This window comes from Cnephaeus nilssonii, assembly GCF_951640355.1.
Source record: "Cnephaeus nilssonii genome assembly, chromosome: 7".
Classification (NCBI taxonomy): Eukaryota; Metazoa; Chordata; class Mammalia; order Chiroptera; family Vespertilionidae; genus Cnephaeus; species Cnephaeus nilssonii.
The window spans coordinates 36,617,200-36,761,378 of NC_137078.1; the positions used below are offsets into that span (position 1 = coordinate 36,617,200).

Sequence of the window (144,179 nt, forward strand, 5' to 3'; positions counted from 1 at the left end):
CAGGAATCAGGCCATGCCGCCTCTAGTATTAACAGCAGCTTTCCCCAAAACAGGAAGAGCAATAGAAGTTTATTTAGTGCTTCACTATGTGCCAGTCTCCTTGAGCTCATTATCTCCTGGGGTGGGTACTGTTACTCTCCCTTGTGCATCTCTGAGAGAACCTAAAATTATCAGGGTTAAGGCACTTTCCAAGATCACACAGCTAGTACATGATAGAACAAGTCCTGGAACCGGGTCTAGTTGATCCTAGAGATTATGTTCTTATTAAACGCTGTGCTCGAGTGGCCTTTGAGATCCTCTTTGAAAGCAGTGTAAGACGTAGAGGGGGCTACTTGAAGATGGAAAAAATAAAACAACAAAAAAAGAAAAGTGGCATGGAAGATGAAAATATTTTGTTACACATATTTATTGAGAATTTAGCCAGAAATGCATTTCTTGCCCTTTAAAAGCATTAGTGTCCTACAATGTACTCCATTGAAAGTCCTATTTTGGGGGCATGCAGATGGAGGACAGATGTTTCTTTATGCTCTGAAAGGTCCACTCTATGTAGCTGACCATAATGAGATTGTATCTTGTTCTGAATGTTTCAGAAAAATGGCAACCGACAGATCATTCCAATTCAAAGCCAAATCAGAGCAGTTACTGCATAGATTTGATGAAAACAACAACAGGATGTTACTCAGTGGTTTGGGTGGGAACTTTTCATGTCACACTTCATTCTGAGCCACGCAGACATTTTCAGAGAGGCAAGCGTTCTACCCTGAAATTCAGCCTGAAGTCAGAGAATTGCATGATTGAGACTGACATGATGGGGGCAGGGGGGTTACAGGTGTGGGGAGAGCAATGCTGACCTTTATTTTGGTGCGATACAGAATTAAGGCAGGAGGCCCCAGAGCCATGGAGAGTAGGTGGCTCTGTTTTTGCCCAAGAGCTCTGTTTTTGCAGATAGTTTTCCCTTTGTTGTTCCTTGTGTGCCATTACCTCGAAGACCTCCTGCCACCAATTTGCTGTGGCTTGAGCATACTCTTCAGATAAAAGACACTTTCTGTGGGTGCAGCAGTTGAACTTCAGTGACGCAGCATATTTTAAATGCCCATTTGGGAAGAAGGCTTAGAACTCTAAGAGAGTATTTCGCAACCTTCCTTGTGTTTTGGAGTCATGATTACAACCTGCGAAAAAGTTCTTAGGGTCAATGCACAAGTGCATGTATGTTTTGAGTGAGCTGATTTCCGGGTCAGGGAGTCCTTTTGTATTCTACAGAGAACCATAGCACCGCAGAGCCTGACATTGGCCTTGCCGTTACCTGGCTCACTGTTCATTTTATTGAGGCGGAAACTGAGGAGGGCCCAGTGAGAGTTAGTGACATTCTGGAGGAACTCAGCCCAGCGGGGTGAGCATTCCTGAAGACCTAAAGGACCCTAGTTCTAAGCGGTGTTTGCAAATTCAGCTGAGTTTTACACAGTATCTAAGAACACACTCTCTGAGATCTGATCTGGATTCTAAACCAGCTTTCTTTGCTTATTAGCTGTGTTTTGGTAAGACATTGAACTTTGTAATGCTTCAGTTTTCTCATCTATAGAATGGGCACAAGATTTTCATCCTTTAACCTCATCACACCCATTAAACCCTCAGATAAGGTACCCGAAATCCTACTTCCCTCATGCTGTTTCCTTGCACACAAGCCCCTAATGACTTCTCATTGTTTTAACAGTTTGCCCACAAAGGTACCCACTAGTAGTTCCTGGCACATGCACTGCACCTTAGGCATTCTGGCTGACCCACTGTCCCAGGGCACCGTTTGTCAATGCCTGGCTTCCTGCTTTTCATTGGTTCTGCCCCTACAATGTGCTGGCCACTATGCTAGTTGAAGGGGATTAAAGAGATGAAGGTATGGTTTCTGTCATCAATTTAGTGAGGAGGAAATTTATAAATAACCTGATTACATTATTGTAAGGGCTGGGATGAAAGCACCTAACTCCTACTTGGGAGAAGGTAGGTGGTCAGAGAAGGTGTTAGAGACAACTATTTCATAGTCTTAAAGAATAAAGAGAGGATAGATAGATAGATAGATAGATAGATAGATAGATAGATAGATGATAGATAGATAGATCTTCCATATTTACGTGGAAGGAAGGGACTTCTGACTGAGATCAGCATGGGCAGAGGCGTGGCAGTTTGGAAGGGCGGGCAGAAGCTGCCGGCCAGTTCCGTATGGTGGGCCTGCAGGAATGCACGTGGAAGTCCAGCCTGCCCAGAGGATTGGATTCTGGCCAATAGAAAACCAATGGGGTCAGGGCCTATTGCTGCTTTGTTAAATCCCATGGGGACAAAAGAGCAAGAACATTTAACATTCCCAGTGACTCACATGTAAATGACTGTGTTTGCCGAGGTTTCTTTCTCAAGGTACGGAGGCACCTAGAGGCAGGGACATCTTTTACACCAGGCAACAGAGTGAAAAGTCAACATGGTGACATTTCTGCTGCTGACATCATTCCAGTTATGTGGCATTGCATTTAATCTTCTTGAGCTTCTTCTCTGTTCTGTTACAAGAACAACACCTTTTCCTTTAAGTCCTGCTCCCTGGCTCCGGGAGAAGAGACAAGGGTGTGACCGTGGCGTATGTTCTCCAAGAGACTCTTCCTGCCCTGCTCTCAGCAGTGCCCTGAGTGGTGATGGATAAATGCTTGTTATCAGTGGGGAACAAGCTGCCATCCCTGGTACCCTGACTTGGCTACCTGATTGCTTCCAGGGAGATGTGGGGCTGCCCAGGGCATGGCCTGTTTCTTCAGTCATCTCTTGGCTGTCCCTCCTTTTCGTATTGGGAGAGGGAAAAGAGGAAGGAAATGAAGGGCCATGTGCTCCTGCTGGGCCTGATTCTCTTTTTCTGGTCCAGTGCTCCTTTCTCATTCAGAAGGTAAGATCCCCTTCACATGTCAGCCAGTTGGATGGTCACATATTTAGGGAGAATCTCAAAGCCAGGTGCCGAGACATCAGGTAGACGTGGAGGATGCTGTCTGCACCGGGTTTACAGTCTAGTCAGGAACACAGACATTAAACAAGCAGTAATTACCAAAGTGATGGGGAACTCAGAGTAGAGTGCTGGTTGCCACGAGAACACACAACAGAGGAACCTATATATGGGACCTGGTCAGGGAGGTGCTATCCTGAGGAAGCGACCTTTCACCTGAGAACTCCGATGACCAGGAGTTAGCTAAGCAAAGGGAGCAAGGAAGAGTCTTCCAGGCAGAGAAATACATGTGCAAAGACTGGGGTGGGAAAGGGCATGTTTTAAAAGATTTCCTACCAACGTTGGAGGGAAACTCATTAGAGCTAACATGCGGTGAGCACCCACCAGGGTCAGACGAGATGCCAAGCATCTTCCATATTCTCATGGAATCCTCCTAAGATCCTGAGAGGTTTGTTTCCACGAGGGCAGGGTCCTGTTTGTCTTGTCCCCGTTGACTCCGCTGTGTCGCTATTGAAGACACAGTGGAATCAATGGGGGACAAGCACCTGTGTAGGAGCCGGCACTCGATTTTCGTAGAATAGTTCACGTTTCACTGAAGAGGACACTGAGGCGCAGAAGGTAAGGTTACTCCCGTGTTACTCCTGGAGACAGGACTCCAACCCAGAGTGAAGATGAGTGTCCCGCCCCTCCCCTCCCCCCCCCCCCCCCCCCCCCCCGCCACCAAGCTGACAGTCCAGCTCTGTCTAGGACAATGTCTTGCTTTCTCTTGTAGACACAGCAGAGCCCAGGTCTAGGCCTAGAGCAGTCCCGGGCTGGGCACCAGAACACAGAGTTGGTGCCCAGCACACAGCTCCAAGAGAGCCCCCCGTGGGTCAGCTGAGCCTTATGGGTGCACAGTCAGCCCTTAGAGCTGGCTCCCAGTTGGGGCTGTACCCTCAGTGCAGGGAGGAGCTGACATCTCTCAGTGTATCCGAGCCCGGAGGTGTGTCTCTCCAACTGGGAGCCTGTTAGCTGACGGGACAGTTAGGCCCAGAGGCCCATGGACCAGAAACCTGAGAACTGAAAACTTGGAGGCATCGGTTGGCCCAGGTCAGACTCTGGGCTGCACGTCAGTGGTGATGGATCAGCCTCAGATTTCAAGCTTCGGTGTTAAAGCTCAAGAGGGCCGAGCAGTTCACCGGTCACCTCTTTACCTGTGCAACCTCAGGGCATTTCTCCGTACTGGGAACTGTCATCTGAGCACGATGAAGGCTCTCCTGGGAATGCTCCTCTCTGCCCTGCCCTAGTTACTCCTCTTCCCTGTACACCCCGCCTCCTGAGGCCGAGGTGCTGCAGAACAGACCTTAAGATCATTCCGTCCTCCTCCTCGTGTTTGTATGCCTTAGGTGCTTTAGTGAATAAAAAAGTCTTGTTCACATGTCATAAAAGTGAGTCATTTCAAAAACTGAAAAATAAATGTATGACATGCTCAAGCTCTTAAGAACATTACTCAATATTAACCCTGATCAACACTTCCCACTCTCTGAGCATTTCATGTAGATCAGAATAATGGTGTTGGAAGGCACCTTAGGGCACATCTAGGCTCTCATGAGGCTCAGGCAGGCGGGCCCTGAGCACACTGACATGCACAGATCACATTGGAAATGGCAGCATCAGGAGGGCCAGTGCAGAGTCCCAGAAGTCACATGAATTCAGCCTGAACTGGGACTGGTAGTCATTTTGCAAGTCTAAACATCTGCCAGCATTTCCCTATAATAAATCTGGATTCTCCGGGAGCTAAGCTGGACAATAACACCCAAGCTGACTCCGAGCCTCCTCTGCACTTTAAAACCAAAACCAAAATGTTAATGACAGAAGTTAATGACAAATGTTCATCTCAGAAGTCACAAGGACCCCACATTCTCTCCCCCTGTGAGCTGGGGTCTCCAGCATCCTCAACACCGCCAGTTCCCTGAGCCACAGAGCCCACTGAGAAGCATGTTAACTTCCTGCAGGCCCCTCTAGAACTGGGCTCAGCCGGGCCTCTGCTGAGGATCTGAGGCAGCACCAAAGCCATTTGGCTCATTTCCAGCCTTGCATAAAATCATGCTCGGCGGGCACTCTTCTAGGCTGGAGGAATTAGACTCACCACCAGAAAGAAAAAGGGAAGGCCAGTTTATTTTTCCTCTTCTAGAAGAATATAAAAAGCAGCTAATGCGATTGTGCAAAGTCAATGATAAGTCATCTTCCCTTCGTTTGCAGAGTTTAGTGGGGGCGGGAGTGGAGGACATGTGAGAGCTGCAGTCCCACGGTGTGAGTGGGCCTTGGAGACCACTGATCAGGGTCACTCGCAGCGGGCCTGACATGCCCTTGGCTTGAAGGGCATCCAAGGGGAAATGCCAAGTGAACCAGTGCTTCAGGAAGGGGGCCCTCAGACCTTGGGGAAGGCTTTCTCCAATCTCAGCAGTGTGTTCAGCCCAAAGGCAAAGCCAGGGAGGAACACCCCGTCAGCTTGGGGTGAGGAGGGCAGCTTCTCGTCCGGAGCATGGCGTGAATTCCATAAGGGCAGCTTAACCCGCCCCTCCTCACTCTGCAAACGTCTAAATCAGCAGAACGAATTTAGAATGAATTCAGCCTGAACTGGGATTGGTAGTCATTTTGCAAGTTAAAGACGACGGCCAGCATTTCCCTATAATAAATCCACTCTCGGGGAGCTGAGCTGCACAGTAACACCCATGCTGACTGCAAGCCTCCTCCGTACTTTAAAACCAAAACCAAGATGCTAATGACTCTCTTTACCAGGATGCGGTCTTTATTCAACATCTCCCATAGAGTCTGAAATTCTGAACAGCCCTCCATTCTTCTAATGAGAGTGCATGTGCTCACAGTTTAGGCTAGGGTATTAGAATTAAAACTGTATTTTCAATAAATAACCATGAAGTTTAAAAGTACATTGGTCCTTTGAATGAAATGATGATTTATTTATACTAAAGGGTGTTTAAAACTGTTTGTAAGTGTGTCTGAATACATATCAATCCTTTTTAGCTTATATGGCGTCTCCCATTACAAAGGACAGAATACTGAATTCGATGTTGAAATCCTAGGCTGTGATCACAACCCGTCACTTCCTTGCCGTATGATCTTGGCAGCGTGCACGATACAAAAACAGAGTTGGTGCTACAGTCTCCAGTTCCAAGCCTGACTCTGCCATTTACTGGCGATGTCATCGCATATATAACCCAATATGCTACTTAACCTGCCCAGCCCTATTTCTTTTTCTATGAAATGAGATAATGCCTACATTAATATGTTTTAAGCATTGGTGATGTTTATAAAGTATATGACAGAAACCTTAATAGTTTTCAATAATGGTAATTATTGAAGATGGCTCTTTCAGACCCTACTTTCCTTTTATTTAAAAAGTTTTTTAAAAAACTGATTTCAGAGAGAGGCTGGGAGAGAGAGAGAGCAAAACATCAATGCGAGAGAGAAACATCAATCGGCTGCCTCCTACATGTGCCCCAGCCAGGGATTAAACCTGCAACCTGGGTATGTGCCCCTGACTGAGAACTGAACCTACCACCTCTTGGTGTATGGGACGAGGCTCCAACTGATAACTGTGGTAACTTAACTGGTTATGAATAACTGGAAAGAAGCAAAGGGAACGCCAAATGGTGTAGGCATGCCATTTTGCAGGTTTGCCAGTAAGCCTCAGTTTAACACTCCCCAGAAAGTCTGGGTGACAGAGGGAAGGCACTTGTCTGTTGGTCACACCTGGGAACAGGTCATTGGCAGAGTAGGCATGGTCACTGCGAGTGTGGGAAGATATGAGATATATAATCCCCTAAACAAAGGAATTCGCTCTCTTGCCTCTTGCTTTCTTGTTCGTGCTTAACTCCTGGTCTGTGGGGCGGTACGTGCCTGCATTTTCCCACACACATGGACTAATGGACTGCAGCTAGTTTAATGCTAACCCAGACCCAGCTACAATATGGAACAGAACCCAGACACTGGCTTTGTTTCTAGCTCTGCTGAATCCCCAACTGCACATCTTCCAGGACCGGATTAAGGGAAATGGGACTTTGCAAACCGAGGGATGTAATTCCACGCAAATAAAACTTTCTACCCCATCTCATCCTCCTAGGGGGATCTCCGAAAATGCTTATTCCATCGGTATTCCAAGAACCCCTCTCCCATGCATTTCTCTGATAACACAACCAACTCAGCCACACTGGCCAGTCCTAGTTTTCTTATAAGTGAAGTGGGGTCAGGAGCCTGCAGCGCTCTGGGCCCAGCAATGCACTGTGCACAGGCAGGGGTCATTATCAGGCTGCAGGACTGAATTAAAAGGAACCAGCTTGCTAGAGAATGCGCAGGATGCGGAGCTAGGAAGAGGTCGTGGCTCCCCCACCAGGCTTCGGCTGCATGTAGATGATCTGTGCTCCTGAGACCAGCCCAGAAGAGTGAAAAGAGCTCTCCCTGGGGCTGTGCAGACTGCCATCTCCCTCAGACATGGGTTTGCGATTGTCAACCAGTGACTTAGGCTTTCCCCTTCAGAAGAGTCCATGGTTCCTTCCGCTTGGAAAGTTCTGCAATTCTAGAATGACATTAGGGGATGTGGGGAAGGGTGTGTGTGGAATGGATGGAGAGTGACTCCCTGGCTCAGGAGATGACGAACTGGATAGATACGGGGCAGGAGGAAGCACTGGGCTTAGAGCTGATGGGAAGAGACCGAAAATAGTCACCTGTGAGTCTTCAGCGCCAGGTGGGTGAGAGAGAAGGAAGTGCTGATGTTGTGTTGTTTCCCTAAACCTCTGCAGAAACAAACTTTGCAGACATGTAGGTTGACTACGATGCCACTTCTGAACAGTCACGAGGCCTTGGGAAAGCTAACCTTTTAAAATTTCACACATCAAACGAAGTTGTCGGGTGGGCTGAGATACAAACAAAGAACCCAGTAGAGTACCTGGCATGCAGCAGTGCTAAGTAACATTATTGTTGTACTCCAGTTCCACTGTGCTGTTTTCCCTACGGTGACAGACTACACGCTGAAGGAGCATGGACAAGCAATGATTAGATGTTTTATCTTTTTTCAGTTTGAAGCCGTTAATGAGGTTCTGCCGAGATATGACAAGCCCAGCAAATTTTCCTCAGGCCTCTTAATGGAGACGCTCCGTTTTCCTTCAGCCTTTCCCTTCCACTGAGCAATTTGGCTCAGTCTATTGTTAAAAAGATGATGGAACTGCTCTTTTCTCCCCATAATGATCTGAGTAGTCCCTCTGTGAAGTTCCCATAGAGGCAACAGGCAAGGATGGGAATACAAACCCAGTACAGGGAAAGACTAGTCAGAAACCCCCTTCACTCAGTTGGCATTTGTTTAAACATTTGCCGGGGTGGGTACTAATTTACAAGCAACACCCTATGTCATTGGAATAATTGGAAATAGGGAACCAGTTAACTCAGGTTTCCACATGCAATTTCTCCCATCCAAGTACTAACCAGGCCTGACCCTGCTTAGCTTCCGAGATCAGACGAGATCGGGCGCGTTCAGGGTGGTATGGCCGTAGACTCCACATGCAATTTCTTACGTTTCCAGCCTAAGGAATGCAAATTGGTCCTGCTCCCAGTCAGCGCATTGAATAAGTCTCTTATTGGAAATTGTGACAAGAAACCACCTTGTAGGAAGGAAGAATCTTGGTAACTGAAAGACATTTTTGTGAGGAAAGCTAAAATCTCACCCTCAGTATGATGGGTACTTAATACTCTCAAAGATGGGATTTAGTAATGGGCGAGGACATGTAAGCTTGAAGTATGTGGTTAGGACAGCAATAAACGAGAGAGAGAGAGAGAGAGAGAGAGAGAGAGAGAGAGAGAGAGAGAGAGAGAGAGAGAAATATCTAGGAAGGGAGTGGGAAGGGAAGGGACCAGGAGAATAGGGTGCATTGAGGGGAAAGAGGGAAGACCCAGCAGCTGACAGGCCTGCTCTTGATGCCTGGAGAAGAGATGGTCTATTGGGATGTTTGAAGAAATGCTCTGAGCTGTAGTAACTTTCATTTGCCCTACAGCTTCCACTTAACTCTCTGCTCAGTCATCTCTAAACTCTCACTCTTGTGAGTTTTGTGACTGGAGAAGGGAATAACTAGACAGCTCATATAAAGGTTCATGGTTTTCAGTTCCCCCATCTCTACCAAATACACATTGAATAAATCATTCAAAGAATGTTTTTTTTAAAGGGGTGCTAAATTCTTGCCTGCCCACCTCCGGTCTGGTCCTGCTGCCAGGCACTGCAGGGGCCTTTCTAAGGCATCTCATTTGAGATGGAGTCACTAGGATTAAGTGAGGGCCACTGAATTCTCAAGATCTTCCCTTGGAAGTTGCTTTTGATAAAGGCAAGGCAAAGAGAAACTGAATAAAAGGGAGGGGAAGGAAGCTTCTATTTGGTTTGTTCTTATCTCAGCAGCAGAGGGAGGCAGAGAGTAAAAAATAATGTGTTGAGCTCTATACCAACAAATACCTGTGTAAAAAGGCGAACAAACTTTAAGGTGTTTAAGTGTTGACGAAAAGGGGCCACATGCTAACCTGACTAACGCAGGGAAAGCCTGCGTGGTGGCCTTGCAAACTCAAAGACCTAAAGTAACCACAAAGGATGGTCTGAAATGAAAACTTTTAAAATTAAAAAGCAGTTTATGATGGTAGTCATGTCCTAGGCCAATATCTTCCCTGACAAAGGTCAATCTTTACTTAACTGAGCCTATTGTCTTTGTGTATCTATGATAACATATCGTTGGAATGTCAAAGTAATTTTCCTTTTTTTCTGGACCCCCTCAAAGCACAGGCACTGCTCTGCGGAGACCACAAATCCTCATTGAGTTAATTGTTGACTGTTAACTATCCTGTACCCACCTAAGTAAAAGAAGTATGTGTATATCACTTTATTTTTTATCCAATCCCAGAGGTTTCCCTGCTTTGCTTTCTCCCACCTCCCTAATGGAGTTCATGTAACCCACTTACATCTCCTTTTGACTGTAATGTATAAAACAAGGTGAAAAACCGCCATTCTCTGGAATATTATCTTAATTCATTGAGATTCTGCTTCCCAGCAATTGTCGACAGTTTGGCTCAAATAGACTCACAAATTATTTTTTTTTACAAGTTTGAATATTTCTTATGTTAACATAAATCATTTGCAAAGCTCTCAGTAACACACAGGTAGTCCTATAGAATCGTTGGTATTTAGGAGGCAGGACTTATAACTCTAGAGGATGATGAGATAACACAAGGTGAGAAGAGATTTGAATTTTAAAAAGGACTTCGTACTTTTTTCTGATCCTTCTTTGGCCTATAGTTATATATTCCTCTGTAAACATGGGGCTTGAGTCCAAGGTTTAACTTTGCACCTTTGGATGAACAGCTGGCCTCCAGACCTCGGAGGTGAGAGGCACAGAGATGACAAGCTAGGATTTCAGAGGATCCAGAGGAGAAAGAGGCAGAAGCCCAACAGAAGCTGAAGCTCCAGACTCAAACCGTGCCCTTGACCACACCACAAAGCCTCCCCTCCCGACCCGCACCCTCCCCGCACAGGCAGGTCCTTCACCACGTTTTTGATAAGCCATTTTGCAATGTGGAAGTGAATGCTGAAGAACAACACAAAGCCACACTTAATATGGTGCTCATGGGGGCATGTCACCACCCTGCAGGCTGTTAGCACATGCCTTGAGTCTGGTGCAGGCTTTATTTTCTCAATATATAGGGTGCCCCCCCCCGCAATGTATACACACATTTTGAATAATTATAAAGGCAGTGTTTACCTGTCATTTTCAAAATTGAGCTATCAGCTGTTAAAATGTGTATACATTTTTTGGGGACACCCTGTATTTCCCATTCCCAAGGCACTTGGGAGGTAGAGGAAAGCCTTCTTGAAGAACCGCATTTCCAGGAAAAAATATGTCCATCTGGTTTCAGCAGTTAAATTTCCTTCATAATCTGGTTCAGTATGTATCAAGTTCTGTCCTTCAGCAGAGAAAAGATGTATCAGCTTTCTGATGTGTTCCTGACACTGTGTGTGTGTGTGTGTGTGTGTGTGTGTGTGTGTGTGTGTGTAAGCTGAAATAGAGGGAGAGAGAGGTGGGGGGAGAGAGAGATCAAAATAATGATTTAAAAATAAAACAAACATAAAGGTCAAATGATTATGTGTCTATTTTTCCCAATAATTCTGTTTTTTTCTCCCTTTACAAAACCTTCTGAAAATGTCCTCTTGCAGCTCATTTCTTTCTTTTTTTTTTTTCTGGAGTCAAGAAGAGAGGCAGAGAGATGGGCTGGTTGGTGATCTCAGGTCCTCAAGGATGCACACTGTTGGAAAGATGAACCTATTAGAGTAACAAGTTCCACCTTCCCCTGCCCCTCTGTGCATTCAAAGATCAATCCAGCTCTTTTTAGGGGCTTGCTATTTTGTGACAATTGTAGCTCATTTTGAAAACTCATACAACTGTTATGAGATTCATGTGTAAACCTAAAATCTATCATTTGGTGAGTTATGTAACGGTACAGCAAGTGTGGAAGGAGGGAGGGAATCACTTTTGGAACCTGGTCACTGACGGATAGACACAGGTAAGAAACAGTACAGTCAACTTCTTTCAACTTTTAATCTGTTTTTATTTGCCATTTGTTATAAAAATTGAATCTTCCTTTTACACAAAACATACTTTAAAAACAGTAATGTGTACCAAAACTAATGGATCTCAGGCAAAGGGATTTACCACTAAAATGCAGATTTTCATGGTAAACCTGAGGGCTGAAAACATTCAACTCAAGCCAAAGTCTTACATTTTCTAATAATTTATTGCCAGATGCAAAAGCTGGTTATGTATGTTTCAAAATATGGGACAAAGATAAAATAAGCAATGCTAGCCTTCTCCGGGACGCTAACAAGAAAATGGCTCTACTTCAGATTGGCCCACTACTTTACTGAAAGTGAAACATTTGACGAATTTTAAAAATATTTAAACATATTTAGGATTATACATAACACATATATGCACAGAGACATCCATTCTAATTCTATGCCCCTTTGTATTTTTTAAATTGCACCATCTCTGTTGATAATATATGACATGCAGGAGGCACTCATAATGTTTTTCTCAGCAGTAGTATATTATATAAGTCAAATGCAAAACTTGAGTATAATTAAGTTCAACTGGAAACCATCTCAATTCAGTGCTTTGGCTTACATTTTCTATGTTAATGCTTTCATGGTGATGAAATTGTTCATGTAAAAAAAAAAAGTTTAAGATGTTAATGCTTTCATGGTGATGAAATTGTTCATGTAAAAAAAAAAAGTTTAAGAGAATGTGTAGTACATTACCAAAGGAACTTAATAGATAGTTCCCAGTGGATAGAGAGGTGATGGACCAGAAACAGGAAGAAAGCAATTAAATAGGACTGCAGTTTTTTCACTGCTTCAGCTTTCATATCCGGCTGAAGATGAGAATTATATTTAGGGAATTTTGCAAGTTTCATGTATGTATCGTCATAATTCAAACAAGGGTACAGAATAACTCCTCCCCTCTCCCATCAGCCTTCCTCGTTTCCAGAAAAAATAAACACAGATTCTGATGCAATACACAGTTTCTGAAAACGGACTTACAGTTATATTCTCATGCTTTTGGGAGAGATGGGGAACCATTGGATTAGCTCTAAATACTGCAGGGTTGGGAAAAGTAGAACTACTCAACTAGGCATGATTATAGGCTCCGGCTTCTCCTCAGGTATCACTGCGAGTTCCCTAGCACAAATATATTGTTACTGTACAAGTGCTGATCAAATTTAAGGAGGTGAGTGAGTGGAGGGAGATAACAAAATACCTTATGTATATAGGACAATGATAAGAGAACAAAGATGGAAAGAACATTTTATTGAAAATACAAGGAAATAAAGCTATAAATCCACAGAAATGTTTATTATAATAGTTTCTGAACCCATCAATATTATGCAGTTTTAATTAAACATATAGAATTTGAATCATGAAGCACTTGAAGAACAAAAATATTTTCACCATCGAACAAAGGTCTGCAAATAGCTCACTGCAGCTCACCACAGCACACACATTCTGTGTATGCCACAGTGCTGAGATTCTGAGGATCTCTACCCTGTTCCACACAAACATTCGTTAAGTAACAGTGAAATATGGTGACATTCAGGGGGAAATTAAGACTGAGGATGAAGAATGAAAACACACTATCTATGTGTCACATAGAGGTACCCTGATGTAGGTTAAGAAAGGAACACACTATCTTACCAGAAATGCTTAAAACTGCTTAGGTTCTCAGGCTAAGGTTGAGCAGTCAGTTTTTTTTTAAAAAAAACATAATTAAGAGGAAAAAACACTCCATAATTATGAGAAATAAAAAATATCCTCTTGCAACTTTGGGAAAAAATACTAAACATATCCAAGACTAATGTTACATTTTGCATATATAGGTAGGTGTGTGTGTCTATGTGTGTGCATGCAAATAAAATGAACCAATGCCATTAACTTTGTTCTGAATAACATCCATGTTTATTTTTTGGAAAATGTACTGCACATTCTTGGAAATCAAATGCCAACTAAAGTCTCAAAATTACAAGTGAACCAACTTCATTTTCTCCACTTAAATTCCCCCTAAATGGATATGAACACACATAAAATGATCTGTTCCAGCCACGCAGGAAAGGTGGCATTAAATCCCTTTTGTGTGTCAGCTGGTGGTCTCAGAGTTCATTGCATTGGTGCGACGTCATTTCAAAAGCTACCTAAACACTGGTGTGTAAGGATGAAATAAAAAAGACATCTGAGAACTTTTTAATGGCATCGAGAACAGAGTTTGCACCAGTTACTATACCCTTATGTTTGGAAAGAAGCTTACAATACTCACTAATAATCCTGATAGTAACTCACTTCCAGAAATTGAGAGAGGTGATAAGGAAGATTTTGCCAATGACTTTTGCATGTGAATACAACCAGTGACTAGTTTGTCAGGAAAATGTTAACAATTTAAAATTTGTTTTGAAAACTCTTCTTTAGAAAAGATGATGAAAATTTTCATATAAATTATGGCTAATTATTTGTCCCCAAACATTTAAGTTCTGAGAACATTTAAACACCTCTCCATGTACCTCGTTCACATCCAAACTTAAGATAATCCTATCTAACACGGGATCCACACACATGACAATTCTATTGTAAAATATGAAAATGACCATCAACTCACATTAAAAATAGGAATATGACAAAAAGAACTCTAGATATAGTCAGAATCTCTTTTCTGAAGTCCTAGAAGAAAGTTTCATCAGTTATGCCTGGGTCCCTGAGAACTTGAATGTTCTGACTAAAGGCAAGTTTTGGTAAGAATTACATTTTTACACCATTCCTTCTCATTCAGAATAAACCATAAGGTTTAGGCAGCCTTTGGTGTTTTATAATTTTTATAGCTAATATTATTCGAATTCACTTGATGCAAACAATTCTTTCTCTGAGATTCAGTCCAGGTGTGTGTGGCAGGAGAGGGAAGCTACATTTTGTTATAAAGACTCACTTTCATCTTTTTGGAATGGGCAAAGCAAGAAAAACAGCAAACATCACAACTCCATGTTTACGGTACTCTTTACCCATAGTGTTCTCCAGTTTTGTCTAGGTGCGGTTAATCAATTACTTCATAGTCACACCCAAAATTAGATGGCATCATAATGCCTAGAGAAAAACACATTAAAAATGTAACATTTACCCAAAATGAGTCCGTTGATTTTCATTTTACAATACGCACAGTAAAAGGCCAAACACAAAAGCTCTTTATAAAAAAAGAGCAAATTGTATTCCAGAAAAGTTAACCAGAGGCATGAGATGAATTCCAGTTAAATGGGTTTATTTCTTTGTGAGCTTTGAGAACTCATCTTAAACAATGAATAGAGGCTGAGTATTTTACATTATAATCATATCTACAGATCATGCAGATGGAGAAGAAAGTAAAGTGTTTTGGTTTAACTCTTAATTTCTACAAGATATTTTGAAGTCAGTTTTAAAGATTGAAATCTCTACCTCTCCCCTCCATCACAGTTTCTGAAGTTATTAAGAATTGTACCCGTACAATAATAGCACAGCAACAAGGGAAGAGAGAGGTAGATGATGTGGCCATCCTTTTATAAGGAAACCCTTACATATTTTAGGGCATGAAACACAAGGCTTTTGTTATCCAGAAGTAATTAGTTGCAGAGTAAAAAAACATTTTGGAGAATGCACACAAACATGAGAATCATAAGCAGGCAAAAAAACCCAAGCATGTTAATAGTAAATTCTTAGAGAAATGCATGTGTTCTCTGTACCTTACAAAAATTATTCCCATAGATTTTGAATCCAAGATTATGCAATAAAAATATTTAAGTTTTACATTTAATATAAACATGAGCAAATAAAAAAAAAAGCTTTGATGATGCACAAGAAGAAATCTTGGAGAATACATGGATTTTCAGGATGTCCCAATCCTAAGTACCCTGCTCCTGTCCTATGCAGAGGCCCAAAGCAGGCACTTTCTCAGTTCATCATTGTTAAGAGAAAACCAGATGAAGGAAGACTCAATCAAGCTGGGACAGGAAGTAAAAAACCAAGAAGGAATTCTGCCAAGCACCAGACACCCTGCCTAAAAATAATTAAGAACATAAATCAAAGACAGTCTTAAGTGTACATCAAGGACATTTATATTGATGAGTTTATGGTCTAGCTGATAAATATCCAAACAGGACGTCAGTTAAAACAAGTGTGCAAATAAGTAATGGGGCTGGGGAGGGAGAGGGAAGAATATCTAATCTTCAAGGTAATAACTGCAAGGTGGACATTCAATAATTTCATGTCCTCCATTCCACCCTTACAAGTCAATAAGTAAAAGATCAATTATTCACAAAACTCATTTCAGTGTTAACACTTTTTACCTGTTTACTTAGACACTGAGACGCTTTAATAAAACATTTGATTATAGTTAGTCATAATTATTACCCATTTAAAAAATCTTTATAAGTTAGGAAATTTTAGTTCTCATTTAAAGCCCTGGGGCACACTTTTAGAAGTTTTCTCTTTAGGTCAACATTTATCTAAGCACGTCTGCAAGCGTTCTGTGACAGGGGGAGGAAGAGTATTGAGCAAGTTCTCCTCGACAATCAGGCAGCTCCGTTTTAGGGACTGACACCCTTCCAGTTCAGGAGGAAGTGTTTCCAGGTAATTACCAATGAGCTCCAGATGAGTAAGGTTCGACAGCTCACCCACGAGAGGGGACAAACTCATCAGGCTATTTTTCCCCAAAAGTAAACACTGCAGCTTTTTGCATTGAAACAGCCCATCTGGTAGCATCTCAATCTGGAAACGGAAAGAAAGAAGCCAGTAAGACCAGTTTTTGATGGCCTGCTATAATACAATTACTTATGTATACCTCTACCCTTTTCCAAAACATTTCTGGTTGTTTACATGTAACACTGATGATAAATTTGAAGTAGATGGAAAATATAAAGGAAAAACAAGGACATCCCAACATGAGTCAGAATTGAGGCTACCATAAACTTTTAAACCCTTGTTATATGTGGGTGGGCAACACATTTGGCTCTAAACATTCTAATAAGCAATTCTCAAAGAAAACCTAATCAGTTACATACTCATTGTCCCATAAGGGGGAGAGGGGGAAACAAGCTAGTAACTCAGGAAAATCATAATTATTCTTGAGTCCTAGATCAGAAATCAATTGCTCTCAAGAGTCCTTGTGAAGAGTTTACTGTCTTATGTAATAAGCAACACCCTCAAAAACATCCTGAGAACAGACATGAGGCTACTTCCTTAGGGTTTCACAGTATAGACTGAAAACATTATTCTGTTAAAAAAAAAAGGTCGACAGAAGCAGAGACAAGAAGATATGTATGATAATATACTTCATTGCCCTCTACATACACATGAGTATTTCTTTACCCTTCTTCCTGTTTTCTGGCTGGCTCGATTAAATGATGTAACACAGAGAAATAATTTAAAATATGATAAATAGCCTGCAATTAAGTGAACTCCTGGAGCCACTCAACTGAACCGCTCCCCTATCTGGTGGGTAGGTTGCATGTGAATTTCTACAAGAGCCACTGTGTGTATATGAGATAGGGTTTGTTGGGGAAAGAGGTCCACAGGAGAGGTGAGCATGCACAGTGCCTTCAACTCTCACCCTGCCACTGAGGGTGAGTTTGGGTCCAGCAGAGCTGGGCTGCACACACCTCACTACTCTACAACACTCCCCATATTGATACAGGTCGGGCCAGGGCATATTTGCTACCATGAAACATGGGCTCTTGGTTTGGGAAGTGGCTGTGTTAGAAACAAGGAGGATGGGCGCAGTCTGGAGGAGGATAGCCGCAAAAGGATAAACATGTTCTATACAAACTAAAGAATTGCCATACTATATCCATAAATGCTCATTGTGTTGGCACCTCCCCTCCACCCCCCACACATACGCTCAGTAGTGAAGAGTCTTGATAATAAACCCAACGACCACCGTCGCTAAAACCAACATTCACTATAGCTCATCACTGTACATCCAAATACTAGGTATAAGCAATGAAAAAACATCTACCCTTTTATTTCCATCTCTTCTCAAGAATGCAAATGCAGCACCATGCATATGTAGATTTCAACACAGAGTATGACAGAGAGACGAGACAGAAGAAATGTCACCCCTTCAGAGACACTGGCAGCGGGAAGTAGAGTCAGTGAGACATGGGTAGAGGAAACATTAAGTCCTGTGCAATATGCTCAGGAGAGTGCCTGCTGGTGCCTAAGCAGTACTTAGGCAAACCAGTTGTACATGGGTGCTGAGAGCCTCCTTTTGTGCTTAGGTGTTGGGGATAAAGTGCTGAGCATGACAGATGGGTCTTTTTTTTTTTTTTAATACATTTTATTGATTTTTTACAGAGAGGAAGAGAGAGGGATAGAGAGTTAGAAACATCGATCAGCTGCCTCTTGCACACCCCCTACTGGGGATGTGCCTGCAACCAAGGTACATGCCCTTGACCGGAATCGAACCTGGGACCCTTGAGTCCACAGGCCGACGCTCTATCCATTGAGCCAAACCGGTCTCGGCGACAGATGGGTCTTTAAGAATCTTAGTCTAACGCAGGGCTTCTTAACCTTGCACTGTTGACATTTGGATAGGATAATTCTTTGTGTGGTGGGTGCCCTAAGCATTGTAGGATGTTTAGCAGCATCCCTGGCTTCCACCTACTAGATGCTGGTGCCACTCCCCTCCCCAGGTGTCACAACCAACAATGTCTCCAGGCAAATGTCTCTTGGGGGACAAAGTCGTCCCCATTTGAGAAACAGCGGTCTAATGGGAGAGAAAGATATTAAACAATTACACAAATACTTAGTCTGTACTGGGTGGTATGAAGAGAGCCCTAATCAGGGTACCCACATCTCACTTCTTCGGTCCGCTTTCAGATGCCAGTAAGAACCTTGCTCATTGGAACTGACTGCCTAGTGGGTGGATACCCTGAAGCCATGGCCCCCACTCTCCTTCTGTTGGGCTGTCAGCACTATCAGGTTTTCACCAATCTTCTTCCAAATCTCAGACTTTGTGATTTTAGAGACTTCCAGGAGAGGGATTTCACAAGGCAAAGGAAGTGAGCCTCTGAGGCCCGGCTGTTAACATGTCTGTGTTGCTGCCGTGACAGTGAGTCAGGGCTGTGGTCAGCGGAACCACTTCCCCAGAGCCAATGTCCATCTCGGGCTTTTTCTCAACATCAGCACCCCCTGTGAAAGCACAAGCCCTAACTCATCTACTGGGATTCAATTTTGCTAAAGGAGGCTGGGCAGCTATGTTAGAGACTCAAGACCTCCTTTCAACTCAGCAATCTCATCCTGAAAAATGTACTTACACCTTTAAAAAATAGTTTGCACGAAGCTTACAAGAACACCAAACATTTTTTGACTGGGCCGATGAATTTTATTTATAAAAATTTTGTATAGCATTTATTTATACTGAATTCATTTAGCATATTCTTTCTTAGACTATATAATACGTGAACCAGAAAGAAAAGAATTACCTTGGTGGACCACTGATTTCTTTTAAAAAAGAGAGGTAATAAAGTTCATAAACAGAAAGGTTTTATAGACTAAACTATAATATATACATATAATAAACTATAAAATGAACAACAAAATAATGGCTACAATATCACTCTATATCCTAGAATTCTCTAGTAACCAAATATTTTCAACAAAATGTACTAATATCCCCAGGACATCCGAAGGAGGGTGATTCTCTTCTTATATCTATGGCTGACATTGATAATGAAATTCTCCACTGTTTCCCAGAGGCTGGGACCTTACTTCAGAATTCTAATCATTTCAAGAAACAAAGCTGAAGATTTCCGTTTCTAAGTAGTGATGGTAAAAAGAATAAGCCCTGCCACATAAGTGACCTTCCGCATTATATCACATTAATGTGTGAAATGAGGAGGAATTTCCACATTGTTCACCTTTTGGCTAGACGTCTTTAAGTTAATACAAGAAATGCTTTAAATGCAGAAATGTAGAAGTTAGAAGACCTAGGTTTACAAGATTTGAGTGAAGCTATCAATCCCCCCTCGCTCCCTTCCTTGTGCTTCTCCATCACGTTACTTATGGATGAGCGTCCAATGACACTTTAGCACTGGGACAGGTGGATGCTGCCTCTTCCTCTCCTGTCTTCCACACACACCACTCTTCGTTCTAACATCAGTTGGACTGATGCATCTAAGATGCACTAGAAAGAGCTCTAGAATAGGGGTTGAAAGACTTGGGTTCCATCACTAGGTAGCTTCAGACCTCAGTTCAAATTACTATGAGCCTCAGTTTCAGTATCAGTAAAAGGAGGGCAGTGGACTTTAGCAGAGGCTGGATAGTAAATATTTTAGGTTTTGTGGGCCAAGAGACAAAACTGAAAATTATGTAGGTGCTTATATAACAAGAGAGAAAAAAATTCATTCAGATTTAAGTGATGAAAGTCAAAATATAGTAATAACAATTGAACATAATTTTTTTGTAATATAGGCCCACAAATGAGAGCAATGGAATTTATTCATGAACACTGAAATTTGAATTTCATATAATTTTTATGTGTGACAAAATATCATTATTCTTTTGAGTTTTACCCCCAACCATTTAAAAAATTAAAAACCATTCTTAGCTCAGGCTGTGGATAGATTTGGCTCCCATATCTTTCAGATATGAGTCTTTGTCTCTTTGTTTAGAATTCCTAATTGTAAATCATAACTGATTAAATCTTTTCATGGGGTTTTGTTTTTTGACTATCCTTTCCCAAATCTTCTTTTTTTTTTAAAGTTTTATTTAATGATACGAGAGAGAGAGAGAGAGAGAGAGAGAGAGAGAGAGAGAGAGAGAAACACTGATTTGTTGTTTCACTTATTTATGAATTCATTGGTTAATTCTTTTATGTTCCCTGACCTGGGATCGAACTCACAATCTTTTATGTTCCCTGACCTGGGATCGGACTCACAACCTTGGTGTATTGTGACGACACTTTAATCAACTGAGCTTTCTGGCCAGGGTCCAATCTTCTATGCACTATAATCAGAGCCACCTTTGAAACTACCAGTTCAAGCTAACTAGAACTTCCAAGCTCAAGTCTCACCACAGCTACTTTCCAATGAATCAAACATGAACTTGACTTGCAGACCTCAAGGCACTCTCCATTCTGTCCGCTTTATTAAATGCTCTCACTTCTTATTACATCTGGGCATGTCTGTTGCAATCCTTTGTGCATGATCTCTATCTTTTTTAGATTTCCCGCCTCCAGCGTTCTCAGGATATGTTCCACGAAACTCAGCGTTACCATGAAAAAGTGTCTTGCTCAAGTAAGTGTGACAAACATGGCACACCATACCTCCCTCTTAGAGAAGCATAATGCATACTCATATTTTAAAAGCTCTGAAGTACCCTGCTGCAAAAGCATGATAAAAAGAAATGTTGAATGCTTTTGTGATAACCCTCATTACTATCCCGTGGAAGAAACTCTGGAGTGCCCTCCCGTTGGATGTCTATCATTTGGGGAACTGCCCAATAGCTTTGCTATCTGGAGAATTCCCTATCTTATCTTGGTGCTGGAGTACGAGCATTCATAATCTACCAGTCAATGCTCAGACTTGGACTTTGAACTGGGGTAGTGTCACCAAGAAGCAGAAATCACTAAGAACCTATTTGTCGGGAGGGCAAGGGCGGCAGTGGCAGCAGAATCGAGTGTCCAGGGGCAGCCCCGGTGCCCAGGGCTGGTCGGTGGCACGGTATCTCTACCATTTTGCTTTTGTGCTGTGATTTTGGCTGTGGTGCTTTTCGCTATCTAACTAACTTGGTGCTTGTTTTCCAAGTTTAATTCTGCACCCTTTTCAGTGGTAATATTAGCTACCCAATGTTTTTTCAAAAAAAAGTCTTTAACACCAGAGTTAGTATTTATTGCCTCATTTATGAATCTGATACATTTCTTAAGTCCTTAGAAGAATCTTTAAAACTTCTTCTCTCAGGAATCTTTACCAACCTCTATTGAACATGCACGAATCAACTCACATTTCTGAGTATATGCATATGTAAATACTTATGCATCGAATTTGATATATTATTTTATTTTTAAAAAATATATATTTTTATTGATTTTAGAGAGGAAGGGAGGGGAGAGAAAGAAAGAAACATCAATGACGAGAAAGAATCATTGATTGGCTGCCTCTTGCATGCCCCCCTCGGGGGATCAACTCCGCAACCCAGGCATGCGCCCTTAATTGGAATCGAACCCAGGACCCTTTGGTCTGCAGGCTAATGCTCTATCCACTGAGCCAAACTGGCTAGGGCTATTTTATAATTTTTATAGATATTTTGGTCTACCTCATAGAATCATGAGGATATCAAGATTAGAAGGAACCTTAAAATTAAATTCCACATGAAACCTGAATCTCTAATTCCCTTTAACAACCTTCCTACCAAGAGACTGATAATCTATATCTAGACAGTTTTATTAATAAGAAAATCACCTCTCCCTTTTTAATTGTTCATTCAATTTTTGGACAGCTTTTTGGAAAAGATGAGAAGTCTTCTGCTTGTTCTATTAATATTAATATTAGTTAACTGCATAATTTAACAACAGCAATGATAAATCTCTAGACCCATAGACTTCAAAGTATGGTCACAAAATCAACAGTATCAGCTTCACCTGGACATTTGATAACAGCCAACTCTTGGATTCAACACCAGACCTACTGAAATGGGAACCCTGGAGTGGGGCCCAGGAATCTATGTTTTAACAAGCCTTTCAGGTAATCCTGAAGTGCACTATTAATCTAAGTGAAGCCTAAAAGAGTTTTAAAACCTCATTATCCTTTAACCTTTTGCACTCGCTTGCTTTTTTCTCGATTCCTTTATTCTACTCGGGATTTAATTTTTTAAATACCCCAGATTTTACAAAGCGCGGCAGTAGAATAAAAAACTGGAGTTTCTTTTCATACAAACTTATTTATTTGGATTTTTTATATTTCAAATTATTGATACATTCAAAGAGTATAAAAAGAGCTGCTACCGATGCTAACCGTGTCGAGTCACACTCGACATCCGAGTGCAAAAGGTTAAGACCTGAAGATTTCTTATCTAAAAGGGCTCTAACCTTTTACATATGTGTAAAGTCTTAAGAGTTCTAAAAATCAGAGCCCTCATTAAAATGTGAATGAATTTTGCCCTCACTCCCTCACTTTCCGGTATTTCTCTAACAATCCATGGTTTTCAAATATAATACCAGGTGATTAATATGTTTATTAGCCAACACCATGCTCACAGCTATATTTAGCATGAAATATGAACGATAAAAGGTCTAGGACTGTGGTCAGCAAACTGTGGCTCGCGAGCCACATGTGGCTCATTGGCCCCTTCATTGTGGCTCTTCCACAAAATACCACGGCCTGGGCGAGTCTATTTTGAAGAAGTGGCGTTAGAAGTTTAAGTTTAAAAAATTTGGCTCTCAAAAGAAATTTCAATTGTTGTACTGTTGATATTTGGCTCTGTTGACTAATGAGTTTGCTGACCACTGGTAGGAGATAACAAATTAGTGAATGGGATAGAAGAAAATAGAATAGCTCCCATTTCCAACTAGAGGAAGACCACTTTCCTCTCTTGGCAGACCTGAGTTCCAGGTTTCCCTGCCCTCTTCCCCCCGCCGCCCTGCACCGCTTCTTTCCTTTTGGACATCACCATCACTCTCTTGCCGCTTTTGGCTAGCATGATTTTTTTTTTCTTTTTCCTCCTCCTTCACATTTTAACCTAGGAAACTAGTCATTTATTTTGTTTTTTCTTGTTTCAGAGATGTTAAGTTTTCCTTAGCTTGGCTTTACTGTTGCAAATTATGGTTCATCTGTAAAGCATGGGTGCTGGAAAAAGCTTCCAAGAAGCCCTAGTGTTGCATTATGGAACCAGGCCTTTCATTTCGCATTGCCTTTCTAGACATGCACGTAGATTTCAAATCTGTCTTACCGCATCACAAAAAAAAAAAAAGAAAAAAGAAATAAAGATTTATGAATAACTCATGATCACAGTATATTTACCAAAAATTTCTGCTCCTATGACAGATATGGAAAGCTGAAAAGTTTTATGAAACTTTCTAAGTAGTTAAGACCTTTCCAAAATGAAACGTAAGTTCTGTCATACCTAATTAGTTTAACATACTTCAACTGTGTTTATGTAAAATATAGGAAAAGAGAATAAAGAAAACATATGTTGAGCAACTACTACATATGAGGAACTGTGCCGAGTGCTTATATAATTTTTCATAAAGTCTCCCTGACACTTGCAAGTTAGCTTAAAAACTGCTGCTCAGTGTTTTGGTAATTTGTCCATGGCCACATGTCTAGTAAGTGGTGGTCAGGCTGTTCTCAGAGGATGCTTAGTATGATTTAATGTCCATTTTCTCTATCTACATTACACACTGCAACAGCAGACACTCAAATGACTAAATAAAGAGAAGAATGAATTTACTTACATTGTTGTTGGTCACAGCAAAGTACTGCAAATTACTCAAATATTGGATTTCTTCTGGAATGAAGGTCAGGTGGTTATAGCTTAGATCCAAATAATGTAGTTTAGTGCATAGAAAAAGCTGCAGCGGTAGATTCTCAATATTATTATGGTCCAAAGACAGCTGCTCTAGATTAGATAATGCCCCAATTTGGGCAGGAATATAAGCAATGTTATTGTGCCACAATTTTAAGCAAGAAAGATTCTGGAGATGCTGAAAGCTGATGATCTCCTCCACAGTTTTAAGGTTGTTTTCTTTTAGGTCTAACTCATGCAGATTGTTCAGGCTGAAAATGGAGTGTGGAATGCGTTCAAGGTCACAGCTGAGCAGCTCCAGGCTTTTCAGATTGACCATTTTTTTCAGGTTGTTCAACACAACCAGTTTGCTTCCCTCGTTATTGAGGGACAGTTTCTGCAGGAAAGGCAGGAGGTCTGTAATGACTTGGGGGATCCGGGGCAGGTTGCTCTTCAAGTAGAGGGTCCGCAGGTTTTTTAGGTCCTGAAAGCCCTCCAATTGCATGGTACTCAGCTGCTCAGGGAGAACACAGCCCGACAGATAAAGTTCCTTGAGATTCTTCAGGTGAAATACCCAGCGTGGAATTTTCCCCATTTCAGTAAATTTCAGGCGGAGAACTTTTAAGTTCTCCTCTAGAAAGGCCAGGGCAGGATGGTCTACCACCAGAGACGAATGGTACACATGAAGCTCCTTGAGGTTGACCAGCTGGGAGACGGTAGGGGGCAGCTTGACCTCAGGAATCAGCTCCAGGCTGAGCACTTCGATTTCAGTCAGCTCAAAAATATTGTCTGGAAGACCGTTTAGCATAAAGAGATGCAGTTCTACCTTGTCCTGGGCATTTTTCACCAGCTTGCTTTTCAGTTTCTCCACCGTCCATTCGTTATTGAGGTTGATCTGCTTCAGTTTGTTCTCACTGACCTCCGACAGGAATATGGAGAAGCGTTTGGAATAAAGAGGATCGTACTGGTCAGCCAGATGGAGGATGAAGGCAAAGTCGTTCTTGACATCCGGTATGTCGCTGTAGTTGCTTTTTTCTCTCAACGCCTCAAAGGAATATTGCTTGAGGGAGCTCCTCAGCATCCACCACAAGCTGTAGGAGGAGGTGAAGCCATAAAGTATAACCAGAATGACATAGAAGGAAGCCAGGACCTTAAATATTTCTGCCAAGGAGTAGACGCACTGGTAACGCTTATATCCTGTGAAAGCCTGCACGTCAATTGAGCAGTCAATTTCCAGAGTGATGTAGGTTAGAAAATATGGAACGTAACTAATGATGAAGACAAACAAGATGACTTTGACTATTATCTGCTTCAGATACACTCTGTAAATGATGTCCTTCTGCTCCACGTGCATGCGGAACCTTTTCACTTTTTCAAAGATGGCTTTGGCCTGCTCGCCCTCCTTCTTGTCCAGGACGCTGGAAGTCGGGCTTTCTATGCCAGCTGACTCCATGCCGGGCTGCGGGTAGGACAGGGACTGCTTATTGGCATCCACGTCAGCCGAACACCCTGAGGATGAGAGCAGGACCTTGGACTTGGAGAGCGTCAGGGGCCTCACTGACTGCTCGGCCACAGTTTCCGACAGGGCGCGGGTGGTCCACGGAGAATCGAAGCACTTGTGCAGGATGGCCACAAAGTGCTCGAGCCTGGAACTCGTGCTGGGGTAGTGAAGCCAGAAGTTGCTGCAGGCTGCGAAGATTAGCGTGTGCAAGAGCACCAGGTACGGGAAGAACTTGGCGAACCAGTGGAGCTGCTTCTCGTAACAGACGGCATCGATGTAGGAGTACTGCTGGCGGTGGAGGTCATTCTGGATGCGGAGCGGCAGCGGAAGCGGCGGCCCAAGGTCGGAGGACGCGTTCACGCTGGCTCTCAGGAGGTGCCAAGGCACGGTGCAGTGATTGTCGAATTCCACCTTACAGGGGAGACAGCACAGAACCCGGCTCTGCGTCAGCTGCAGCGCGCCTGCCAGCACGGCCACCAGCAGCATGACCAGGGTGATGTAATACCAGAAGACGTCCCACCACGGTTTTAGGATGTGATAAGAGGATTGGGCGTCTGCTAAACATTTTAGCTCCGTTAGTGTGATCATGACTTTCCCTTGTAGGAGGAATACAGAAACTGGAAGAGAAAAATAAAAGAAAAAGGGCTGAGGTAAAAGTATCCAAAATAAGCATTTAATGCTAACGCTCAGATACACGTATCCTAAGTAGGATTTAGTTCAGGGGCAAACCCTTGAAGGCAGGACTGATCAGGGAATATAGAAGTCACCTGGTTTCACTAGATAATGTGCGCTTTAAAGTGCCTTAGGTGAGATACTGTTTGGTGATAACCCACTGGGTCAGGATGTGAAGCAACAATCTCATTTCCTCCTGCATTTTGACTCCATGCTGAGCTATTAAAAACCGGATTTTCTTCAATCAACGCTGGGACAACTTGTTCTTATGCTACTTGTTCCCAGCTACACTTTCCACCCTCCCAAAAAAATGGTCTGAGTAAGCTCTGTTCCACGCCCTGTCCCCCATGCCTGGAGCATTCGCTTCAGCCTAAGAGTTGTGTTTCAGTCGCTAAGAAGAACCTCTTTTGAGCAAGCACTGCCTTATAAAATTACCCCTTCCGAAAATTCTAGAGTGATCTGCCAATTCTATGTTCAAAACAAAACGTAATTTAATGCATTCGTTCCTCCCACCCCCGCCCCCGCCCCCGCCCTCCACCCCCAGCTCTTGCGATGTAACTAAAATTCATGTTCAACTTAGAGGACTTAAAAGCTGACAAACAATAGTAATGGCTTAAAAAAGGATTGGGAATAAAAATTCAGTCAGAGCCAATATTCTACTATAGAGACTCTCCTGTTTAACGTTTCCATGCCAAAATACTAATAGAATAAATGACTAAGGGAATAATCTATTCTTAAATTATTTTTGCCATCAGAAAAACAAGGTGGATTTTTCAGTTTCTTTAAAAGTACTCAATGTTCCTTATATAAATGGTTTATGTAAAGTTCAGAAAGAGACGTTACATAAAACATTAAGTCATTTAAAAATATTTTTAAATCACTTATTTTAAAAATTGTTAATTAGTAAAATCCAGACCTCCTATAAGAGGGCACAGAGCAAGATAGATAAAAGGACATTTTGAACCTAACAGTATATTTGGCAAGAAAAAAAACACCCCACAGTGGGCATGGTTATCTTTTGCTGGTGGTTCAGTTCTAACCTATGTCCATGGGCTTCTCTTATACTTTCTTGAATCTGAAGTCTTAGCATCTTTCCTAGGTCTGAGTTTCTCTTCCTAGATATCCTAGTACTGGTAGCACCCCCAAGGAGGCCTTTTCTTTTTTTTGGCTCATTCGTCCCCCTTCTAGAGACCGGCATCCTGCCTTGAACCCCAGAATTCCATTACAGATGCTCTGCTACCTGTTAATCAGTGTGCTCTCTTTTGCTGGTCAGCTCCAACATGCTCCTTATCATCTGATCCTGAGCCCCACACCTTCTTGCTCTCCCACTTGTTAGGGCACCTATGACACCTGATTTTAGCTGCCGGACTGGAGCACCAGTTTCTCCCTGCATCCTCGCTGAACATCGTATTATAGGGATTCGACTTCCTCTGAGGACCTGGGTCTTGATTATACAACTCGTCAGGCCTTCCCTCCTTTAGTTTAGTGGGTCTAATTCTAACTCTCAGCTCCTCTCATTCTGCCTCATCCAACTGCAGTTAACCATAATTGTTTGTCAAGACAAGACAAAAACCAAAACCAAGAGGAGTATATGAGACAAACAGAAAGTCCTGCACATAGACCCCAAAATGCCATTAAATGTGGTAGCAGGCAGGATGGTAGAACATATTGATGGATGATCGTGTGAAAAATACCTAAGGTTTTTAGTTGGCATGAATATATACTTTTAGCTAATAGTGTGATAGCTATTATGATAAATATAGCTACGTGCTATATTAATGCTAACTACAGTTACAATATTATTATAATCTGGGGCCACATTGATAGATGAACCCAGATAAAGGGACAACAGTCATTCTGTACCTGCCTGGTGAGATCACACCTGGAATTCAATACTGAGTCATAGGTTAAAAATTAAGTGGGCAACAAAAAAATCAGGAGCTATTTGTCTGAAAACCATTATCTACAGAGAAACACAGGTAACTGACAATATTCAGCTGAGATAAGGGCAGTGAAGTAGATGGAAACTACTCACCTCCTCCCAGGACTGAACCGGAATTACAATAAATCATAGAACCATCATCCTGAAAAACCAACTGAAGACTAGTGGAAGAGAAGACTTTATAATCAAGGATTTACAGAAGAGACTGGTAAGAAGGGCCGAGATGTGAAAAGGGCTGTCCCCACACCCACAGGTGGCAGATGAAAGTCTGGAGGGATCTCTTAGTTGCAAAGGTCCTTCCTTAGGAGCAAGGGTTCTCAACCTCATATTGGAATCCCCAGCCCAGAGCACCTGAGCCAGGAAGAGGAGCCCAAATAAGATTTGGCTGTGAAAATCAGTGGCAATTCCGACCACCAGGGAGAGACAGGAGTCTGCTAGAAATCCAAGCACCCTCTTAAAGGGTTCCGGTGGAAGGAAGGCGGATCAGAGAGGACTGGAGTCATGCAGGGGGAAACTGGGTTGTGTGCCTTAGGGAAGAGAGCTGAAGGGACAGCTGTACTAGATCCCTCCTGACACCATCCACAGACACCGTCTTTCCTGGGTCCACTGTTCTCCATGCTGTCAGCCTGGGGAGTGCACTGGCCTCACCCACCTGACTTCCTGTGGCTCTACACGGCTGAGCTCATGCCCTGCATAGGAGCTGGCTGTCTGTGGCCAGCCTGGCAGCAGCACAGACTTCTTTGGGGAGCTCTCAAGAATATCTGAGCACATTCGAGGGGTGGAAAAGACAACAGGGAAGGATGGAGTTGTGTGACTCTAGGGCAAGGGCCATGTTTCCCTCACACGCTGACCAGAGCCACCACCGACCCTGTGCAGAGCCCTCCCTCCACACACCCATATCTTGGTCTGGGTTCATCTGATGAATTCTACTGTCCTCACCCTGACGACTCTCTGAGACCCCGCCCACCACACAGATCTGCTGCTCCCAGGCAGGTGGTGGTTGGCTTTGGTGTACACTGAGGCTTTTGTTGAATGGTCTCAGACCTAGAAACTCGATGAATCTTACTTGCCCCTACCTGGTGATTCACTAAGAACCTACCTGACACAACTCGAGTACCACCAGAGGCATTTTCAGTGACTGAGCCTGGTAGGCAACCAGGAGGCAGAGTGTGTCTTGGGCCTTTTGCTCACCTGCCCCCAGGCATGGTGCTGGTAGAAGCCAGGCTTAAAACACAGCTTGGTCCCTACCATGTACCCAGGCCCCACAGAGGCAGCCACAAACTGGATTGCTTTGGAGCTCCAAACTGGTGACCCAGGGCTGGTCACAGGCAGCGCCTGACATTGACCTGTACTAGAGTCCCTCACAAGAGGCCCCAGAACCAACACACCAGGTGACAGGCTTCAGGCCACATCAGAGTATGACCAAATTAGTCCATAAGTGGCACAACCGAAGGGAGAGGTCAGCAGGCACCAGACCCAGCTGGGGTGAATTGTGCCTTGTGGGGTTAGCAACCAGACAGCAACTCGTACACTATGGTCAAGATTGATCCTCATAGTCAGCTAGACTGAGAATCAACACCATCTAGATAGGCCAATAGCACTCAAGACTCAACTGCAACAGGAAGGCTCACATAAGCCAAACGAGAGACATGCCTGAAGCACCTAGCTCAGGTGACAAGGGAGAGATTGTGTCACCAAGCCCCACAGAATACCTACTAAAAAAGGCCACCATACCAAGACTGGGAGGCATAGCAGATCTACGTAATACACAGAAACAAATACAGAGAGACAGCCAAAATGGGGAGCCAAAGAAACATGCCCCAAATGAAAGAACACGAGAAAGCTCCAGAAAAATAACTAAATGAAATGGAGGCAAGCGATCTACCACATATAGAATTCAAAGCAATGGCTGTAAGGATGCTCAAGAAACCTAGGGGAAAATGAATGAACTCAGTGAGAACCACAATAAAGAGATAGTAAACACACAAAAGGACCTAGAAACCATAAAAAAAAGAACCAGTCAGAGAAAGAGAGGTACCATATGATTTCACTCCTATGTGGAAACTAATGAACAAAATGAACTAACAAGCAAAACAGAGACAGATTCATAGATAGAGAGCAGGGGAGTGGGTGAGTTGAAGGGCTGGGTGGTGGTGGTGGTGAGAGGGTTTGAAAGATTGAGAAAAAAACAAAAAGAGAAAAAACTCATGGCTATGGATAAGAGTATGGTGATACCAGGGGGATAAACGGTATTGGAAGGAGACTTGACTTGGGGTGGTAAACACACGATACAATGTACAGATGATGTGTTGTGGAATTGTGCAACTAACGCCTATATAATTTTGTTAATAAATTCAATATAAAGGGAAAACAAACAGGAGTGACATGTTATTTACACATATAAAAGCCTAATATGCTACGTGTCTGACTGTTCGACCGGTTGCTATGACGCACACTGACCACCAGGAGCAGACACTCCGACCGGTAGGTTAGCCTGCTGCTGGGATCCGGTGATCCGGACTGGGTGAGACAGGCCAGACATGCCCTGGAGCCAACCTCCCACGGTCTCTCCCCGGCCTCTAAAATATTTCTTCTAATTAATCTCCTTTCAATGTGCACAAATCTGTGCACTGGGCCTCTAGTAATAAATAAAACAAAAAAACTAGGAAATACCTAAAATTTCCACATATTTCTCCAAAACATTTCAAATCCACAAAGCTTTTTTTTTTCCCAAACAAATCCTAACAGTAATGCTTTTTGTTGTTGTTGTTAATTCTCACCCAAGGATATTCTTCCATTGATATTTAGAGAGTGGAATGGAGGGGGAGAGATAGACACATTGGTTGCCTCCCGCACATGCCCCAACCAGGGCCAAGGATCAAGCTTGCAACCGAGGTACATACCCTTGACTGGGACCCTTCAGGCTGCAGGCCAACACTCTATCCACTGAGCCAAACCAACTAGGGCTCAGATGCACAAAGCTTCTGGACTGGTATTTGATTTTGCATTTCATTGATACATTGTTGTAAAAATGCTTTGGCTTTTTCCTCAGTGAAATGAAACAAAAGTCATAATTAAAGCATTCATGGCTTCAATAAAATGGTTGTATATACAGCTGCAGTGATATTTAAATATGAAAGCATTTTAGTTGAATATGAAACACACATAGGATCAACAAGAAGCTGATTTTAATAGGTGTGATGGATAATTTAAAGAGGGCATGATTCCCAGGTTCATACTCCAAATCACAGCAGTAAATGATTTCAGCAGTTGTCTAAGTTATGGTGTGTTCCAAAACTAACAGTAAGATAATTTCATCTTGAAAATGTAAAGGCTATTTTCTAAATTTGGGATGCAGCTATAAAAGTGTTTTTGCTATCACTATTAAGTTGGCCTCGAAGACTGCAAATTAGACCACTGTCCTGAAAAGCTGCCTTTTTAGGCAGCTTAATCAGTTTGGTTATTCTTTTCAAGTAAGAGCTTTGTTTACATTGAAAACTTGCAGTAGATTGATAAAAATAATAAAAGCACACATATAGACATCGAAACTTACACTCTTAAAAAAAAGAAAAAGAAAATCAGTAACTAAAACTGGCAGATTTTCCTTTATAGCTTGCCTTTGATTTATACATTTCTATTTCTTGTCCCAGGGAGGATAGTGAAGGCAAGATTATGGTGCTTTAGGTGCAAACTGTCTTCTGGATTATGCTAGGTGCTCAAGACCGTTTATTCAGCACAAAGTATTAGTTTTTGGCTACAAAAGTTCAAAGATTTACAGAAGGCTGCTCTCTGGATATCTGTGGTTGAACTTTAGTTCTCTTATTCAAAAACTTTCCTATTCTTGATCAGTGTTGAGAAATGGCATGCTCACAAACACAGTGAACTTATCATCTACTTCATAAAAAAAAGTCATTACTAATATTGATGAAATCAGTCTTTCTCTAACACTTTGTTGGGTCAACCTGAAAACCTTTCCTTTTTTCCTGTCCCCCAGGACTGGAAGACCAGGTGGGGGGACGATTCCATCTGACGGGAACACCTCAAATTGGGGTTGTGATTGGCTCCCGGCACTGTTCACCTGGGAAACTGCTCCCTGATCCATGGATCCCACAGTCATGGCTCTTAGCAAGGTGATCAAGAACTCTAGTCCCTCAAAGTCCTCTCAAAGTGGAGAAGCAACAGTTAAATGCTGGTTGTTTGTCTATAGCTTTGCCGAAGTGAAACTGAATTTCAGTGATGTGCTATGATATAATCCTAGAGGAATGATCATTTGTTTGCTAGATCTTTGGATGCTGGAAAGAGGGAGGGAAGCAGGCAAGTCAGCAGAGAAAAAGAAAAGGTAAAGAAGAGAACAAGACCTTACTGAGCACCTAATGTATTCCATTTACTGTGTTAAATCAGCTTGTTTAGTCTTATAGCTTCATTAAGAAATAGAGATCTCACCCTGCTCTGATAGCTCAGTTGGTTAGAGCATTATCTCGAAATGCCAAGGTTGAGGGTCCAATCCCCAGTCAGGGCAGATACAAGGAACAACCAATGAATGCATTAGTGGAACAACAAATCAATGTCTCTCTCTCCCTTCTCTCTCCCTCTAAAATCCAATCAATAAATAAAAATTTAAAAAGAAAATAGAGATCTCCATTTTATTGGTGAGGACATCAAGGCAAATAATGGTTACTTGCCAAAACCACCCAGTTAATGGTTATCTTTCTGTGGCGTGAAGCCCCCCACCAACCCAAACTCCATGCCTTCCATTGCATTATGCAGAAACATCTAAGTGTAGCTGGAATAGAGGAAGAGGAGAGGGAAGGGAGAAAGGGGAAAAAGAAAAAAACAAAAACAAAAAGAATGTGAGAAAGCTCTGAAATGCTGCCAATAGTTTTTTAAGATTAGTCCTATCTGAGGTGAGGGTAATCCTAAGCAGGAGGTAAGGTAGGCATACCTTGACCCATCATCTTCCAGTTTCTGGGTCACATGGCTCCATCTTTGTCATTTCTTAAGGAGCTATTTGGTAAATTCTCAACTTAATGCTCATCCCTCCCAGAGACATTACTATGTAATAAAACATTTTGCTGCCCTGGATGGTGTGCTCAGTTGGTTACCAGGAGGTTGCCAGTTCAATTCCCAGTCCAGGGCACATGCTGGGGTTCTGGGTTCAACCCTCGGTACGGGCATGCAGGAGGCAGCCAATCAATGTTGTGCTTTCACAATGATGTTTCTTTCTCTGTGTCACTCCCCCTCCCTTCTACTCTCTCTAAAAATCAATGGAAAAATATCCTTGGATTAAGATTAACACCAAAAATAATTGCCAAAAGTATAATGACAATGAGAAGAGAACATTTATTTGCTTTGTAGGGTAATCCAGCTTCCAGGTTAGCCTTATAAGCAGGAGGTCTGGGTTTTATGTTGCAGAGACAACTTTCTTGAGTATTTTTTTCGGTTTCTAAAAAATAGCATTTTTAGATTCCTGACACCCTGTCACCTTTCACTCTGTTTTTTAAATGGAGAGGAATTCATTCCGTGGAGGAAGCTCTTCCCTATCTCTATAGCAATCTGATTTGAGGTCCTGTAAATATGTTTGTTTCTATTTCAGTAGGAAAAAAAAAGAAGAAAAAGAACCAGAAATGAAGAATACACTAGAAGAAATCAATAGCAGATTAGATGAAGCAGAGGATAGAATTTGTGATATGAAAGACAAGGTATCAGGAAACACCCAATCAGAGCAGCAAAAAACAAAACAAAACAAAACAAAACACAACATTTTTTAAAGTGAGATCGTTTAAAGATCTGGGAAAACATGAAGAGCAATAACATCTGCATCACAATAACATCTGCATCACAGGGGTACCGGAATGAGAACAGTGTAAGCTAGGGATCAATAATCTATTTGATGAAATAATAACTGAAAACTTCCCTGACCTGGTGAAGAAAAGAGACATACAGGAAGCACAGAGCGTCCCAAACAAAATGAACCCAAAGAGGTCTACACCAAGACACAGCATAATAAAAATGGCAAAGGTAAAAGACAAAGAGAGGATCTTAAAAGCAACAAGAAGACAGTTAGTTACATACAAAAGAGCTTCCATAAGACTGTCAGCTGATTTAACAATAGAAACATTTCAAGCCAGAAGGCACTGGAACAAAATATTCAAAGTAATGAAAAGCAAGGACCTACAACCAAGACTATTCTATCCAGCAAGACTATCATTTAGAATTGAAGGAGAGCTTCTCAGACAAGAAAAAGCTAAAGAAGTTCATTATAATCAAACCAGTATCACAAGAAATATTTAAGGGGCTTAAGAAGAAGATGGAGCCGAAACCAGTTTGGCTCAGGGGATAGAGCGTCGGCCTGTGGACTCAAGGGTCCCAGGTTCGATTCCGGTCAAGGGCATGTACCTTGGTTGCGGGCACATCCCCAGTGGGGGGTGTGCAAGAGGCAGCTGATCGATGTTTCTCTCTCATCGATGTTTCTAACTCTCTATCCCTCTCTCTTCCTCTCTGTAAAAAATCAATAAAATATATTAAAAAGAAGAAGATGGAGGAAAAGAAAGAGAAAGAAACCTAATTGAAAAGAAAGAAATGGCAATAAATAAGTACCTATCAATAATCACTTTAAATGTACATGGATTGAATAGTCCATTCTAAGGACCTAGAGTAGTTGAATGAATAAAAAAAAAAGACTTATATATATCCTATATAATAAATGGCTAATATGCAAATTGACCTAACCGCGGAATGACCGGATGCACTGACCTAACACGCACTGACCACCAGGGCGCAGACGCTCAATGCAGGAGCTGCCCCTGGTGGTCAGTGCACTCCACAGGGGGAGCACCCCTCAGCCAGAAGTTGGGTTCACAGCTGGAGAGTGCAGTGGCGGTGGCAGGAGCCTCTCCTGCCTCCGCAGCAGCACCAAGGCTGTCCAACTGCCGGCTTAGGCCCATGGGGAGTGAGCCTAAGCCGGCAGTCAGACATCCCCTGAGGGCTCCCAGACTGCGAGAGGGTGCAGGCCGGGCTGAGGGACACCGCCCCCCCCCCCAAGTGCACGAATGTCGTGCACCGGGCCTCTAGTGTTGTCCATAAGAGACTCACCTCAGAATGAAAGACACTCCCAGGCTGAAGGTAAAGAGATGGAAAAAAATATCATGCAAATGGAAACAAAAAAAGGAGGGGTAGGACATTCCATAATGATAAATGGATCAATTCAACAAGAGATATAACCCTTACAAACATTTATGCACCCAAAATAGGAGGACCTAAATATATAAAGTAAATATTGATGGACATATAAAGTAAATATTGATGGCTGATGTGCCCAGTGGTTAGAGCGTCGGCCTTTGCACGGAACGGTTGTGGGTTTGGATTGCAGGTTTGATCCCCAGCCCTAAGCACGTGTGGGAGGCAACTAATCAGTCCCTCTCCACCCCTCTCCTCCCCTCCCCTCCCCTCCCCTCCCGTCCCCTTCTCTCTCTCTCTCTCTCTCTCTCTCTCTCTCTCTCTCTCTCTCTCTCTCCCCTTCTCTCTTTTTCTTTCCTCCCTTCCTCCTTTAAACTCTAAAAATCAATGGAAAAAATATCCTCAGTTGAGGAATAACAAAATAAATACATTTTAAAAATTAAAAAAAGATATTCACCAATGTTACACCCGATAAGGGGTTAATATCCAAAATTTGTATAGAACTCATATAACTCAACACTAAAAAAACAAACAATCCAATTAAAAAATGGGCAGCAGACCTGAATAGATAGTTTGTCCAAAGAGGACATACAGATGGCTAATAAACATATGAAAAGATACACAATATTTCTAATCATCAGAGAATTGAAAATTAAAACCACATTGAGATACCATCTCACACCTGTCAGAATGGCTAGCATCAATAAATCAACAAATAACAAGAGTTGGTGAGGATGTGGAGCAAAAGGAACCCTCGTGCACTGTTGGTAGGAATGCACATTGGTGCAGCCACTATGAGAAATAGTATGAGGTTTCCCTAAAACTTAAATATGGAATTGCCTTATGACCCAGTGATTCCACTTCTGGGTATATATTTAAAGAAACCCCAAACACTAATTCGAAAGAATATATGCAACATTATGTTCATTGCAGCATTATTTACCAAAGCCAACACATGTAATCACCCCAAGTGCCCATCTATAGATGAGTGGATACAAAGCAGTAGTACATATAGGCAATGGAATATTACTCAATCATAAATGAAGAATGACATCTTATCATTTCGGAGAGTGTGGATGGACCTAGACAGTCTTACGCTAAGTAAAATGAATGAGTCAGAGAAAGACAAATACCATGTGATTTCATTTACGCTGGAATGTAAAGAACAAAATAAGTAAACAAACAAAACAGAAATGGGCTTATAGATACAGAGAACTGATTGATGGCTGCCAGACAGGAGGGGGACTGGGGAACGGGGTGAAAAAGGTAAAGGGATTAAGAAGTACAAATTGGTAGTTACAAAATAGTCACGGGTATGTAAAATTCAGCATAGGAAATATAGTCAGTAATATTGTAATACTAACTATGTTTCCAGGTGGGTACTGGAAATATCAGGGGGATCACTTTATAAAGTACATGACTAACCACTATGCTGTACACTTGAAACCAAAATAATATTGAATGTAAACTGTCATTGAAAAATAAAACAAAACAACGAAAATGAGTAGGGGAACCTAGTAATTTCTTCACATTTTTGCATGACTATTTGATGAAAGAATAAGTGGATTTCCTCTAGAGGCAGAACTAGGTGGGTGCCATTTCAGAAAGTCATATTTTGATTCCATTTGTGGTGGAACATCCATAGAACTGGGAATTGTGTGAAACAGTTCAGCCCTTCTCCCTACCAGGGTCTAGATCAGGGGTGGAGAACCTATTTCCCGACAAGGGCTATTTGGATATTTATAACATTATTCGTGGGCCATATAATATTATCATCTTAAAAAGTAGCCTGTTATATTTGGTCAAATAGTTCATTAACTCACCCCTAACGCCCTGGCAGGGCCAGACCAAATGATTTCGTGGGATTCACATGGCCCGTGGGCTGGACATCCCCCACGTCTGGACTAGAGGAATAAGATGATCATCTGTTAGAGACATCACCAAGGAATTCCTTGTAACGGATGCATAGTATGAAACAGAAATCTCTAAGGGCTCTTCTAGCTCAAACATCGTGACCTTATTTGTTTTCTCAAGGGTCCTGAGTTAAGTTAATTCAAGTATGCAACTCAAGTTGCAGGAGGAGATAAACTTAAACAGCTCTAACAATGACAACGGTATTTGACAGAGAATGAATATTTATTCAACAAAGAACACAAGCCAACATTGACCAAAATAACAGATTTCAAATATTTATACTTACAACAATAAAAAAATGATTCCAATAATTTGACAATGCTTCAATCAGGAGGCCTACACCTTTTAAAATTTCTTAGAAACACCATCTCTGTGTTTGTCTTCATTCTATGAGAAAGCACAGATATCTTGAAATAGCTGCAATTACTTTAAAAAATTGAGATACTGTATTCACAGAACTTCTCCATCAAAAGATATAATGTTAGAAGTAAATTTTCATAAATCAGTGCACTTTCCACACTGTGGCACATCTTGGCAAAGCTATATATACAGAACCTCACTCACAGATCAGATCATACTCACTACCCGAACTCCCTTAAATGACAGAAAATTTTCTACAGAAATTTAGACATAACAGATTTTAAAATCCCATGTCTACAGTACATTGATGAACACTTAGCTTTCCCCAAGCAATCTACATATGTTAGTTTCCCTCACTCAGTCCTTATACAGTTGGTCTTGCTTGCATTTATCAGATATCCTGTCAGACCTTGTAATTTCTGCACTCTGATTTAAAACCACACATCTGTCCAAATGAGAAGACTCAACACTCTTAAAACTTAGCCTACTGATTTCATTAGAAATAGTCACAAGTAAATAACTTTTTAAGACACAGCTCAGAAATAGGGCTGAAGTTCTCTGAAATTATGGTATTTATTAAATGTAGTTACCCTTTTATATCCATTTTTTTACCTTTGAGGATTAATAAAAGCCATTCTTAGTATCTTCTTCAAATAATAATTTGCAATAGTTTAAATTACATATGCATTAATGAATTTGAAATGTGACAACTTTCTAAAACAAAAAATTTTTAAATTGGGTGTGAAAAATTTTAATGCCTATGTAGCCTCTGAATGTTGCTGGGAAGGTTAGTATACATTTGATATTTGCCCTGAAGATATGATCCTCATTTAATATGGTTTATTAAATACCTGAAATCCACTCACTGACCCCAAACTGTATTGCAGATATTTTTAGCAATAATTTTGCTTCCTTATCATTTTTCAAATATAAAAAAGTTGGGCATATCTGAAAGTTACTTTGAATTTACCAGTGTGTGTGTAAAGCCTGCTTAATAATTACTAACCAGTATCAAATTATTTTGCAGGCCAGAGAGCACAGTTAGTGTGTATGACAAATGAGCTGTATACTCATCCATGTTTAGCACCACTGGGCCATGAGTTTCTCATTCACATTTTCCAAAGGCTTACGCATATGATATACACCTGCATTTGTGCAGAAAGCATGATAAAGACATTCGGTGTGTGAAACATTTTACATATTCTCCCATTGTACTGCATCTGTAATGTGCCAGAAAAGAAATTAGTGCATCATTCCAAAATGCTGTTCAGCCATGATGAGACTTCTGGCATACAATACAGCTTTTAAAAAATATTGCAAATACATTTTCTACTTTAAACACAGTATTTCTATGAAAGCAGAGAAATACAAATCTTCACCTACGGTAATATTTGTAAATAATCATAGTGAGAAACTACTGTAACTAGTCTGTCAGAGAACGATAACTCACTTCAGGTTCACCATATTTATTCTAACTGAAAATTATCTGTAAAGAACTTCTGTCTTTTTAAGAATTATAAACTTTTCCTCGAATGCATATTTCCTTTGATGAGTCCCTTGTCAATAAAAGAGCAAATAAAAATCTATTATTAATAATAATCTACTATCTAGTTTCCAATGACTTTCATTTATATTAATTTGTGTCATGCTTACAAGCCATTGAGACAAATATTATTTTTCATATTTTATAAACATAGAAAATAAGGCAGGCCCAAAGAAGTTACCATGTCCCAGTTGACAAAACCAGGAAGAAATAGATATAACAAGAACCTAGGTCCTCAGACTCAAATCTCAAGTCTTGTCCACCAGACCACACTGTCTCATTCAATCCCTTTACTATGCCAGTCTTGATTCTCTCAAATGCTAAAGGAAAAGCTGAATATTTAACTGCCTTCTTCAACTGCAACGGACTGAATATTTGTGTCCCCAACACGTGGGAAACCTAGCCCCCAATGTGATAGTGGTAGGAGGTGATGCCTCTGGGAGGTAATTAGGTCCTGAGGGGAAGCCCTCCTGAATGGGAGTAGTGTGCCTATAAAAGGAACCCCAGTGAGCTCTCTTGCCCTTCTACCATATGAGGACAGAGCAAGAAGGTGGCTGTCTATGAACTAGGACGTGAGCTCTCATCAGACACAATGCACCTTGAACTTGGACTTTCTAGCCTCCAGAACTGTGAGAAATATATGTTTGTTAAGTCACCCAGTTTATATAGTAGTTTGTCACAGCAGCCCCAACTGATGAAGATATCCGTTTATCCCCACATCTGCACTGTAACTGGGTCCTATTACAATCTTTTGAAAAACAAGGATGCAAATATAGTTTTCTGCAATGTCTCCAGTCACAGATTATATAATCTACTTTCTCAGCTCACATTTTCCCCTACTAAACATTTTCCATTGACCTAAGAGTAAATATATAAATATATAACATCTGAATGTAATGATGCATGAAAAGTCTCAAGCCTTCCGATATATTAACTGATGTTAATTTTTCTCATTGAAGTGTTTAACTGGAGAGCTAGAGCATAGCTGTCCTTTGTCATTACAGAATGCAATACCGTTTCTGTGTCTAGGAAATTTTTTCCAGACCGTATTATTGCAAACAATGAGGATTCAATCCAAATCAGATCTCTATTTCTAATACACAAATGCACTAAATCAGTTCAAAGAAACAATGTTAAGAGTAAAAGATTTTATGGTCCTAATCCCATTTCTTTAGCTTTTAAACCTCATTTAAAAAATCATAAAAGCTTTTCAAAGCACGTGAATTTCATTTGACAATCTCACCCCAAAGTCTCCCAAACTGGAACAACAACACTCAAGTTAGGCATCTTTACTTTCCACTAGTCCTTACTTTACTTTGAAAGCATTTCCAAAATAACCAGTGACAAAATAAACAAATGATGATCAGATGGTATTTAGAGTCATTGTATGCTTAGAACTGGCAGGTACTTCAAAGATCCCTGTTCTCTGACCCCAGGCAGGGATATAGCTAAACAATTCAAAATGGGGTTTTTGTCTTCTTACTCTCACTGAAAATTGATTTAAAAGTCATTTTATATCCCTTCAAAATGTTTAGTACTACTTCAAGATGTTTCTTGGGTCGATCATACAGCTAACTGAAATTTAAATTCACCTCTTTGAGTTCTCTCTCTGGGAAACAAAGTATCAGTATCCCTGATAAATTTGCTCCTTTATTTTAAATAACCCCTTGAGAGGGGTTTTGGGGGATAAGGTGAAAAAAGGTGATGCGATTTAAGAAGGACTAATTGATATTTACTGTTAGGTCTATCAACTGATGAAATTGATACCCCCTTCCCTAGGAAACTGACCTTTAGATCATTTTGCAATCGACTTTCCCTTTCACTTAGACCACATTCCATTTACTAAGACCAGCAACTTTCCCCTTTGGACTTGCCCAAGATCTGGACCTGCCCGGAGAATTCCCTACCAAAAAAGCTCGCCTAGGATCCTTTAAAATCTCTGACTCACCGTCCCTGGGTGCTGGCACCATTTGGGGGCTTAGCCCATCTGTTTTCCAGATGACCTAATAAATTCATAATTCTTTATGCATTTTGGCCTCATACACACATCCTTTGTCGACCCTAATAGTTACAAATAAGTCCTGGGGACTTAAGGTAAAGCATAGGAAATATAGTCAACAATACTGTAAAAGCTATCTATGGTACCAGGTGGGCACTTGAATTATTGAAGGAGACACTTTATAACCAAATGAATGTCTATCTGCTCTGTTGTACACTTGAAAGTAATACAAATACTGTTGAATCCAAACTGTAATTGAAAACTAAATAATAAAGAATACCTTGAACTACTCTTTAGAGATCCGAGAAGTACCCAAAATGATCACTAGCAAGACACTTAGTATACCAGTTTATATCCCTTACCAATTGTTTCAGATCTTGTCAATATAGCAACTTTCAAATAACAAACACCCTTCCCAAATTTAGTTGTGGTTCTGAGACCTGGAATGGAACTAAGATTTATCTAGTCAAGTGTTTCTCTTCTATTAATATCCACAAAGGCACTGGAGAGCTTATTAAAACAGAAGCGAGCGGTCCTCCCCTCAGAGTTTCTGATTCATTAGGTCTGAAGCAGGACCCACGAATGAGCATGTCTAACAAATTCCTAGCTAATGTGGCTGCTGCTGGTGCAGAGACCATTTATAAGAATCACAAATCGATGACAGCAGTTCTCAATTTTGGCTTCACATTAGAATCGCCTGGGGCACAATAAAATGAAACCTAAATCCAGGCCCCACTCCCACGGAGCAATTCAAGTGGTCCAGGTAAGGCCAAAATTATTATTATTACCATTTCTAAATCTCTGTAGGAGGAGAAAGCCCACAAGAAAGATTAGCAATAACATATCTGGGGAAAGTGCCTACCTTTTAAGTCTTCTGAACGTTTCCCGTTTCCCTAGATGTCTAGGGTGCCCCCTCCTCACCTCCCCAGACTGTAAAGGCACAACTACTATCGCCCCCATGAGCCTCAGAGGCTCAGCTATGTGAGGCAGGGGAACAGCGAGTCACTGAGTCAAGATTTGCAGGACGGATTGGAGGAGGAGGGATTAGAAACAAAGGGGCAGCTGAAAGGCTATTTCAACCATGTGGGCCAGAGATAATAAGGGAAATGTTTAATGTATTTGAAAAGAAAGCAAAGAATGAAATAGTCACTGTAAATGAAAATTCACGCCACTGGCCAACACCCGATAGAGAAGCAGGAGTCAAATAGGTTCAGATTTTGATCCTATGCTACTGTAGTACCTTCCGCAGTTTCTAGCACACAGTGCACCATAAATACTGGAACACTGAAGAACTGACCCTACAAAAATGCAGAAGGCAGAAAACAGTATGTTCAGATGTTTAGGAAGGGTGTCTCTACAGCCTTTGCCAGAGAGAGGCTGCAACTCATCACATACAGATGGCAAGGATGTTGGCTGGCTATTTTGCGTATTCCAAACCATAAGGCTTTAAAAAAAACACAGTTTTATTTCCCGTGATTCTGTGGGCGGTTCTCTTCTTCAGGGTGTTGGCTGGCACAAAGGTAGCTGGAAGATGCAAATGTCCTCATTCATCAGGCGGGGAGCTGGTGCCGACTGCTGGCTGGCAGATCCCTCATGTGAGACACTTCACGTGGCCGTTTGCATGACCTTACACAGCGAGGCAGCTGGGGTCTAAGATGGTGCACTCCAAGCACAGAGGTGAACGCTGCAGATCTGTTATGGCAGAGCCCTGGAAGCTAGCGTCACATCCAACACATTCTAGTGGCCAAAGGAGTCACACGGCCAGCCCAGGTTCGAGGAGAGAGGAAGCCAACACCTTTCAATGGGAAGAGTGCCAAGGAATTGCAGCCATGTTGAACCACCACAGCCCATTCTCTGTCCCCAAATTTACATTCCCACGCATACCAGGCCTGCTCACCCTCTCCCAAGTCCCCGCCCCCCAAAGTTTTAGCCCACTACAGCATCAAGTTCAGGCTTCAAATCCAGGATCGTGTCACCTAAATCAGGTCCTCAATGCTATGAGACAATGTCCTTAAGTCTCTTAGAGACCCTTACATCTAGCTGAGAAGATCTAGGAGGTTCTGCCTTAAATCTTTTGAAATCTTAATACAAAGGTCTTACAGCTATGCCCTGGCTTTTATTTTTAGCCCGAGACCAAGTTTTATGGCAGTAGTGTTCTGGACCTAATCTTTAGACCTGAGGCCATTTCTTCCTCGAAGTACCTTTTGCTGGGTAAGGAAGCTGGCCATAAGAAACAGTTTTATTTATGACCCTAGAAAATTATCATCCGCAAATATCTCCTCTAAAGTTGACTTAAAATCTGAATAGTCTCTTTTTAAATTCATCTCTGCAATACTTTGATTATAGGTGGTTAAAAAAAATAAGCTAATTGGCACTTCAATATTCTGCTGGAAAATCTCCCAAGTTAGATCCACAAATTCATTAGGTTCATTTTCAATCTTCCATGTAGGGGACAGTCTTGATTTTTCTGCCATGATGAAAAAAAACAATGGTACCATTTTATGTTCTCCAATAGCAGTTTCCTCACTGTTTTTCCGGGCAACATTTTTTTTTTTTAATCCTTACCAGAGGTTATGTTTTGATTGACCTTCAGAGAAAAGAGGAGGGGAGGGAGAAAGCGAAACATTGATGTGAGAGAGAAACATTGATCAGTTGCCTCCTGCACGCACCTCGACAGGGGATGGAACCCACAACCTAGGTATGTGCCCTGATCAGGAATCAAACCCGCAAGCTTTTGGTGTACGGGGCAATGCTCCAACCAACCGAGTCACCCATTGAGGACCCAGCCAACATTTAATAGCCTTCTCACTGCCCTTCAGGTCTTCACCACCATCTGGTCTCAAAGCTCATGCCAGATGTTTTGTTATGACAGCACCGCACTTCTAGGTACAGTTGTTGTTTTGGCTCTTAATTGCTATGTAACAAACCATCCCAAAACTCAGCAGCTAAAATAGCAAAATCATTCTCATGATTCTGTGGGATGATGAGGCAATCTGTTTCACATGGTGTTGGCTTCAATCCTGGGATGGCTGGAAGGTCCAAAATGCCTCAATCACAGAGCTGGCACTAGGGCTGGCTGCTGGCCTGGAGCTCAGCTCGGGCTGATGACCAGCGGCCTGGCTGCTCCTCCACACAGCCGTGTAGGCTTCCTCACAGCAAGGTGGCTCAGTTCTAAGAAGGAGCCTTTCAAGGACACGAACGCAGAAGCTACAATTCTCTTTAGTCCAGCCTTAGAAATAACCCCACACCAGGCGTCCTCAAACTACGGCCCCCGGGCCACAGGAGAGTGTTTTTGCCGTTTTGTTTATTTACTTCAAAATAAGATATGTGCAGTATGCATAGGAATTTGTTCATAGTTTTTTTTTTAAACTATAGCCCACCCCTCCAACGGTCTGAGGGACAGTGAACTGGCCCCCTGTTTAAAAAGTTTGAGGACCCCTGCCCCACACCATTTCTGTCCCATTGGATTGTTTCAAAAAGGAAACAGGGCCAGCTCAGATCCAAAGGGAGGGGAAACAGAGAGTCTATCTCTTGATGGGAGAATCACAAAATATTCACAGCCATCTTTGACCCCCCATAGGAAGTCGTGAGTATTTAAGTAGTAGATAGTATCATAGAAATGAATTAATAACTCTTCGAGAGAGTGAATTTAGTGAGTGAATAACAGAACTTTTCTCCCCTAGATAATATATCAGATGAAGAAGGACTACCAGACACAGAGCAATAAAGGGGGAGAGAGAAGCAGGGTCAATGAAATAAAGGAGAAGCACGGTATTTCTAGAACACTAAAACCAAATAGTTTCAAGGAGAGAAGCTGACATCATAGTCCAATAACACAGAGAAACTACAGGAGAATAGAGATGTGTGATACCATTCTGCAACCTCTTACCCAAAGCAGTAGAGTGGTCTAAGAAACAATCATAAAACTATTCTAAATATTGAGAAAATAACCCTAATCATTTTAAAGCCCCGGCAGAAAGTTACTGAACACGGCAATTAAAACCATGGGAACAACCCTAGATAGCCCAATAAAAGCTCAGTCACTCTGAGTTTTAAGGAACATTCTTTTTTAAAATTATTTTTATTTTATTGTTTAAAGTACTCCATATGTCTCCTTTTCTCCCGATTGACCACCCCCGACCCCTCCCAGCCCCCAGGACAAGCCCTCACCGCCCCAATGTCCATGTCCACTGGTTATGCTAATATGCATGCATACAAATCTTTTGGTTAATCTCTTACCTCCCCAACCCCCCCGCCCCCCTCTTTGAGGTTGGATGGTCTCTTCAGTGTTTCTTTGTCTCTGGATCTATTTTTCATCAGTATGTGTTCATTATATCCCACATATGAGTGAGATCATGTGTGACTTATTTCACTTAGCATAATGTTCTCCAGGCCCATCCATGCTGTTGCAAATGGTAAGAGGTCCTTCTTTTTTTATAGTAGCATAGTATTCCATTGTGTAGGTATACCACAGTTTTTTAATCCATTCGTCTGCTGATGGGCACTTAGGCTGTTTCCAGAACATTCTTTACTTATCCTTGTTTTTCACAGTCATGGAATACATCATGTATTAATTGATTAATTAATTTTAAAAAATTTAAAGGCAGGCTAACTTCTACGTGCAGTGCCTCATTTATACGTCTGGAGTCTTGAAAGCTTGACTACCCTATGTTCTCCTACAGATGGACCTTGAAAGCTTGTTTGGAGGTTCTAGCAGCTACTCATATGCCCTTGACTGAAGACCGGTCCTCTCCTCTGGGAGGAAAGTCATCTACTTTGGGAGGGATGCATGTGGACTAGTGAAGGAGGAAGGGGACACCTGCCTAACCAGCCAGATCAGCTGAATCAACCCTGGCGACCAATGGGGTGACAGATGTCAAAGCTAGATTGTCCTCCCATCCCATCATGTATTTAATTTAGATAGTGATTATCTTAGAGAAAAGACCTCTTAGTTCTTGGATACTTTTAGTGAACTACCAAATTAACTAGAACACATTTAAAGAAGTTGCAGCCACATTATTATAATACTAGTGGCCCAGTGCACAAAATTCGTGCACATTAAAAGGGAAGAGACCCAGACCTGGCTGGCCCCACCCCCATCAAGCTCCGCCAGTGGGGGAACGCAGCATCACGTCCCTGGCCGGCGCCAGGTGGGGATGCAGCGTCAAGTCCCCACTCACCCTCGCATGCCTCGCCGTGCACACAGCCCCACCCAACCGTGCCTGCCGTGCACGCAGCTTCCTGCTGATCTGTCGTTAAGGCGTGAGGGCATCACGACCATTAGCATATTAGCTCTTTATTATATAGGACTAGAGGCCCGGTGCACGAAACTCGTGCACGGGGTGGGGTGGGGGTGTCCCTCAGGCCAGCCTGCACCCTCTCCAATCTGGGACCCCTCGAGGGATGTTCGACTGCCCGTTTAGGCCCGATCCTGGTGGTATCGGGCCTAAACGGGCCGTCAGACATCCCTCTCACAATCCAGGACTGCTGGCTCCCAATTGCTCACCTGCCTGCCTTCCTGATTGCCCCTAACCACTTCTGCCTGCCAGCCTGGTCACCCCTAACTGCCCTCCCCTGCAGGCCTGGTCCCCCCTCAACAGCTCTCCCCTGCAGGCCTGGGTCCCACCCAACTGCCCTTCCCTGCAGGCCTGGTCACCCCCAACTTCCCTCCTCTGCTGGCCTGGTAACCCCTAACTGCCCTCCCCTGCAGGCTTGATTGCCCCAACTGCCCTCCCTTGCAGGCCTGGTCCCTCCCAACTGCCCTCCCCTGCTGGCCATCTTGTGGTGGCCATCTTGTGTCCACATGGGGGCAGCCATCTTTGACCACACGGGGGCAGCCATCTTGTGTGTTAGAGTGATGGTCAATCTGCATATTACTCTTTTATTAGATAGATAGAGGCCTGGTACATGGGTGGGGGCCAGCTGGTTTGCCCTGAAGGGTATCCCGGATCAGGGTGGGGGTTCCCTTGGGGTGTGGGGCGGCCTGGGTGAAGGGCCTGTGGTGGTTTGCAGGCCAGCCACGCCCCCTGGCGACCCAAGTAGAGGCCCTGGTATCTGGGATTTATGTATCTTCTACAATTGAAACTTTGTAGCCTGGAGTGGAGCCAAGCCTCCTGCTCGCTCTGTGGTGGCCGGCAGCCATTTCTTTTGGGGTTTGTGTTCTTCTATAATTGAAAACACACTTTGTAGCCTGGAGCGGAGGCCTGGGCCGACCAGGGCTGCAGAAGCTTTGCTTCCTCCATTGCTGGGGGCAACCCTTGCCTCCTGCTCTTTCCAGCTCAGTGGCTGCCGCCATTTCTGTTTAGATTTGTTTACCTTCTATAATTGAAACTTTGTAGCCTTGAGTGGAGGCTTAGGCCGGCAATGGCAGGTGGAAAGCTTGGCTTCCTTTGTTACCGGGGAAACCCAAGCCTCCCTCCTACTCTCTGTGGCTGTAGCCATCTTGGTTGGGTTTATTTGCATATTTGCTCCTGATTGGCTGGTGGGCGTGGCTTGTGGGCATGGCTTGTGAGTGTGGCAGAGTTAGGGTCAATTTGCATATTACTCTTTTATTAGGTAGGATTATTTGTTGAGCATAAACCACCAGTGGCTGCATAATTCTTAGAGAGAATGTGTAACTTCAAGCCCTTCTCCACCACCTTCATTGTTTACAAAAATGTCTCCCTGACACCCACCCCCACCTCACAGTAAGAAAGCCATAAAATAGAGCCAAAATCAGTGCCTCTGCAGTTTCCTGTGAATCATACATGCTCTCCTTTCAAATGACTGGTTGAAAGCAGAGATCATCATTCCAGTCACTTCTCCTAATTCTTCCATAGGTGACCTACCTTCACAATAGCAGAATCATATGGACTATATACTCTAGGAAGAAACCAGAGAGATCAAAGTCCAAGTCTTTACAAGTAAGGAAATGAAAGTTCAGAGATGTTCAAGTGGCTTCTCTAGGGTCAAAGGGTAAAACAAGGACTTATGGCCAAGTTTCTTAATTTGAAAAGAATTGGATGGTTAGCAGTACTGATTCTGGCCATGTAGCCTAATTAATAATAGACCTTCCTAATAAAAATAAAACAGGGTTTTGGAACATGAAGCTTCAAATACAGTCCAGAACAATTCTATGTTACAAGTTTTCAATTATAATTCAAAATGAGTTGTGTTTTTTTTAACTTTGGAGCAGACAAATCAGTGTATTATTGAAATTCTTAAAAAATATGAGTAAGTGACTCATCTTAAACCTTTCTCTAAAGTTAACATTTATATGTACTCAATTATGGAGGCTAGAACTCCAAAGGGATACCAAGGAGATACAAGGCCTTGTTCTGCTTTCATAGGATTTATATTCCTACTAGATGCCTGGCGCACGAAATTCATGCACGGGTATGGTCCCTAGGTCTGGCCTGTGATCAGGGCCATCTTCCCCCGGCTGCCGGCCTCACCCCCCACCGCCACCCACCCCCAGTTCCCCTTTCAACATCAGGCGATCGGAGCCTGCCAGCTGGGGGGAGAAACCAAAAGGTTGGCCAACTGTAAAAACCAAGAGGCTGGGGGCAGCTCCTGCATTGAGTGTCTGCCCCCGGTGGTCAGTGCGTGTCATAGTGACCAGTCGTTCTGCCGTTTGGTTGACTTGCATATTACCCTTTTATTATATAGGATTGTGGAGGGAAAATATGCATAGCTGAAAGCACCCCATCTTATAGCGTCACTTCTGTGCCAAAATGGGTGCAATGAAGGCTAAACCTAAACAGTACTACATTTGGTTCCATACAAACCAAATAACCCAAGAGAATGGGTGAAACATAACTGAGCAACAGCACTTGTCAGAGAAGGGTCAGAACATTAATCTGTTCATGCAACGAATATTTACAATGCCTTCTAAGTGGTCGGGGAAATACAGGTATGTAAGGTAGACAAGACCCCTGCTCTGAGTGCCTTACTGGGTAGTAAGGAAAGAGAGACGATAACCAAGTAGATAACACAATAAAATCAGAAATACTACAAAGACTATAAAGCTACTTTAGATTGGAGGGTCAGGGAAGGCCTCTTTAGAGGGACTGCCATTAAAGCATAGATCTAAATGGAGCCAGACATGTGATGATGCTGTGGAGGGTCATTCCATGAAGGAGTAAGAAGCTCAGGGTGTGTGAGGATCAGAAAGGAGGCTCCTCAGCTGGAATATCAGGAGCCTGTGGAAAGAAGATGAGCGACAGAGGACTTGCTGCCAAGGTAAAGAGTTTGGAAAATACACAGTTCAGGAGTGACAGAAAAGCCACCGAAGAGTCATAAGTGCAGGAAGAGTTGATGATATTAGCTTTTAAAAATTTATAGTCAAATCAATGAATCAGCAGGAAAATGTGGCTATACTCAAGAAGTCAAAGGATCTCCATCTTCAACTATAAAAAGAAGGGTGTTCAGAATGCCAGGGAACAGGCCCACTGTGCTCACCACTGCTCCGCCTCAACTCTACGTTCAGGGTGACACACTTTTAAGACATATGTTGTGCTCACACTAGAAAGTCATGCTATTTCATACAGTGCATAAATCAAAGTCAAAAGCTCTGCCACAGAGCTAATCTAAGATTAATCTTCTACAACTATAAAAGAAGAATGATGTTTGCAGGAAGCAACAGAACAAGGACTTATTTATTTCTGACTTACCTACTCTAGGAAAGCATGGCCATCTCTTACTTATGAAAACCTGGCAAACCAACTCTATGCATTAAAAATACCACCTAAACAAAAGTCAGAAAAATACAGACATGGAGTCATGCAGTCTAAGTCTGTTGGAGACATTTATTATATTCTTTAGATTTTTAATGTTAAAAATGAAAAATCTCTCTCTCTCTCTCTCTCTCTCTCTCTCTCTCTCTCTCTCTCTCTCACACACACACACACACGCACACACACTTTCCTATATACAAAACTGACAAAGCACAGTAAGATAACATTTTACCAAAATGTATATAGATTTAATTTTCTGTTTAACTTGTTTAAAAACATCAGGATTTTACTCATGCCATCTATAAAAATAGTTATTTTTTTTACATACTAAGTATTCATTATTTGTTTGCCCCAGGCTACCAATGTAATAGTAATTATCTTTACCATGTGTTCACAATTCAGAATGTTAATCTTACCCTATGAATGCTGGTCAACTGGAAACTTTGCAATTAGTTTCTATTTGAAAAATTCCTAAAGAGAAATCATAAACATATTGTTATATTTTATGCATCACAGGACTCCAACACAATTTGTCAATTTATATGGTACTAAAATTTTTAACATACTAAAAAGTAACTTTTAAAAAAATTAAGTGTTGCCCTAGCCGGTTCTGCCCACAGACTGAAGGGTCGAGGGTCTGATTCTGTAACTCAGTTGCAGGCTCGATCTCTGGCCCTGGTCGGGGCATGTGCGGAGGCAACCAATCGATGTGTCTCTCTCACTTCGATGTTTTTCTCTCTCTAAAAATCAATGGAAAAAGATCTCTTCAGGTGAGGATTAACAAAAAAATAAAAATAAATTAAAAAGTGAGTGTTGTTAAAGAGATCACCTTCTGACCTCTCATAAAAGGTGTTAACTAACACGCAGGGAAAGAAACAAATCACTATCAGAAATTACAGATTTAATCTCATCACCATGGCAACTTATAAAGTGTAAAATGTGAACATTAAATTTTTAGTGAAAAATGAGATAAGCATTATATCTAAGGCACCACTCATTTCATAAATAAAAGATAGAAACACCAATTGAAAATATTTATGCTTCTTATAGAAAAAAGGAAAACATGGGGGAAGGAAGAAAGATTTAATATTTGAGATTGTTTTCTCATTCCAGGTTTTTTTGTTTTATTTTTGCTGGACTGCTAATTATACACAATGTGCCATTGTAAAATTCAATGGCAAAACACAGATCTCCTTTGCCTCATCATTTATTACAGGCTTTCTCGATGTTGTTATAGTTTTTCCAAACATAATTCATACATGGGTATGTCATAGTTTACAAAACCATTTCGCTACAGAATATTAGATTTTTTCTTTTTATTATTAATAATGTTGTAAACATTTCTGTACTCTGTTCGTATGATTTCTTTTGCATAGACTTTGAAAGTGAGAGTAATGGGTCAAAGAACATGAATATTTTAAGGCCTCTAATATGTAACATCAAATTATTTCCCAAGAAGGTTATGCTAATTTTCTTTCCTATAAACAATATATCAGTGAAACTCCACCAGATGTTAGAATCACCATTAAAAAAAAGGCAAAAAACAAACCAACCCCAACAACAACAAATAAAAGACACTTCACTAATTCCATGAAAAAATGATCTTATTATTGCTTTATTTTGCATTTCTTTGATTAAGTGGGGTTGAATGCTTGCCAATGTTTTATTAATGAGTTTCATTCTTTTTTCTACTTATTTACCTAAACCAGAAGAATATATTGCTGAGAAGATATAAATGTAGAAGTTTAAAAAAGCTTTCTCAGAATGACAATTTGTCATCTCAGAGTGCAACCATTGTTGTCAGGTAAACACACACTCACACACCACCACCACCACCACCACCACCAACAACAACAACAAAATGTACTTCAGTTTCTTTATCCAGGCTAAAGCCAAATCACTCTAATTTTAGGAACCATAGCAGAAGTTATTGGCTTTTTTCCTCCCCAGCAACAAACAAAAGAACAAGTTGGAAGGATGAGCATGCAAAAATACTAAATGGCAATGCTTCTCAGAACAGAATAAATAGTCCATGTTAGGCAGGATAAAAACAAGCCTGGGACTCACAGTAATTCTGCAGACCCAGCTGCCCAGAGACAGCATCTGTGGCTCCTCCAGTTTGCTATGCTAATGAATGTTACAAAACTAGCATTCCCTCCTCCCTCAAAAACATTTTCTTTCCCCAGCAGCAGGACACAAGACATATATTTCCCCTTAAAAAGTCAATTCCAGAAAGTCATCTCCAAATCTGGAAGACAAGCAAAACACTGAGACTTCCCTTTCTCAAGTAAGAGCTTCTGTTCAGAAGGTTCCCCAAAAGAGATTTATAAGGGAATACTCCCCAGTGACTATGGCTTAAGGAACAATAGGGGCAACCAGCCTTCTGATAGAAAACAAAGGCCCCAAGGTTTTTACTGTGAAAATTGAGAAGCCTGAATGCTCTTATTTCTTGCTTGTCAGTAGAAAGAATGGAGATTAACAAAACAAACTCTTTTGTAGTAAATCGAAGAACTACTGTAAAATTTTGGAATCTGAGAAGGGCTTTCCATTTGGGTGAGTTTGTCTTGTAGTGAAAAGTTAAATAAAATTCTACAATTAATGATTTAGCAAGAAGTCAAGAATCTCCTCATAGTCACTTGATGTCATTTTGCAGGTCATCAAATACGGCAAGAATCACTGCAATATCCTAGTCACTTTGCTTTGTGCAATTCAAAAGTTTAAGACTTTCAGTGATGTGAAATTAAAGTAGCCCATTTCATCAATTTGAAAGGAACATGTCACTTTACCATCTGTCCCACCCTGGGATCACGACCATGAATCACTTCCCTGAGCCACCTTGACCTCCACAGGCTGACTCCACTGCTCTTCCATCTCTTTCCCTAGAACACTTTACTAATAGTTCTCTCACACTGTTTTATAGTCTACCATAAGCTATTGCCTCAAGGTCCTTGAGGACTGGGGCAGGACTCCTGGGACCTACCCCAGTGTCTCTTCCCAGTGCTAGATTCAGGGCCTGGATATCACAGTGGCTTCCATGCACCGATTCATTGAAGGGGTGTTGAAAACAACTCTGGAAACGGAATTAGATTGAACAAAAATAGTATCTACCAGAACCTCTCTCAGGAATTGTTCAGAATGTGGTTGGAAGGAAAGATAAGGAATCTGCTATTTTACTTCCGGTCCGTTGAGATCCTGAGAACGGGCAGAGGGGGAACCAGAGGGCCTCTTTGGCTACGCTCTTCCCTGTCACAGAGTGCTTGCCTTCGCCTCTTAACAATGTCATGAACCAGGACTTAAAGAATAACAGTCTGAAGTGACATCAAATCATTAGCCTGCCCAGGGTAACACGTTACTAGCTCACCTAGAGCGACCCCATGTCTAGTCCTGTCCTGTCCTGTCCCCACCGTTAAAAAAAATTAGTAAATAATTACTGAGTGAACAAATAACACCAGATCAGGATCAAACCCCATTAGGAACCAGGGTTCTGAAAGATCTGTGAACACACTGGTGCACTCGCATGATGGGTCTGGAAGGGGGCAAACACAGTGGAGGGGACAGAGCCTCACGCATTTCCATCACCCTGGGGCAGAAGCAGATGCTAAGCCTTCACCCTACAGGAAGAAAGGAGAAAAATTCGTAGCTGACAACTTCCCCACCACACGTGACATCTAACAAATCAGAATGGAGAAGTGCTGTCAAACTCAGCATGACTGGCTGCTTCAGAATGATGGCCAGTCGTTTTGGAATCAAAGGTGGGTCACTGAATAAATGCCACAGCATTCCTGGGTGACCTTAAAATCTTACCCAATAACTTCACAGTTCTTCTTTTGTACAAGTTAACAGTATAATGCAACAGGAATAATGCCGGAACCAATGGAATTATCAAGTTATCACCCAAGCAAGGATGGTGTGCATCCTGCCCTGCTCACCTTCCCCCAAGACCGGGGGTTCTAGGACGGCAAGGACATTTCTTGTTTCCCCAGAGCCTGCCCCATAGCAGGCGCTCTATATGTATGTAATTCCCTAACCCTGGGAGCTAGGATCCAACGGACAGCTCTGCAAGTCCTTGGGTGGTTTCAGTCCTATAAAACCAATAACTTCTCACAGTGACCACTGTCAAGATTGCTATATCTGGCATAACGTATTCCTAACCCAATGACAAAAATCAAATTGCTATGCGCTGCAGATCAGCCTACTGTTTACACTGAGCTCATTTCTGACCACAAAATACAAAGGTTTAACGTTCACCATTAAATGACCACTAAACACAAAAGATGTTTCAAATGGACACTGCTGTCCACTGACCACCAAAACATGTAATTGCTCCAGACCTCGTGCTTCTTCCGCATTTAGGGCATGTAGATAGTTCTACGACACTTCCATGAAACTCCAACACAAAGAGCTGCTTAGATGCCTTCCTGCCTCTCATTTGGAGCTCTTAGAAGAACTCCGTGTATAGGACAGAACATAAGACACAAGAGATTCTCAATAATTACTTGTTGAATGGAAAAAGGTGGCAGGAGGTGGAAAGGGGAAGGCTTTCAATTTACTGTGTACTTAGTGAGGTAGGTATTATGATCTCAACTCTGAAGGTGAGAAAGCGGAGGACTGGAATTTGCTCAAGCTCACAAAACAAACCCAGAATTCACACCAGCTCTAAGAGCCATCTGCTACAACCGCCTCCCCAAGGAGCTATGTAAAATGGAGTTTTATATAGACTATGACATCCCTCTTTTTTAAAAATCTGCCATCTACCTTTTAGAGAAACTACAAGGCACTATCTAAAAAAACCCTCAGGTCTATATAGTTTTTCCTAGCTCATTACTCAGTATTCCATTTAGTGGAACAGGATCAACAAGTGCTCCCTCCATCCTGCCTGCCTCTATTCGTAATTAAGATCAACATGATAGATATCCAGAGCGAGGGTGCATCCTGCCCGCACAACCTCTTACAGAGAAACAATTACCCACCAATTGAATGACAGGAGGAATAGCTGTACTTACGTTTAATCTGTACTTAAATAATGTTTTACCTGGCTTTTCTTCCTGCCTTCCTATTAAAATGTGGTTCAAAAAAATTAATGCCACATCACCGAAATATGACCTTCTTTCTTAATGACTTAATAAAGGAGTACTACATGACCTCAATTTGTTGTTACTTTCAATATGTTACTTTGTTAGGCCTAGTTCTTGTCCTCAAATTATTATGAACTAGAGGCCCGGTACACGAAATTCGTGCACGGAGGGGGGTTGTCCCTCAGCCCAGCCTGTACCCTCTCCAATCTGGGACCCCTCAAGGGATGTCCGACTACCCGTTTAGGCCCTATCCCTGGGATCGGGCCTAAACGGGCAGTCGGACATCCCTCTCACAATCCAGGACTGCTGGCTCCCAACTGCTCACCTGCTTGCCTTCCTGATTGCCCCTAACCGCTTCTGCCTGCCAGCCTGATCACCCCCTAACCACTCTGCTGCCAGCCTGTTTGCCCCCAACTTCCCTTCTCTGCCGGCCTGGTTACCCCTAACTGCCCTCTCCTGCAGGGTTGATCACCTCCAACTGCCCTCCCTTGCAGGCCTGGTCCTTCTCAACTGCCCTCCCTTGCAGGCCGGGTGCCTCCCAACTGCTCTCTCCTGCTGGCCATCTTGTGGTGGCCATCTTGTGTCCACATGGGGGCAGGATCTTTGACCACATGGGGGCAGCTATATTGTGTGCTGCAGTGATGATCAATCTGCATAGTACTCTTTTATTAGATAGGATAGAGGCCTGGTACAGGGGTGGGGGCCAGCTGGTTTGCCCTGAAGGGTGTCCCTGATCAGGGTGGGGTTCCCTTGGGGCGTGGGGCGGCCTGAGTGAGGGGCCTGTGGTGGTTTGCAGGCGGGCAATGCCCCCTGGCAACGCAAGTGGAGGCCCTGGTATCTGGGATTTATTTTCCTTCTACAATTGAAACTTTGTAGCCTTAAGCCGGTGGGCCCGGCCAGGGTGTGCAGAAAGCTTTGCTTCCCCTGTTGCCGGCGGCAACCCTGGCCTGCTCTCTCAAGCTCCATTCTGCCGCCATTTGTTTGAATTTGTTTACCTTCTATAATTGAAACTTTGTAGCTTGAGTGGAGGCTTAAGCCTGCAACAGCTGGCAGAAAGCTTGGCTTCCTCTGTTACCTAGGAAACCTTGCTCTCTGTGGCTGTAGCCATCTTGGATTGGGTTAATTTGCATGCTCGCTCTGATTGGATGGTGGGCGTGGCATGTGGGTGTGTCGGAGGTATGGTCAATTTGCATATTTGTCTATTATTAGATAGGATATCTGAGAGACCTGGAAGGGAATGTAGCAGAAGAGTTGAGATCAAATTCTGACTTTGTCATTTACCATCTGCTTGACCTTAGATTAGTAGCAGTAAGTATCAATAAGTATCGATTTTCTCATCTGTAAAATAGATATTAATGAAGTTGTTTCAATAATTAAATGAGGTAACTATAAATCAAATGCTTAGCACAGCAGCAGGTACAAAATAAGTGCTCAAAATGGTAAGTTATTAACAGAGTAGAAGCTATATCTAAAATTAATTTTTAAAGGTGGGCTTTAAAGTATTATCCCCTTAAGAGAAACTAGATTGGATGTTATGGGGTTTGGTTCTCTATCTAAATTAGTACTTTCCAGGCCAAATTTTGCAATATGTCACATGACTCCAGTTACTACTCCAGTGTCATTAATTATAAATGCAAATTACCTCAATTATTTAATATATGGCCCATAGGGAAGACAAAGTATTATGAAGCCAAAATAATATACACTGATGCCCCCCTTTTAAAAAATTAACCTGTGCAAACAACCTCAATTTTTGATGCAATGCCTATCTCCCCAATCGAGATCCAGGCTGCAGACAAGACAGATAGAGCCAATGCCACCCAAGCAAAGGTCATGTTTTAAGTCTATAAACCTGTATGTTTAAATATATAAATCTATATATGAAACTATAATCATAGCTGCATAATGAGAATGTACATGATGATGCCACAGAATTGCACACTTTTATGATTAAAATGATAAATTTTATGTTACATATATTTTTACCACCAAAAATATCTATAATCATGTAAACAAGAAAACTGTGTTCTAACTGCTTTAAAATGAACATAATAAATTAAATATATAGTAAGCCCCATTACACTAAAAACATGCCAACACACCAAAATATAATTTTCCTGTGTCAAATTTGCTTCGTTTAGAATTTATAGGTTATTATAATAAAAACTAAATATTTAATTAACAATTTTGTTTGTTACCTTGAATTAGAAGGATTTGAATGGGAGAGATATGATCCTACTAATTTTTCCCAAAAGGGCACAGATCTTTTTTTTTTTCACTAGAAGAAATAGCCATATATGAAGTTAACACATTTAAAAATCTTCTAGTGACTATCTAGGTAAACACATGAGATCTTTTCCCCCCAAAAAAATAACCATGGAAGCACCCACCTGTTTATAAAAGTCACAAATAAATTTAGATGGATTTGGAAAATATTTGATCCTCTTATTAATCTTTCTTATTAAGAGGTCAATCTATTAAGTCGGTCAACCCCCACAAGGTTTTCTACTCTCTGCATCTAATGGACAGTATAATGTTGGACAAGTCATTTCACCTCACTTGACCTGACTTTCCTCACTTGTGATATTAGAGAGCCAGATGATGGATTGATCCTCCGCTTCCTGCATTCCACTAGTCTATGAGTTGATTGATTGCAGCTGGAGTGAGGGAACACCTAATCTGAAAAGACTCCTCTGGAGTGGTGAGAATTGCACAGGGCTTTAGAGGGAAAAAGTGACAGCCCAGGAAAAGCATTAACTCCAAGAAGAATGGTGTTGGTTTTCTTAGAAAGAGCACTGAATAGTCTTCAGTTGGCAACTAAGAAATCGGTCTTGCTAAAAAGAAAGTAAAAGTGGGTCATAGCAAGAAAAGAAGGTCATCAGGTCAAGCATATAATTAATGAAAGCACTGATTTTAATTGAAGGTAAAACGGTAACTGGGCCTGGCCGGTGTGCTCAGTGGTTGAGTGCTGACCCATGAACTAGGAGGTCAGAGTTCAATTCCCGGTCAGGGCACATGCCCAGGTTGTGGGCTTGATCCCCAGTAGGGGGCGTGCAGGAGGCCGCCGATCAATGATTCTCTCTCATCATTGATGTTTCTCTCTCTCTCTCTCCCCCTCTCCCTTTCTCTCTCTGAAATCAATAAAAGCATACTTAAAATAAAAAAAAAAGGTAACTGGGAACCAGGGAAGGACCCTAATACAAACCCACCCACTGAGAAATGGGGTTCCTCACATTTAGTTCTTGGCCAGTAGATGCATATGCCTTCTGGGGTGACATCCTCTATGGTTAAAGATCACCCACCACCTCTGTGTAGATGATTCCCAAACTATATGGTGAGCCGAGCTCCCTAAGCCTAAGCTTCCGAATCATCTCCCCACGATCTTCCTGGCTATCTACTGAGGTGTGCGGAGGCAGCTCAAATGTAGCATGTCCCAAACTGGATCCGCCATTGCTGCTCACGTCCACACCAAACCTGCAACATCAAGACTGAGAGCCCAATGATGCTGAAAAGAGAGAGCAGTATCAAGAGCTGAGGCACCCAACCAAAAAGCCTTCTGATCCTCTAATCCCTCAAATCGGTCAGGTCTGTCTTTTCTTAAACTAGCCCCTTCTTCTGCATCCCTGATACCACTGCCTTGGCTGGAGCCTGGCCCAGCTTTGAGGAGGACAACTGAAATACCCTCCTCTCTTGCCCTTCTTAGTCCTGTTTCCATATGGCAGCCAGAGAGCTCTTTCTAAAACACAGCGCCTCCCCATTTGCTCTTTGTTATTATAAAGACAAAATAATGTCTCATGGGGGCGTGGGAGAGGCCTGGCGATGGAACTTGATGGAAACGCGTGCTATCCAGCTTCTCTTGTTTTACTGGGTCTTGCTATTTCCTGCCCAGGAATGCTAGTTTGACCCCAAAGGGCTGGGCGGCTGAATAACATATCCCATGATCACTGTGACCATCACTCACTTGAGAGCAGCTGGGATAGAAAGAAAGGATGCTTCACCACGTAACCCCCCACGTTTGTATGGCTACCTCTAACCTCGGCAGCTCTCGCTGCCTACGCCTTGGTTTCTGATAGTTTCAACCACAAGGGAAGCGGTGTTTCAAGCCTCTTGCTCTGTGTCTATCTACATGTTACCAGTGTCTAATGTTCCCAGATACTGGCCTTTTTACAGAAGTTTTCTTCTACTTCCTGGTCAGCAGCAGTCTATTCTGGGAATACAGAGCGACTGCTCTTCCTGCGGGCGCATTACCCTGGAAATGTTCTGTGCTGCTTTAGGCTAGTACAAACTGCCCGATTTTACTTTATTTATATGTCTTTTGTCCCCGCTGAACCTAGGGGCCTCCTTGTTGATTGAGTGAAGCCTCAGTTTCTCCACCATCACCCCCATGTACGAGTGAGAGAGAGAGACTGGTTTTCCACGGCGGCAGTGTGAACAAGGTGCCCTGCAGGAGTCCCAGGCCTGCCTCCACCACCGTCCGCATGGGCCTGGGCAAATCACTGGCCCGATCCAGGCCTCCTGTCCTCCGCTTCACAATATGGACAGTCACACTGGCCCCAAGAGTTGATATTAGTGGTAAAAAAAATAAATATTGTAGAAGTACTTTGGAATCATTAAAGTGGCACATTCAATGTAAAGGGGAACTCACAAAGAAAGCCAATTCTTTTGCTGGTAAAATAATTTTAAAAGAGGACGGCCTTGGAACATTATCTGAAATTGAAACAAAATAACCCATGAAGTGAGCTCTATTTACCCCCATTTGGCTCCAAGGAAACAAAAACAGCAAGTGTTACAAGGTCACCGGCACCTCCTAACATTTAAATCTCACTGCAAAGTCAAAAGAAACTTTGCAAAGAGCTCCCTGGCCCAAACACAGAACTACAGGCTAAGAAATAAATGATTCTCCAAATCAACCTGGCAATAATGGACTGATAATGGACCATTTACATTCCATCAACTGGGTATTTAAAAAGAAACAAACGAACAAAAACACCTAAGCCCTTTGGCTCACAGTGCCAACTGTGGAAGTGAAGCCTGATAAAGCCCAACCCACAGAAGATCTTTTAAAACATTCCAGGCAGCCAGCACTGCTATCTCTTCAGGATCCTACTTTCCCTGGAAGAACGGGTGGGGAGTGAAGCACTGGGCAAGAATGCTATAAGAGAAAGTCAGTTTTGAAAGAACGGGTTCTTATGTCATCTACTATTTCAGGTAAAAAGTCCACTTTCACCTTGGTGTTAAATCAATGCTGCAAATTTGCAACTTGGTTAATGGCTGCTGGCCAAACTCATTGGTTTCCATTTGCTCCTCTGCTGGAGCAGAACAAAGTCTGGTTTACATTTAGGATAAACACAGTGAGAGGTCTTTTTTCTGACATGATTTTCTCTCCCATGAACTGGGTGTCGTATAGTGTGACCCTATTCTGACATGAGTTAGTGTCCGACTCCACAGGTTTAAGGGTTCAGTCCCACAAGACTGTCCCCACTTCAGACACCAGTCACAAGTCCCCGTACTCAGACTACCTACCCTTCTGTACGACTTGACAAATTCAGGGGTTCCCGCAACCCCCTCTTTAAGTTTAATAATTCACTAGAGAATAGCACGGCTCACAGAACTCAGGACAACACTCTACCTAGCATTACTGTTTCATTGTAACGCATACAACTCAGGACAGGCCAAATGGAAGAGATGCATGCATAGGGCAACATATTTTGGGGAGGGGGAGGGGTGGAGCTTCCAGGCTCTCTCCAAGTACTACACTCTTCCCACACCTCAATCTGTTCACCAACCTAGAAGCTCCCCAACCCTGTTATTTAGGGGTGTTTGTGGAAGTTTAATTACATAGGCATGATAGATTAAATTGCTGGCCATTGGTTATTGAAAATCTCCAGCCCCTCTCCTCTTTTCAGAGGTCAGGAGTAGACTGAAAGTTCTAATCCTCTAACCACTTGATTGGCTCCTCTGGAGACCAGCTGCCATTCTGCAGCTATCTAGAGGCCCACCGAGAGTCACCTGATTAGCATAAACTCAGGTATGGTTGAAGGAGGCTCCTTATGAGTAACAAAAGATGCTCCTATCAGCACATTCCAAGGGTTTTAGGAGCTCTATGCCAGGAACCAGGGGCAAAGGCCAAGTATATATTTCTTATCATACCACTCATAGCATGTCACTACATAAGAACAGTCTCACACAATGCTAATTCTTATGTGAAGTAGTTACAATCTGAAACAGTGCCAAGCAGTCCACGTAGAACAGAGGTGGGGAACATCCTACCCGCGGGCCATATAAGGCCCGAGAAATCATTTGGTCTGGTCCTGCGAAGGCATTAAGGGTAAGTTAATCCAATGTTTGACCAGATATAGCAGGCTAATTTATTTTTTTTATAATGGTGTGTCAATAGTAGGCTAATTTTTAAGTTGATAATTTTTTATGGCCCGCAAATGATGTTATAAATATCCAAATGGCCCTTAGCAGAAAAAAGTTTCCCCATCCCTGATTCAAAAGATCAAGCTCACTGTCAAGGCCAAAACAGGGCAGCCATTTAAGCCATTGCCATCCTAAGTCAATGACTTATAGAAGTTACTTTCTAAGAGAAGTCTTCCTGACCACTCCAACCGGGCCCTTCACAACATTGTCTTTCAGTCCCCCCTCCCTTGTTTTCATAGCTCTTATCACACACCTTCATATGACTGTTTGGTTAAAGGTTTATTTTCCTCCCACCAAACTATAAGCTCTATAAGGTCTATTCTACATGTATCAGACTCCCCATTGTATATCCAGGGCTTAGCAGGCAGCAGCTGCTATTAAATATTTAAAAAAACAAGTGTTGGAGAGTTTGTTAAGAAAAAGGAATCCTCATTCACTGCTGGTGGGAAGGTACACTGGAACAGCCACTATGAAAAACAGTATGGAGGGTTCCTCAAAAAATTAAAAGTAGAGTTACCATATGACCCAGCAACCCCTCTTCTGGGTATCTACCTGAAAATTTTGAAAACACTTAATTGTAAAGATGTATGTATTCCTATGTTTACTGCAGCATTACTCACAGTGGTCAAGACATGGAAACATCTATCCTTTGATAGATGACTGAATAAAGAATATGTGGTACATATATGCAATGGAATACTACTCAGCCACAAGAAGAGAGAAATACTGCCATTTGCAACAACATGAATGGACCTTGAGAGCATCATACTAAGTGAAATAAGTCAGACAGAAAAAGTTAAAACCATATGACTTCACTTTATATGGGCGATATAAAACTGAAAACAACAGATGAACCAACAAGAGAAACTAATAAAAACTCAGACACAGACAACTGTATGGTGGTTACTGGAGGGAAGGGGGTGAGCAGTACTAAAGGGTAAAGGGGGTCAAATATATGGTGACAGAAGATGATGTGACTTTGGGTGGCAGGCACACAATGCAATATACAGATCATAGAAATGTATACTTGAAACCTATATAATCTTATTAAACCAATGTCACCCCAATAAACTTAATTTAAAAACGTATTAGGGAGCAAAGAGGGAGAAATGGGGATACCTGTAATACTGCCAACAATAAATTTAAAAAATATATATTAAGTGAACAGACAAAAGAATAAAAATTAGACCCCCTTGTTTGGAGCAAGCACCACAACACCTTCCAGTACAGCTACATCATCTTGTCTTCAATGCACCAAATTCTACATGACATGGAAAGGCCCCCGAATCCTTTAGCAAGTGAAGACTTTATCTGAGCCCTATCAGCAGAGAAGGGGACTTTAGCTCAGCATTAAGAATACCTAGAGGCAGCTCAGGGCATACTGAAGTGATAGAGTAAGGTCAGGCTTCTAAAAGAACCCACAAATAACTGGTAAGAACCAGGTAGAATGCACACATTCCAGAGAAGGTGACAGGTAGGATTTCTGCACATTGGGCTTCAGAACTCAGCAGGACCCTGCAGCTTCACTTGGTGTTAGCAAAAGAGAGACACCAGGTTCTTCCTGGGAATTTTAGAGTTTTGATTGCTTCCCAAGAGACAGAAGCCACATTCCCCTCTGGAAGCTTAACACAGGACTTCTAAATCAGGGTGGGGCTTTGTCTGGCTTGGTGACAAATTCAGCTACACGACACGCATGATCTCTAGTCAAACTTAAGTTTCTCCTTTGTGCACATCAAATAAATCTACAGTTATTTCTCAGCAACTCAACTTGAAAGGCAGAAAGATCGTGCCAAGACAGCTAATGCGTGTGTGTGTTTTTCTGTATCTATTTTTTCCTTACCCATCACAAGAAATAATATTTTTCTATTTATATTTGACAACACCATCTGTTTTTACTGCGGAAAGTTTTATCTATTCAAGGAAGGCAACAACTTAGTCATGTTAGTTGAACAGAGTTAGAAATGAAGAGAACTCCAGGTACCACCAATGTGTATCATGGCCAGAGATGTAGTTCCCAAGAGAAAGTGTAAGAGGAATGTCTTATCTTGCATCCACTCTGACACTAGGTGTATTCAACAATCACGGCCTAGCTTCTGCTCAATGCAAGGCATTGCCCAAGAAGCTATAGGGCAGTGGTTGGCAAACTCATTAGTCAACAGAGCCAAATATCAACAGTACAATGATTGAAATTTCTTTTGAGAGCCAAATTTTTTAAACTAAAACTTCTTCTAACACCACTTCTTCAAAATAGACTCGCCCAGGCCGTGGTATTTCGTGGAAGAGCCACACTCAAGGAGCCAAAGAGCCGCATGTGGCTCGGGAGCTGCAGTTTGCCGACCACGGCTACAGGGGATAGAAAGGTATCAAACTCAGACAGGACCCTCAAAAGGAGCATATGCTTTGGTGGTTTAAAGCATGAATATAAGAAAGATCAAACAAACGGATTACACAGTTGTGTCTTAAGGAAATACATGCCAAAGGCATAAAATAGTTACAGCTTAGAATTTATAAGTTGGGCCAAGAAAGTTGTACAGAATTTATATAGGTGGGAGGTGAAGGGATAAGGGGTTAATAAGGCACATAATATTTTAATGTAGAGGAATGGAGAAACAAATAAAGAAGGTAGGAGGAAGCCAAGATTAATTTAAGAAGTTAATGATGAGACATATATTTGGAGTGGTATTTTTGATACAGAAATAATGAAGATAAGATCAGGAAGTCGAGTAGGGTAAAATATTAGAGAAAGTTTGGAATGTTAGGCTATGAACTTTTCAATAGATAACCCACAACTTAGCATATAACAGGTATCTGAGAAATGGAGTAAAAATATCACTTTGTTTTGGAGTAAAAATATCACTTTTGGAATTAATAGATGAATATTCTAATGAGAGCAGAAAAGAATTTAGATTTGATCAAACAAGCAGTAGGGAATCACTGATGGTACCTGAGCAGGGGTACCATGGAAAAAAATATATTTAAGGGTATATTATTGTATATTAGGGAAATTAATTTGAAAGTGTCGGGGAGGGGGTTAGAGAATAATAGCAGGAAGCCTAATTCTACATTAGGGTATATATCAGATCACCTTGTAAAATAAAACATAAATGAAATTCACAATTAAAGTAGAAATTTTCAAGTAGAAAAAGTTATGCTTAAAATGTTAAACTATTAGACTATCCAGTAAAATGATGTAGCTGGACGAAACAGATTTTGAGAGAGCAGATTCTCCCAGAAAGTCTTTATTGATGTTTTTGAAAGAGAAATGGATTTCATTAGATGTTTTTGTTTGTTTGGTTGGTTGTTTTGGTTTGGTTTATACAGGATGGTACCTGAAGACTTGGGTAAAATTAGATGCTTTGAGGTAGAAATATGACGTTTAGAATTAATAGCCAAATATTTCATGCACTGCCATATCACACAAAAACAGTCTTTAAAACACATACACAAAAGGGTGCCAGATACTCTAGTGGCCATGTGAAACACACCATTAGCAAGTCATCATCTTAAGAATATACTGGGCCCTTCCTCTGGAAAAATCATTAGGCACTGTCAAACCTTTGTTTAGAATCAAGTTACAATTACTCTAAATATGGGCCAGCATTTCATCTGTCTCATCACTGGTGCCTATTCAAACAGTTCTGTAGATTACTTCACTACAAGGTAACTTAAGTTCAGTGCCAAAGAGTTTTAGTGGTTTTTTTTTTTTAAAGAGTTTTCTTTAAGCAACTGATTACAAATTTAGGCATCAGAAATCTTATTTCTATAAAAATTACTATATGAACTATATCTAAATCAAACCAAATTCTCTCACCCATTATAAAATAATATTCTTCTCTCATAAATAAATAATTTTATTTAAATATTTCCCAGCAACAGGCTTGTGAGAACAAACCAGGAAGTGAAACCAAATATGATCCCGCTGTGAAAGCCGAGTCAAATGAAAGAACGCTTTTGGAATCAGCTGAGGCACTATTAAAATTTCACTTAAAAATACATTCCCTTTAAAAACGTCAATTTAATGAAAGCAGTGATATGAGGAATTTCAAAAGCATACGTCTTCGTTTTGTTGCTTGGGAATGTCCCCAATCGTCTGTGCAATAGCTTTTCATATCCAGGCTGGTTCATCTGAAATGCGAGCACTCACCCAGCCTGCCTGGGTGAATGGAGAACGGGGTAAGCTATCATTTTCATGCTAGCAAATTTACTCTTCAACAAAGCAATCGGAATCTTTAGTGATTTGCTTTGGAGAAATGTACCTTTTGCTTCGACGGTAACAAGCAAATTTCTCTTAGTTGTTTTGCTGGGGTTACCATTACTCCCTTCATTCTACGGTAAATTGAAAACTCCCTGAAAACAGAAACCAATTTTTCTGTCTGATTAATTTGTTTTTTAATGGAGTAGGAAGACTCAGTGACCAGGGATAGGAAGAGTCATACAAAGCATCAAATGATTACTTTTATTGTCCAAGGACAGTTTATCAACCAAGACTTGTCACAATTAATATTTCTCTTCTAAGATGGATACTGTGCAGAACTGTTAGCATAGGCAGCTAGATATTAATAAAGGAAGAGAGCAAAGGGAATTGGACATTGTTGAATCTAATGGTCTGGGAGCTGAATCAGACAATAAGCTTGCTTCACTAGGAAGTTACAGCTTCACACACTCTCTAGGGCATCCTCCACCCTCAGGACCTATCCCCCCCCCCCCCCCCCCCCCGATTCCCCACTCCACAAGGAGGCAGGAAGGATTGTTACTGGTCATTACCAGGGGAGGAATAAAAACAGCAAAAGAAACTCCTCTGCTGGGAGCTTGCCTAGTAGAAGTCAAGATGGTTCAGGTAGAGGTGCTTCTATGATGAGGCATGTGCAACAGGAACTAAGATGGTGACCATGAAGGGGAGGTACCTAGCCTGGGATTGGATAAGGGACACAGAACCCCAGAAGATCTTGGAAATAGATTGGTTAGGGGTTGGGCCCCTCAGCAGCCCAGAAAAGATTGGGAAGTTGACTAGTTATTTTGAAAGGGTGCCTGATCCTTCCCGAGCCTGAGGTAATATAATCCAAGTTTAACAAAGCTCCATTATCTCTGGTGCCCATAACACTCCCTCCCCCCATTCGTTCACACTTTCTCTCTTCATAGCACCCATGCCACCCTAACAGCCACCTGGGGTCCAGCAGCCTCACGGACTCCAAGCCTGGGCTCGTGCACAGTGCTAGCCAGAGAGTGCAGCTGGGGATAGACTATGCTTGCCAGATGGTGACAGACATGGACTGGAACCAATGGCACAGAATTTCTGGTCCCCGGCCTTTGTACGGGGCTTAATGAAAACAAGGTTGGACTTTTTTCACAGTGGGATGGATGAAGATAAGACATTGGGAACCTGGGGGCAGCCTTCTGTTTCCACCCGGATAAATCTTACCACCTCATCCTCCCATATGGGTCCTTGAAAATGCTTTTCTCCTGACACTGCAAAGGCCCCATTTCCACCAGCAGCAGAATCATAAATTCCTGCATTCCACTACCATATCCTTTACTCCGAGTGGGCTGCCTGTGAGAGAGGGGCTAGAAGATACCCGTGCAAAATTAAAATAAATTCTCACTTAAGGATTATTATTCTTTATTTTTATTCTTAATTATAAGCAGAATTTGAGTAAGTTTAATATTGTATACCATACAATGTTTTAATACTTTCTTAGCAATCTAATAAATATCGTAGACCCTGAACTATCTAAGACTTCAGCAAATGATTAGGTACCCCCATCAAACACTGCGCAAACACAATGCAAATGTGGGTATCAGTGCTATTCTGCAGACAAAGCAGACACACTGCTGCTCCACATGAGAATGAAATTTAAAAGGAAAAAAGAAACTATGGATAAATATCGGCAGTGACAGACAAATCCATTGGCACACACATGCGTGTATACACATTTTGTGTATGTGCACACATAACGGTATAAAAATTAGGTGGACAGTGAATTCAACAAACATTTGCGAGTCTTCTCTGTGTAAGAACTGTGTTATTCCTAAGAAACAGAGGCAATTCTATTGCCATTGTCTAAAAAGGTTGAAGAATGTGCCTAGGAGGTCTAAATCCTGAGTTTGTCTTTGGACACATTAAAGAAGTCAGTATTGAGGCAGGCTAGTCCCCTAATCAGTCTACTTCTTTCTGGCTGCTTCATTTTCTTCCTGTTACTCTCTCACTCCCTGAACCAAATGCTATACTCTCACTATAACGCCTGATACTGGTATGTGCATTTGATTCTCCTGACAGAAGAGCTTTTACTGAACATTGGTTATGGTATGGGCTGAATAGGACAGAAAGAACAATAATCAATAAATGAGATTTTTTTTGTATTTCACCTTATATCTACCCTTAAAACACTCATAAAAGGTGGGAAATATACACAAAATTAATAAGGAACAGGAAAATATATAATTGAAGATTACATGGCATAGTTGAGGTAACAAGATACAGCTGCATAATGCTTTAAAGTTTATGGAGCATTTCCCCCCCCATAACTCATTTAAACCATGCACTTGACTTTATGACAAGGATACCAGCTTAGAGGGGAAAAAATAAGCTGCCTAAGTCACATGTCTAGCAATCAAGAGCTTGCTCTCATAACTGACACCAAACGTTGCATTCTTCCCACCACCCGGAGCTGCTCTCACAAAGGTCCACAGCCATCGTTCAGGGAATGAGGAAAGCAGCGTGGGTGGTGCGCACCTTGAGCCTTTGGGGATATGCAAGAACTGGATCAGAAAGGACAACTCCAGTTGAGGATGGGCAAGAGCAGAGAGGTCTTGAGTGAGGAAGAGCCATGAGGCAGCAGGTCCTGCTGAGGAGAGAATCTTTATAACCAGAGAAAGATGACTTCACAAATAAGTGAGGACATTCAGATTTAAGAATGAAGTGCATGACTTGATTTGACTCACAAAAGGAAGCAATGATTGATTCTAAAACAGAATGAAAGCAATGTTTTGGGAAAATTAACCTGGTAGGGCACGAGAGATTCACTGGGGCAGCAGAAGGGAGTGGGACAGAATGAAGGCAAGGGAACCAGGTAAGACCCAACAGTAGTAATTTAGCAAGAAAGTAGTGAGGACCCGCAGTGAGGGGAGTGTCAGTGAAAATGGCCAGGAATGAAGGAAGTTGAGGAGTACTATCAGGTGAAGGGGACCAAAGTTTTGCCACCCTGAAGCTGCCTTTTTGAGATATTGACGTTGTTTATTAAGAAACAAGACTCAGAAAGAACCTTTGACATCCTCCCCCCTTTCCTACTCAAGAGATTCAAATGGACAAAAACCTGCTTCAGGAAGATCTTAGGATGTTGGCTTTAGCCTCATTTAAATTAAGTATGGTAAATAAGAGGGCTTCTGGGTATTGTTAGTTAGATACCCCATGTGTTCCATTGTTTCTGAGTCTCCTAGCATGAATTTGCCTGCCATGTATGTTAACAACCTGTAAATCACTCATTCTCAATTCTGAAATCTAATACCCCATTCCCACCCCCTTCTCCTTTGTCCAAAAATGTCATATATATCCAATGTTGCCTGTCTTTTGGAATTTTCATGCTTATGTGAATTCCCCATGCACATGTCTTAAAAATTAATTTTGTCCAGTTAAAACTTTTCTGCTCATTTGATTATTAACCCAACTAGAAAACCTTCTAAGGTGGCAGGAGAAGAATTAATATTTAGCCCCCACACAAGGAAAATATGAAATGTATTGGCCAATGGGAGAGATGGAGAGAGGAGAGAGGAACTAAGTTGGGCTGGTAAAAGGCTCTATCATAAAGTACTAGTTAATATTCCAATATTCACTGGCAGACCAATGATCAATCTGGTGAATTCTGCTCTTTCACTTTGAATCAAGGATGACTTACTAACACAATTAAGATTCCATACCCTTATTAGGGATTGGACGTAACTAAGTTTTGACTGAATATTACTCTCGAGAGTAAACCCAGTGAAAAAGCTGAAGATGGGATGAAAAGATCATTTAGGTTCAGATCATAAAGACACAGGGGTACTATACTATAGAATCAATAAAGGTTTTCATGCAAGGGAGTGACATAAGTTGGTCAGTGTGAAATTTTAAATTTAGAAATTTAGAATTTGCTGCTTTGGTAGCAGCATGGAGGATTCATTAGAACATGGAAATGTTTGATGTAGGTAGAAAACCAGATCAATAGTCCAAGGGATAAAACAAGAAAGAAGGCTTGAACTAAGAAGTGTCTGGGTGTGAGAAGAAGAGGGAATAAAAGCAAATACTTTTAAGCACTTTGAATTACTACACTTTTAAGAAATTTTAAGCAGGTACTCTGCTAAGTAGCTTATGGGTGTAGATTCTAGAGTTACTCAGGTACTAATCAGAAGGTTGAAGAATGTGCCTAGAAGGTATAGATGTTAACAAGAAGGAGAGCCAGGACTCAAGGACAAGTGACCCCCCCTATTTTGGCCACAGGGTAATGGTGAAGACTGGTCAGTGGAGGAGGGTGATGAGCGTGGTTTTTTAAATGCGGAGTTTGCAGTACCTTTGGGCCATTTAGGTGGTGAGATCTAGTAGGCAGCTGGAAATACAAACTGGAGCCCTGGGGAGAGGAGAACATGTGAATGAGATTTTTGCTGCCGACCTTCGCCAATGCTGCATTTAAAGGCTTGGTAATTTGGGGGAAAACAAGTTATTTAAAATGAAGAACTAAATGTAGCATAAGTCTATCTCCTATGTAAAGGAATTCACGTAACCCCTTCATTTTCCAAAATTTCGTTTTAAAGATGAGACAACTTATTTTTACAACGGCAATCAAGTTGCCTAAGATAAAAAGTCTTATATTACAACACATACACACACCACTTTTTTGAGTGGCTTCTACCTGTCACCCAACTGGAGGTGAACAGCATTGGAAGCAAAGATGTACTTAAATAACTTCCAGCCTCCTTGTGGTAGGTGTTCATTGCCTTCCTGATCATGAACGGCCAATTCTCTAACCAATATGTGGGGCATATTTTTAAAATTTTACTTCAGTGTAAAAAAGCTGCTCCCTCTCCCACACTACTTCAACTTTCATTTATGCTCTAAACTTAGCAATTGTAGAAATAGTGGATATATTTAGTTTAACAGTTAATAGATACACAAAGGAATTTCAGATGTGGTATGTTTTGCAGTTTTATAAATATCAATCTTTCCTTTGCTAGCTTTGATGAAGTTGGAAAATGTACCCTCGGGGAATCTAACAGGAAGAATACTTCCTGTTTTGATTTTCTCTATGGAATTTATCTCCACTTAATGTACTATGTAATGATTATGTCTACATTCCGTGTCTCCCCATTAGGCAGTAAGCTTGAAGAACACAGGGCTTTTATCTGTAGGGTTCACTGATGTATCCCCAGCACTCAGCCTAGAGAGTAGGGGCTCAATAAATAACTGAGAGTGAATAAATCAGAGTCCTGTGATTATTATACCTCAAGAAATTATCATGTGTTTTTCCTTAGCAATCATGACTCAGTCTCCATGCTCCAACTTAGTCCTGAACCATGATTTCTATTTATATACCCGAAAGAAATTCTTTCAGGACCTGTGTTGTGGTGGGACCCTGCAGGGCCCTGAAGGTTATCAATACAAATATATTAACATGGGAAAAACTGCAGCCAAGTGTCAAAACCTCCCAGGTTCTCCAGGTGATTCCTCTGCCTAGCTCTGTCCTATGAGGAGGAGTTATGATTTCTCACCTACCCATTCTACTCTAACTTCTGGTTTCATGATCTCACTTCCTGTTTCAGCATATGTTTCAGCCTAGGCTTCCTTTCAGTATTCTGACCCAGGTTACTTGAGTGTACAATCTGTTGTTTTCATTGTTGACACTTTGACGTGTGTGTGTGTGTGTGTGCGTGTGTGCACGTGTGTGTGTGTGTGTGTGTGTGTGTAGTTAAACCTAGAGAATGGTCCCAGCCTGAATTTCTAGACAGATTTCACAAAACTTTAGAATTACAAGACAGATATTATGGACTACTTTTCCCCTCAAATTTCTTAATGTCCTTTGCTCTCCCCATTGTAAAACCTAGTAATTTCCTCATCACCCTGCTTGATGAGATAATCACTATGACCACGTGCATTCCTTACTCAACATGAAGTTTTTTTCCTGGTCAACTGGATTTAGTTAGTATGAATTATTATGCAATCAAAGACAAGAAGAAACTATTATCATACTACAAATTCATGTTAAGAGTGAAATTAAAAGGACTTTAAAATGAGAAAAGAGATGTTTTCTAAGTAATTTATGCGACAACTTTTCCATTAGATATCTAGATATGTTAGGGGAAAAACTGAGTTTGTGCACTCTTTGTGAAATGTAGTCATTGTATAACATAGGTTATGGCTTTCTAAGGCATTGGATTGGTTTAATTTAATTCACAGACCAACGATTCCAAACACATCAACTGTATCAGTGAGGCACTATTTAAAAAGGCTCTCATCACCTGCACAGAAGACAATTCACTTGACAGCACTCTTTTCTTGGGCAATGACTCAAATCAGCTAGACTGAAAAATAAATCTAAAGGGCACACAGCTGTCATATAGCCTGAAGTAGCCCTCTGAGCAATAACTTGATTCATTTTTCCCTGGTTCTGCAAACAGGACTGCAATCCAAGAATCTATTTTCCCCTCAATGTGAAGAGAGCTGCTTAGTGTCCTAGCGAGGGCTCTCTTGAATTCCTTTGCTCTTATGGGTATGGTAAACTGCACATAGTGATTTTTTCATTTTATTTAACAGGAAATAGGCATTTCACTTAATGAGTGATGTGAATCAGTCACAAATAAGGGCTCTAAAATTAGAAAACAATATTTTATCAAAGTAATGTTAGCATCAGAGTCTGAGGAACAGACAGGTACCGGACTGAATTTCTATGTATACTGGGTATAAGTGACTTATTTTCCTTGTAACAGTCCCTAATTATTTTTTTTAACTTTTGGTTATGGAAAATTTTAAATACACACAACAGTAGAAGAGAGTGGTGTAATGAAGCCCATGTGCCCATCTCTCGGATATAACAATCATGACACCCACCTCCCCTAGATTATTTGAAACACATTCTAGATGTCATTTTACCTGTCTTATTTCAGTATGTATCTCTAAAAGGTAAAGAGAGTCCTTAAAAAATATAGCCACAATATCATACCCATACCAAGGAGTGTGCTGGTAGTTTTTAACAACCAGTTCTCATGCGGGGAGGAGAGGAGGGGAGAAGAGCCCTGATATGCAGTTTTGGCCAATTTCCATTCCATGGTGTAAATATCCCCACCATGGCCAATTTCAAGGTACCAACATGATGCACCTGAATGTGGCATTGAGAAGGAACACCATTTTATAGGACTTCCGCTATGCAGATACATTAGACATAAATAACCCTGAGAACATAAATAACAGCAGATTAGAGTAAAATAATTAGGAAGTGATACATTTTGAACATTAATTTTATTTTAACACTTTAATTTTGAGTATGTATAATTTAAATTTTTAAATGGCTGTGTTTAACAACTGGCTTGCAAAATTCCTGAAATATAACCATCAGCTCTCGTCAGCTGTAGCATACCACTGAATCACATCCAAATATTTAACCATTTCTTAAAATTCCCAACTATCCAAAATCCTCTGACATGCCTCTCTTTCCTCTTTTTCCTCGCAGTAGAGAAGCACCTCAAGCAGGGGTGAAGAGGGAACTCAGCTGTAGGAAGCTACACCAAAGTGTTAGGCTTTCCAAATGGCTAGTCCACTGTGAAAGCCTGCTTCCAGGCAGTTAAATTAGATGCGGCATGCACACATTCCTTTAGATTACTGGGAATCACAGTCATGTTTTTATTTCACTTTTACTGCCCATTCTCAAGCTCCTAACAAAAGAGTGTGAAAAGGGATAGGACAGGGACTTTTCAGAAGGAAAAATAAGTCCTTCCCAAATAAGACAACCTCGAGTTGATGGAGAGTTCCACAAGGAAGATTCCTAAGAAGATGTGAGATACCCTTCTGTGCCTGATATGTCCCACCATTGATACGCGGTTAAAAAGCCCTCTTTAAATGAGCCTTTCAGCACTGAATATAACAGGTGAGATGTGGCAGGGCCCAAGTAGACGTTAAGTGGGGTAGCTGCCATCCTCAATGAGGGTGCCCGCAACTCCTCCTTGAACTCATAGTCAAGTGAAACTTGAGTCTAGTTAATGAACCAGTGTTTACCACTACTAACCCAGACTCCACAGTGTGCCCTCATGACCCACTCCCACCACCAAATAATCTGTTCCCAAACTGCCTTTCCAACATCATTTCCCACTATGCCTTTGAACAAACCCTTTATTCCAGACAGGTCAGCCTACCCACCACCCAAAAAACACATACCATTTTTATATTCCAAACTTTATATTATGAAAAATTCCAAAAACATACAAATGTATAAATAATAGTCTATGGAAGCCTCATGTACCCCTCACCCAGCTTCAGCAATTATCAACTCGTATCACACCTATGGCCCTAAATTGTTTTGCAGCAAAGCCTGAACGTACCATTTCACCCACAATTATTTCAGTACTACATACTTTCCTGCACACCTCAGCTCAGACATTTCCCTGATACCCCCTTCGTCTTTCCAATTCTATCGCATCCTGCAAGGCTAAGCTCATGTCTCACTTCCCACATAATTTCCACTGAACTTGCCCCTTAGTCATAAGTCTCCTTGAGTAAGAGGTAAGGAACTATAATTCTGAGTTTATGCTTCCTAGGACATTTTCAAAGCCTTTGGCTTCTCAACTTTGCATTCTGTTTTGCCAAAGAACAATCATTAATATCAAACTGCAAACATTTACTATATTATACCAAACACTACTTAAATTAAAATGGAATTGAGATCTTTTTTTTCTCCAGTAGAAAAGGGGATAGAGCCTGGCCAATGTGGCTCAGTGGTTGAGTGTCAACCTATGAACTAGGAGGTCATGGTTCAATTCCCGGTCAGGGCACATGCCTGGATTGTGAGCTCGATCCCCAGCGTGGGGCATTCATCAGTGATTCTCTCTCATAATTGATGTTTCTATCTCTCTCTTCCTCTCTGAAACCAATGAAATATATTTTTAAAATATATATGGGATAGATGGCTTTCCCGAATAAAATACTGTTCTACAAACCACACTACAATCTCCGAGAGGCAGGTTTAGCATCCACTGCAATATTAATATTATTATATTTTTCTTACAAGTCAATAAAAATTACAAGGGTTGGGGAAAGGCTTACATTTTATAAAACTCTGGGTTGGAGTGGCCCAGTTGGTTGGACGTCATTCCATGCACCAGGCCGGGAATCGAATGGGCAAACACTTGGTGGGGGACGTGCAGGAGGCACACAATCAATGTTTCACTCTCACATCGATGTTTCTCTCTCTCTCTCTCTCTCTCTCTCTCTCTCTCTCTCCCCCAAAATCAATAAAAAATATGTTAAAACATTTTAAATAAAACTGAATAATTTAGAGCAACATAGAAAAGAGGGTTTTTCAACTTTGGACATTAATACAATTTAGCAATAGCAGTTGGTAAAAACAACAGCTGCTATGCCTGGTAAATCCAAATAAGATTACTGGGTCAAAATCACAGAAATACACAGAGAACACTTCAAAATTCCCAGCACACTAACAACAAAGCACCACAGCGGAATTTCATTAGGAAAGGAAATACTTTGTTTAGAAAGAATTTTTTTTATAAGATTTCACCATGTGTGGTATCTCTGAGGACTTCACTAGAGAGGAAAAACACAAGAATCAAAGGGTAAACTTCAAAACAATTGTTTCCTTCCCCTCTCATAACCCCCCACTGCACACACCAGGCAATTCGACATATCCTTACATCTTGTTCTCTGTACACACATATATACAGAGGTTTTAGTTTTTCAAAAATGAGACATTAGAATATACTTGGTCTCGTATAGATCACTTTAAAATGAAGAGAGTACCAGTCACTGGTTCAGTTACTTTCATGACAACAGGAAAAGAAATAAAGGCGTTGTAAGACTTCTAACAAATAAAAAATGAGGATTTTGTACCATCTAGACATACTACTTTGAATATTATTACTTATGATGATCAATGATTATGAGAGACTTTTCAAGGATAAAGTCTACATATAGCAATAAACTTTAAAAATGTGAAGGACAATTAATTTTTTTTTTACTTGTCCACTTGCTAAATAATTCAAGGTTGAATTTCAGTGGATGTAAAGAATGAACAAATTTTAGGCTATCACAGAAACTTAGAGATCTTTCTGATCTGGTCCTGGGGCAGCTATAAATTCTTTTAATTTGTCTGCAGTGTTCCTTTTCCATCAATAATTATACAAGCCTAATTAGTCAGAATTAAGTAATCGGGCCGTGCTTTAAAAATTAACCAAGAAAAAGTCCATTTAGGCCGAGTTAACTGAAACAACAAATTATAAATCATCAAAAGACAAATCAAGTGGAGCTTTTCCTAATCATTTCTCCTCGGTGGGTAACACAAAGAGCCTAGTGTGAGGACACAGAGACAGACCCTAATAAGTAGCTGATGTGAGGCTGACGTAGTTGAATATGCTCATTGTATTGCAACAGTCATGGGAGTGGATGCTCATCACAAGATAACTGTGTTAAATACTCTTCTAACCCCCTTACTGTCAGTTAATTAATGCTCCCACAACTCCATGAAGTTATTGCCACTTTATAGATGAGGCAAATGAAACAGTTATGTCATTTACCTAAGCCTGCACAACCCGTATTAGTAAAACTAGCATGATATGAATCATCATCAAAGTAATCTTTGAGGAGAATAAAAAGTAGCTTAGCTCACTGGAACAGAGTAAATAGGCAGTCATTCATTCACCCATTCACTCAGTGACAAGTGGAGAAGCCAGCAAAATGATGGAGGAGAGTGAACTCCCATCCTGCCTACTATCTGCCTAAACTTTAGCCAAGCTATGCAGTCTCTCAGAATGCCGGCTTCTTAATCGTACTAAAAATAAGAGCTAATTCTACCTGGCCTACTTTCTACCTTCACATGGATGATAACATCAAGTGCAATGGAAACTCCCTCCTCCCAGGAGGTATCAGAGAACAGCTGCCCATGAAGGAGGGATCTCCTCACAAACACAAGCTCTGTTCTCCCCACAAAACCTACCCGACATGCCCACCGTTTCAAGCCTTCTGGAAGATAAGAAACTGTCCTGCATGGTTTCGGCGGACCTCTCCGGTGCAAAACGAGTCATTATTCTTCCCATAAAACAAACACGACCTTTTCCCCACGTCTTTTCTCATTTCCAGTCAGAAGACATTCATGTTTAGAAGCTGCCTTAATCCATTCTAGCTTCTATAACAAACTACCATCGTCAGGGTGACTTAAACAACAAACATTTATTTCTCACAGTTCTAGAGGCTGAGAAGGTGAAAATCAAAATGCCAGAAGATTGAGTGTCTGGTGAGAGCTCGCTTCCCGATTCACAGAGCTGTTCTCCCTGTGTCCTCCCAGGGTTGCAGGGGCAAGGAAGCTCTCTAGCTTCTATTTTATAAAGGACACTAACCCCACTGAAGGGGCTCTATCCTCACGTCCTAATCACTTCCCAAAGGCCCCACTTCCCAAGACCATAACCTTGGGGATTAGGCTTCAACATAAGAGCCTGGGAGGTGGGGGAGACAAAAACATTCAGTTTAAAGCAGAAGTTATCATTTTTAAAGTTGTGCTAATATAATTGATATTCACTGAAATTAGAGGATTTGGGGGGCCCAATAAATAATTAGGAGGAATTTAATCCATTCCTTCTATGAAAAACGACTGAAGGTATAAAGTAAGCAAAGTTTGACTTAAGCAATTACCAGGGGATTGTTGTGATAAAAGTTAATGGGGCCCTAGTCAGTTTGCTCAGTGGATAGAGCGTTGGCCTGCAGACTGAAGGGTCCCAGGTTCGATTCCGGCCAAGGGCACATGCCCAGATTGCAGGCTTGATCCCCAGTGGGGGGCTTGCAGGAGGCAGCTAGTCAATGATTCTTTCATCATTGATGTTTCTATTTCTCTATCTCTCCCCCTTCCTCTCTGAACACAATAAAAAACATTTTTTAAAAAAGTTAACGAAACTATTTAATTCTATGACCTTTTCCTCAAATTCCTTTTATATTAGTCTCTTCTGTTCTATCCCCACTGCCCTATTTGGTCTCCCAATATAATCTCTGTCATCTCCAGCATGTCCTCCATACAGATGCTAGCATTACTTTCCAAAACAAATCCGATGTCATCTTCTGCTTCAAAACCATCCTGTGGCACCTCGGCTCCTCCTGATGAAGCTATGTGCTATTTGCAGGGTTAAAAATGCATCTCCAAGCTCACCCCAGGCAGCAGCTGAGCCAGAGTCAGCAATGGGCGGTCCAGCTCCCACTCCAGTGCTCTCATTCTTTCATTCATGCCACAATAGGAAAAGCTGACTTTGCTCGGGAGGGTTACCCTGTATCTAAAAAACTCAAAGTATGAGGTTGATTTCAAGCATTTTTTATATCAGTGTAAAAGCCATTATAGCAGATAACAAAACTGGCAAAATATGGGTCATCGGGCAAAAAGAAAGGAGCTACGTGACCAAAAGAATCAAGAATGTAGAGCTAGAAGGAACTTCCGGCCCTCATGTCATGTCACAATGCAACAGGAATCTGGAACATTCAGTTTCTTTAGCTCCAAAAAATTGGATTCATGCCCCATGATTTTATATTCTAAAACACTGTGCTAAATTATTTTATCCTGTATCTGCCCCTTAAACATAAAAAATACAAGCAATGAAAACTTAAAATATAATAAATTTAAAAATAATTGCCCAGAAGATTGAATCGATTAACTGGAATATTTCATTTAATCTTTGGGTATTTCATTAGGGCTGTCAAAGAATATGATACATGAAGATGTAATCTATGAAAGAATGAATAAGCATGTAAGAAGGTTAAAAACTACTTGTGGAACCTTCTCCCGGGTCTTATGGAAAAAAACACATTAATTTCCACAATACCTAGAACATATTTAATTGTAATTCTAAAACAATCACAAAATAAGCATGCATTAATAGTTTAATCACTTATTTAAAATAATTCACAGGAAAAAAAAATAAAAAAATAAAATAAATAAAATAAAATAATTCACAGGAGCAAATACTGCAAGCTATTATCAACCAAGATAGATTTCATTTTTAATTTTCACATAATACAGGCTAAGTACCTTGAAGGGAGGAAAAGCGGTTGGCAAATCTTCTCTATTGAGAGCTTAAGTTAAACAACGTGAAATTCATGATGGGTAAACCTAAAAACTAGACCAATATTCCCTCCCATGAATATGCATCAGTAGATTTGTCTTTTGCGGTGGGTTGACTGTGGCTCTAATTTTTGTACTCCATCTCCTCCACGGACTCCCATCGCTCTTCCTCAGCTTCCTGACTCTGAGTGAGAAAGGTCTGATGAGTGCAGAACAATGGGAATCAGCCTGCAACCCCAGGGCCCGCTCCCAGCTGGGCTGGTCCATTCCTGTCACCAATAAAGAACAAGCCATGCCTGAAAAACCTAGATCCCTTGTTAGCATTGGAAACCATGTAAGGAGATGCTTATTACATCCACTTTGTTCTCTATTTCTCTGGTGCCCATCACCATAGTAACAAGGCACACAGATGGAAAAGTAGGCTAGAAATATCCCCAAATGGGGGGTGGAGATGGGGAGTATGGAGGAAAGGGCCTTTCACTGACTAAGAGAGAAAAGGCTAGAATTTCTTCTCTTGGAGGTATCACAATATTGAGGGGCAATTCCAATGGAAAAAGTAGGTTTTCTTTGTCTTTAAGAGCACTATAGAAAGCAGCTTAAAATTCAATATATATTAATGTTTATTGGAGGCAGACTGGATGTGCTTTGGAGGTTTTAAAGCCAGATGTACTTTATTAGAAAATCTTGTATGCAAATATAAATGTTTACTTAGCATCCAATTTCAGAAATCAGGTACTCATTCCATGGTATGGGTTACTGCTACTTAAACTTTTTGGTTAATAAAGTACAGCATAGGAAATATAGTCAATAGTATTATAATAACTATGTATGGTACCATGCGGACACTGGAAATATTGGGGAAACACTCTGTAAAGTACATGATTGTCTAATCAGACACTATATAAAATAATGTTGAATGTTAACTGTAATTGAAAAACAATTTTAAAATGTTTAAAAAAAAGTTTTGGTTACAAAGGAGTATAAAATTTTACCAAATGATTTTTGACCATGGTGAGACTTGTCACGGTGAAAATTAAAAAAAAAAATTTTTTTTGGTTATTTTTTAACGCTAAAAGTTGAAATATCTGTCAAGGAAGTGTGGCTAGAAAGATAAGTTGATATAATGAATATTTTCCTGAAAGTGACAAGTTTATCTTCCAAGTTTTTGTATAAAATGTCCCAAGAGGAAATTACTGGGTGGGGTGATGGGGGTGACTGCTTTTTCACCCTAGGGAGTCACTGCCCCTGTGGAATCTAGAACAAAGCCTTTCACATCTCCAGCCCCTCTACTGCCTGCACATTTAGAGACCTTTAAAGGCACTGTCAGTCCCTATCCGCTCTTCAAAGCCATGATGTGCCAAAGTTTCACTGTAAGAACAGATAGATCTTCCCACACTCCAAGGTCTACATTCTTTGTTTTTATATTTTGTCCTTTCCTGCCATCAGCCTGAGTCCTCCTTGCTCAGAATTTTCTAGGACATTTGGAATCCTTGGGGTATTATTTATGCTGTTACTGGTCAGGAAATAGGAAAAGGAACCACACTGGCCATATTTAGCTACTTGGGGGAAGTTTTAGTCTATGCAAATAAAAATGGCACATATACAAAAAAAGCAGGAGATGCTTTATGGATGATTGCTTTAGAAAATGTATCACTCTAGTTATGTAGATTTTAGTGGAAAAAGCAACAGACAACTTTGTGGGGATCTTTAGGTCCTTGACTCAGCCACAAACAAGTTGTGAAACTGTGGATCATTTTTACTTTGCATTTTTCCACCTTAACGTCTTATCAGTAAAAAGAAAGGACTAGAATAGAACAAGGATATGAACTTGAGGTGATCCAAAGATGATTTCTAGGCATGTTTAAATGTTATGCATGACATAAAAAAGTTAAAATCAATAGATAACCTCAAAGGTCCTTTCTAAATAACTCCAGAATACCATGACTTGAATCAACTTAGCCAAATAAACTCAAGGTTTTGAATTCTGACTCTGGTGACCATAATATTCAGGTCTTCTCAAAAGCCCCTACCCAAGGAATGTTGTCCCCGATCATCTCCTCTAATCCCCATCACCAACCATTCTCTAACCCTTTATCTGCACTATGACATTTTATCTTGCATTTGCTTATTGTCTAACTTCCCTCTTCCAGGATGTATGTGCCATGCAAAACGCATTTTCTCTTTTCTGTCCGCCCCCCCCCAAAAAAAATATTGGATTTATTCCCAGAGCCTGGCATGATGGCTGACAAGTATTAAGTGCTCAAAAAAAAAAAATCTCTTGAATGTATTAGTTTTTAAAAAATCCATAAAAGTCAGTACAAAAACTCAAGTATGCTGTTTTTCTTTTTAAAAAGTCTTGCTAAGAACCATGCACTCTATTAAGCATTTTATATCTATCTTACTTAATCTTCACATGGTCACTTTAAGTCGAATTTTCCAATCCTAAGAGCCTTTTATAAAAGAACACATCTGGGAAAAGGAGCCAGGCAGTACATATACTGTAGAAAAAAGTTGCTTTATCAAGTGCCAGATGTACCATTAACTTGTGCAGTTTGCCTAGATAAGCCTCATATCCCACTCTAAACTTAGTTTCCACATTTGTATCATGGGGATAATACTTGCCTCATCTACTGCAGGTCATCAACAAAAGTGAATATAAATGCGTTTGAAGTTAGAAGTGATGTACAAATGTATAATATACCAAGTAATGTAGGGGCTCCTATAAAGTATTTCAGGAGAGATTTGCTATAAGCTGCTGGGAGAAGGCATGAAAACAGGGGACATCGTAAAGTGTCCCTTCACACACGGCCACAGCATCGAGGAGCCAGGAGGACTCGGTAAAGGCTCCCTACGCAGTAGGATGATGGCTAGGCTAACTCCTCTCCCTCAGATTGTGTTATCCATACAGAAAAAAGTCCAAAATCCAGCCTGGGGCCAACCTTTCTGCATACTGAAATTCATAACCTCCTCCTGGGAAGAAATTAGCATTTTTAAATAAAACATGAAATAATTCTTTTCCAATGTGATTGAGACTTATTTAGAAACCACTCACCCACTGACTTAGCTGACTATCAGTCAAGCACCTGGTGATTTTTGAACCAATGTTTTTCTTTTTTTTGTATCTAGTCTAACAGTGGGTAGAAAAATTATGTAACTGTTCTAGGAGAGTTTGTTCATGTATTCTTAAAATGGATGATGATTAAATCACATTGGTATCAAATTAGCTTCTGTTGGATACATATATAAAAGAGTGGCATGCATTAGCCAGGCTCTTTCCCTTTTGAATGTTACTACCCACCAAGAGGAAATCTTTAAATTGGTCTAATAGGAGGATTTTGCTTTAAAGTTGATAGCTAATTTGATTGAAAATTTTTCTTTAGCAGTCAAACCAATTCACCTTTAAACAGGGCACTGGGGGTTAGGGACCCTTTTTGTGTTTTGTTTTGGTTTGTTTTTGTGGGTGTTGTTGTTTTTTGGAGGAAGACATATTCTGAAATCATTTATTTTCAGATCATCAATTAACCTGTGTCTATCTGCTTCAAAACAACTGATGTCCTGTTGGTTCTTTCTAGCCATCCCCTTTCCTCCCTTTTCACATTTATCCTTTTCCCACATTCAAAAAGAAAGGCCTGCATATCACTGGTTAGGAGTCTGCTTATAGCACACCGTCACCGGGAGTAAAAACCCCCAGGGCCTACGCAGAGGGCCATTTTGAAGTACCTGTAGGGTTATAGATGTTAAGGAAGTGAGTGACTTTCATGACTGAGAAACAAATCCTTTGGGGAGTCAGGGGAAAGTTTCTTTGCTTTGAGCAACACTGGAGAAAGAGCTAATCAAGTTATTAGTAAAAACAAAATCACTTTTATGATCAATCACTACATAACTTTTGGCATAGAACTCAGCAGTTTAAAACATAGGGTTGGAATTTTACTGTCTTTGTGCAAGAATTTCATAAGCAATTTATATTTTTAAAGCAGCAATGATTTAATATGAAGCCAAGCTTACTCTAGCAATAAGTAATATTTAGTTATGCATACATAAACTATTAAGTCCCAGGCACCTCATTGAGAGATAATTTTCCAATAAAATTTTACCTATGCCTAATAATGATTCATCAAAATTCTGATGTAATTGTTCTGGTCGATTGTACACTAAAAACAAACAAACCATAATTTAATCTAAAAGAAATTTTGTTTAACAGGAACTTTTTGCCACAAGAACTTAAAAAAATAAAATTGTAGTACGTGTAGTGTGTGTGTCACAAGAGTAGGATAAGGTAATCAATGAAAGATTTTCAAACATAATAATATTACTTTGGGATTAAGTTTAATAAGAGTAGAGGAATGATGTGAGTCCCATGAGGGAAACAAGTATGTAAAATTACCAACTTTTCTAGAAGAGATTATTCATGTACTTTTAAAATAGATGATATAGTAAATAGGAAGTCATCTTGGTATTAATTTAGCTTCTACTGGGTACATTAACAAGAATTTTTTAAATCAATATTTATAATATCAGAAATGTCATCTTTTACAACTATTTAAAAATCATGATAGCCCTAACCAGTTTGGCTCAGTGGATAGAGCGTCGGCCTGCGCTCTATCCACTGAGCCAAGGTTCGATTCCGGTCAAGGGCATGTACCTTGGTTGCGGGCACATCCCCAATAGGAGGTGTGCAAGAGGCAGCTGATCGATGTTTCTCTCTCATCCATGTTTCTAACTCTCTATCCCTCTCTCTTCCTCTCTGTGAGAAATCAATAAAATATATTTTTAAAAAATAAAAATCATGATAAAAATTTAGACATTAAATTTTAAAATGTATGAATAGAGCACATAGTTTTTCTAAATACTCTTAGGGGGTCCTGGAAAAAAACAACATTAGGAGACACTGTTCTAAACTGTCTGAAAGCCAAGAATGTGTGCCTACCATCTAACATTTTTACTTCATATAGAAAAACAAAGCAAGGATTATTTCAGAAAAGAAAAAAAGCAGTCTAAAGCATTCCCTGTAAATTGGCAAATGCAGAACTCTGAACACAGTATATGTTCAATAAACTCTAGCTCATTAACAAAATATTTTGGCCATTCAACTGTTATCTATTAACGGCATAAATACAATATGCCTTTCTACTTCTAAACTTCAAGGAGAGCTTTCAAATTTTAGTCAAATACCAGTCAAAAGCATGTTATTGAAACAAAGCCCTAGATTAGGTAATAAGTACGCTGAATTTTATTCCCTAATTCTTTCCCAGATCTCCATTTACATGACAAGTATTATGGCTGGCCCAGGAAGCCCTGGAGATGAACAAAATAATTTCTATCACGAAGGAAGACCTAGGAGGAAGCATAGCTGTTCTCGGGCACAGGTATTATATAGTAGGAACCCAGGCTCAGAGGCAGCACAGAGGAGGGAATGAGGAGCTCTTGGGGTTGGTAGGCAGAAAGAGTCGTGGATGATCCTTGAGAATAGGTAGGCATGCTTGAACTGATTCTTGAAAGGCGGGCAGGTGTTTGAAGAGGGGATACGAGCCTCCCAGATGGAGGGAAGGAAGAAAGCCGTGGAGAGCAGCCGTCTTCCTCCCTGCACTGTAAATAGTTTAGGCTGGTGTATGAGGCTGCGATTGTGCATGCTGTGTCCGTGGCACATGCTCTGCTGATTAAGAAATGACAGGGAAGCAAGAGGTGAAACTGGAGAGCTGTAGAAGCCAACAAAGGGAGACTTTATTATATGGCTCACCAAGGAGTTTGGACTTGATCCTGTGGCAAAGCAAGTCATTAAAGGTTATTAAACTGGGCAGTTATGGTATAAGATTTGCCTTTCAGAAATATTACATTGGTGTGGACAACAAATGGGAGGTGGGATAGAAGACGGGAAAGACTACAAACTGAACTATTGGTTGGAAGACAATTAGCAGTGATCCTGGAAAAGACTCAAGACAGCAAAGGGGCTGTGTAGGGAAGGTGCTGATGGGAGGAACCTTAAGAATATGGTCTCTGGACAAGTTGCTTAGCAACTGAAGGAGGAGCAGTTTAGTGGGGAATGGGACAGAGACAAGCCTAGGATGAGTTCTACGTTTCTCTGGGTCATGTAATTGGGTAAAAAACATTGTTATTAAAAAATATGGAATCTAAAAATGAATAGCCTGTTGAGGGGAAAAGAAAGAATCTTCAGTCTACTAACTTCAGGCCTTCATTTGTTCTACGAGGCAGGTACCATAGGTATTATTGGCCCCATTTTGTTCTCAAAGGGGTAAAATTATTTGCCAATATCACATGTAGCAGTTTGAGAAGCTTACTGAAAACCAGGCTTAAGAGTAGGTACACAGGGAGACAGGGTCACGCTTTCACAGAACTTATATTTTAATTAATGGGAGGTATAGGGAATAGAAGACAAACCAGCAAGCAAACAATAAGCCAAGGTCTGAAAGACGACAATGGGGGCAGGTATGGGGTGGTCAGGGTAGGTATCTCAGAGGTGACATCTGAGTTGACGCCTCATAGAGGAGAAGGAAGCAGTCATGCAAATTCATAAGGAAAGAGCATTCCATGGAGAGAACAGCAATGAGAAGCCCCCGAGGTAGGAACAAGCCTGGTGTGCCACTGAGGGAGGGATTCCAAATGCATGGCAAGTGGGGAGCAAGAGCGAGTCCCAGGGGCCAGGGCGTTTCTGGGAGGGGGGAGGAGAAAGGCTGGTGGCACCTTAGGGTGGTGCAGGCACAGCACAGACTCCCTTGGCCAAGCCCGGGAACCTGAGCCCATGCACAACCCTGCGTCTGAGAACCTGCATCATGACTCACAAGGCTTTTGGAAGACAGATCACTGCTCAGTTGAGGACTGCCTATTTCGGCACTTGACACAGGGCCAGGAACAAACTCATTTAGTTTTGCCTTGAGAGGTGAACTTTAAAATCTTTAGAGGAACAGAATTTATTCATCTTAAATGTATCTACTCAGAGCAAGAAGCAACTTGCCGTCCAATGGCAGGCAGCTCTGCCCCTGAGGCTCATCATGCCCCACCACCTCCGAGGCTCTCAAAGGGATGAAAGAGACAACCCGTCTCCCAATTAGCTCAGCTGGACAGGGCAAGGAGAAATGGTGGCCCACTGTCAATGTGTGCAGCTGGGCTCCTGCACGCAAACCTGAGAGCCTAGAAGGGACTAGAGGCTGGTGCTGCCCGCTGGCCCCGAGAGGCCATCCCAGCACTGCAGTCCAGCCAGTTCTCTGGAGCACACTGCCCATACCTCCCATCCTCTGGTCGTTTTTTCACTACTGCTTTATAGAAAGAAAGAGCTGCCAATTCCGCCAACAGTCTTTCCCACGGCCCCCATCCAGCCAAATGGCTTCAAACTCCATTTGCGAAGGGTGATGCAGATCAAGCCGCTGACCTTCTCTGAAAAGATCCTACTTTCCTGCCAACTCTCTCCGATGCATCTGCCTGTTGTATCTAAAAGCATCTATATTTAAAGTTTGCCAATGTAGCCCCTTTCAGAGTATCACACCGAGAAGATATATATTATATACACTTATTTCAAAGATGGCTCCAAACATTATGAAATGCCTTCTTTGTAATGGTGTTGGAAACCCGTGGCACATTCTGGTTCTTGCCTAAGGGCAGGCTCAGGTCATGTCTGAGCTCATTTCAAACCACACTCCTGAGCTTTGCAGCTCACCGGCCAATGTTTTGTTCCTACAGACTCTATTCAACCTCCAACCATAAGGCATTTGCACGTGCTTTCACAGCAGCTGTATGTCTCCTTCTGACAACTTTCATAGTGGCATTTAATATATATATGTGTGTGTGTGTGTGTGTGTGTGTGTGTGTGTGTGTGTACATATATTGATTTTAGAGCGGGAGAGGGAGAGAGGGATAGAAACATCAATGATAAAAATAATTAATCAGTTGCCTCCTGAACCAACCTCCCACCCCCCCACCCGCACTGGGGATGAGCCGCAACCTGGGCATGTGCCCTTGGCGGGAATCTAACAGTGACCTCCTGGTTCATAGGTCAATGCTTAACCACTGAATCACACCAGTCAGGATATAGTGGCATTTTTTTTAAATTTTATTTGCTGACTCCTCCAGTAATCTGCAACTTGCATGATGGCAGGGAATACATTTGTGCTTGCCACTGTAGTCCCAGAACCTAGCATAGTGTCTGGCACACAGTAGGCAGTTAATAAATAGCTGCTGAAAAGAATACTATGAAATATATGCAATCATGTAAATGTTTCAGCTTCTGAGAGTGAAACAGCCCCAAATTATCAAATCAAGGCTGATAAAGCTTAAGGCTGAGCCATTCTGTTATTTATTTTTAAAATGTAGGAAAGGTTTTGCTGTTATTTGGGTTTAAACTGATTATGGAGACAATTCTCAAAAAAAGCTTGACTAATAATTTAATAACACTCATTTGGATATATATGGAAATGACCACTATTAATATATATTTTTTAATGGAATGAGTTCATTTTCAAAAAGCTTCACCCAGGTTAAGCCAAATTAAAAAAGAAAAGCTCCTGCTTACTTTATCAGGTACAGTATTAAGCATTCTATACACATGTTTTTCATTTAATTCTCATATCTGATTATTACTCCCAGGTCACAGATGAGGAAATTGAGGGTGCGGAGAGGCTGAGGTTACACACTAAGTGGCATAGCCAGGATTCACATCTGGGTCTATTTGATTCCAAGAGCTATGTTTTTCATCTAAGCCATGTTTTAAGCTAAAAAATAAATGCTGACATTGAGTAATAATGTGTTGCTCTCTCCTATGAAAAGGTACAAGCATACAATCTGATACCACCAACTGGGCAAATGCCTAACTACTTAAAATAGGGTTTGGATGCCAATGATGTTGCAACAGGGAAAAGAGGCAATTCCTGAAAGAGGCATAAGGAGGAATATGCACTAACACTGACTGAAAACTTGTGTTATGCCAGACACTGTATTAGATGGTTTCATGTATAATATTTCTTTTAATTGTAAGAATCCTGTGTGATGGGTAATATTGGTCAAGAAAGAGTTGTAGAGGAAATGTGGTGTTTGGCTGCCCAATGTTCATTCTCTCCCTTTTCCTAAGGAGGTGAACCTCCCGCATTTTAGCTGGGCATAAGGCTCTCTGAAATAAGGACAATACTAGTACTATAACATCACTATTCCAGCTAGGTGAGGCCACATCACTAAGTTCTGGCCAATGAGATGTAACAAGAAGTATATGACAGCCTCGGAAATTTCCCGTAAGAGACCTTCCTTAAGAAAGGCTTTTGCCTTTCCTCTGTCTCCTTCCCTTACTTCTTTCTACTACTTGGAACCTGGATGTGATGGCTGAAGCTCTACCTAGGACCATGAAGTTGAGGGCTTCACCTGAGGTATGATAGATCTAAAAGGTGGAACTGGTCTAGGTCTCAGAAGACTGTAAAACCATCACACCAGCCCTGAATTGTTTCTCTGTAAACTTTTTTTTTTCTTTTTTAGTGTGAAAGAGAAACAAACCTCACTTTGTTTAGGCCACTGTTCCCTGCAGGTCTCTGTAATTGACAGCTAATCTTAACTAATCCAGCAACTCATCCAAACCTAGACTTGCAAAGTCCATGCTCTTAGGCAGAAGCCTGAAGAACTCCTACTTACAATTTGCAATAGATTGGGGGTGGGGGGTGGTATGAAAATGAGTTTGACCGAAGAAGGGAGGTTTGAATATGCTCTCAAATTGGCACACTTGAGAAACAATCAGAAGGAATATGCTACTTGACAGTGAAGAATTTAGCCTCCCTCAGAGATGGGCAGAGGAAGAGCTCAGGTACCTGCATGGAGCTGGAACCAGAAGGGAAATAGAAGCTGTGCAGCTGGTAGCTTCTGTGAAAGATGCTGCTGGCTGAGGAGTAGGCATTGTAGAATGGAGTTCTGGAAATGGCCACAGGATAAGAGAGGCAAGAAGAGTTATAAGAAACTCTGAGTTGAAGAAGTAGGAGATGAAGTTCAAAGACACAGTCTGGAAAAGCACAAGCAGAATGACCCGTATCAAAGACAGCGTAAAGGTCAAAAGGCAAAAGGAAAGATCAAGGTTGAAACTCTGACAACTTATTCATTTCCTTTACACAATTCACAACACCACTGACGTGAATTTAAATTATGTTGGAGTTGAGCAGAATCCTAAATGAAAGGCAGTTGTAGAACAGGGGTTTTATTACTACCTTTTGTTAAATTTCTAAATCAACAGCAAGTGTTAAGATCTTAGAAGAGAGATTCAGTGACTGCAGTTAGGCCTACTTTTATTTAAGATCTTATTGACCCAGAAAACAAACAACAACAAAAAAGCTAGGCCTGCCAAAGACAGTATTTTCAATACTAGAAAAAACTGTCATAAAGGTATGTAGGAAATTTAGAAGATACAGATGGAAAAGAAAATGGAAATAGGGCAATAGGCAATGGCAATGAAAGGAAAAGCAGCAATATGAAAACAGACATGGCAGAACTTAGAAGGCATTTTATAATTGGTTAAATAAATTCTGTGCTATCATTGGGCCTCTCAAATGCGTTCTGCTTGGTCACAGGTCTAAACGGCTGCAGGATCCTGTGCTCTGGAGGCAGGACAACAGGGAGAGACATGCTTCCTACATGGAAAGCAATGCAAATCATTCCACCAAGTCAGGAGTAACACGTCCGATTCAGCATACATTACTGAAATATCAGTGTAGGCTAGAAGGATGTTGAAAAGGAGAACAAAAATAAAACTCGGGCCCTAGCTGGTTTGGCTCAGTGGCTAGAGCATCGGCCTGTGGACTGAAGGGTCCCAAGTTCGGTTTCGGTCAAGGGCACATGCCCGGGGGTTGCGGACTGGATCCCCAGTAGGGAGTGCAGGCGGCAGCAGCTCAATGATTCTCTCTTATCACTGATGTTTCTTTTTCTCTCTCCCTCTCCCTTCCTCTCTGAAATCAATAAAAATATATTAAAGAAAAATAAAATAAAATAAAAGTCAGGCCCTGGCTGGGTGGCTCAGTTGGTTGGAGTATCATGGCATAAACCAAAAGATTGCCGGTTCAATTTCCAGCCAGGAACGTTTGGAGGTTGAGGGTTTGACCCTTGGTCAGGGCACATTTGGGAGGCAGCTAATCCATGTTTCTCTCACATCAGTGTTTCTCTCTCTCTCTCATTCTTTCCCTCCTTCCCTCCCTCCCTCTCTCTCTAAGGAAACAAAAAAATCAATAATGAACATAATGTCAGATGAGATTTAAAAAAAAAAAAGTCATACAGGCAATGGTTAGGGATCCTCCCATCTTCCCTCAGAGGACTTTCAGAGGAAACACACTTTTAAATGGAATAATAATAAATAAAATTCAGAAATTCAATCTTGAGAGACAATAAATGGAAATCGGGGATTAGATTGAATAGACTATTTTTATATGGGCAGCAAAATCAAAAAGGGACACAAAAATACTCATATGCCATCAAAAAGGAATTGAAAATTAAAAAATAAAAACTTGTTTACAAATAAAAACTTTGGTTAAAGAATCTTCTAAATATTATAATATTTGCCCCTCTCAACCTCAGAAAACAAAATAAAAAAATTACAAATTTCAGACAACTGCAGAAAAATACCCACAGTCTAAAAAAATCTTGGAGGGATAATGGAATATTATTCAGTATTCAAAAGAAATGAGTTATCAAGCCACAAAAAGGCATGGAGGAAACTTAAATGCATATTACTAAGTACAAGAAGGCAACAGACTCTAATGATTTCAGCTATATGACATTCTGGAAAAGGCAAAACTATGGCTATGGTAAAAATATCAGTGGTTGCTAGGGGTTGGGGAGAGGAAGGGATGAATAGTGGAAAACAGGATTTTTTTTTTTCAGGGAAGTGATACTATAGTATCATACTCTAATGATACTACAATGATGGATACATGTTATTACACATTTATCCAAACTCATAGAATGTACAACACCAAAAGTGAACCCTAATGTGTAGTATGGACTCTGGGTAATGATAATTTTGTCAATATAGGTTCATCCACTGTAACAAATGGACCACTCTGATGGGGCATGTTGATATTGGGGGAGGTTATAAATGAGTAGGGGCAGGGAGTATATGTGAAATCTCTGCACTATACTCTCAATTTTGCTGTGAATCTAAAACTACCCTAAAGAATAAAGTCTATTAAATAAAAAACTTGGATGACCTGGTCCCTTTTCATTTTAATGAACGTTGCTTTCATTATGAGGATTCTGAATAATACTGTCAACAATAAAATCAAATTAAATTTAAGGTTATAAAGAAGAAAACAGCGACGGGGATGGTCTTCAAAAAGCAGGTTTTAACTAGTCAAATGAAATCACTCCAGATGTGAAAATATTCCAGTTGGGCTGGACACGATAGAATACCTTTCCAATCGAAGAAACACAGTAAGTTTCAAAGAACAGCAAATTTAATTCCAACATTTCAATTTTTTTTTCCTATAAGAAAAACATTCTGTGGGGATAGTAGGTATAAGATAAGTGCACGATTCAACTGTGGACTCAGTGACAACTCTGCCCACTTCATTACCTGAACCAAGAGAATAGCAGACAGTTAGGGCTTACATTCTTCCATCACACTGGCCCAATTACATCAGAGATTAGCTGTCATTTGCCTTCAAGTGTGAAGCTTCGGATTAGGAACGCCAGGGGCAAAAGAAGGTCACCGTGACCCCCTCAACTCAAAGAGCATTGGGGGTTCTCAGGGAGATGTAACCTGAACACATCCAGGGCTCAGGAACTGTTAGATAATTATACTGCCGTTTGGATTCTTCTGTGCGCTTCAAACCTACCCTTGTGTTTAGGAGTCAGGACAGTCTGATAAAGACACATGCCATTTAACTTCTTAGAAAGAGGTGAGCAAAGTTCCCATTCTAAGTTGGCTGCATGTTCGCACACTTAGAAGTTTCATAGCGATATCTTCTTACAAAGTTTTTTTTTTTTTAAGTTTTTAGGCAAGGCACATTTATTGAAGGAAGTTCACGTATAAGTTGCTTTTAAATTCAGTTTTGCTCTTTTCTTGGGGGGAGATGGGAAGGGGTGCTAACAGGGTGTCTTTCTGACCACAAAGAAAGGTCTTCCACAGAAGTCACCTAAGGGCAACCTATGGACTTTGGGAAGTCGGTTGAGGACACGGAGTAAGGAAGAAACACCGTGCCTCCTCCCTTCTGACCCCTCAGCACCTGCTCAACTGCCCCCCCACCCCCACCCCCGGAGGAGGAAACTCTTAGCTTCTCTCTTAGGCTGCCCCCTTCTCCAGCTAACAGACGAATGCCAACACCACCATCACACTGTAGGGGAACAATGAGTACCCAATGAGCACCAAATGTTTGTCAACAGCGCCCGGGCAGGGGCACAGGAGAGCGACCCACCGCGTACTCCCCCGGGAGGTGGCTCATCACCCCGAGGCGGGACCCCAGCCTGCAGCCCCGGAACCTCGCTCCCACACCGCCCCGGGACTCACGTTCAGGTGCAGCGCCCGGAACGCCCGGGCAGGGAGCGGACCGCCTCGCCGCGCACGGGGACGAGGGAGCGGCGAGGCCGCGACTCCTCTCCGGCGCTGCCAGCTGCCCGCACGCCCCGCTCGCAGGTGAGGCTGGACAGGTGACCGCACCTGTTCGGCCAACCCCACCTGCTGCGTCCCCTCACCCCGTCCTCAGCCGCCACCACCGGGGTCCGATCGGCACCTCTCCCGAGAGCAGGGGCGTCCCACCCCGACCTACCTGCGCGAAGGCAGCCCCCGACGCCCGCGCCACCGCGGCGTCCGCCCTGCGCCACTCGGGGCGCGCAGGCGGCGGCCCGGCGCCCGCACTCGGTCGGCTGCCGGCGGCCGCGGGCTCAGCGGGAAGCCCCGGCGCTGGCCGGCTCGCCGCCTCCGACCGGCTCCATTGTGACGCGGCGCCTTCCGCCGGCCAATCGCGGCGCCGCGGCGCGAACCGCTGACTAAGTTCGCGGGCGGAGGCGGAGGGGACTGGGCGGAGGCAGGCGGCGGGGGCGGCGGCGGCGGCGCGGGGGGCGGTGGCCGTGTCCGAGGAGGAGGAGGAGGAGGAGGAGGAGGAAGGAGAGGGGAGAGAGCCAGCGGCTGCCCCGGTAGCTGCTCCTGCTGTTAAATTTGCAGTCGCCTCGGCCCCGGACTGCGGGGGCCGGTGACTCACCCCGCGCCGCCGGTGGAAACAAAGCGCAGCTGCCGTCGCCCGGGGGCGCGCCATGTGGCCTCCCGCCGGCTTGCTCTCCGGTTCGCCGGCCGCGGCACTAGCCACACAGCGCCTGGTGGGAGAGGACGGAGCGGGTGTCTGCGAAGAGCTGTTTTCTAAAGACGGGAGGGAGAGGCACGCCGTGTGGGGGACTTCGGAAGTACAGTATTTGGGTGTCGGCCCCGCCTTCTCACGGGCGCACCCCCGAGTCATTTGTGATTTACATAACGAGCTGTGGGCCCCAAGGGCAGGCTCGGGTGGAGCGCGCGGGAACCTACCTCTTGCACACACAAGTCCCTTTGCCTTTACACGGCGTGCTTGGCAAGGCTGCAGGGCTGAGCGTGTGCGGGAGAGCTTACAGTTTGTAGCAAAAGGAACGGCTTAAGTTAGGATTCTGGGCCTCCAGTACCATCCACCTCTCAAACGTTCTCATCTTCGGCTTGGAGAGGGAACAACGTGGTAGAGGGGGCCACCCTAGACTCCTAACCGGCGTTTCCTGGCTAATAGACTGCAGGACCGCCCCATCTTCTGTCCCGCCCCCTTCCCCCTGCAGTTGTGGCCCTGCGTTTACATAACGCCAAACCAGGAATTTGGGAGACTTAATATTTTATCCACATTCACCCCCCCCAACTCTCATCGCCACCCCCAGTTTAAGTCAGTATTTTTGCAGGGACTTGCTTCAACAGTGATTGAGTTAGACTACTTTTGTATCTCTGAGTTGCTATGGCGACCACATCCCCATGTATTTTAAAAAAATAAAAATGTTTGTACAGGGACCTCCCGAAAGTAAATGAAGAATTATATAAAACGCTCAGCATTTGGGACCTTTCTGACCAGTTTGTGTAAATTGTATCCCAGGAAGAACGTTCAGATTAGGACCACAATTTGAATTACCCTGAAAGGGAAGAAGGCTATCTGCTTGACGCTGCTCTATTCTTTTCTCGCCCCTGCCATTCTGTGTTGGCAGCTGTCTTCTTACTGAACCTTAGAGGAAGGGCTGGAAGAACCTTCTTTCATTTGGTCATTCACAGAGTTTTTATCGCGTTTATGTGTGAGAAGCACTGTGTATGTACAGATCTATTAAGCTAATTTAGAATTGGTTTTGGTCCTCAAACTGCTTATCACTTGGAGAGGAAGATTAAAAAACACACACACAGAATCAAATACGAAACAAGGGAAAAAGTGAACGCTAGAAGAGATACTGATTATAAAATCATGACATTAAAACTTGAGAATGTCTAGTTTTTTATATGTATCTTGGAATGTTTGGAAAGCAAGGTTCTCTCCCAAATCCACGAACAGATCACTGATTCTTCTGTTACAGCAATATCACTATCTCTGTGACCGGGGGTGGTTACTTAACCTCCTTGAGTGAGCCTATAAACTAGACGATCTGTTCAGATTCCAATGCCAAGGATGGTATGAATGAAAAAGTGACCCAAGTTGCCATTAGCAGGAAGTTAAAGTGATAAAGTTCATTAAAACTGTATTAGGTTTGGGTTGATCTCAGATATGTAGGTTATAAGTGTGTTTATTTTATTCTAATTCTCATGAACAAAATCGCTCCCCCCCCCCCCCCCCCCCCCCGCCACAACATTTAATACTGACACTGGAGAAAATGGGTTTCTAAATTTGTGATCCTGCTTCTGGGAAGCGTCCTCTGCAGCCATAACATCCAGTAGATGTTTCTGTTGTTTTCTTCCTTCTGCTGAGACTTCTTATCAGCTCCTGCTTGCATTACAGTGAGGAGAAAGATCACCTCAAAAGCTGGAGGGGCAGCGGCAGCCACGTGGGCACACAGCGGAAGGGCATGGCCGCCTGCCTCCTCCTGGGTGAGCTGTGGGGCAGCAGCAGTGGATGGAGGCTGGGGGAAGAGCCGGGCAGGAAGCCGGAGATGGTGGGCCAAGGCCTCTCATTCCGGGTTTGAGAGAAACCTTGGTTCTGTCCTAGTGCGGATCCCCCTGCGGATCCCTGCAGGGGCCGGACTGCGTGTGCGGTCATGATGTCGGCATACACCCAGGCTCTGGAGGGAAGAAATGCAGCAGACAACTTGGAAAGAAAAGAGCAGTGAACCCTACCACAGAGAAAGCACTTTCCAAGGGACCACAGTTGTGTGGCTGCGGTAGACTTTTTACACTGGGAGGAGTTATTCCAGCTCTTTCACCCACATGTCCCAAGTCAGTTAAACGCATCAGTCCTTTCAGCCGAAACTGCCTCAGACATTGACCCTTTCATGCCTCAGATTCCACATCTAAATGAAATAATGTGGCATTTGTCTTCCTCTGTCTGAACACTCAAAGGGTGTTTAAGTGTTTGGGCAGGCAGCAGACCCCTGTGGGGCAAATCCTGCTGCTTGGGGTCATCCCCCACACAGCAGCTTGCATGCTGTGGCTACCGGGGATCCTCAGCCAGTCAGCCTGAGGGTCAGTCCCACCCACTGACGTGCCACAGCAATCAAGGCTCAACTACAGCAGGACACATGCAACTGCTCAAGTAATCAGGGAAACTGTGCCACTGGGCCCCACAGGACACCTACTACATAAGGCCACCCTGACAAGACTCGGAGATATAGCATATCGACTAATACATAGAAACAGAGAGGCAGAAAATGAGGAGACAAAAAAACATGTTTCAAATGAAAGAACAGGAAAAATCTCCAGGAAAACAGCTAAATGAAATGGAGCAATCTACCAGATTTCAGAACACTGGTTATAAAGATACTTAAAGAACTTAGAATGTCAGCAAAGAACTAGTAAGCATAAAAAGGACATAAAAACCATAAAAAGAACCAGTCAGAAATGAAGACTACAATAACTGAAATTAAAAATGCACTAGAATCCATCAACAGCAGATTAGATGAAGCAGAGGACTAAATCAGTGATTTGGAAGGCAAGGTAGCAGAAAAAATAGCAAAAAGATAAAAGGATTAAAGAAATTAGGATATTTTAAGGACCTCTGGGACAAAATCAAGCATAGCATTTCCATCATGGGGTAACCAGAAGGAGGAGAGAGAGAGAGAGAACAATTTAGAACCTATTTGAAGAAATAATGACTGAGAATTTCCCTAAGCTGGCAAAGGCTATAAAAACTATCGGAAAAAAGAATTCCTCTTCCTCTATTGTGACTCACATCTAACTAATAGAATATGGTGGAAATGATGCTATGTTAGTTCCAAGAACATAACTTTCATTTGATACTCTCCTTCTTGAATCATTCACTCTGGGGGAAGCCAGCTGCCATGTTGTGAGGATAACTCAAGCTGCCTTGTAGAAAGGATGCTGAAGAGAGGAACTGAGGCTTCAGCCATGTGAGTGAGGCACCTAGAAAGGGGATCCTCCAGCTTCAGTTGAGCTTTCAGAGGACTCCAGCTACATCTGACATCTTGAATGAATTTTCATGAGGGATCCCACCTCAACACTTTTTAGCTAAGCTGCTTCTGACCCACAGACACCTTGAGAGATAATAAATGTTTGTTATTGTTTTAAAAAATGCCATTCTCAGAGAACTTTGATACTATATACAAGATTTAGGTCCATAAACAAGAAAGAGTATTTTAGTAATGACATATTATTTGCATCTCATAGTAGGCCTTAGAATAAGACATACAAATATGGTTTGGCTTTTCATGCCCAGTTAATCTCTTTGAAAATAGGACACATGGAGTCTTTGATGATATGCAGTCCCTACAGGAGTATCTGAAGTCTTCTAAAGAATTCTCTGATCAATTTATTTTGGTAAAAATTCTGAAAAACTCGGTCACTACACTGAGTGGCCATATTATTATGATCTCTGAATGCATAATAATCTGGCCACTCAGTGTATATCCTATATAATAAAAGGCTAATATGCAAATTGTCCCCTCAACCAGGAGTTTGATCAGCAGGCAGGCTGGCCAACTGCCCATGTCCCCTCCCTCTGGCCAGGCTGGCCAGACACCACCCATGCATGAATTCATGCACTGGGATATATATATATATATATATATATATATATATATATGCGCCAGATTATTATGCATTCAGAGATCATAATAATCTGGCCACTCAGTATATTTCCACTACCAAATTCACTTACATTGGAAATAGTGATTCAAAATCCCATCATAGATATTAAGTACATATTGTGTGTCCATCAATATAGTAGACATCAGGCATGATACCAAAGAAGCATCAAAGTTGGTCCCAGTCCCTGAGCTCAGTCACTCACAACTTAGACCAAGAGTCTTCAAACTTTTTAAACAGGGGGCCAGTTCACTGTCCCTCAGACCGTTGGAGGGCCGGACTATAGTTTAAAAAAAACTATGAACAAATTCCTATGCACACTGCACATATCTTATTTTGAAGTAAAAAAAACAAAACGGCAAAAACACCCGCATGTGGCCCGCGGGCCGTAGTTTGAGGACGCCTGACTTAGACAAACACACAGAAAACAATCAAGTATAACTAAATGCTCAGATGAAGAGATTGAACAATGCAGGTGGTGGTGGTAGAAAAAGCCTCATAAAAAAAGGGGAAGTTCAACAAATAATGAAAAAGAAGACTAAGGAAATTAAATTCTAAAGCTTTGCTTTATCTGCCCCAAATATTGTCTTAAAATGATCAACCCATTCTCAGGGTTCAATCTCTTTCTGATGAACTGAGAAGCTCTAGAAGAATCGTAAGTAAAAATATTCTACTTTCTACGCATCCCATTAGGTAGAAAAAGAGCTACGTGTAGGGCCTTCACATTCATGTGCCAAAGGGATAACTGAACAGCAAATGCAGCCAGTTTCTCTACCCAATGAAACAAGCAAAGTCACAAATAATAGAAATGAAAGGATCACTACAATTCCATGACTCTCATGAAGTAATCAACTAACACTGGGGTTTGGCAGATCCCTTCTGAGCTGATTCCCTGGGGAAAAAACAAAAAAAAACCTCTGAGTGACATGAGCATTAATCTATGCTTCATGTGGTTGCCTTACTAAGAGTTTAGTTTTCTATGGGTCTTAAGAAAATTTTTATGATTAATGGAGGACAATATGATTTAATATTAACAGTTCTTTCCCAGTTCATTATCCTAAAATTATTTATGATAATGAAAAATCCTCTCTTTTAATTAATTAAACATTTCATGTCTACAGTGTATAAAAAAAAAAGCACCGGGGATCTGACAGTAGGAAGGGAGTATGTCAAAATAAATAATTTCTTTACTTAAAAGTATAGTATGCTCTAGTGGGGAAGGTATATCCAGCAAACATACATCATCTTAAAGGGGAGAAGAAGATGAGGTTGGTGGGTCATGTAGTATTGAAGAAGAATCATACTGAACATGGGTCTGAGGAAGTTTGGATAGCTTTAGGGTTCTAAATTAAAATATTGTCTCAGCATCATGCATAGTTCACCCTAGATGTCATTTCAGAAGAAAACTAGAGGCCTGATGCACGAAATTCATGCATGAGTAGGCCTTCCTTCTCCCGGCTGCCAGCACCGGCTTCCCTCCAGCACCTGGGCTTCCCTTGAAAAAGGAGGTCCCACCCACCCGCCGCAGCCCACTGGTCAGTGGCCTGGGTCTCCCTCTGTGTCCGGATGGTCGTTCCGCTGCTCAGCCTTTCAGTCGATTTGCATATCATGCTTTTATTATATAGGATAACAAATGTTAGAAGCCATTCACAATTTTGCATTCTCAGAAAGTTTGTCAGAATCCCCCTGGCTCAGCTGTGTATGATTGAGCATATTGTCACTGATAAAGAATTTTATTTATTTTTGACCACTTTACCATGTTTTTCTGACCTTTTCAATCTCTTAATTACAGATGTTTAACACAGGCCTGGGGAAAATTCTGAGAATGATCCCTGAGCGTGAGCTCAGTGGTGAGAATTCTGAGAACAGGATGATTGGGACATTTCACATGTGTTTGGAATAATGTACTTGACCTAGAAATCCAAACTGTAATCGTGTAAGGCCGACTGTGCATTTCTGTGTGAGTTGATCCCTTATCATGGGTCGAGTCTGAAATATTCATGACTGGTTACTCTGTGTTCTCATCTCCCACTGTGCTTTAACTGTACACTGCCCCTTCCTCGGGAGACAGGTGCTAAGGAGATGACCTTCAGCTTCTTCTCTGAAGGAAAAACATCAATTCCTGGGGCAGGGTGCTTGACATCCCCAGTTGATCTGTCTTCTGGGAAGTTGTCCAAATATTTCTTTGAAAGTTTCCCATGAATCTCATTAGAAGAATATATATTGTCATCAGGGTCACATATTGGAATCCACCACACAGCAGCCAGCCATCATTGACTCATGTCCATAAAAAGACAGTGACTTCTAAGAAAATATCTGTGAATGAAGCCAGGCTGAAAACCTAGAATAAAGCAGAGCTGGTGTTCCTCAGCTTCTGCAAAGTGGTCTGATGAGTTCTGATAGTGACTGAGAAATGCTTGCTGGGGTCCCTATGAGGATTCAATCTGTGTTCCCCAAACCATGTTGAAATCTGGGTAAGAGGTTTTACAGAGCTGTAATAGCAGCTGGTTTCTGAGGTTTCTCATAGTTAACCCTTCCATTTCTTTGGTTTTGAATAACCCAGGTCCAGCAGCAGCCAGATCTGATTTCCCTCTCAAAAACTGTGTGTGTGTGTGTGTGTGTGTGTGTGTGTGTGTGTGTGTGTGTGTTTCTTGGCCTATTATAAGGCCATCTGTTCATTATAATTACACACTGAATACTGGACTTCAATTCTTATCTAACCTGATTTGCTAGGAGCAGGAGCTAATACATCTGTGGTTTATTATGGATTTTTAAAAATCAAAATGATTTAAAAGAATCAGACCTAGAATACGTTAGGGTTGGAGAAGAAAGAGATATGTGCCAGAAAGAGCATTGGTCTTGAGTTCTACTGATGGCTCCTCTGACCATGAGACCCAGGGCAGGCCACTAACAATATCAGCAGGAGTTTCTATCTTTCAATGTTTTTATTATGTCTATCCTGGACAATACAAGGAAAGAAGATAGGCATAGTTCATGTTTCAGAAGTCTCAGACTTCATTTTATTTCATTCATTCATTTATCATCTGAAAATATTTATTCTGTGTGTACCATGTGCAAAACACTAGTTTTGGGGAATACACTGGTCCCTGTGATGGATGTGGCATTTGTCCTTCTGAGGTCCACAGTCGGTCAGCATGCCTCCAGAATATGTTAGGCTGGATGTGATAAATCACTGAGGACTAACTAACCAAATTTCAATCTGTCCCACAACACCATCCTCTTTGGCTTTGTCTCCTGAACCTTACAAAGTCAAATGCAGACACTCCTTCCAATTACCTTCTTAATCTTCTACTAACTTATCTCTGCAAACTTCCTTACATTCCAATTCACTATCCACCAAATTGTGGTTTAGGGAGCATATAAAACTTGCCCTCAAGAAGCTTAAAGTTTTTAAAACTCAAAAATATAGAGGCGAATATGTAGCCAGATATGTGAGTGAATATTGAGCCCAGTAGAATCTTCTAACACATCATATTTACATGGTTCAGAACTCATGACTCGAATTTGCTTTATGATATCTGAATATAACCTGATTACTTTGTGAAAAGGAGCAGTAAAATAATAAACCAGATGTTCTTTATCTCATTACAAAATTGAGGGCAAAGGTAGTCGGGTCTTTTATTGATAGAGGAGAGAGTAGGTTCAAGTGGCTAAGATTCCTCAGAGAAATTCAGACCTGATGAGTGAATTAAAGAATTTAGGGCTTGAAAGAAAGCCTGTTGTTATAGTGAGTAGAATAGCTTTTGGTGGCTGACAAAGGCCTCCTTGTAGGTGGGGGAGTTACCGAGAGCCTGGTTATAAATAAAGATAAGGGGGAAGTATACTGAAGGATGAAAACAGATATATAGGTGGGTGGAAATTTTACAGTTTTATCTTTATTTTGAGTGAACTCAATTGTCAAATAAAATTCCTGGATATATTTAATTTACTTAGCAATTCAATAAGCAGATAGAATGTTTTGCTCTTCAGGGTCCCTTAGGACAAAAAGGATGTATGCATTCTGACAAAATACATTGATAATACAAATGATTTCTCTTGGTAAATTATAGTTCACAGAACTCATTCAAATAACATATTATAGTCATTTCTAAGCAATGTACTTACCTCTATAGTGTGTATATCAAAGAGTGATGTCATCTGTTGGCAGTTCCTAGCCTTATAGAGTTACTCTGTTAAACTTCCTGCAGCTCAGCCATCATTCAGAGGCCTAATAGGTTGCAAGAAGGTAATTGGTTAACTGCAGATCCCTAACATCCTCGGAGGAATGCTGTGAGAGTATGGATTTAGGAGGGCAAAGGCCACATCCATCACATGGACTAGTGCATCTCCAGAAAGCAGGCAGTATTTTGCACATAGTAGTATGGAGTAAATGTTTGTTAAATGATGAATGAAGAAATGAAATAAAACCAAATCTCTGAGACTTTTGAAATACACATCTTCTCCATGTTGTATATTCTGGTGTCATCTCAGGATTGAAACTGTAGCTCTGTTGGCTTTAGGTCTCACAGTTTAACATGCTTTACTTGATTGAAGAATTAACAAATTTAAAAGACTGGGATTTGCAAGTGGGGAGGAGTACATGGTGGTGATTAGAGAAGACAAGGGAATTATATTCAAGTGGCAACATTTGTTAACATTAGCTAAAAAATTTATTACAAGGTTACTTACTGTATTTCTCACGGCCGTGGATGTCTTAATCTCTTCCTTCTAGTAACATATACATCCACATTGGAATTGGGCCTTTTTTCCCAAGTGAAGTGTCTTGTGACTTTGAAGTATTCTAATATCTTGAGATTTCTTTAATCATTATTTATTTTAATTTAATTTTTAATTACAGATTATATTTAATAGTAATTTGCATTAGTTTCAGGTATATAGCTTAGTGGTCACATACTTTACAAAGTGTCCCTCCACTCTGCTATTTCAAGTACCCACCTGGCACCATACATAGTTAATATAATATTATTGACTTTATTCCCTATACTATACTTTACATTCCCATGACTATTTTGTAATTACCAATCTGTACTTTTTAATCCCTTCACATTTTTCTACCAATTCCCCAAGCTCCCTCCCTTCTGGCTAACATCAGTCTATTCTCTGTATCTATGAATCTATTTCAATTTTGTTTGTTTATTTATTTTGTTTTTTTAAATTTCATAAATAAATGAAATAATATGTGTTTGTGTTTCTCTGACTTACTTATTTCACTTAGCATAATACCCTCTAGGCTGTTACAAATGCTAAAATTTCATTCCTTTTAAGGCCGAGTAATTATCCATTGTATATATGTAATACCTCTTCTTTATTCACTTATCTATTAATGGGCACTTGCTTGCTTCTATATCTTGGCTGTTGTAAATAAGGCTGTAGTGTGAACTGCATCCAACACGGCCAGGGGTGAACCTGAGGAGAGCCGGTGAAGGATTAAAGAAGACAGACAAGAGAATACAGTTGGGGCCAGGTGGGACACTGTTCTTGGATGGAGAGACAATGCCACAGCCTGTAAGCTGAGTCTTTATTTATAGTCAGATACCTCAAGGCAAAGCAAGGGCATGGTCAAGATGTTTACAATGTTCTCCTGAGTTTCAAATCTACTTAATTACATGCACCTGAGAACTCTATCAAGCCTACATCACTCAGCCACCTGGGACCACAGGTCAGATCATAAGGTCAAACTTATAACCATAGCCTTTGGCTATAATTGTGCTGGGAGGGGTTTGCCCTCCAAGCTGGGACCTGCACATGGCTTTGCCATAAGAGGACCATGCCCTCTCATTAGTCCAAGGCTTGAACCTGTCCAAACGCTGTAGCCGCTCTCCATAGTAGTGAACATAGGGGTGCATATATTCTTTTGAGTTAATGTTTTGGGTTTCTTTAAATATATACCCAGAGTGAAATATTTGGGTTGTAAGGCAGTTCCACTTTAATTTTTTTGAAAAATATCCATACTGTTTTCCAGAGTAGCTGCACCAATCTGCATTCCCATCAAAGTGCACAAGGGTTCCCTTTACTCCACATTCTCACCACACTTGTTATTTGTTGATTTATTGGTGCTAGCCATTCTGACAGGTATGAGGTGATTTCTCATTGTGGTTTTAATTTGCATTTCTCTGAGGATTAGTGATGTTGAGCATCTTTTCATATGTCTATTGGTTATTTGTATGTCCTCATTAGAGAATTGTCTATTCAGGTCCTCTGCCTACTTATTAATTGGACTAGCGTTCCCGTTGCAGGAAAAATCCTGCAATAGGGTTTCCTGCTGCACTCTACCCTGCCCTGCCTTCTCCGCCAGCCCGCCTGCTTTTCCCTTCTCCCCCGGCCCCGCCTCCGCTCCTCCCTTCTCCCCCGCCCCGCCTTCTCGGCCAGCCACCTGCTCTCCTTCCTTCTCCCCTGGCCCCGCCTCCGCTCCTCCCTTCTCCCCTGGCCCCGCCTTCTCCACCAGCCAGCCTGCTTTTCCCTTCTCCCCCGCCCCGCCTTCTCCACCAGCCCGCCCCCTCTCCTTCCTTCTCCCTGGGCCCCGCCTCCGCTCCTCCCTTCTCCCCCGCCCTGCCTTCTCCACCAGCCCGCCCCCTCTCCTTCCTTCTCCCCCGGCCCCGCCTCCACTCCTCCCTTCTCCCCCACCCCACCTTCTCTGCCAGCCACCTGCTCTCCTTCCTTCTCCCCCGGCCCCGCCTCCGCTCCTCCCTTCTCCTCCCCCCGGCTTGCTTGCTTCTCTGCAGCTTTGCTCCCTTCTGCAGCTCTTGGCTTCTTTCTACGCTGTCTTGATATGCAAATTAGCTTCCATCTTGGTTGGGTAATTTGCATACTCGTCCTGATTGGTTGATGGGCATGGCTTGGCTGGTGGGCGTAGCTTGGGCATAGCAAAGGTGCGGTCAATTTGCATATTTGTCTATTATTAGGTAGGATTGTTTGTTTGTTTTTAGAGTTGAGCTGTATCTGTTATTCATAAATTTTGGATATTAACCCCTATTGGATGTATCATTGGTGAATATGTTCTCTCATTCAGTGGGTTGCATTTTCATTTTCTTGATAAGTTTTTATTTTTTTGCTGTGCATGAAAATTCATGCACTGGAGGTGGGGTCCCTCAGCCCAGCCTGCCTCCTCTCATAGTCTGCGAGCCCTCAGGAGAAGGTGATGCCCCCATCACACCTCTGCTGCTGCCACTGACGGCAGCGCAAGCCTCGGCTGGCCCTAGTTAACTGAGCCTTGGGCGGCCTGGGCGACTGGGCAGCCACCATCCGAGACTTGCCTGCACCTCAGGCTGACCCTGGGTAGCTGGGCAGCTGCCATCTGAGGCTTGCTTGTGCCTCAGGCTGGCCCTGGGCGGCTGGGGGGCTGAGGGGACTGGGGAACTCCAGAGGCAGGTGCACAGAGCAGCCAGACCCACCTGGAGGTGGGCCCAGCTGTGCCATGTGCCTGCTGCCTCGGTGGGGCTGAGGGGACTGAGCTCCACCATCTTGTGGCTGTAGGTGCCACCATCTTTGAGGGTGTGACAGTCAATTAGCACATTCCCTCCTTATTGGCTGTGGGTGATGCCAACTTTGTGAGGGCATGATGGTCAATTAGCATATTCCCTCTTTATTAGATAGGAGATATATATATATATATGGCTAAGTTGACTCGCACATGTGAGATACATATAAAGCTCTCGCTGGGGCCAATTGCACACACGTGTCTCGATCTGTCATTGTTGATTGTGAATTTGGTTGACATTTCCATTATAGAGAAAGGACAAATAGAGATATTAAAATATTAATTTAACTCTATTAATTAAATAGAATTAATATAAATAATTAATATTAAATATTAATTCTTCTAATTAATTTCCTTTCAGTGTGCACAAATCTGTGCACCAGGACATTAGTGTTGAATAAGAGTGTTGAACACAGACATCAAGCTCTTTCCCTCTCAAGAGCATACTTGCACCTTTCTTTCCTCTCAGGCATGCATTTCCTAAACTGAAAGTGTCCCCATAAGACTTGCAACCAGGGGAGCAATGGCCAGCAGCAGCTCATCCTGGGCTAACCCTCTGAAACTATCTCTAAAGGCCCCTTTCCTCTGACTTTCCAGTGAGCCAAAACAGCCCTTCCTAGGCTCTCTCTTATTGCTTCTTCTATCCTAAACCCTTCCTTGTTTTACTGTCCCCAGTTTTAATAAATGTACTGTCAAAATCAATAACCCCCTCTGTCCCAAATTAAAGAAAGAAAGAAAGAATTCACTCTAACAGGGTCTGGGGCCTGCCAAAATCTCCCTTTGGGTGTGCTGCATGTAGAGCTAAATTGGGTTGTGCTCTGATGTGGTCTGAATCCTGCCTCTGTGTATGTATGTTCTGGCACCACTTTGGAGGGACCCAAGTACAAGTTTATATCAAGAGCTGCTTGTGACCGGCCCTGGGCTACCTGTTTGGAGCTACAAAGCATTCATGGGCCTGGATGTATATGAGAGGGGCCAACCTGTTCACCAAGGCTGGCTTCCACCAGCACCAAGCGTGGGGGCAGGCCATCAAAAAGCCCAAATCTCTTCAAGATCAGTCTTCGCCTGCTAACCACCTGTTAGTCTCATTCACTGAACGAGACTCTGGTAGTATGCAAGTTGTGTGGGATTGGTTTTTAGTGAGTCATGAAGCAGGGGCAATTGGTGTTCACCAGATTAATACCGATTCAAATCTGGCACCAGTGCTACATCTGAGGCTACTCAGCACATTCTCAGGGTACACTAAGGTCATCCGCCATCCTCTGGATACCTTCAGACCTTTGTGATGAGGTAGGGTTTCCAGGAGTCATCAGGGTGAGGCCATCGGAGTTCATCAATATTTGGCCATGTTTAGGGAGAACTCTGCACAGGAATGTGTGGTGTCAATGGGCAAGTGAGGGAAAATGGTTCCCGCCCATGTGCTATACAACTCAGTTTTTCTCCCGCCCATGAGCCATACAACTCAGTTTTTCCCAGAGTCTGCCCAAATCTCTTGGAGAGTCTTCTGCACAATCACCAGGCTTGGCACAGCCTGCTGACAATGTTGCTCAAGCTTTGGAGGGCGGGCCACTGGCAGTTGGGAGGGTGGAGCTAGTGGTTCTCTAGTGGTGGGGCTAGTGGATCTGCCCTGGGGGATGGGGTGCTCCTACTCTGACACCAGTGGGTGGGCTGCTGCTGCACTGGCTTGAGAGGTGCTGCTGCTCTGGCACTGGGGGACTGGCTTGGGTGGGAGGGGAAATTGCCACTGCCCTAGAACCACACAACTCAGCCTCTGACTCCCTCTGCGTTAGCCCTTAAGATCTCTTCAAGGAAATCTACACCACAGGATCAGGCAGCAGACTCCTTTGCAGGGCATGAGCTCAGCAGGATGGGGTGACAGGGAGTTGGGAGGTATGCACTGGGGAAAAAATGGCCCTCCCTCTAGAGCCCTACAATGCAATTTTATCTGTGCAACTCTGATACTCCCTGAGTCTGACTGGCCCTCCTCAAGAGTCTTCCAATAAAGTCTGCACTGGGTGCCCAGGCTGGCTATAACCAGCAGACTCCTCTGTAGCTTGATTTAGGAGGACAGGGCAACAGAGAGTCAGGAGGGTGGGGCTAGTGCATTCCCACATGAGTGGGAATGCTGGACCCAGGACAGACGATGCCTGTGGGTGGTGTGGGAGAGGGACTCAGCACGGGAACATTGGTGGCTGTCCATCCAGCCCTCTCCCAGAAGTCACACAACCCAGTCTCTCCCTGTATGACTTCAGTCCACTCTGAGCGCCTTCCCTCTGCTGGAGCTCAGGGTGATGGGCTACTAACAAGATTTTGTGCACTGGCTTTTTAAGAGGGCAACTGAGTTTCCAGCAGTCTCCTGTCTCACCCTGGTAGATGGAATTCATGCTGACTTTCACAGCCTGTTGGTATGCTGGCTCCTTTCCCTGGCACTGGTGTGTCTAGCTGATGAGCTGGTGTGGGGTTAAGACCCCTCGCACTTCAGGGTCTGCAGCTGAGATAGTTCTCTGGTTTCTTAACTAGAGCATGTGGGTTCGGGGTGATCCCTTTTCATGTCTCCACCCTTTTCATGTCTCCACTGGGATGCTTCAGTCTGCAGGCAGGTGCTCTATCTACTGAGCCAAACCAGCTAGGGGTCTTTGGTGATTCTTGACCAGAGCATTCTCTTTGGAGATGCTGGAAGCCATGATGATTAGCATAAAATAACAAGAAAGCATAAAGACACGAGTTCAAAAATTATGACTACCTTTATTAATAGTTACCTAAATAGTATAGCATAGTTCTACAAGCATGGATTCTGGAACAAGACTACTTGGGTTTAAATCTTGGCTTTGCCCTTATGTGGAATCCTTTTACTTTATTTTTGTTAATTTCTCTGTGCCTTAGTTTTCTATTTGAGAAATGGGTGTAGTGAGAATTAAATGAATAATATGGTTAGAACCCAGCCAGTGTGTCTCAGTTCGTTGAGCACCATCATGTGCACCAAGAGGTCACTGGTTTGATTCCCCATCAAGGCACATGCCCAGGTTGTGGGCTTGATCCCCAGTAGGGTGTGTGCAGGCGGTAGCTGATCGATGTTTCTCTCTCATTGATGTTTCTCTCTCTCTCTCTCTCCCTCTCTCCCCCTTCCTCTCTCTCTAAATATCAATTAAATCTATCTATCTATATGTATATATTTAAAAAATATATGCTTAGAGCAGTTCCTGGCATATAGTAAGTCCCATATTAATCTTAATTCTTATTATAATCTTGGGTAAATTACTTGTCCAGTCTGGGTTTAGAGTTTCCACATATAAAATGAGAGGCTTTAACTAGATTATGTCTAAACCCCTCCTGAACTTACTATTTCTAACCAAGGACAGTTAGTCCGTGTGTGTGTGTGTGTGTGTGTGTGTGTGTGTGTGTGTGTGTGAGGGATAGAGATAGGGAAGTGGATGATTAGTTATTAAATGCTTTCCTTGATTAATGGAAGATTAGGCTATTGGGAGACGGAGGTAAACATCTTTGTTAAACTCTAAATTTCTTGAGGGTAAGAAGCATATCTTTTCTTTTTCGGCTTACCAAGGACTAACATGGTACCTGGTAATAGTGTGTGCTCAATAAAGTATTAATTGATTTGGAATAAGTGCCCTTGTGTTTTATGTTCCCAGATCTGTGGGAATGGGATAGGGTGGTACCTGCTCCTTAAGCCCTTTCTAGCTTTAAAGCTACTTACGCTAAATATTCAAAAGACATTAGTGCTCTCTGCTGGAGATATTCATAGTGCAAGAATTTATAGTTGATTGGGTTTTTGATGGCAGACTCTGATTTGAGTTTGGAAGTCCTGGATTTTAGAAATAAGATATGGCAGGTATACTTTTCTGTGTTGAAAGTACAGATTTGGTGTTATGGCATTGAGAATGATGTGATTCACACTCAAGTGTTAAGTCTCATCTCTTTCTTTCTTTTTCTTAATCTTTATTGTTGAAAGTATTACAGATGTCTCCCCTTTTTCCTCCATTGACCCCTTTTTCCCAACTCCTGCCTCTTCCCTAGGCTTTCGCTACACTATTGTTTGTGCCCATGGGTTATGAATATGCATATAATTTCTTTGGTTAATCTCTTCCTGTTTCCCCACCCCCACCCCCCTGAGTTTCATCAGTCTGTCTTCTATTTCTGCCCTTCCTTCAGAGCACTTATATCTGTTCATTTGCACAAAGTTTGTATTCTTTTTTATTCATTTTAAATAAAAAGAGAGGAACAGCATTAAGATATTGATGTTAAGAAAGTGAAAAAACAAATCACAGAATGGTAGAAAATACTTGTAAATCATAAAACTGATAAGGGACTTGTATATGAATGTATAAAAATATAACTCAACAATGAAAAGGAAAGAACCCAATTTTAAAACGGGCAAAATATTTGAATTGGCAGTTCTCAAATACACACACACACACACACACACACACACACACACACACACAGACAATAAGCACATGAAAAGATGCTCAACGGCAGTCATTAAAGAAATGCAAATCAAAACTGCAGGAGATACTACTTCAAATTCATTAGGATGATTAAAATAAAAAGACAATGATAAGGCTCAGTGAGGCTATGGAGATGTTGGAAGTTTTATCACATTGTTGATGGGATTGTAAAATGGTATATCCACTTTAAAAAACAGACTGGCAGTTTCCTAAAATGTTGAACATAGAATTACTATATAACCCATTAATTCTGCTTCTAAGTATATATTCAAGATAATTAAAAATGTGTATGCACAAAAAATCCCTGTACACAAATGTTCATAGAAGTATTATTCATTATAACCAAAAGTAGAAGACTAAATGTCCATCAACTGACAAGTGGATAAACAAATTGTGATCCATACAATGGAACATATTTTGGCCATGAAATGTAATGAAATATTGATCAGTGCTACTGTTAGGGGCAAAAATAGAATTTTGGGAACTAGCTATGGTTATAGGAAATATAATCATGCTCTGTTAACTGTGATTGCCTTATTCTTGTTAAAGAAAGACATTCTAACCTGGCTGGGAGTTGTATGCACCCTTTTCCCCCAACTGGGAGTTAACCTTGGACCTGAGAGTCCACCTTGGAATGAGGTCCATTTTCATTCAAGAACTGTCTATTATCATGGAAATTTCAGTATGCTCAAACAATGGAGTCCCACCCCAACCTACATTGCCTACCTCCCCACACCTGTAATCCCTACTTCCCCAAATAATCTTTGTCTTACCCCATATAAGCAGCTGGCTTTATGGGGGACTGCAGAGCAGATTTTTGTGGATGACCTGCTGCTCTCCCATATTGCCCACATTATTGGAATAAATGTTCACATATGATTCAATCCTGTCTCTGTTGAATTGGCTCAAGTAGTGATAGGCAGCCCGGACTCATTGGTTGTCCGGTTTCACTACAACATAGATGAACCTTGCAAATATGCTAAGCGAGAGAAACCAATCACAAAAGGTCACATATTATGTAATTCTATTTGTATGAAATGCCCAGAATAGGAAAATTTACACACAAAAACATAAATAGTGGTTTTTGTGGTTGGGGATGAAGGGGCAGAGAGGAACTGCTAATGGATACAGTTTCCTTTTGGGGTGATAAACATATTCTGATATTAGATAATGATTCTAATTGCACAACTCTGAATATATTTTTGAAAAATAAAAACACCACTGAATTGTACACTTTATAAAAGGGTGAATATTGTTCATCACATCTTAGTATAGCTGCTATTAAACAAAATCAATGTCCTTTAAATACAATCGATTTCAATAGCCATAGGACAAAATTCAGGCTTTGGTAAATCTTTTGAACCTGGATTTTCCCAAGTAAATATTTCTGGATTTTTTTTCAACTGAAGGAATAATCTGAGTTTGTGTTTGTATAACATCAAAAGAACTAAGAAGTGAATAAGCAGTCTGGTTATTTTGGTTTTATTGAGTTTAATTTTTTTCCTTTTATTAGACAAACTATTAAGTATATTAATTTTTAAAAAATAGAAAGTGTGAAAGAATGAATCCTGCCTGCCTCAAGTATTTTTCATTTAGGTACTTATAATAAATGCTGTCCAGGGCTTAAGGATGATATGGGAGGGGGAACTTTTATATTTTTTTCTCTTCATTCTGTCAGTTTTTGTGTCATATCTTTGGTGCTCTGTCGGTAGGTGCACGTATGTTTATTTGTTATAGCTTCCTGATGGATTGATGGTTTAATCATTATAAAATGTCCCTCTGATGCAGGTGTTCTGGCAGTCTGGGGACCTGAGGGTCTGAGACTCACTGTGGTTTCTTGGCTTCTCACAGTAGAGTTCAAATGCCAGCCGGCATAGACTTTAAAGTGAAAGAGTTTATCAGTGAAGCAGTGGACAGAGAGAAGGTACTCCACAGGCAGAGTTTACCCTCCAGCTTGGCATTTACTTCTTTAAAAATATATATTTTTATTGATTTTAGAGAGAGGAAGGGAAAGGGATAGAGAAATAAAAACATTGCTGAGAGAGAAAGATCGATCAGCTGCCTCCTGCACAACCCCTATTAAGGATCCAGCCCACAACCTGGGCGTGTGCTCTGACCGGGAATGGAACTGTGACCTCCTGGTTCATGGGCTGATGCTCAGCCACTGTGCCACACCAGCTGGGCAAGATTTACTTCTTTATTGAGGCTCTTTTAATGGAGGAGTAAGGCATTCAATAAGGGGGAGGAATATTCAGGATCTTTCGAGGGAAGAGGGGAAGAGCAGAGACTTCTGGGAAGAGCTCCATTGGCCATTTTGTGTCCTTATATGGGCTTTTTGTTTCTCATCAGGCAGCTCAGGGTGTGTCATTTAGTATGCAAATGCATTACAATGAGTGTATAATGAGGGTTCAGGATTATATTAACAATTCCAGTGAGATTATAGAAACATCATTCCCATACAGCTCTATTCTCTTTTCCCTCTTATTTCAGTTTTATTGTTACATGTATTATCTCTGTACATGTTATAAACTCAGCAATACATTGTTAACATTATTATTTTGCACAATTTTATGTCTTTTAAGAAAGCTGAGAGAAGAGAGGAGACCGAGTATATATTTATAGCTTTTGTTATATTAGCCACCTTAGTTATCATTTCAGGTTCTCTGCACCTGTTCCTATATATTCAAGTCAACATCTGAAGTCAATTCTTAGCCCAATACAGCTTTGTTCCCACCAGCCTCCTTTGCTATTATGGTAAGTATATTTTAGTGAAGTCTCTTTCTCCCCAACCCCCCATTGTCCCAAGCACACACACAGTGAAGAAGCCTCTGGTTGCTCCTCAGAGGTGCATCCTTGGAGATACAGGAAGCCTGCAGTCACTGGGGGAGGACAGTCATTTTGGTAAGGTTCTTGGTCTTTCTGGTTACCTGACCACACCCCCTGTGAAGTTTCATTAATTGCTGGTTGATCGCTCTATTGCTTGTAAAAATGCCTTGGGAAATAAATTGCTGCACGCACTAATCTAATCAAATTCAGGCTCCTTTGAAGGGATAGTTCTTGAAGTCATTGTTTGGGGTTTATTCAGACCCTGGAAAAGCTCTTTCAGTTGCACATTTTTCTACAGCAACTAGTTGGCTTATTGTTTGGCTTATATCTTCAATGAATCTATTAATCTCCTCCCAATTGCCTTTTACCAAAACTTCCTTTGGATTTGAAAGCACCCATAGGCTTGAACTTTATACTCTGGGCCCATTTCCCATTCAACATGCTTAAATTATTTGGTTTAGCTATTTCTCTAAGTGAGAATCCTGTATGGCAAATATTGCTTTCAACTTAATTGGCCATGGAGAGACTTCAAGTGGTGCTACATACCCCCTAAGTCCCATTGTGGTTCAAGTGCTAAATATTAAGGTGCTACACGAGCATCTTTTTAAGCAGCACCCTGCAGCAATTTCTTCAGAAGGGGCTATATTTTTGTAAATAGCGTATGCATGCACCTGGTTGCTCTTTAATAGGTGACAATGTGATATTTCTTCATAAGAACAAAGTGAAAGAGGACTTCCAGACTGATCTATACTTGTTATGTATGTTTTCTTCTGTCATTGAAGATGTTTCGTGAAGTACATCATAGAAATCATTTCAGAATTTTTGACTTTTAAGGTTAGGTTAAAGAGAAATTTCCATTCATTAAAAATAAGATTCCACTAAATGATAAGTTAGGCGACTAATAAATAGTTCTATGCCAGTGAACGTGTAGTTGGAGATAGACATCACTTTCTCACTCTGTCTTGCTAATTTAAAATATATTAGCAGATTAATAACTCTCCCAAATAGCACCTGTGTCTCCAAATGGCGTGCTATTGGAATACCATCGAAATATTTGAAAGTGCTGATTTTAATCACGGTAGTAACTCTCGTATTCTCCTAAAACAAAAGTTATGATTTTAGATGCAGAAGAAGCAGTGCAGTCTGACAAATTAATAATTCCAAAAATAAAACCACAAAGATCTCATTGGCATATGAATAGTGTGAGAGTTATAACAAAGACATTTGAGAAAAATTTAGAGCTATTATATGCAAATAGAATACTTTCTAAAGTTTCCTCTAACATCTGCTTTTTCAATGCCAGCTAAGATTGGTGATATGATTGTACCATATTTTTAATCTCTCTGGTTTCACATTGTTTAAATTTGTCATGCCAGAATATTTTTTAGCAGATGGCATTTCAATATTTTTTTAAAGGTTCCTTATAGCAGTGTCTAGGAGACCTTAAAACTAAATTCTTCTTAGGAAATTATTTCTTACTAGTATTTGAACTTGTAGAAATAGGTTCAGGAATCACAGCTGGGTTAAGCAGAATGTGTAAAGCAATGGTACTAATGATTGGTATCTGTTGATAGATGACCACTTTTGGTGTTTAGTTCCTTACAAAATTAGACTGACCTGTAATTCACCATTATTTTATTCATATTTTGATTATATGGTGCAGCTAGAACAATAGACAGTTCTTTAGGACAATACCAATATAATAGGACAATAACCTCTACTTTGCATACACTAATTTTTAACATTTCTATGTGTTTTCCCTCATATATATTCTATTTGCAGTGAATTTTTATCTCCAGTAGCCCTATGTTTCCCCTTCGATGCCCCACAATCCAGACAAAGTCAACTCTCGATAGAGGGGCTCAGACTTTCTCCATGCTTTTGAAAATTTTATTTATTTATTGATATTTTCTATTTAAAATATATTTAAATATATTTTTTATTGATTTCAGAGAGGAAGGGAGAGGGAGAGATAGATAGAAACATCAATGATAAGAGAGAACCGTTGATCTGCCACCTCCTGCACATCCCCTACCAGGGACAGAGCTGCAACACAGGCATGTATCCTGACTGGGAATCGAACTGCAATGTCCTGATTCATAGGTCAGTGCTCAACCATTGAGCCACACTGGCCAGGCTTAAATATATATTTTTTATTGTTGATAATATTACAGATGCCTCCCATTTCCTCCTCTCCTCTACCCCATCCTCCCAATCCCGCTCCCTCACCCCAAGTCTTCATTCCTCTATTGCCTGTGTCCATGGGCTATGCATATCTATACAATAAAAGCCTAAGTGACCTTTACGGCAGAACAACCGGAATGAGCGGTGGCTATGATGTGCACTGACTACCAGGGGGCAGACGCTCAACACAGGAGCTGCCCCCTGGTGGTCAGTGCGCTCCCACAGAGGGAGCGCCATTCAGCCAGAAGCCGGGCTAATGGCTGGCAAGTGCAGAGGCAGTGGCGGGAGCCTCTCCTGCCTCCGAGGCAGCGCTAAGGAGCAGCAAGCCCAGCCATAAGGAGCCTGCTTGCTACTAAGGAGCAGTGAGCTGAGTGGTAAGGAATGAGCAGGCAGGCGGTAAGGAGTGAGGGATCCCAGATTGCGAGAGGGATGTCCAGGGGGGATCAGGCCTAAGCTGGCAGTTGGACATCCCCCAAGGGGTCCCAGACTGCAAGATGGTGCAGGCGGGCTGAGGGACCCCCCCCTCCAGTTCATGTATTTCGTGCACCGGGCCTCTAGTAAGTATATAACTTCTTTGGTTTATCTCTTCTCGTCCCTCCCAGTCCTCACACTGAGGTATGTCAGTCTGTTCCATGCCTCCATGCTTCGGGTCTTATTTTGTTGGTCAATTCATTTTGTTCATTAGATTCCACAAATAAGTGAGATCATGTGGTACTTATATTTCTCTTACTGACTTACTTCACTTAACATAATATTCTCCAGGTTGTTCCATGCTGTATCAAAGGGTAAAAGATTATTCTGTTTTATAACAGTGTAGTATTCCAGTGTGTAAATGTACCACATCTGTTTTATCCACTCATCTGCTGATGGGCACTTAGGCTGTTTCCAAATCTTAGCTATTGTAAATTGTGCTGCTATGAACATAATGGTGCATACATCCTTTCTGATTGGTGTTTTGTGGTTTTTAAGATATATCCCCAGAAGTGAGATTGCTAGGTCAAATGGAAGTTCCATTTTTAATTTTTTGAGGAAACTCCATACAGCTTTCCACAGTGGCTGCATCAGTTTGCATTCCCACAAGCAGTGAACTAGTGTTTCTCCTCTTGCTAACCTTTGGGACTGTGTCCTACATCAATTCAAGAAGTGTCTGCCAGTGGCTGATAATACTCAATATTTGCTAAAATCCTCAAACTGCCACAATAAGTCATTAAGCATGTACTATGTACTAGACATAGTATATGTTTATATTTCATGTTATAACACACACACACACACACACACACACACACACACATACACACACACACACACACACACACCAATCTTACCACAGAAGATTGAAATGTAGCAATGGTTTCATGATTCTAAATAAATCAAATATTATTATCTTTCTGACAGTGATATGTTTTCAGATATGAAATATAATCAACATTACACAATACTTTTTTCAAAGTCCACTAATGAATAAATATGTAATTATTGGCTCACAAAGAACTAAGAATACATCCCATTTTAGGCAAAGTATTCATATAGTATTCAAAGAATTAATTTTGCAAAACAGATTAATTAGGGTTGGTTACTTATTTTAAGCTAGGGTACTTCACAGGATTTTTAAAAGTGAACTCTGATTTAACTACCATTATTACTAATTAGATATTAACAATTCAATTTGTGCACTGACTTTCAGGGCATACCTGTTATGATTATAGCTGCATAGATTTACCTATCTGAGCTACTTTCTGAAAAATACATTCATTTGGACAGAGGGCTAAATTTAGGTCAAATTATTTTTCAAAGTTTTAAAAACATTGTGTTTAATTATCTTGTAACATTGAGGATAGAGAAGAAGGAAGCAGAGGTAACTGATATTTATTTAACATGTAATTTTCCAGACACTTTGCTAGGTATTCTCTGTGTGTTCCATTTAGCATCAGAACAATTTTTGGAGTATTCCTGCCCTTAGTTCGTAGATTAGGAAGAGAGGACTACAAATAACTGTGGTTAAACAGCTAGTAAGTACTGGAAATAAATTTAGAATCCAGGTCTTTAAATTATGTGCCTTAAACACAAACACATACACAAAAGCACAATTTATCAACCGTAAAAAAAGCAACTAAAAAAGAACCCTTGCTTTTGAAATGAAATAATAAATAAATATTTTTGAGTACAAAGGGCCAGATTGTTACCCTTCAACTACATGTAAAATAACTTTTCTAGTTAGCTAGCTTTAAGATAAAACCCTGTAAATTGTGGGTTTAGCCTCTTGAAAAACACTGGAAATTTACCAAGAATGAAGGAAACAATTCAATGGACCAATTATAGCTTCCTGGCCTATTAAGTGCTCAGTTTTTATGAGTAAGCCATGCCAAATATAAAGTCATTTTGGCCGTTGGAGTATGCCTTTATGTAAATAGATGTTTGCTCTCATTGGTACCATCCCCAGCAACACAGATGAGCTATTTGCTGCATGGTGCCAGGCTTAGAAAGATCTGAGAATACCACAGATTGGTCTGCTGTTTGAGCTGGAACTGAACCAACTACCATATGGCTCCAGTCACCCTTTTGGTTTGTCAATACTCTGCATTAGTGTTCATTTTTGCTCTGGGGAGTCAGTCCCACATAAAGGGTGGGTCCCTAAAAGCATCTGGTTTTCCCCTTCCATATCACTGGCCTTGGATATTTTATTAATTTGCAGTACGAGTTGGCATCATTTACTAGTTTCAAATACTCTTCAAATGCCATTAGTATAAATACATCTTTGTTCTCTCTTTATGAATATATCACGAGGCTAAACATCTCTGGGCCATTGTGATGCTGTATTTTATTTCACTCTCAATATGGAGTAAGCATAGCTAATCTCAGAATGTGGTGAAAGATTTTTGCGGCATCACAAGGCATTTTTCTTATAACATTTCATTCCATACTGATTTTCCTTTAATTTACCCTGCCTACTCCTGGAACTCCTCCCATTCCTTCTCTTCGGCATTCAATTCTTTTTCAATGTAATAGTGTTATCAGAGAATCAAATCCCTCTGCTGCTCGTGGGGGTGAGGTTCTTGGGGTACTGCTGAAATGAGAAGTTTCAGAAGCCCCCATGGGAGAATGAGATGTGGTAAAAGGCTTTATTTGTGTGGAGTTTCATTTCCTGGGTTTCAAAGTCCCATGTGTGTCCCTGAAACCAGTCCTGAAAGGTGCAGCTGGGGTTCCAGTAGAACCAAAAGCAAGGTGAGTGTCCAGAGTTCTGTTCCATGTTACAGCCGGGAGTAGTTCAGCATCCAAGCTAATTCAAGTCCATTAGGCCATTGTGGAGTTCCACATGGCCATGTGGGCACAGGGGAGCATGCCCCCTGTAACAGGAGAGCCAGGAACTGGGGGGGGGGGGGGGGGAAGAGAGAGAGAGAGAGAGAGAGAGAGAGAGAGAGAGAGAGAGAGAGAGAGCTTCTTTGTTTAGAAATTTAAATATTCAGCTTTCATACACTTGTAGTGGCCATGCCTATTCTGGCCACTAATTTGTTCCCAGGTGTGACAGACAGACAAGCACTTTTCCACATCACTCAGACCTTACTGGGCATGTGTCTAAACTGCCTCTGTCCAGCCCCTTCCCCCATCGGTCATCGGGGAACAGACTTGGAGAATGTTAAATGCAGCTTTTTGGCAAAGCTGTATAAATGGCATGCCTGTGTTACCTGGTCTCTGCTTTATTCCTTTCCTGTTAAATAATAACTAGGCTATTACAACAGCATCATTAGATGTCACATCTATGCCACTTCAGAATTTTCTTATGTCCACATTCAATTAAAGCCTTTTTCCACCCTTTTACCACTAAGTGAATATGGACCAAGAGGTTACTCAGGCAACTGAGCCATCTAGGCTATAAAATGATCCTTTTCTTGACCCACTCTTTCTCCAGGGTAGAGCCTGGAAAAATACTCATTAGACACATGAACCTTCTGAAATGGTAGATGTGACATCTATCACTGTGAATGAACCCTATATGCTAAAGAAAAGCATTAGAGCATCCCGCAACATCCCAGTGTGGCAGCAGTCCCAGACCCTGCCTCAGAGCTTGCAAGACCTAGAAGCCCCTCAAAACATAGAGAATGACACATATGGGTGACACATCAGATGTCAGTACAGATGCTGCTCTCTCTAAGCAAGCAACTACCAGTATATGCTGGGCCTTGAGATGGCATCTCTAGGATTCATTCATTCCTTGTTTTAGTCCTCCATTTACTCAACAAATATTTATTGATTGCCTGCTATGTGCCAGGAACTTGACTAGAAGCTAAGAGCACAGCTCACAATCATTTCCTTGGCATCTGGTGGTCTTTCCATTCCCCCCCAACTCATAATGGTACCATAAAGCATTTGTTCTGGGCTAAGCACCGTGGTGGTTATGTACATAAGAATCTCTCATCTTGCATGGTAGATACTAATATTCCCATTTTATAACTGAGGAAACGGAAACTCAGAAAACCTAATTGATTATTTCAAAGTAAGTGGTGGAGCCTTGATGCTATGAACCCTAGTTCTGTTGGACTTCAAGTTCAACTGTATTATTTTTTTCCCCTTCATGAGTGGAAGAAAACCCTCCTGAACAGAGTTCAAGTGCTTGATGTGCCAGACCCACAGCCTCCCACAGCACTTTGGAGCTGTTCCAGCTCTTGTCCAAACAGGGCTAAGTTCAGGCTTCCTTCTCTCTCCAGGGTTTTGGCTCCTGAAGGTTATTCTCCAGAAACCAGTCTTTTTCTCCTGTGTCTCGTACAAAACATAGTCCATTGCCCAGTTAGCAGATTCAATTTTTTTCTCTTCTTACCCATGTACCAACAAATTTAATGTTACTAAACTTAGTTAATAACTAATATCATTAGTTCTCACTTGTCTTTCCTTTTCACAAAATAGTCAGCCTTCTTCTTATATACATGGCTTAACATTTTTGGTGTAATTTCCTTGTGAATGTGTATGCATTAAATTATCAATTGCCCTACAAACTTCTATGTGACTGGGTCAAGTCTGTTCTCTTCTACCAGAGACCAATCAATATTGGGCAAGTTATCTAACAAGTATATGCACCAATTTCTTCATTGCTATAGGCAATTAGTACCTACCTCATGGGATATTGCAAGAACCAAATAAAATAATAGAATACTTCACTGGAACTTAACAACGTATTAATAAATGTTAATTCATTAATATTGTGATTTGATAGAGCATGTCAGTTACTTCCGTCAGAACTGGCTCACAGGAGGGGCTAGGACCTGGCAATAAACCCACCCACAGGGGAGCTGGACCTGATGCATGTGCGGGGCTGGAGGAATAGGCTGTCAGGTGAGCACACTTTCCGAGGTCTACAGTCAGGTTCAACCAGGCAAATAGCTGGCAATAGGATCGACAATGAAATAGTAGGGAGTTCTGGCATTTGAGGAAGACACAGCAAAGAAGACGTGAGAAAGATTTGTCAAGAGATAGGAAGGCTTAGTTGACTAGGCCTCCATATTTCTAAGATAGGCCTCCAATAATTTGGAAATGACCTTGGAAGATGTCCTGGGAAGGAGCAAGAATATAGGCAAGTCATCAAAGACTTGAAGATGGGCAGAAACCAACTGTAAGCCACGAAGGTTGACGCCAAAACTTGGACATGCAGCGAAGGCCCAGATACCCGGAGTGGAGGCTAGTGCCAGAGTCAGCATGAGAATAAGAGGAACAACATAGAACCCTAGGATGTGGGGCTGGGGCAGGCCCAGCCCAGCCTAGGGACCCAGCCAGTGGGGGAGGACCTGGATCCAGATCCAGTGATTCCGGGTGGAAGAAATATGTAGAGAGATGAGGAACCAGGCCGATGGGGTGCTTAATTAACATCTTCTGCAACTACTGTGGAGGGTTGTAAATACAATAAAACATAGATTTATGTATTTAAAAAGCTTTTTAAATATAAGGCATTGTGGCTATTGTTTATCATCATACTTTTCATGATAGCAATGCAACTTTCCATTTAAATTCTTGTGTTTCTTCATAACATTTTCATTTTAATAAATACAACTGGCATATTGAATAAGCATGGGTTGAGAGACTTAATAAGAGAAGCAATTTTATTTTCACCTCCCACTGTCACTTTAAAGTGTATTCAGTAAGACAAATGTTTTTCTTGCTGCTGCAAAAGTTCAAGGGGACTTAATGACAAAGTCCCACTGTGGCTTTAACTTGCAAAACAGAGCTTGATTAAAAATTAGCATGTCTAGTTTAAATTTTGAGTTTTAGTTAAAGGTAAGATCTCCCTCTCTCCTGTCCCCTCCTATCTCTTGCTGCTTCCTATCAACCTTGGCAGGGAGGGTCTGTGGGGTGCTTCTCCTACCTAAGCAACCTCAGGTCTCTCCTGAATATTTTACTATTAAGTGTCGACCTCAGGGAGGGACAAAGGGAAAAGAACCAGAAAGTTCTTACTTGACTGATTTATACTTTGGTTCTGTCTTTTTACTCTCTGGGATGGCTGATGTTTAAAGCTGACTTTTTTCTCTGGGACCATCTTGGATTCTTTGACAGCTCATCTGCTGGGCCCATCTGACCTAAACTCCCACAAGGTGAGCAGTGACCCCCATTCTGCTGACTATGAGTATCCCTTAGCTCTTAGATTTCTACCAGTCCAGCCCATGCCCAGACTGTTGGACCTCTTGCCTTCTGGCCAAGCCCCTGGTTGAGCAGGTGGGATTTCTTGTAAAATGAGTCCAGGATAAGATTCTAGCAGCTCTCATTCTCTGTTGAGCCAAATCAGCCAATCTCAGGTATCTCTGTCCCTATCCTCAGACCAATGGTACAGAATCCTGCTGCAGTCCTCAGACTTGCGTCAAACCCTAGGCCAGGGTGAGTCTGAAGGATGGGCTTGGCAGATAGCTATGGTTGTTGGAAGGAGGCTTTAGTTCCTGTCCATATGGAACACTCTATGGGAATGCTCATGTCATTCCTCCCTCCAGAATGAAAAAGGAAAAAAGAAAGTGATGAGGAGAGGGGGGGGGGGGTGTTCCCCAAATAGAAGCGTTAACCTTTTATAATCTAATTAGTCTAATTTTGGAGGGAATATACCATGACTTGTCATATGCTTTTGGTCACAGACCTACCCTGGTACATAATGGGAGGAAACTACAAAAGATCTGAGTGCCATGAGATGGAGATTGTCACTGGGGATTCTAGGAAGTGATTCACCTCCTCTCCTACTCTTAGATCCTCTTATGACCCCATTCCAGTATCAGACCAAAGTCCAGAATCCCATTGTGTAAGTCAAGTCCAGGCTCCTAGGGTGTATTTCCTTAGGTACAGCAGCTCAGTTATAGTGCTCTTGATCTGTATATTTGTGAACAAAAGAGAGAGGTATCTGTCCCTTTAAAAAAACACAATAAACAATGGTGAAAAAGGCACAGGATGTTCTGTAGGCATTCCTGTACAAAAAGGGGGAAAGGCGACTCAGTGTTCAGAGCAGTTATGCAATTCAGGCAGACATGTTTTGGAAAGTCCTTGAATACATCTCTAGACCTAGGAATAATTTTTCATGGTTCTCAGAGACTTCTTCTGGGATCTTGGCATTGTTCTTAGTAATCTTTCCTTTTAATGAAAGATAGCATGTGTTACAGCTGAACAGGTTTGTCAGCTTGCTTCATTCCAGTGGAATTTGCTAGTCCAAAGGCCATTTTTTTAAAGCAAATTCGTATATTAGCAGCAAAAAATGGACAACTCCTACTGATGGCTTTATCTTGTGATTTTTCTCGGATTGTGGTTAAATACTATATGGTCAAAGGGTTTACATCACCTACCTTGTATTATAAATACTTCTTCTTTGTTGACTTCTAGATAACTTGGAACAATCAGTCTAATAAGTCTTTTATAGAGAAAATTCATGAATTTGAAAATAATACATAAAAATGACATAAAAGCTACAATCTATACTAATAAAAGGGTAATATGTTAATTAGACTGGGTCAACTGTACATCTTCCAGTTGTCCGGTCCTCCTTCCAGACAAAGCCACAGTGGGGGTGGGGGTGGGGGTGGGGGGAGGCAGAGGCAGTTAGGAGCAATCAGGCTGGTAGGGAGGGTGATTAGGGGCAATCAGGCTGGTAGGGAGGGTGATTAGGGGTGATCAGGCTGGCAGGCAGAGGTGGTTAGGGATGATCAGGCAGGCAGGCAGGTGAGCGGTTAGGAGCCAGCAGTCCCTGATTGCGAGAGGGATGTCCGACTGCCAGTTTAGGCCCTATCCCACAGGGGTCATCCCCCAAGGGGCCCCGATTGGAGAGGGTGCAGGCCAAGCTGAGGGGACACCCCCATGCATGAATTTCATGCACGGGGCCTCTAGTTAAATATTATTACAGACATGGCATAGACATAGAATAGTTAATTGTATCTCTAAGAGAGGTACAGAATTGTTATAGAACCTTGTCAATTTTGTAATTTTTGTTCACATCTACATTTTTAAAATAAATGCAGAGCAAGGTAGTGTCAGTTCAATAAATACAGATGATATTCAATGATCATAAAAGTTTGGAGTGATTCTAGAGCAGTTCTGTTGCTATATTGTTCTGGATAGGAACTGGAATTCACTAGGAGAACTGAGGATAGAAGAAAGAAGCTTATTCCATTCTTCCCTAACATAGCCACAGGAGCTGTTTGAATTGAGTATTCAAAATCAGGTCTTATTTACTAAGAGGCCTATTTACTGGCAAACAGGAAACGTACTGCCATTGATTGACTTTTAAAAATTAATTTACTATTCTTGGCCCTGGCCAAATATTGTTCAAGGTTTGTAATGAAGAAAGCCAGTGATGAAAGTGATTTCTCTTTCAGGATTGGGCGGCCATAGATCTCCCAGCCTTGGACTCAGCTATTCTGCATCTCTCACAACGCCCTCTTGTGGCCAGAGCTCAATCTTCTTAGAGAACTGCTCCCTGGTTTCTCACAGATCCCTCCTCCTGAGTTACATAAAAATAAAGGATTATTTCTCAGTGCTTACTTATTCATTAGAAGTGGGAACCTAATTATTATGAATTCACATGCTTTATGTGTTTAACAACTGTAGGAATGAAGACATCCTGGCAACACTGACTAGTTGGACTGTTCTGTTGCTCTCTTGTACCTGGAGTCCACACAAGAATTCAGGACTTGTTCTCTTTTGTTTTCCTCAATGCATGATAATTATAAGCAGCAATGTAAGAAATCGCAATATATGTATGTTGACAAAATCACAATCTTATAGGAGGTTATAAAATTAATATAATCTCTAATTTTCACAAATCACTCAATCATCATGATATTGGGGTATATGAGACAACCTACAGCCAGCAGGAATAAATAATGTCATTATATAGGTAAAGATATTTGATGGTGATTTGTAATGATAATGAAAGAGGAACTTCCTAAACATCACATTTAAAAGTCTTTTATGTGCTCATTTGCTAATAGATTCCTATGATTGTCAGAGAAATAGCGTTGTGAATTCATACTTTCCACAGGGGACTGTAATAAACAAAAGCAAAAGAATGCCTTTTTCTGTATTTTATGCACATTTTAATTTTTTAAAATTTAAAATATTAGGATGAAGTATTTCAATTAAAATGAATAAATTATTTGTTCAGCTCAGTAAACCATAACAAAGTCAAGTCACCTGTGTAATCACCACACAGGCTAAGAAGACAAATTATCTTCATTCATCTCTCAACGGATGCCTCTTCCCTTCTTTCCCAGTAGTATACATTAGTCTGATTTCTAGCATCATTTTGACTCATTTAAAACTTTACATGAAAGGAATCACACAGAATGTACTCTTTAGTGTTTGATTTACTTTGCTCAACATTATATTTGTGAGAGTAATCTATGTTGTAGTGAGCTACAGTGAGAGGGGTTCACATTTTATTCCCATGAAAAATTCTTTAATTAACTAAATGTTTCTGCTATGCTTGCAATACTTGGTAAATAAATGTATTTTAATTGTACTGATGTGTTTAAGTTGTTCCTATTGTACTTGTAGTTCAAGGCTTGATACAAAGACCATTTGTACCATAAAATCTTATTTGATATTTCAAGGGAAAAATAGTTGCATTCATTCTTTTTAGGATCTCCATAGTAACTTGCATAGCTGTAAAATCACACTGGATTCTATTTTATATAAATCTTTTTTATTTCCACTATATAATTTAAGCTCTTGGGAAGAAGAAATTGTTTCTCACTAAAATATATGGACTGCAAAACACCTAACATAATATTTTGCATGAAATAGAAGCTTATTATATATTTGCAAAACAAATGGAGTGCTGAATGAATAAATAAGGATGTTGAAGTACAGTAAAAGGAATGTTGATTGAAATAAAAAGAGCAAGGTTATGTGCTATCTCTGCCTTGGGCAAATGTTTTTTAAATGTTTTCTCAGTGTCCTCATTTGTAAAATCAAAGTAAATGCCCATGGAAATTTGAGGCCTAAGAGCATAATTTTTTTTTTTACTTGACTTGGGATGGTGAACATACAATACAATATACAGATGATATATTATAAAATTATATACATGAAACCTATATAATTTTATTAACCAATGTCACCCCCAAAATTCAATAAAATAAAAGATATTTTGAAGAAACCCCCCCAAAGAAACATAAATTATTTTAATGTGCATTGTAGAAAATGTACAAATATAAGGTAGCCATTTTTATTTTGAAAACATGTGGGAAGGAGAAAGATATGTCTGTAAAGGCATAAAATATCTTTAGAAGAATACACAAGAGACTCTACGCAGGGGAACTGGATGATGGGGGTGACAGAATAGGAATGTGACTTTTAATATTATACTCATTTGAATTTTGAACCATATGAATATTTAACTATTAAAAATAAAAGCAACATAATTTAAAGGAAAAGATAATGATATTTTATTTTGTATTGGAGAACTTGGTTCAGCAAAAACACTTTTTGTGCTGATAGTAATGCTCAAGGTTGAGAGCCTTATCTAAACAACTTTATAGAGGTTTAAATAATTTGTGAGTTAATTACTTTGCTTTTATTTATTTATTAGAAAGTTCTTACTTTTATTATTTATTTTCTAGCTCAGAGCCTGGAGCATATATTGATTACTTCTTAGATTTATTATATAGTTTGAGTTTGTTAGATTGTTACATGAGTATATTTAGAAGGGTCAAATGCTAGAGCTTTCTGGAATATGAGGTTCCTTGCCATCCTCTCTAATAAAAGAGTAATATGCAAATTAACCATCACTCCATGACATAAACCATGCCCACCAGTCAAGCCACACCCACCAGCCAATCAGGGCAAGTATGCAAATTAACCCCAACCAAGATGGCTACCAGAAGGGAGGCTTGGGTTTCCCCAGCAACAGAGGAAGCAAAACTTTCCACACACTCTGGTGGGCCCAGGCCTCCACTCAAGGATACAAAGTTTCAATTATAGAAGATAGATCAATCCCAAGAGAAATTGCTGCTGGCCACGGAGAGAGTAGGAGGCTTGGCTCCACTCCAGGCTACAAAGTTTCAATTGTAGAAGGTAAATAAATTTCAGATACCAGGGCCTCTGCTTGGGTCGCCAGGGGCGTGGCTGGCCTGCAAACCACCACAGGCCCCTTGCCCAGGCCTCTCCACATACCAAGGGAACCCCACCCTGATCCAGGACACCCTTCAGGGCAAACCAGCTGGTCCCCACCCATGCACCAGGCCTCTATCCTATGTAATAAAAGAGTAATATGCAGATTGATCATCACTCCAACACACAAGATCAAGATAGCTGCCCCTATGTGGTCAAAGATCCTGCCCCCATGTGGACACAAGATGGCCACCACAAGATGGCCAGCAGGGGAGGGCAGTTGGGAGGGACCAGGCCTGCAAGGGAGGGCAGTTGGAGGCGATCAACCCTGCAGAGGAGGGCAGTTAGGAGTGACCAGGCCGGCAGAGGAGGGAAGTTGGGGGCAAAGAAGCTGGCAGGGGAGCAGTTAGACATCAATCAGGCTGGCATGGGAGTGGTTAGGGGGTGATCAGGCTGGCAGGCAGAAGCGGTTAGGGGGTGATCAGAAAGGCAGGCAGGCGAGCAGTTGGGAGCCAGCAGTCCTGGATTGTGAGATGGATGTCCAACTGCCCGTTTAGGCCCGACACTGGGATTGCGCCTAAACGGGCAGTTGGACATCCCTCAAGGGGTCCCAGATTGGAGAGGGTGCAAGCTGGGCTGAGGGACAACACCCCCCCACACCCCCGTGCATGAATTTCGTGCACCGGGCCTCTAGTCCTATCTAATAAAAGGGTAATATGCAAATTAACTGTCACTCCATCACAAAGATGGCAGGCACCCATAACCACAAGATGGCAGTGCCCAGTCCTCTCAGCCTTGCTGGAGTCTCCCAGTCCCAGGGGCGGGGTGGGGGGTGTGGAGCCACTGAGAGCAGGCAGCGTGAATGGCCTGGTAGAATGCTTGCTTCATCGCTGTGGTAATGAGGCAAGTGTTCCACGCCCGGCTGTGGATGGGCCTGTGGGCAGGCCAGCGTGCGGATGGACCTCTGGGCCATGGAGAGCCTCTGGGCAGCGGGCACAGAGTGGCCAGGCCCCGCAGAAAACTACTGGTGCACGAATTCATGCGCAGGGCTACTAGTTTAATATAATTTAGAAAGGTTTCCTGAATATCCTGTTACCAATAGATTTTTAAAGGTCATCTGGAAGGGAGGCACATACTCAGGTATCCTAGGTGAGTAGGTGAGGAGTACTGTCCTCATGGAGTGACCTTGAAGCATTGGTCTGGAAACAGGTGACTGAATGTAAAGGACTGGGATCCTCAATCACCTCACTCAGCTGTCAAGCTTGGTGATAAATGTGGCAGCCATGTAGCCTGTATCTCCAGAATTTCTGTAGAGGTTTTCTAAGTCAACTTTTCAGTCATGTAAAATATTTATTAATTATCTAGAAACCTTTCCTAGCCTTTGGTTTTGTTTATGTTCATTTCCAATTCCACTAGATGACCAGGGAAGGTAGACTGGGATCCGAAATCCAATCCCAGGAAATACAGTTCTCTTTAAATTGTTCTTGTTGAACTTGAGTAGGGGAGGCATTTGAACCTAACGCCTAGTGTGAGGATAGTGATGGCTCTGAATCTCGTTTATCTATGTCTTTCCAAGGTCAGCAGGAATGCAAACACATATATATTAACTTCACTCTGTTTACAGCCATTGTAAAATGATTTCTGACTTTTAAAAAATCTTTTTTATTTTCCTTTAAAACTCTCCAGGTTCAATAAATTTAATTCATGATGTTTTTATTTTTATTTATTTATTTTTAATTTATGATGTTTTTAAACAAAATAAACGGAAAAAGTCCTTGGGAGGAATATTTTTTATTTATAATTTGCTTAGGTATCCCAGTTTCTTAATTATATCTTTCAAAAGACTTGGGTTTTTAAGATAAACCTTTCAAAATATGTTATATTACCCTTGAGAGGTAAATGGGATGTTTTCCCAGAGCCTTGCAATTTCTAAATTTGAACAACAAAAATAAGTCACTACTGGCATTATATTTACAAAAGATTTATAGCTACCACTAAGCTTCAAGTAATAAAAACTTACTTGCCTTCAGCTTGATTAAAAACCCTAGAAAGTCATTACATATTCATGACTTTTGGGTCTGTTGCTCAGTGTAGAGTATAATATAAACCATTTTTAAGGTGTTTCAGTTGCATATTGCATATTATTTGGGGTAGCTTATTATAGAGCTATAGGTAACTTAACAGGCAATGACAACTATTCATTTCTCATGATTCTGCAACTTGGGGATGGTTTGTCTTCACTCCATGTTGGCTGTGATGGTTCAATTGGAGCTGGAAGATCTACAAGCTTCACTTACATGTCTAGTGATTCACCTGGGGTGGCTGGATCAACTGGGGGTTGACCAGCCTTCTCTCTTTTCCTTCAAAGTCTTTTATTATCCAGGGCTTCTCTCTATACAAATGGTTATCTATCTATCTATCTATCTATCTATCTATCTATCTATCTACCTATCTACCTATCATCTGTCTATCTATGTATCCATCCATCCATATGAGTAGCTGCTCTCTCTCTAAATGATGTTTACATGGCTGCTACCTTCCAACAGAATGAAAACGGGAACCACCATCTAAGGGATAAGCCTGGAACTGTCAGAGAGTCAGTTCTGCCATGTACTTTCTGACAAAACAAGTCACAAGAACATCCCAGATTCAAAAGGAGGAGAAATGGATCCCAGCTTTCAGGATGAAGTGGCCTGGGTATCCAGAAGTGAGAAGATAGTGGCCGTCTTTGGAAACAACTTACCAAGATAGTAAAATCAGTCCATTGAATTATCTCTTTGATGAGATCCTTTATTACTGAAAAGGAATTAGTTCATTCCCCTGAAGTGTGTCCTTATATGGAGTCTGTCCTTTTAATATTTATTTAATTATCATCATATGCACAGAAGGTTTCTTGTACTTTTCACATTACAAATTAGATCTTTATGTTTGTCTTCCTTATATATGTTTGTAATAATTACACATACTTTCATGAACACCATACACACACACTTATATACTAGTACTAGAGGCCCAGTGCATGATTGAATCATGCACGTGTAGGGTCCCCTACACGCTTTTGCTTTCGATCACGGGGGAACTGGGTGCCTGAGTGGACAGGCACCCAACTCCCACTCTTTCGCTTTCGATCACGGGGGAGCTGGGTGCCTGTCCGCTGGTGCACCAGGCCTTTCAGAAGCCTCCGCCCCGCCGGAGGCTTCTGAAAGACCTGGTGCCTGAGCAGACAGGCACCCAGCTCCCCCGCTTTTGATGGTCCGCGGTGGGACGTGAGCTCGCTGCCCCAGAGGCCCCTTCTGTGCTGCAGCACAGCCATGGCGCAGACGCTGAGCTCGAGCCGCCGCTGGTGACGCGAGCTCAGCGTCCCGCCAGCCCAATCGGCCACCCCGGCCCCCCCGAGTCCCGCCCCCCCCCAACATCTCCTGGCCAATAGCGGGCATAGCGAAGGTACGGTCAATTTGCATATTTGTCTATTATTAGGTAGGATACACACACACACACACACACACACACACACACACACATAAAGACACATATGCAAAAATAGTTTCTACAATAAGAGAAATGTAGGTTTTAATTCCAAGTTTTATCACAGATAACCTGTATAGCCTTGGGCAATCTACTAAAACTACAATTCTCAGTTTTCTCATCTGCAAATTGGATTGACAGAAATATCTATTTTATAGCATAGTTCTGAGATTTAAATGATATGGGCAGTATTTGATAGATAAGCCTTCAATCATTATTAACTATTATATCTCTTCTTATGATTTTAAAGTCATTTATAAAATAATATTTATTTTCACTAATTTTTCAAGGCTCCCTATAATTTGAACAAGCATGCGAATGGTGGGAAAGAATGAGATAATATGTTTGGGATAAGTAATTCTGTGGGTAAGAAATTATCCTAGAGGCCATTAACATGATATATGAATATAAGCTCAATTGTGCACATACAAATACATATGTTTAAATGTATATAGACACATAGCAAGAGAGGAGAGGAGAAGGAGGAGGCAGAGGGGGAGGGGGCCAGAAAGGAAGAGAGAGCAAGTGAACTATGGGGGGAATAATTTTGGAAACAATTATCCCAACTGATGACTAAGGACTATTCATTATTCTTTGCTCTTGAAGGCAGAGTTTTACCTTATTTATCTTTCTATCTCCATAACACACGCAGCTATATATCACCTCCATGTAGTATTCACATAATTTTTTTCTGAGTTGTATTAACACTTTCCCTGTAGAGTGAGTTTGAGAAATAGCCTGAAGACAACTCTTAGAGCTTCTCAGTATTCCACAGATTTAGTTATACCTGTGTCAAATCACGCCTTTCATTTGCTGAGTGTTTTAAATACCTTTCCTTGCTTTCTCAATATTGTAATAGAACAAGGGAGTATTTAACATATCAGTATTCTCTTCTAAGGACAATAACTTCTATTAGAAATTGAACAAATATGTTTTGTTATTTATTAATATTCAATACTAGTTAACATGATTTGTAAAACATTTTCATAGTCATTACAGGTTTTGACAAAGATAAACCTTGAAGTATCATCATTATGCCCATATGACAGATAAAGAAACACACCCAGAAAGTCTAAGCATGCAGCTAGTGTGAGACAGTGCTAGGACTTGAGCACCTTTGACCTTCAGAATCTATCCTATCTAATAAAAGACTAATATGCAAATTGACCATCACTCCAACACACAAGATGGCTGCCCCCATGTGGACCCAAGATGGCTGCCACAAGATGGCCAGCAGGGGAGAGCAGTTGGGAGTGACCAGGCCTGCAAGGGAGGCAGTTGCGGGGGGTGGGGGGGAGGAGGGGACACAGGCCTGCAGGGGAGGAGAGTTGGGGGGTCCAGGCCTGCAGGGGAGGGCAGTTGGTAGGGACCAGGCTTAAAAGGGAGGCAATTGGGGGGGGGGAGACCAGGCCTTTAAGGGAAGGCAGTTAGGGATGACCAGGCCTGCAGGGGAGGACAGTTAGGGGCGAGCGGGCCTGCAGAGGAGGACAGTTGTGGGGGGTGGGAACCAGTTGCAGGGGAGAGCAGTTGGGAGGGACAAGGCCTCAAAGGAAGGGCAGTTAGGGGTGACCAGGCCTGCAGGGGAGGGCAGTTGTGGGAGACCAGGACTGCAGGGGAGGGCAGTTGGGGTGACCAGGCTGACAAGGCAGGGAAGTTAGGGGTGACTGGGCCAGCAGGGGAGGACAGTTGGGGGCGACCAGGCCTGCATGAGAGGACAGTTAGGGGTGACCAGGCTGGCAAGGGAGAGCAGTTAGGGGTGATCGGGCCAGCAGGGGAGGGCAGTTGGGGGCGACCAGGCCTTTAAGGGAGGATAGTGGGGGCAATTGGGCCGGCAATGGAGCAGTTAGGCATCGATCAGGCTGACAGGGGAGTGATTAGGGGGTGATCAGGCTGGCAGGCAGAAGCAGTTAGGGGCAATCAGGCAGGCAGGCAGGCAGGAGAGTAGTTAAGAGCCAGCAGTCCTGGATTGTGAGAGGGGTGTCAGACTGCCTTCGAGGGGTCCCAGATTGGAGAGGGTGCAGGCTGGGCTGAGTGACATCCTGCGCCCGCCATGCACAAATTTCGTGCACCGGGTCTCTAGCAAAATGACAAAAGGACTGATGGAAAAAGCAGCTTTTGGGATGCATATGAATTTAAATTATTCCTGATTTCTATTACCATGAATAATTTGAAATGGTTCACATACATATTTTGAAATTTCTTTTTTTTTTTTTAAATTTAATGTTTATATTGATTTCAGAGAGGAAAGGAAAGGAAGCGAGAGATAGAAACATCAATGATGATAGGAAATCACTGATTGGCTGTCTCCTGCACATCCTGCATTGAGTATCGAGCCTGCAACCTGGGCATGTACCCTGATCTCCTGGTTCATGGGTTGATGCTCAACCATTGAGCAACACCAGCCAGGCCAACATTTCTAATTAAAATATTTTGGTAACATTCTTTTCAAAGGCACCATCTGTAATTCCTCAGCAACTTTTCACAGTGGATCTGTGGTTTATTTTAAATATGTTATTAATTCATAAAGTGAACTACAATGCCAGTCAAAGAAATTCATCACCAGATAATCTATTATTACAAAAGAATTTTAAAAAGTTGTTCTTTGGATAGTTCTTGATCAGACTTTTGAAATTAAAATGGATTCCCACAGAAGTAAGCTGATACTTAATATATCAGGTTGAGCTTATTTTGACTAGCATATTGTCTTTACTCATGAACTGACATATTTAGGTGTACAGAAAATCACATTGAGGAGACCTTTTTCCCTTCAGCAACTTGACACCCATGGTACAAAGCTAGAATAAAGTAATTGGATCTATATGTTCTTCCATTGTTATTTAAAAATATAAACCTCGCTTCTAGCCAAGGAGAACTAACTTGAGACAGAGTGGGAGGTTTCTAACGTCAAGCAAATAGAGATTCAGTCCTGAGCCTCAGAATGTGTTTTCACAAAGCAAGGAATTACATCCAGTGTGAAAGCACCATGCTGGATTTTCCCAGCTGAGCGTAAACATGCCCTGCGTTTCACATGGCAGAAAATAAACCCGGAGGCCGTCACTCCCAGCAAGAAAGCATATACCACTTGTCATTACAAAGAAGGGCTCAAAATACTTTCTAATTCTCACTGTCGCTTCTTTTTGACCTATGGATTGTGTAAATATATGAATATTTTTCTAGTTACTTTTTATTTTTGATTACTAGCTTAATGTATTGAGGCCAAAGATATAGCCTATAGTGATTTCAACCCTTTGGAATGTGTTGGGAATTGATTCTGAGGCTCTGTTATTATATGTATAAAGTCTAAGAAATATTTTTCTCCATGAACTAAAATGTTTCTCTCTGTGAACAGACCCCCCTGATCTCCTTTCTTTTCTTCTTCCCTATGTCTTCCCCTCCTGCTCCTCCTTTCCTTCCCTCTCTTCCTTCTTCTTCCACATACCAGACATACATTGCTTAAGACAAAGCAAAAGAAGTTGCCTCTTTACTTACAGAAAAAGGAATGCAATTGCTCTGAAAGATAATGTAAAGATTCACAAGAACCAGGTCAATGTCCTGAAAACCAAATGCTGGGTTATATCTCACGTGAGTCCCGGTGAGGGTGCATTCACATAGGAACTGGCTGGTAGGGATGGTCTGCATGACACTCAGCTCGCTCTTTGTGGCTGATAATATACAATGTCTGCTAACCACGTAGTATCTTCATTTACCAATATGGCAGGAGAAACCACTTTATATGACCTCCTAACACAACAGTTTTTATGTTAATTTGGTTTAGTGCTTTCCATCCACAGCAAGCTCAGTATTATGCTTGTGAGAGTGAACCAGCGATGTTTTCTGTCAAAGAAAGGAGCTCGCTGCCATCTTATGCTCTGCCATACCCCTCTTCTGAATTAGCCAATTGTGCAATAATGTGAATCCGAGCTCTGACCAGTCAGAGTCAGAGTGAGGGGCAGGGCAGACTGCATCAGGGAATAAAACCCCAGCGGACTTCCTTTTCCGTGTGCTTTGCCCATGATTTTCAGCTGGCAACAGCATCCTTCTGCGCAGGAGTAAACTTACCTTGCTGATCCAGTTTTGAGTGTTTGTCTCATTCCCAAGACACTGTCGATGAGCATGTCTACTAGTAACATCCTGACGTATATTCCTGGCAAATGAATTCTTCCGTAGCACTGAAGGGAAGAACACATAGCTGAGCCAATTTCCTCATCTGCCTTGGCTTTGTCACAGAGTCCTTGATAGGACTGAATGAGCGAATGGGTGTGGAAGTGTCTGTAATCTGAAATGTGTGTTAGTGACAACATTTAACCTTTGGGGAGGAGATAGAAGATGGCCCAGGGTTGTAAACCACAACATTTCAAGTCAGACGGAAGTGGTTCTAACTATCGCGTGTTGCGTGAACTCCACTGTGTTACTTGAGCTCCCTGGGTCTCTGTCTCTTCTGCTGTAAACTGGGGATCATAACACGACCTTGTGAGCACAGCACCAGGCTCTCAGAGGGCACGCGCTGAACCTCAGGGCTCCTCGCTTAGGCTCCTGAGCCCGGTGGCCGTGTTAGGACGGCGCTGTCTCCTTAGAGAGCACTGACTGACTTAGTCTAGTGTAGAAGAGCTTTCATGGCCATGCAGGTCACTTCATGGAGGAGAAAGCTGAGACCCAGAGAGGGAGCTGACTTACCCAAGTGACAGAGCGAAGGGCAGAATTGGAAGTGGAATCCAACTCTGATTTCAACTCCTGCAGTATTTTATTTTATTTTTTAAACAATATTGTAGTAAACTTCATACCTGTCCTCACCTTGTGAAGTGATCTTTATTAAGAACCCACCGTATGGGTAGGTAGCATTGCTAGCACAGTTCCGTCAAGCCCGAGTTGTTCTATTTCACAAGTAGCCAAGCACAGGACGTTAGGCAAAGAAAGGTTTCCCTGTGTATCTTGGGCTGTTCTCTGTAACAGAACCACAGGGTATTATTTGGTCTCTGTGTCGGGGGTTTAAACCTGTGCTCCCTTGTCTACATTTTTAAAAAATATGTATTTTTTGATTTCAGAGAGGAAGGGAGAGGGAGAGAGATAGAAACATCAATTACGGGAGGGAATCGTTGATCAGCTACTTCCTGCACCTCTATGCTCCCCCCGCCACCCAAGGGGATCAGGCCTACAACTTGGGCATGTGCCCTTGACTGGAATCAAACCTGGGACCCTTCAGTCCACAGGCCGATGCTCTATCTACTGAGCCAAACCAGCTAGGGACCTTGTCTACATTTTATTTGACTTCAAATTCTCTCTTGCTATTACTCCAGAGACATCTGCATGTCCACTGAACCATGTAGTGGAAAGAGCCTAGCACTAAGGCCTCAAGAGACCCAGATTCCAGTTCCACAATGTGGCGTTAACAAGTTGTTAGACCTTGTGGGAAACATACCTACTACCTCTCTAACAGCTCTGAAGATCTTGACGTGAGTCTGAAATAATTCTAACTGTATTGGTTTCCTATGTTGACTATAACAAATTACCACAAACTTCATGGCTTTAAACAGCACACATTTCTGTTCTTATAGTTCTGGAGGTCAGAAGTCAGAAGTGGGTTTCATGTGACTTAAATCAAGATGTGGGCTCCTTCTGGAGGGTCCCAGGAGACTCTACTTCCTTGTCCTTTTCAGTTTCCAGAGACTGCCTGTATTCCCTGGCTCACAGCCTCTCCCCAATACCACTCCCATCCCACTTTCACCACCCCATTTCCTACTCCTCTCTCTGACTCCTCCAGTGCCCCTCTTGTAAGTACCCTTGCGAGTATATGGGACCCACCTGAATAATAAGCACAAGCTTCCGATCTCCAGATCCTTGACGAGGTCACATCGGCACAGCCCTCTTTTCCTATATTCAGGAGACATTCAGAGGTTTGAGGGATTAGGACACGGACATAGCTGGGGGATGGGGTTTGTTTAGCCTACCGTGGTAACCAAAGTGGTCATTGACACAGGACTGGGGAATGAAGTAGGAAAGAATAAACTTATTTTTGGTAATGTCACTTTTATCTTAAAATTGTGAGCAGATGGCAAGGAATATAGTGCATGAACTTCAGAATCATGTAGACCGAGATTCAAATCCCAGCGGCACCACTTACTAGCTGTAAGGCCTCAGGCAAGTAACATAATCTCTCTGAGTTGTTGCTTCCTCATCTGTAAAATGGAAATAATAATATGGACTTTATTTTTCATTTGAGGATTAAATTAGATAATGTATGCCACGCTATTAGCATAATGACTATTTCAGGTCAAGGTCTCAGTGAATGAATGAGACTATCAACACTGCTAATGCCCAGGTCTTTGCAAGTTTCCCTATTTATTTATTTTAAAATATGTTTTTATTGATTACAGAGAGAGGAAAAGAGAGGGAGAAAGAGACAGAAACATTGATGGGAGAGAAACATTGATTGGCTGCCTTCTGCACACCCCCTACTGGGGATCAAGTCTGCAACTCGGGCATGTGACCTGATTGGGAATTGAACCGGTGATCTTTTGGTGTATGGGGCAATGCTCAACCAGCTGAGCCACACCAACCAGAGCAACATGTAATCTTTGATACTTGGCACTGGATGAGGCATGAGGAACAATGTCTATTTATACTAGAGAGCTATTTCCAGCATTTACTAGTAATTATTGAGGGATAAATAGTGCATTTACATATAGGAACTGGAATTACTTTTGAAATATAAACTGAGGCTTTTTGCCTAGCCTGCAATTACAGCCAAAGGTGAAGGGTTATAATACTGTTTTGATAGGCATAAAATTACAGCACTGAAACAGCACTTCAGGAAGTCCTTTCATGCACAGACACAATTGCAGAGTCTCCGAACTTCAGGGATTTTATGGCTACTGATTCTTTCTACACAATGTGAGCCCTGTGGGCTATTAGGTTCTTTCTGATGTGTTTTCAGTCCAAAGCCTTCATTCTTTAGCAAGAGATTGCATGTACACTTTTGGGCTGTGTACCTACAGTCATCTAAACATTGACTTCACTCTGGTGGCACAGCTCTTTAACTATTACCAGGCTGCACAAGGGTCCTGATTGTCCCACGAAGGCAGGTCTCTGTTTCTAGGAGCACTCATTCTGAAAATCAGTGCTGCCATGGAAAGGTGCCAGCCAGAAAATATTGTCTCTATTCTAAATAGAGTTGCCTGGTATAAAGGTTTGCAGGAGCCCCATCTGCCTTCAGCACACATCTTTGTACAGATCTGCGTCCATTTTCCATTTAGGTGCTCACTTTCCCAACTCCTCAGATTCTTAATCTTTCCTGCCCTTATCAGTCAGCTCTTAGGAAGAATCTGAAACTTATTCAGATCAAGGGGTAAATAACCCATAAGGCTTAATGGCCGGCCCTCCCAGGTATCCTATCTAATAAAGAGGGAATATGCTAACTGACTGCCACACCCTCAAAGATGGTGGCACCCACAGCCACAAGATGGTGGCACCCAGTCCCCTCAGCCCCCAGCTGCCCAGGGCTGCCTGAGGCTCAGGTAACCAGGGCCAGCCGAGGCTTGCACTGCTGGCAGTGGCAGCAGCAGAGGTGTGATGGGGCATTGCCTTCCCCTGATCACCTGGTTGCCTCCCACCTCTGAGGGCTCCCAGACTGTGAGAGGGGGCAGGCCGGGCTGAGGGACCCCCCTCCAGTGCATGAATTTTCATGCACTGTGCCTGTTGTACCTACAGAAAATCTCAGTCTCAAACTAAAGTTATGGATTGTCAAGGTGGGCAGTGATTCCTCCTGAGGCCCCTAAAATTGCAATTGCATCCCACGTTCCATTTATGCACAATAACAGCTTTAGAACTAGGGAAAGAATGACAGCAACAAACAAACAAAAACTTGGCTCTACTTGCTATTACTTTTTAAATGTACGGTTACCAGGTTGCCTCTAGTGACTACAAAATTCAGTGTAATCCCTGTCCTGTTCCTCCAGCCCTAACAAGCTAACTTGGCTGTGGGACTCCCAGTAAATGGTGTGGAGGTTGTACCTTCACTCTTGTACCCTTCGGGCCTTCTGCAGGAGAGTGAGATGGGGTCCAAGCACAGAGGAGAGTCCGGGAAGGCTGTGTGACCCGCCCGAGCACATCCTGGCCTTGCCGGCCGAAAGCCCTTCTAAGACACAAGACTTCTGAAGGTCATGTCCTTGCATTGGTCCTAGATAATTACAACTGCCTATAAAAGGAAAAGGAAAATATGGTTTTAGTAAGCCTTTCTGAAAAGTAACCAGTCATGGCAGAGGTTCCTTCCAGCTAAATCAGTAAGTTCAGAAGAAATATCCCTTGATTACTACAGCAGTCCAAGTGTAAGGAAATGATGGTGGTTTTGGTTAAATTTTACTCAAAATGATTCAACTTAAGCTTTGAAGAAAGCTTGGGTCAACAATTAGTCAGCACCTAGTTTCTGCCAAGTGTGAACTGAACTTTCCAAAGCCATGTTGGGGTTGGAAAGAGCCAATGGGAAAATAGGCAGCAAGAGGTCATGTTGAGTTCAGCTCAGGATTTGGGGTGTGCTTTCCAAAACTCTGCCATTCCAGGCTGCCCACGGATTAAGCAGTGCAAAATGATTAACAAAGCTGCGTGTATGTGTGTGTATTGAGGGCACAGTCAACCATTTCAAAAATGCCCTGACCGACAAGAATGCACTCCTCAACCATGGTTCAAGAGAAAAATGACCTCACTCGTAGCCCATTTTGGACATGCACTCTTTGCTTATGGTGAGAATCTCAGAAATTTAACTGTGTAGCAAAATAACGTCCACTCTGTCCCTTCCTGGTTACCTGGAAACCCTCAAAGATAGAGACAATAGCTTAGTGGTTTTGACTCCCTAACATTCAGCACAGTGTACCACACGCTATAAATGTTTGATTAATATTTGTTAAATGCCGGGATCACATCAGCAGACTAATACTCGGGAACAACGTCATAATCTGGCTGTGCGGTGAGGCCTCAGCCAGAGGTAAGCATGTGTAGAGGTGAGTTCACTGGGAAAAAAATCCTAACTCAGAACCAGTCACTTTCGTGTTTTGAAAACCAGAAAGTGCAAAACACATAGAGCCACTGATGAGTGGATCAGGCAAGGTAGCTGTCACTTGGCATTGGGTCCACAGGAATGTCAATATGTAGGACAGAGTAGGGGGCGGGAGTGCTGGGGAGGGGGCCTGAGGGCAGAGAAAAGAGAAGGAGGCACTTTTAAGGAAAAAGGGATTGGGATACTTCAGAGATTAGAAGAGAAGGGGTCTATTCCAGTGGATATTCAGACTTCCGGGCCGGCTAGACTTCCTGGGCGTCTGACAGTACAGAAAGCAGCAGCAGATGTCTTGTTTTTAATAAAATGCTTAATAAGATGCAGGCAGATCTCCATCCTTCCTTGTCATTAAGCAATAAGAACAGTACAGGAAAAATGAAACCGATAGGCAACACACCAAATTTCCTTTCCTCAGGATAATACTTCACCCCTGTTCCCATTAGACATTGACAAGAGCGCTTGGCTTGACTGTTCCTGCCTCCTTTTCTGCCACCTCTGCTCCTGTGGTGAGAGAAATGGGGTGAAAGGGTTTTGAGGTGAAAAGCAAAGAGCCTGGGTGGCTCATGCCTGGTCATATAGCCCAGGGAGGAAAAATCAGAATCAGACAGCAACAGGGAGGGGTGGGATTCTTGAGCTCCTCCACTCCTCTGTCCTTCCCACCCTGCCGCTGGTGAGGGTGTCTGATTGTGCCCACTCTGTAGTTGTGCAATAAGAGGTGCCCATCACTGCTGGGGGAATTGTGTTGGGGATGTGTCCCACGGAACACCGTAATGACACACCGTGGCCTTTGAACATTTCAGCCAGGAATGGTTGTCCTGAGCAGAACACCGACCTTTCTGGGCTTGACCTATGCCAACGCTACAACTCTGGCCTTGATCTCATTTGTCTAAAATGGCACAACCTCTGCTTTCCGGTGTCTTGGTGCTTCTCTGGTGCCCAGGCTTCAGGGACCCACATCTCCTCTGGTCCCTCCCAGACCCTGCCTTCCAGGGGAAGTCCTTTTTCTGAACTGGGGAAAGCCCCTCTATTCTGTTTGCTTCTTCCGAGACACTCTGCTTGTAATTTCCCTTTTCCTTTTTTACAAATATTCTAAATTCTCCCATGGGTTTGGACCTTGTGAAATAAAACCTGGAATTGCTGCTTTTGGCCTTGCTACTGCCCTCTCTGAAAGCCGTGAAATGCAGAGCCAGCTACTGGTTGGACCGAGGGAGAGGGAAGGAGAAGATATAGGGGAGAAAAGAAGAAACTCATAAATTAAAGGCTTACAAATATTTTTCAAGTATATATGTATCTGTAGGTGCTCCAATCCCAAATAATCACAATAACATAAAGAAATAAAACTTTGGGCACTTCAAGGAGAGATATTTATAGACAGATACAAGTTATGGGGCCCTTCAGATGCCACTATGTTTGCAACTGTCCCCAAGTGAATATAAAACTACCCCTGAACACAGTATCTTGGAATATTTGGTTTGCTTACTAATATTTCCTGCCATTTCCCGAAAACTTGACTTCTGTTTTTTTCTTAACTTTTTCTCATTTTGGTTTTGCTTTACTAATTGCAAGTCCTGGTGGATCACATTTCCTTACCTCTTCCTTCTATCATCATTGGCTTATTTGCCCTGATTTTCTTCTTGCAAACTTTTACAAACTTTACAAAAAGTTTGAAAATTTATTATAAACTTGCCTCTTTATATTATATTATATTATTTATTTATTTACTTATTTATAAATATTTTTATTGGTTTCAGAGAGGAAGGGAGAGGGAGAAAGAGATAGAAACATCAATGATGAGATAATCATGGATCAGTTGCCTCCGGCACACTAGGGATTGAGCCCACAACCCAGGCATGTGCTCTTGACCAGAATCAAACACGGGACTCCCTGGTTCATAGGTCGACACTCAACCACTGAGCTACGTAGGCCGGGTTAAAATTTATTTTTAAATCTCCTTCTTCCTCCCCTGCTCCCTTTCTTCTGCCCTCTGTCTCTCTCCCTCTGTCTTTTGTCCCTTTCAAGTTCTGTAAAGAGTGCTGCAGCCCTAAAAATTAAAAAAAAAAAAACCAAACAAATGACCCTCTGCTGCCCTCTTGTGGATATCCATTGATTAGCAGGCATGATTCTCAAAACTAATGAAACTGGCTGGTAAAATGGTGAAAGAGAACTGGGATTCCCACCTGCCTCCCACCAGAGAGCTGGTGGGAGCCAGGGTACTGACCCAGTAGTTCTTTGATTTAATGTGAGACTCAGCTAGTTGCCTGTTGCTGGTAGCATACAAATAAGTCCTCCCATTTTTCTGTCTCTGTCCCCATTCTCATCTTGGATGGGGCAGCTTGACACTTGGGGATTTTTACCAGGCGGAATCTGCAAAGTCCTTCCCTGGTGTCCAGGCTGACCATTCTGTCCACCAGGAAGTTACCAAGAGCTTTTTCTGCTGCGGCTTCTTTTATCCCACTTCCCAAGGATGAAGCATAATTTATTTTACTATAAACGTAAGATGTTTATTTATACATTCTTTAGGAAAAGCAGGTAGTGTAACAAGTAATAAATGTCACCTGTGAAAGTCGACATACTGTCATGCTGACAGTTTTCACTGTATCCTATTTGTAGATGTATCTCTGAAAAAGTGCATCCGACTGTGGAATGACTAGAAGTGTTTTTTTTTTTAAATTTTATACTCCTTTACTTTAAAAAAAATATATTTTATTGATTTTTTTACAGAGAGGAAGGGAGAGGGATAGAGAGCCAGAAACATAGATGAGAGAGAAACACCAATCAGCTGCCTCCTGCACACTTCCCACTGGGGATGTGCCCGCAACCAAGGTACATGCCCATGACCGGAATCAAACCCGGGACCGTTCAGTCCGCAGACCAACGCTCTATCCACTGAGCCAAACTGGTTAGGGCTATACTCCTTTACTTTTATTTAAAATATGTTTTTATTGATTTTTAGAGAGAGTAAGGGAGGGCGAGAGAGAGAGATAGAAACATTGATGAGGGAGAAACATCAACACTGATTGGCTGCCTCATGTACGTACTCTGTGGGGATTGAGCCCCCAAGCCCAGAATCAAACCTGTGACCTCTTGGTGCATGGGTTGACGCTCAACCATTGAGCCACACCACCTGGGCTAGACGTGGTTTTATATCACTCTTTTCACTAACAACATAGCGCTAACATTTGCTATGTAAGTTGCACCATCTTTTCATGCTGTGCAGCCTCTCATGCTTGGCTCAGGGCCTTTACTCTGGGCTTGCCTTTGTGAGGACAGGAAGATTTAGGAGGTATTCCCTGGTTGGCTCCTTGTCATTCAAGCCTCAGATCAACTACTGCCACCCCAATGTAGCCTCTATGACCCCTCAATCTAGGGGGCCCCTTGGTCATTTGCCATTTCATCCATGCCCTGTGTCACTCTTATCTGACATGATCTTGTTCATTGCTTGTTTTGAGGTTTTCACACAGTAGAATGTAGTCTACCTGTGAGCCAAAACCTTCTCTGCCTTCTTTATCACTCTATCCTCAGGCTTAGGGTAGTGTGTGATAAACATATTTTATTCAGATGGTATAGCTGAGTAAATTTAAATATATTTTAAATATTTTTTATTTATACATTTTAATTATATTTTAAATATATTTTCATTGATTTCAGAGAGGAAGGGAGAGGGAAAGAGATAGAAACATCAATGATGAGAGAGAATCACCAATTGGCTGCCTCCTGCATGTGCCCTACTGGGGATCAAGTCCACAATCCAGGCATGTGCCCTTGACTGGAATCAAACCCGGGACCCTTTGTCTGCAGGCTGACACTCTATCCACTGAGCCAAACCAGATAGGGCTCAGATAATATTTTTGACTGACTGAATTCATTCTCTGGCTGGACTGACTGTACCAATGCTTTTAAACCATTTCTTATTGCAGAATATTTAGATTGTACTTTGTCTTTTACTTTTTTTACAGCATTATAAAAAGTCTTTGCATATAGATAGTTTTTTCTCCTTTCCAACGTTAAATTGAAGCCTTTTAAACATATGGAAAAATATAAAGAATAGTGTAATGAATACCCATATACCTTCCATCAAAATAAAAATTTTGTTAATATTTTGCCACATTTATTTTCTCTCCTGCTCTCTTTACATATCTTTTCTTGATGAACCATTTAAAAATAAGACTTCAAAATTCCTCACCCCTAAGAACCTCAGCATGCATCCTCTAAGAATAAGGACTCCTAAATAAACAAATTGCAAGCAGCACACCAAGAAAAGTTAATAATAATTCTCTAATAGAACCTTATAGCCTATATTTAAATGGCCCCGAATGCCTCTAAAAGTAGTTTCATGGCTGTTTTATTTATTTCAATTTTGGGGCCATATTTCATGCCTTGTATGTTTTTGAATATCTTTTCAGATTCAGTCTAGAAGAGGCATCCTGTGTTTCTGTTTTTTTGTTCATTTTTAAATGACCTTTACTTTTTTAACAAACTGGATTAGTTTTCTTATAGAATACCCCATAGGATCTGCCTACTCTTTTCTTCAGGATGTCATTTACCTCATTTTCCTTTCCCTCATGTTTTCTAACACTTAAAGTTAGATCTAGATACTTGCCTAGATTATCTATACATATAAAAGCCTAATGCGCTACGTTTATTTATACATTCTTTAGGAAAAGCAGGTAGTGAAACCATTCCATTGACCATTTGGTCAACCGCTCAACCAGTTGCTATGACGTGCACTGACCACCAGGGGCGGAAGCTCTGACCGATAGGTTAGCTTGCTGCTGGGGTCTGGATGATCAGGACTGGGCAAGATGGGCCGGACATGCCCTGGAGCCCTCGCGCAGTCCCTCTCAGCCTCTAAAATATTTCTTCCAATTAATTTCCTTTTAATGTGCATGAATTCGTACACTGAGCCTCTTTATAGTCATAACTAGAGGAGCGGTGCACAAAAATTCATGTACTTGGGGGATCCCTCAGTCCAGCCTGCGCCCTCTCACAGTCCGGGAACTCTCGGGGGATATCCATCTGCCGGCTTAAGCCTGCTCCACAGGGGATTGGGCCTAAGCTGGCAGTCAGACACCCCTTTGGGAGCCCTCAGAGGATGTCTGACTAACAGCATAGGACGCTTCCCCTGGGGACATCCTTAGCACTGCTGCAGAGGCGGGAGAGGCTTCTGCCACCACTGCTGTGCTGGCCAGCCATGAGCCGGCTTCTGGTGGAGCTGCACTCTCCCTGTGGAAGTGCACTGACCATGAGGGGGCAGCTCCTGCTTTGAGCATCTGCCCCCTGGTGGTCAGTGTGCATCATAGCGACCAGTCATTCTTGGTTGTTCCATCATTAGGATCAATTTGCATATAATCCTTTTATTATATAGGATTCTTTTTGATATTAAAATTGTCCCAAATTTGTATATGGGATGTCCCATTAAGCTAGCTTCTGTTTCCTTTTTGATACAACCCCATTCATCTTTAGGCATGCTCTTGGTTTCTGGCACCAAATCATCCTTGAGCATAATCCCCTGAGAGTGAGGGGTGCAGATTTCCTTCTAGTTCACACTTTCTTTGAAGTTTTATTCCATTGTCTGCCTCCTTGACTGCAATTAGAATCACCTGGTGAAGCATCTTTGAAAAACACTCCTGTTCTGCTTCAAGTCCAGACCTATTAAATTGGTCTCTGTGATGGATCCAGAATTCAGGTATGAGTATTTTGTAAAAGAAGCTCAGTTGATGTTTATGTGTAGCCAATATTAAAAGTAACTGATTTGTCTTTTAACATCTAAAGGAAGTTTTCTACTAGATTTGTTGTTTTTGTTTGTTAGTTGGTTGGTTTTTTGGCTCCCACATCCTCTACTGACAAAGCTTAACCTTTGGACACTTTTCAGAAGAAAACCAGTCAGAGTGTTAAAGTGTTCCTCTCTCTATTTTTTTTTCTTTTAGGGACAAGGAATGAAGGTAGATTTAGAGTTCAGAGGCAATGAATTGATAAATAGAAATATCACACTGAGAATCACAGGAGGTATGGTAGTGTACATACATAATATGTTAACAGTGAACATGTTTAGTGCAGTGTCTGGAATATGGTAGGTGATTAATATATATTATAGTACTAATATATTTTCTATACTTCACATTCTAGTTTTATTATCAAATGAGGCTGAGATTCTAATTACTAGTAATGACTCTCTTTTTTTTTAATCCTCACCCGAGGATATTTTTCCATTGA

General features: G+C 41.8%; 1 protein-coding gene across 8 annotated transcripts; it reads right to left on the reverse strand.

The window, feature by feature from the left end:
• Positions 1-12,600: 12,600 nt before the first annotated feature.
• LRRC8B (leucine rich repeat containing 8 VRAC subunit B) lies at positions 12,601-92,938 on the reverse strand. 8 transcript variants are annotated; one of them, XM_079776613.1, is made up of 6 exons: positions 92,391-92,578; positions 69,916-69,972; positions 50,294-50,348; positions 37,548-37,648; positions 24,007-26,174; positions 12,603-16,325 (listed from the first exon to the last, which is right to left on the reverse strand). In XM_079776613.1, exons 5-6 carry the CDS (start codon positions 26,143-26,145, stop codon positions 16,053-16,055), a joined length of 2,412 nt encoding a protein of 803 aa, XP_079632739.1. In that variant the 5' UTR covers positions 26,146-26,174; positions 37,548-37,648; positions 50,294-50,348; positions 69,916-69,972; positions 92,391-92,578; the 3' UTR covers positions 12,603-16,052. The 8 variants fall into 8 exon arrangements, with proteins under 8 accessions (XP_079632743.1, XP_079632744.1, XP_079632739.1 ...); XM_079776612.1 differs by lacking the exon at positions 69,916-69,972; XM_079776615.1 differs by lacking the exon at positions 50,294-50,348.
• Between the last annotated feature and the right edge of the window lie 51,241 nt (positions 92,939-144,179).

What these genes read in the sequence shown, in the direction of transcription:
- LRRC8B (XM_079776618.1), bottom strand. Translation starts at nt 26,145, where the DNA reads ATGATCACACTAACGGAGCTAAAATGTTTAGCAGACGCCCAATCCTCT. An exon ending in TTGCTGTGACCAACAACAAT is followed by an intron (nt 16,326 to 24,006) that starts GTAAGTAAATTC and finishes TTCCGTTTCCAG; the next exon opens with ATTGAGATGCTACCAGATGG.